General features: G+C 44.7%; 1 pseudogene; it reads right to left on the bottom strand.

Annotated features, from left to right (window-relative positions):
* Window positions 1-125,600: 125,600 nt before the first annotated feature.
* Window positions 125,601-127,477, bottom strand: LOC146817271 (beta-glucuronidase pseudogene; annotated as a pseudogene).
* Between the last annotated feature and the right edge of the window lie 16,702 nt (window positions 127,478-144,179).

Raw genomic sequence — 144,179 nt, 5'->3', positions numbered from 1 at the left:
GTGGCACTGGAGTATGAACAATGACAGGTGTTGGCAGGGCAGGCTGTGCCGGCAACACTGGAGGCAAAGGCAGTGGTGGATCAAATGGCAGGTTCGGGGCCGGTGGACATAGAGGTATTGAAGACGAAGGCAGCACTTTCAGAGAAGGAGATCTGGAACACTCTGATGATGTATAAATTTGGAATCTTTTAGAGGCTTTCTGAGACCTTCCCAACGTCGAGGAACTCCTTGACTTCGATCTCTGTCTTCCCTGTTTAGACCTCGACATTGAGCGGGCTCTTGACGTCGAAATTTGGGTATCGACGTTGAGCGATGCCTTCTTTGTGATGGTGAATATGAATCCCTCAAACGCAATGCACTTCTCGACGTTGTGCTGCGTGGTGCAGTAGATTTTTATGTCACTCTTGTATGTCCTGATGTAGAGTGACAAAGCTTGCGTGATGTCGAGCCAGTCCGAGATGACGAGTTTACGTCACATGAGATTCTCATGGGATGTGCCATGAGACTGCCTGCTGTACCTGCAAATGTGCTTGTAAGCATCACAGATGATATGGTACTCAATTACTCAAAGGATTAGCTGATGTGATACATTATGTCCCTCAACAGGTTGTGGCTGCTACACAAGATCCACATCCACAACCTCAATCCAGGGGACTGGATCGTGATCAAGAAGAACGTTCAGAAGACTTGTTTGGAACCAAAATGGAAAGGTCCCTTCCAAGTAATGTTGGTCATTAAAATTGCTATCAAGTGCATTGGAGTTCCAAACTGTGTGCATGCATCGCACACCAGAAGAGTGAGAAATCCATGTGAAGAAATCGTTTTCTTTGAGACTGAATGAAGAGCACTGCACCACCACAAGCTGAACATCAACAAAGAGCAGAGTATTCCAAGATCACAACAGCAACAGGGTAAAGAAAGGGGTGAAGAACTGCAAAATGTTACACTGAATCAAGTTACCAGTTGTCTCACAAAATGGCACAGAGGTCTCTGATGACATTAGTACAGACAGGAGATCCGGGTGTAAGAACAAGCATTGAAACAAGAAGAATTATCCATAAGGTTGAACAGCCAAGGAGCAGTAATCAAAGAAAATTAAAAGCAGTGTATCACTTGATTGTTTATATATTTGTTGTTTCGGCTGACAGCCTTACAATATTTTTTTTAAACAGGCAATATAAGTACAATTCAATAAGAACATGAGCACAACAATATATCAATAAATTCATTAAGAAAAAATTGAATACAAAGACAATAAAATGCTAGAAAAGTGTATTTTCATCAAAGTCATACAACCTGCAAAGAATAGCATGTTTGAATTCTTCAGAAACAGTAAAGTGCAAGTGTAATAGGAAAGGTACATAACACCGCCAGAGGCTGCCTCTGGAAAAAAAACATGTGCATCACTATTGATTACAAATCATCAAAACAGTTGAGAATTATCTTCTTTTCAGCTGTAAACAGTTTGCCAACCCACCAAGGGGGTAAAAGTGCAGTGCATAGAAGTAGTGCGAAATTGTTCAACTTCGGTGTTCCGTTAAAGGAAACAACCAGGCTCATAAAGCTTAAACATAATCCTAGAGTGGAGGGCAACTTGTTCAGGCAGGGACACGTAACCAGTGCTTAATTTGAGCCATTGCTTTCCGGTGCTAAGCAGCGGCACTTAATTGGTTTCCTGTGCTCTGCACCTAATTTTCAACACCGTACATAGAACAGTCTACCACATAGTGGCGCTGCTCATCTAATTTAGATATGAGCAGGACAAGGGTTGTTTAGGAATACAATATACATTAAAACTGCTAATACCTGCATCCCCAGCCATTCCTTTAGCTTTGGGGACCCGGAATAATATGAACTGGTGCATTTCGATGCAAGAGAGATAATTTGTAGTTGTTTTGGCAGTGATAACAAGGGCGATAGGTGGTGCAAGCTGCAGTGGCCTCCTGGTCAGAGCCCTGCACTTAATAGTTTACAAATTAAGCACTGCACGCAACCCATAAATATGATGCTAGAGAGGTAACCACATTCATATCATCTGGTTTAATACATAGCACCATTGCTGGTTTAACACTTCTGACCCGTAGTATTTAAAAAGGGGAAAAACCACCTCTGCTAGGCGGCTACATATTTATTACAAAACAGCATAAAATGGGTTAGATTATCCAGACCACGAGAGCTACAATCACAGCAATCAGATCGGCCATCAAACATATGTATACATATAAGGAAATCACTGTTTGGGAGGATAACTAGCAAGATTTTTTTATCAGCATATATTCATAATACCGTTCTTTAATCAGAGATGCCGTGTCCTGTCTAGCACTTCCAGGAACTTCCCACAAAGATATCAACTGTAATTACTTTAAAGAAAATTGTACATGTGTGACCATGTACGCCGTCGACAGGAGCAACTTGCTGTGACTTCCTCAAGGGTTTCTTAAAAAGCTGTGGTCTTAGGGTTTCTTGCCAGTGTTACCCAATATAGAATCGACCTGAGAGCAATAGTTTCTGATATAGGAATAAAATTAAGCTCTGTGTACAGTTCAGCCAGAGGGGTAGCTGGCCCGAGACCCAGCAAATTACGGAGGAAATTATTCCCAACTACTTGGAGTGGGCAGACATTCCCATACCACATAGTTCTTCACCATACAGTGCAGCCACCACTGCCCTTTTCTGATATATTTGTAAAATAACACTAATACTTCTGGCACTGGCTTGACATCTAAACTTTAAAACTTCTCCAGCCAATTGTCTCAAAACTAGCGTGGCCTTCTGTATTTGGCTGCCCCATCGCAAATTCTCAGTAAATCGAATACTCTAATAGTCAAACTGTTTGATAATATCCAGGGGGATACCTTTGACCAAAGGCCTTCACTGAAAACAAGTGGAGGGCCTCAATACCATACACTTTTTTACTGCCATTGATGGTTAATGATTTCTTGTCACAATACTCCACAAAATGTGTTAGTAGCCTATGAGTAAAATGTTCTGTTCGTGCCATCAATAACTCAGCATGCGCATATAGTAGTATTGGTACCCGCTTCCCGACTACAGTTAAAATATCAATGGGGTCTTCCATCAAATGGTCAGCTGCATCATTTAAACAAGCATTTGCAATGCATTAGGTCTCGCATTTACGCGAGTTTGAGCTATTGACATTGCAAATAACAATGCCTATTGGCATCGTCATTTACAATGCCAATAGCTTTAACTCGTGTAACTGCGAGACCTATTGCATTGCAAATGCTTGTTTTAGAAGGGATTCGTGTATGGATTAGTTTTTCTATAAAAAAGAATAGAGTTTGAGCAGACGTCTACCGTAACAAGGTGACAAAAAAAGAACCATTTTTCTAGTTGCACTTTTGTTAGTATTGTTTCTTTTTTCTTAGCTCTCATAAGTCGTCAAAATGACGAGCCGCGCTATTCACAACTCCAAAATAAAAAATATAATAATAATAATATGCCGACTTCTCAGTATAAACCCTTACACATTTCACGATGAAGCAGCCGTGTTTGGGAAATAACATGCGTATCTGAAGTTGGCGAAATGCAATGCTGATGTTTAACAATGAGACTGCTAATACCACTTTTAAATGAAACACATGTTAAGAAACACACGCGGTTACACAAAATTTGAAACAATTGAAGGCAAAGGAAGGCGTCTTTGCCGACAAAACTGTGTGTTTGGTGTTAGTTTTAAAAGAAGTTGGAATCCAGTTGGGTAAGTATAGAACGATTCTAGTGCAGGCATGGTCGTCGTCTTTCACTAGTACAAAAAGCGAAACGTGTAAAGTAACACGAATCTCTCTTGATGTTATGTACACATCTAAATTATTAATCATGTTTGCGTTTTTCCACTTAAATGATAATAAACTCTGTTTGAGTAGTGCCTCATACCTTACTAAATAATGCTCTAGGCGCTACAAGCGGTTTAGAACGGTAGTTTATTGTTAATATTAAACAACAGTACGTAGCCTAGGTCGCTCAGTCCGAAAATGAACTTCCGATCTGTACTTCATGGCAGATATTAGCGATGAGCGTTCAACTAGTAGAGCCTTAGTGCTTGTATTTGTGATGTAATTGACACCTCGTGTCGAGGCGCACTTCCTTCATCCGCCATCGTGCTTTCAGCGCTTTGATGAAACACACATTTAAAGGTGTACAAATTCTGATTATCGCATGTGCCACCGGTGTCAAATCTACATGAGTAAGTCAATAAATGTATTGTAAAGCCGCGTAAACTAGTGTTAGCATATTTCATATATATTTTAAAACAGAACGTTACAAACAATGCAATATTTTAATGTATATATATTCTCAATAGTTCACGTGTTGATTCTGGTGCAACAATAAATAACAGATTAATATGAGAAGGATTGTGATTAACACACTTAAGCGAACGGGGACAGTAAATTCAAATTTAGGGACGTGACGCCTACCCGATGACTATTAAAAAAAAGTCTCATAGTTGTTTAGAACTACTAAACTGTAATTATATTACCCTCATGTTTAATTTAGTTTTAAGACAAATACAGACACAAATTAAATACTGGATGCTAACAATTGCCTACCCAAAGAAGGCAACAACGCATACAGATTTGTTACACCCATCTTTAAAACAACCATATGCCACAGTGTTTTTAAAGCTGAGACATACCAGCCTCAGAAAACAATGTGCGCCTGGGTGCGCGCCGGTCCGTACTCGCCCACATTGATTATAACGGGGTGTGTGTCAGCGCCACTGGAGAGAAGGCGGTGCCTGCAGTGGGGACGGGTGCAACGCGAGGCCGCCTCCTAGAGCCGGCGCGGAGGGGACGGCTGCGCCCTCGAGCCCGGACCAGAGCAACGGAAATGAACCGTCCTATAGCACCGCAGCACGTGTGGGAGCCGCATACAGACACAGCAGACAACCCCTCTCAAAGTTTAATTTGTTCCGGTGGTGGCAGGCTGATCACCAGCACTCGGTTCTGCACCCCTGACTTATCCCTCACCAGACTTTGGCAGGGAACATGGGACATGCGGAAAAGGGAGAAAGAAGGAAAACATGAACACATGGAAAGAGACCCGCATGATTGGGATAAAAGGAAGTGTATGACGGCGGAAGAACGAGGTATGAGGTGTACTGAACCCTGGGCAGTCTTGATAGGAGACGAACCACGCAATCTGCGACACTGGCTCCGGGCGAATAAGAAGAGAAAATCTCGGGCCTTGCAGTTAGCATGTTTTATTTATTGTTTCAAAATTAAGCTGTTTTGCACGGTGATACGCAAATGAAAAATCCCTACGCATAACCTGCCCTAACACTGTACGCCGCCCTCAAGAGCGAAAAACTAGCGTGCACTATTGAGTGAAATCAAAGTATAACACCAGTGAATGGTGTTAATAATGACTACTGCGATGCAGCGTGCGCACCGAAATTCGTTTTATTAATTTTTCACCGCCCCGGTAAAACGCCCTACACGGACCGTCACTGGCACAGAGAGTTAAAGGTAGTACAGGAGGGAGGCTGGAACGCACTATGGTCTTGCTCAAAACTGACGAGCATCCAAGGACAGATATCCAAATTGGCCACTACAACATAGAAGAACATCAAACAGGATGGTGTGAAATGAATGATTATGAAAATAGAGGCTTACAGAGCTAGAGGAATTTTTGACAAGAAAGGATACACTAATACCTTAATTCATTCAATATGGATGATAAAAGTCTCAAAATGTAGATGTGGGGCCTGTCGTTGCAGGGTGTACCACTCTACAAAGGACTTACAAGTAAATTAAATTTGCCAAACAGGTGTAAACCAGTTATAACATGTTTAGAGAAAAGAGCACATGCACTTTAGCACTGGTTAGCGGTAAAGTGCTCAGAGTCATAAAGCAAACACTAAGAATCAGCAATAAGAGGAGATAAGCAGGTAAAAGGTTTGGGGGAAGACCACCCTAAGGATGACAGGTCTAACATCTATGCTCATGCCTGTGGTAGCTTGGCACAAACGTAGTGAGGCGTAACTTGGACACATTATGTAAAGTATTTAGGCAGCAAACAAACAGAAATAAAGTCTAAACACAACACAAGAAAAATCTCCTACCAATTTGGGAAAAAAGTGAAGGTTGTAATCAATGATTTGACACCAAAATGACAAACATCCACTTAACAGAACTGGAAATATGCAGTTTTAAAGGTTTAGGGAAAAATAGTGCTGCCGCAACAACAACTGCTTCATCGCATTTCCACGATCAACGACAGGACAATTTTTCTGCCCCTACTGCTATTTTGCCTGCAACTCAGGAACTCATGCCCTCACAAAAACCCGAGCGACACCCACTGGACCAACCATGAGCACCCTAGAACCTCTCCACTGCCCCCTGCTCAATGCCTGATCATTTTGTAAACCCTCCACTGAGTTCTGGGACACCATCACAACCCTCACCTCGATGTTATCTTCATTACAGAGACCTGATCAACCTCTCCTTTTCCCCCAACATTGGCATTGTGACTCCCAACATCAACAAGATGATACGCTGGGACCAACCCAACAAACACGGAACGGAGGATGCATCACCATCATCCACAAAGAAACCATCCACTGTACCACCGGATATGACAACACACCGATCATGGTACACCTCTACTTCCAACTCCACACCAACAGCAAAATGACCTTCAGTGGCACCCTCCCCTGCCGACCCCCAGGACCACGCTCTGGTTTTTGCAAGGCAATGCTCAAATTCATCGGCCCACTTGCCATCGACTCCAAGCAATATATCTTCCTCAGTGACCTCAACTTCCACCACAACGACCTCAAAACCGTAACACCCCCTACCTCCTAGAAAACATGAGCAGCATCAAACTCACATTACTAGTCATCAACCCCTCATGCAGTGCTGGTAACACCCTCGACCCGATCTTCACTGCCAGCGAAAGAGTCAACTATAGTCACGTCACTGAACTTACTTGGACTGCCCACAACATTGTCCACTTCACCATCACAGGACTCCCATGCCCCACCCACATGCCCCAAGGTCCTCTCACCACAACTTGAACAAAGTGACCAAGACCCAATAGATAGACACTCCCAACATCATCCATCACGACTCCGCACCCAACCTCGAACTGGCTATCCAGAATTTCTCCCCCTGAATTACCAACAATGCCAGCAGACTCACCCCATCAAGCCAGCCAGAACCAACAGAAACACCAAACAGGGCAGTAGGTACACACCAGGACTCAGGATTATGATGCACAAGTTATAGTTTTATACCTGTAACTTCAGTTCTCAAGTAGGGTTTTTCCATGATAGTCATAGACGTAGAATATTCCCGCCCACTTGCGGGGGACTCCGGAGCACATTTGTCCAAAATGTCTTCTTAAGTGCTGAAGTTCGCCTTTCTTCAGGAAGGCTTTGAATAGTCACTTAAGAAAGTCAATATGCAGCCTATCAGATAGGCTACAGCACTCAGAATTCTTCATCTTCATGTTACAAAAGATAAGAAACATGCAAAATGCATGTGAATTTTGAAGAATAACAGGAAACATTTTTCACAAACCCCTTTTGTAATTTGAGAGAAGTATCAGGAAGGAACAGTTTAGCCCACAGGCTACCATTATAAAGGAAGAAAAAGGAGAATCCTGGGACATCCAGTCTCCCATCATGCTCCACCAGACGCTGTTACCTCAATACTTTTTTATAGGTGGTACTAGCTGAAATATAGTAGAGCATGAAAGTGTCTGTCTAATAGCAGAGCATGAGAGTGTCTGTCTAATCCACCGGGGAGGAGGGAGGGTTGCTTATGATCATGGAAATACCCCTACGAGAGAACTGGAGTTACAGGTAAGAAACTATACCTTCTCCTGTAGGGGATTTTCTTGTATAGTCAAAAGCGTAGAATAGAGTAGCAAGCCTATCCCCCTTACATCGGTGGAGTAGACAGAACAATAATGAGACATGCAATCAAGCAAAGAGATTCCTGAGGATGCCTGTCCCACTTGAGCATCCGTTCTCACATCAGAGCCAGTACAGTCATGTTTAGTGAATGTGTGCACTGAACTCCATGTAGCAGCTTTGCAGATATCTGCCAATGGGATATTTCTCATCTAGGCAGCAGTAGCTGCCTTGCCCCTAGTGGAGTGTACTCTGGGTTTACCAGTAAGAGACAGCCAGAATCACCTCAGAATCACGTGGTGGATCTGCATGTCAAAATAATGGATCTTGATCCGGGGGATGATACCTTTTCTGGAGTCTGAAGGGTGCCGATTTTGTCAATGCTGAAGTCAGAAACAAGCCCATGGCTGGCTCAAGTTGACCCAGCACTAGTGGTAGCAAAGGTCTGGAGGGCGTGCGCTGGAAGAGCATTTAAAAAATAACTGAAGTCGATGGCGTTGGACCTGCCATGAAAATGTTCCGCTAGGCTGCACCTCGCAACAGAACCTCTTGAAAGGTGTTGATGTCATCAATCGGTGAGGACTGAGGTTGCGGAAAGTCTCTCAAAGTGGGCGAGTAGCCCCTGGTGGAAGAGGACATATCCCCATGTTGGCGGTGTGATCATGATCATGATCTATGTTGTGACCTATGCTTGGAATGAGAGTGCCTTTATCTAGTTGAAAAATGACCAGATGCATGACAGCCATGATGTGAGCGATGGAATGACCTTGAGTGTGGTCTAGGAGCTGGAGTGGCAGGCACTTGTGGCACTGGAGTATGAACAATGACAGGTGTTGGCAGGGCAGGCTGTGCCGGCAACACTGGAGGCAAAGGCAGTGGTGGATCAAATGGCAGGTTCGGGGCCGGTGGACATAGAGGTATTGAAGACGAAGGCAGCACTTTCAGAGAAGGAGATCTGGAACACTCTGATGATGTATAAATTTGGAATCTTTTAGAGGCTTTCTGAGACCTTCCCAACGTCGAGGAACTCCTTGACTTCGATCTCTGTCTTCCCTGTTTAGACCTCGACATTGAGCGGGCTCTTGACGTCGAAATTTGGGTATCGACGTTGAGCGATGCCTTCTTTGTGATGGTGAATATGAATCCCTCAAACGCAATGCACTTCTCGACGTTGTGCTGCGTGGTGCAGTAGATTTTTATGTCACTCTTGTATGTCCTGATGTAGAGTGACAAAGCTTGCGTGATGTCGAGCCAGTCCGAGATGACGAGTTTACGTCACATGAGATTCTCATGGGATGTGCCATGAGACTGCCTGCTGTACCTGCAAATGTGCTTGTAAGCATCACAGATGATATGGTACTCAATTACTCAAAGGATTAGCTGATGTGATACATTATGTCCCTCAACAGGTTGTGGCTGCTACACAAGATCCACATCCACAACCTCAATCCAGGGGACTGGATCGTGATCAAGAAGAACGTTCAGAAGACTTGTTTGGAACCAAAATGGAAAGGTCCCTTCCAAGTAATGTTGGTCATTAAAATTGCTATCAAGTGCATTGGAGTTCCAAACTGTGTGCATGCATCGCACACCAGAAGAGTGAGAAATCCATGTGAAGAAATCGTTTTCTTTGAGACTGAATGAAGAGCACTGCACCACCACAAGCTGAACATCAACAAAGAGCAGAGTATTCCAAGATCACAACAGCAACAGGGTAAAGAAAGGGGTGAAGAACTGCAAAATGTTACACTGAATCAAGTTACCAGTTGTCTCACAAAATGGCACAGAGGTCTCTGATGACATTAGTACAGACAGGAGATCCGGGTGTAAGAACAAGCATTGAAACAAGAAGAATTATCCATAAGGTTGAACAGCCAAGGAGCAGTAATCAAAGAAAATTAAAAGCAGTGTATCACTTGATTGTTTATATATTTGTTGTTTCGGCTGACAGCCTTACAATATTTTTTTTAAACAGGCAATATAAGTACAATTCAATAAGAACATGAGCACAACAATATATCAATAAATTCATTAAGAAAAAATTGAATACAAAGACAATAAAATGCTAGAAAAGTGTATTTTCATCAAAGTCATACAACCTGCAAAGAATAGCATGTTTGAATTCTTCAGAAACAGTAAAGTGCAAGTGTAATAGGAAAGGTACATAACACCGCCAGAGGCTGCCTCTGGAAAAAAAACATGTGCATCACTATTGATTACAAATCATCAAAACAGTTGAGAATTATCTTCTTTTCAGCTGTAAACAGTTTGCCAACCCACCAAGGGGGTAAAAGTGCAGTGCATAGAAGTAGTGCGAAATTGTTCAACTTCGGTGTTCCGTTAAAGGAAACAACCAGGCTCATAAAGCTTAAACATAATCCTAGAGTGGAGGGCAACTTGTTCAGGCAGGGACACGTAACCAGTGCTTAATTTGAGCCATTGCTTTCCGGTGCTAAGCAGCGGCACTTAATTGGTTTCCTGTGCTCTGCACCTAATTTTCAACACCGTACATAGAACAGTCTACCACATAGTGGCGCTGCTCATCTAATTTAGATATGAGCAGGACAAGGGTTGTTTAGGAATACAATATACATTAAAACTGCTAATACCTGCATCCCCAGCCATTCCTTTAGCTTTGGGGACCCGGAATAATATGAACTGGTGCATTTCGATGCAAGAGAGATAATTTGTAGTTGTTTTGGCAGTGATAACAAGGGCGATAGGTGGTGCAAGCTGCAGTGGCCTCCTGGTCAGAGCCCTGCACTTAATAGTTTACAAATTAAGCACTGCACGCAACCCATAAATATGATGCTAGAGAGGTAACCACATTCATATCATCTGGTTTAATACATAGCACCATTGCTGGTTTAACACTTCTGACCCGTAGTATTTAAAAAGGGTAAAAACCACCTCTGCTAGGCGGCTACATATTTATTACAAAACAGCATAAAATGGGTTAGATTATCCAGACCACGAGAGCTACAATCACAGCAATCAGATCGGCCATCAAACATATGTATACATATAAGGAAATCACTGTTTGGGAGGATAACTAGCAAGATTTTTTTATCAGCATATATTCATAATACCGTTCTTTAATCAGAGATGCCGTGTCCTGTCTAGCACTTCCAGGAACTTCCCACAAAGATATCAACTGTAATTACTTTAAAGAAAATTGTACATGTGTGACCATGTACGCCGTCGACAGGAGCAACTTGCTGTGACTTCCTCAAGGGTTTCTTAAAAAGCTGTGGTCTTAGGGTTTCTTGCCAGTGTTACCCAATATAGAATCGACCTGAGAGCAATAGTTTCTGATATAGGAATAAAATTAAGCTCTGTGTACAGTTCAGCCAGAGGGGTACCTGGCCCGAGACCCAGCAAATTACGGAGGAAATTATTCCCAACTACTTGGAGTGGGCAGACATTCCCATACCACATAGTTCTTCACCATATTTGTAAAATAACACTAATACTTCTGGCACTGGCTTGACATCTAAACTTTAAAACTTCTCCAGCCAATTGTCTCAAAACTAGCGTGGCCTTCTGTATTTGGCTGCCCCATCGCAAATTCTCAGTAAATCGAATACTCTAATAGTCAAACTGTTTGATAATATCCAGGGGGGTACCTTTGACCAAAGGCCTTCACTGAAAACAAGTGGAGGGCCTCAATACCATACACTTTTTTACTGCCATTGATGGTTAATGATTTCTTGTCACAATACTCCACAAAATGTGTTAGTAGCCTATGAGTAAAATGTTCTGTTCGTGCCATCAATAACTCAGCATGCGCATATAGTAGTATTGGTACCCGCTTCCCGACTACAGTTAAAATATCAATGGGGTCTTCCATCAAATGGTCAGCTGCATCATTTAAACAAGCATTTGCAATGCATTAGGTCTCGCATTTACGCGAGTTTGAGCTATTGACATTGCAAATAACAATGCCTATTGGCATCGTCATTTACAATGCCAATAGCTTTAACTCGTGTAACTGCGAGACCTATTGCATTGCAAATGCTTGTTTTAGAAGGGATTCGTGTATGGATTAGTTTTTCTATAAAAAAGAATAGAGTTTGAGCAGACGTCTACCGTAACAAGGTGACAAAAAAAGAACCATTTTTCTAGTTGCACTTTTGTTAGTATTGTTTCTTTTTTCTTAGCTCTCATAAGTCGTCAAAATGACGAGCCGCGCTATTCACAACTCCAAAATAAAAAATATAATAATAATAATAATATGCCGACTTCTCAGTATAAACCCTTACACATTTCACGATGAAGCAGCCGTGTTTGGGAAATAACATGCGTATCTGAAGTTGGCGAAATGCAATGCTGATGTTTAACAATGAGACTGCTAATACCACTTTTAAATGAAACACATGTTAAGAAACACACGCGGTTACACAAAATTTGAAACAATTGAAGGCAAAGGAAGGCGTCTTTGCCGACAAAACTGTGTGTTTGGTGTTAGTTTTAAAAGAAGTTGGAATCCAGTTGGGTAAGTATAGAACGATTCTAGTGCAGGCATGGTCGTCGTCTTTCACTAGTACAAAAAGCGAAACGTGTAAAGTAACACGAATCTCTCTTGATGTTATGTACACATCTAAATTATTAATCATGTTTGCGTTTTTCCACTTAAATGATAATAAACTCTGTTTGAGTAGTGCCTCATACCTTACTAAATAATGCTCTAGGCGCTACAAGCGGTTTAGAACGGTAGTTTATTGTTAATATTAAACAACAGTACGTAGCCTAGGTCGCTCAGTCCGAAAATGAACTTCCGATCTGTACTTCATGGCAGATATTAGCGATGAGCGTTCAACTAGTAGAGCCTTAGTGCTTGTATTTGTGATGTAATTGACACCTCGTGTCGAGGCGCACTTCCTTCATCCGCCATCGTGCTTTCAGCGCTTTGATGAAACACACATTTAAAGGTGTACAAATTCTGATTATCGCATGTGCCACCGGTGTCAAATCTACATGAGTAAGTCAATAAATGTATTGTAAAGCCGCGTAAACTAGTGTTAGCATATTTCATATATATTTTAAAACAGAACGTTACAAACAATGCAATATTTTAATGTATATATATTCTCAATAGTTCACGTGTTGATTCTGGTGCAACAATAAATAACAGATTAATATGAGAAGGATTGTGATTAACACACTTAAGCGAACGGGGACAGTAAATTCAAATTTAGGGACGTGACGCCTACCCGATGACTATTAAAAAAAAGTCTCATAGTTGTTTAGAACTACTAAACTGTAATTATATTACCCTCATGTTTAATTTAGTTTTAAGACAAATACAGACACAAATTAAATACTGGATGCTAACAATTGCCTACCCAAAGAAGGCAACAACGCATACAGATTTGTTACACCCATCTTTAAAACAACCATATGCCACAGTGTTTTTAAAGCTGAGACATACCAGCCTCAGAAAACAATGTGCGCCTGGGTGCGCGCCGGTCCGTACTCGCCCACATTGATTATAACGGGGTGTGTGTCAGCGCCACTGGAGAGAAGGCGGTGCCTGCAGTGGGGACGGGTGCAACGCGAGGCCGCCTCCTAGAGCCGGCGCGGAGGGGACGGCTGCGCCCTCGAGCCCGGACCAGAGCAACGGAAATGAACCGTCCTATAGCACCGCAGCACGTGTGGGAGCCGCATACAGACACAGCAGACAACCCCTCTCAAAGTTTAATTTGTTCCGGTGGTGGCAGGCTGATCACCAGCACTCGGTTCTGCACCCCTGACTTATCCCTCACCAGACTTTGGCAGGGAACATGGGACATGCGGAAAAGGGAGAAAGAAGGAAAACATGAACACATGGAAAGAGACCCGCATGATTGGGATAAAAGGAAGTGTATGACGGCGGAAGAACGAGGTATGAGGTGTACTGAACCCTGGGCAGTCTTGATAGGAGACGAACCACGCAATCTGCGACACTGGCTCCGGGCGAATAAGAAGAGAAAATCTCGGGCCTTGCAGTTAGCATGTTTTATTTATTGTTTCAAAATTAAGCTGTTTTGCACGGTGATACGCAAATGAAAAATCCCTACGCATAACCTGCCCTAACACTGTACGCCGCCCTCAAGAGCGAAAAACTAGCGTGCACTATTGAGTGAAATCAAAGTATAACACCAGTGAATGGTGTTAATAATGACTACTACTGTTAAACAAATAAACAACGGTGAATAAAGTACCCTTTCACGAGAAGCCGCCACTTAGTGAGAAGCCCCGTCACCACAGCCTTCTGACAACCCCGGGGCTCGGGTGATTCTTTGGCAGCGCCTCACTGGCGCCCCTTCGTGGGTGAGGGGCTTTGGGAGCGGGGACAGGCCATGGGTGCGGGTAGCCAGCCCATGAATAGACCTGCACCCGCTGCCAAGGTCAAGCCCCTCAAATCTGGGGGTGAGAGGGTCTGTGCAGTCAGGATCCGCTGAAAGAAGCTTTACGCTGGCGCTTGGCATGGAATCCGCATAGAAATAATAACACGTTCGTCCCCTGTTGTCTCAATCTCGAGACCCCATAGGGCTGCAGGCAGCTGGTTGGACTATTACCGAACTGAATTGCGTTAATGTAATGGCCTTGTGAGTCGAAAGGGTGACTCCCCGTCAGGCTGACTGGCAGGGATGAAACTGGAAGATGCGTGAACTCGCCAACCTCGGAGGCATACTGCAGCCCTGCTGTTTGGGAACAGGGCACAGGCTATGAGGCAGTAGAGAGGCCGGAAATGGAGGCAGTTAGGAAGGGGGCGTCTCGAGGGCGCAGGGTAGAGGGTACCAACGCCGGCCCCAGCAACCAAGACTGATAACATGAGGGCAAAACTGCTCCCCGCAGATAAAAACAGGCAGAGCTCATGCGGGTGACCAGCAAACCTTGTCTCGGGAGAAATGCAAACACGTCTTTCTCGTCAGCAGTTTGGACGGGAGGGGCGAGGTGCTGCGGTTTCGCACTAGTGATTTCAAAAGTAAAGTGAGAGGCCGTCTGTCGAGTGTGATACGGGTTTCTCTATCATAACAGTTCGGCACGCCCTTTCACGGCGCTAGCTTCAGCACTTCTGTCGCACATGAGCGTCGTAAACAAGACAAGCCCGGCGGAGCGTGGCGCGCGCGCGCGCTTGGCGGGGGCGGGAGAGCGGACCCTTTGAAGTGCTCCCAAAAGCGGAGTGCATGGCGGCACGATGCGCGTGATTGTGCGCGTGCTAGCCATGCAATCCGCTTTTGGGAGCACTTTGAAAAGCCCCTTTACAATAGTCTCGCTTTGCGATCGCTATCGCGATAGCAAGGTCGAGACCTAAAAAGGATGAATAGCAAGGGAGCCAACATGCACACCTGCCGCACACCTTTTACGACCAGAATGGGTTCAGTGCACACGCCACCGGGCCCATACCGTACTTTGGCTGTGTTAATAGGATGCAGAACGTGGATGGCCATTACTAACAAGGAGTCAGCACCTAAGTACACCAGTGATCTCCACAGCTTCTCTCTGTTTCCTAATCAAAGACTGCTTTCAAGTCGACAAATATTGGGTACAGCGATGTCTTCCTCACCACCGTAAACTTGTAGGATATCATATACAACCGAAGAGCCTGATCAACGGTCCCAATGCAAGGCCACAATCCAGCTTGCATTTCAGTCAAGTTCTTGTGAGCATCGACCCACCCCTTATGGCTGTTGAGCAGAATTTTCCCCAGACTTTTTCCTGCACCATCTAGAAGAGGGATCGGGTAGTGGTTGGATGAGCTGGATCGATTGCCTTTCTTCTCGATCAGCACAATAATGAGCGAACGCCATGAAGAGGGTACAGCATTTCCAACAAGTGCTGAATTAAACACTTTAGTAAGGATACTGCCCCACACATTTGGCTCTTCACAATATATATAGATGAGCACCATATCAGGGCCTGGGGCTTTGTGTTTCTTTGCATCAGTCAGGGCTCTCACCTCTCTGGCACTAAGATAAACAAAATTCCACCACCAGGTAGACCGATCGTATCGGGTATCGGTTCTGTACTGGAGCCGCTATCTAAGTTCACGGACCACTTTTTGAGACCTATGGTACAAAAAATGCCTTCTTATTTAAAAGATACACAAGAAATCCTTTCAAAACTCCAACCCTTGAGTTTCGATCCAACAACAGATTACCTCATCACCTTGGATGTGGAAGCGCTGTACACCAGCATTCCACAAGAAGCATCACTCACTTTGATCGAGAGACTGCTAAAAGCGGAAACATGGACATCGATAACACCCATAAATTTCATCGTAGAATGTGCAAGATGGGCCCTAACCAAAAACTATTTTGAATTCGAGGGTGAATATTTTTTACAAACCCACGGAACATCTATGGGTATGACTTGCGCACCAAGTATAGCCTGTCTATACGTCCATGATTCTGAGATGAAATTCATCTATAAAGAGACAAATCCGTACCAGAACAACTTGGTGTTTTGGAAACGATTTATAGATGATATTTTCCTCATTTGGAAAGGAGAGGAAAACGGAGCAAGAGATTTCCTGGCATGGCTGAACTCCAGGGATGAATATCTCAAGTTTACTATGACTTTGGAAAAAGATTCAATAACCTTCTTGGATTTTAAAAATCTGGCCAAACAAGGGTACACTAAAAACAGAAGTATTTTACAAACCAACAGATGTGAACAATTTACTAAGGTACGACAGTTTCCATCCCAAGACTTTAAAAGACAATCTGCCGGTGGGACAATTTCTAAGATTGAGAAGAAATTGTACGGACAAGGAGACTTATGAAATCCACGCTAAGAAGCTCACAAAAAAACTGAAGATGAAATCATATCCCAAAAGACTGATAAAACAAGCATATAGAAGAGCGAAGAACAACACCCGAGAGGGATTACTGGAATCCTATGAGAAACCTGAGAACAAAAGAATTGTGTGTGCCCCCACTTATGGAACGGAATCTAGCAAAATAAAAGGAATTGTCCTACGGCATTGGAGAACACTAAACTCAGGGGGGTTAAAAATGGAAAAACCCATGTTTGCCTTTAAAAGAGGAAAATCAATAAAGGATTCTGTGGTACACACTCGCCCAAAAAAGAAACAAACGAAAACAGGACAACAGCTGAATACTTTATGGAACCTACCTGAGGTCGTCGGACACTTTTCGTGCGGCTCAAGTAATGTATGCTGCTTAAAAAAAACTAGCAAAGAGATTGATGTGGGCCTGAAAACTCCCTGGGAACAGCGAAGTTTCAGCAATTGCAATAGTCAAAATGTGGTATACGTGATGACGTGCATTTGCAATAAGAGGTATATAGGAATGACCACTCGAAAATTAAAAGTTAGAATAACTGAACATCGAAGCACATTTAGATGTGGAAAGACAATTACTAAAATGATTTATTTTCATACAAACAACCACACTGAGAACGATTTCATATGGACAGTGATTGAACATCTACCTAAGAACTGCACTGAGAAACAACTCCTAAAACTCGAGCAGAGGTGGATTTATCGCTTATCTAGTGCAACACAAGGCCTTAATGAGGAAATCCCGTGGACTTCTCTGACGTGAAAGAAAATTTTGAAAAACTTGGCCTGTACGACAGACTTGTAGATAATCTGAAGGGCATCGAACATGCAGTCAAATAATTTTTTAAAAATGAGAATATAACATAAAATGCAACGGGGGCAGCAAGTGTATTACACGAATAAACGTCAGCCTTGAGTCTAATAATGAAAAAGAGAGAAAAAGACAAAATCACGTGCAACCCAAAGCTTGAACAAGAAAAATCCTGTGGATTTCTCGGACGTGAAAGGAAATATTGAAAAATAAGGCCTGTACGAGAGACTTGTAGAGAATCCTAAGGGCATCAAAGATTCAGTTAAATAACAACAAAAAAATGAGAATACAATACAAAATACAATGGGGGCAGTAATTGTATCACATGAATAAACGCCACCCTTGAGTCCAATAATGAAAAAAAGAAAAAAAGACGAAATCACAAAGGTAATCATGGTTTTGTAAATCAACTTGCACGCCGTGAGTGCAATAACAGCACAAACAAACACTCTAAATAAATTCTTAAATAAATAACTGTGAGCCCTTGTAGTAATACCATAAGATACGATAAGGAAACAACCATCAACCTGAATTCATCGTATATTTGTCCAAATTTTCCCATAAAATACGAGGAAAGAGATTTAAAAAATAAAATAGACAAAACGATAAATAGGTTGAGGTTTGAAAATAATTAGTGGACTTCAGTACCCAGAATCCCCTGTACACCGGAAGCCGAATAATACTCCGTAGACCGAAAATGCGTAAACAACCATAGAGAGAACGACGTGTGAGTTAGAAGAACACTGCGAGGTAAACGATGTTTGTATTTAAGACGCCAAAAACAACCGTGACTTTCTCAACGGCAGGCGGTGTGTACAGTAGGTTTACACGCGGTGGCGGATCCTTGACTTCCAGAGACCAAGGGATAATACTTTATTAATATATTTTTTTAAAAAACATAGCCAGAGTTAATCGACCTCGTACCCGTTATGCCCGGAACTATGTTGCGTTGACATCACAAAATCTAAACTCTTTAGATTGAAAGACGAAGGGACGGAATTGAGCCACGTTCAAATTTATTCTTGAACCTCTCTGTCCAAAAAATAAACCCGATTTTTCTCTACACCACATATGCCACTCGGATAGGGGGAAGTTTCTCTAAACCAGGTAAAGGCAAAAAAAACCAATATAAATAAAGATGTACTTAAGGGAAATGGCTTAAATTACGCTCTCAGCAGATAAGTAAAAATCGCCTTGTGATTTACATTATCGCCAGTTCTGAACAAAGGATCGAAACACTTGGGTCCGTGGGAAAGGAAGCTCAGGCCAAGTTGCCTTAGTGCTTGCAAACATTAAAAACATATATACATTGCAAGACGAACCACCACAAACAAATATACGATGTTTTCTATAATCTATGATTTGTTTTATGCAGTGTGTTACTACAGGACGCTACCGTATCACACAAGACCTGCATGATGCTAATTAGCATCTACCAGTAGGTGAGAAAAAGAATGATATATTAAATGGAAAAATAGTCTGATCCGTAAAGACAAATGAAAAAGAAACTCGGACACCATGAGAGTTGGGCAACCTTTGAATATAACAACATTGTACCACGAATGTTTAAATAAAAAACACATCGGCACGCGTGTGAATGGAAGATAAGCTGTACACATTCATGTGGGATGGTGTTTCACAATGAAGAGCCAAAAGTTTTTTGTAAATTAACACAGAGTGTGGTGTGGGAAATTTAGAAAGTGGTAATAACTTGATTAGGCAAACAAGCGGTTAATAGCACCACACAAAATGAGCACTTAGTCGGGGTGTTCACACATACGTTACACTATAATAGTGAATAACAGTATGATAGGGGCACATAAGCATGACGATGCATATAACCATGTGCACATGTGTGTATTCCCTTCTCTTGTTTTTTGATCTTATAGAAAATCTATTGGAGATCGGGTGCAAGAATTTAGGTGAGTGCATTAAGCCTCATGATTGGTATGCATGAAGTAAATGCATAAACACAAGGCAGGGACCTTAAAGTAAGGAACAGAACAACAAAGCCCTGACGAAGGCCCCAGACCCGATAGGGCTAGCAACGTGGGTCGAAACATGTTGGCATTTTAACAAGGGTACATTTGAAAAATTACGTTCAAAAGAACCCCAGTACATGATTTTAATGATACCACGAGTACCCCAAGAATAAAATATTGGAGCGGGGTATACCTGTAGGTATTTTTAACATATCACAACATCTGGTTCCCTGCTTAACCAGCTATTATCTTGTATAAGAACTCCCAAAACATCTTTGGTTGAGTCCGCCCAGATAGTACCACCTTATCTGGGTGTGGAGAAAACGCCTATGATGAAGCATGTCACTATTAGTGAGTGAGGCGTTTTCTTCAATATCTTGAATATTCCACCCGATTAAGTGAACACTTCAATATGTAAGATATCTCGATATCTGGTGATAAAAACAACGGATTTCTCGGTAAAACTGTATGTCCTCGTGGGATTACAGTTCAACAACAGTTGCCTTTAGTGATAAAAAGTTTCCTTGGGAGAACGCAACTGGATTGCCTTTCCTCTCACTCTCCTTTTGTGAAAAGAAACTAAGATATCAATACCACAAGGCCCAGACCAGATGTTTTCTCGGGCTGACAGGGGGATTATGGGGTTGACACTATATAAGTTGCTAAAGTGATCAGACAGATCTGTCCAGACAGATGGCCCAATAGGGGTTTCTATAATGTGCACTGAGCCCCTCTCAGTCCGTCATACCAATTCCCAGAATTTTTGGGAGTTTTTATAAGTTGATCGAATCTCACCGACTATCAATGAGGAGACAGAGTCGAGGGGTGAAAGTGACACAGAGTAAGATCAACAAAGATTGATGAGATCAGACAGGGGAAGAATGCCTATTCAAAGGTGTTCTGCACCTGAATGGACATAGTACATGAATAAGGAACTAAATGTATCATTGGATGAACTCTGTGTTTGGAAAATTGTTTAAACCTCCATGACAGCACTTCAAATACATTTGGGTAAAATCTGATGGAAGACTGAGAGACAATCAAAAGACCAAAACTGCTAGAGAAGTGCTAAAAGACTGAAATGACATTTTTATTTTTTATTTTAAGAAGACTTACCTTGGCCTAAGGTTGCATTAAAAGAGTAGGGATAACATTTTAGAAGAATACGGAGTAGGGCTAAGGAATGTATGTACGAAGATTCTGGATTTAAAGAATTTTTTAGAAACAAACTCTTTGGAAAACTTGCATGGAGCACATTTGGAGAAAGCTCCGAATTGAATGTTTGAGCTGTTGCTGAATATTTTTTTGCAAATTATCTGATTTTATACAATCATGTGTAGCCTTAGAAATAGACGTACAATTATGTGCTCAATTTTCAAAATATCAGTACAAATTATTATGCTTGTAGGGTTCTATTTAAACCCCAAGAAAGACGTTGGGTCTACTAATGCAACTACCACATTTGCACATACAACAGATGAAGAGTAATTGAAAGCATCGTTTGCAGGACACATGAGGAATGATTATACTACAAATGTTTATTGTAGATTAGTGCAAGAATACTCACAAGCTATGGATGCAAAACATTGCTGTGTTTGCTCCCACCTACCTTGATCAGCAGCAGAAGAAGTCACATGCCATCAGATTCCATTATCATATGCAGTTTCATGTAGTATGTTGCTTACATTTAAATATAGGCAAACACATTTAGAATATTTTTTATTCTATCATGGTCTAATACCTTAAAGAGTACCCTTAGTACAAAGCATGAATGTACACCCACAAGCAAAAGAAATGGACACAGCTTGGCATTATTTTAGGCTGTCTACGCCCATATATGGTGTTAAGGCATATCAGAATAATCTAACCTGTTTAATGAGACCACTAGAGGAAGTCTTTATTATGACATTCGAAGATAGAAACACTACACCTCGTAAGGATAGAGACAAAGATGTTTTGAAAAGTGTTTGGAAGGAAGGGAAAGATGATTTTAAAAAGAAAATGGTTTACCCACAGTTGAAATTAGACAGATGACAAAAAGGAAAAATTGTTATTCATGAAAGGAGAACACGTGCGAGAACCAGACAAGTGGGAATCAGTAGCTGTGGACAAACATTTGAATTAATTGGAGGAACACAGCAAATTTTACAAGGGGATCAAACCGCAATTCCAGGGATTTCTTTTGTTTGTCGACAAGATACTTACTTCAGGTTACCTGCTGATTGGGTGTATATTTGCTACTTTTCTATATTGTTTCCAAGGACATGTCGTGTATATGGTATAGATGCATTAGCATTGACACCAGCACACAGAAACACTTGTAGTGCAGAAAATGGGACTCACTTACTGGGAGATATTTTTTACACAATCATTCGACCTCTTGAAAGACAAGAAGATTAGAAAACTGTTAGCAGTTGTCGAAAAGCTGGCAACTAGTACTTCTGTAGCTTTATTACTTGTGAGCACTGAGCTTGTAGCAATTAGATCCCTGGCTTACAAAATCACTTGGCATTAGGCATCTTACTTGCAGATAAAGGCAGAGTGTGCTAAATGCTGAAAACTCAGCATTGCTGCTCACACATACCTGATGAAAACAAGAAATTTTAAGAATTTGCAAAGAACATTTCAGACATGAAACCTGTATTAGAATAATTAGAAACACCTCCTATTTTAGAAAAGTTTGGAAAGGGAATATACACAACTGGAAATTGGTTTACAAATCCAGAGGGAGGAATACTAAAAGGTATTTTGATGCCAATAGAAATTATAGGGCTTTGTTTACCTTTTCTATTTTCATTATTCAAAGGCTGTAGATCTTGCATTAATAAAAGGAGTAGAGTAGAGTAATGAGCAAGGGAATGGAAGAAGAATTAGCATTAAATTATCGTCTTCATGACAAATATAGAAAATCATTAAAATTCAAAAGTTTGCAAAGAAAAAGAAAATACTTAACCGATGATAAAAGTGCCCTCTGAGCAGATGATACATGAAAAATTGTGATGCTTAAGATAACCATCAGATGGGGGACAGAGACAGCTGCAGCCGCTGCAGGTAAGAGCTGTAGGGCGGTGTGGCCAGGTGAAGGGGGATTTCGAGAGACGAACATGAGTGGAAATTCATTATTTATTTAATTTTCCCTCGTGGTTGTCTCTGGAAATCCCCCCTCACCAGGCCCCGCAGCTCTTAAATGCAGCGGCTACGGCTGGACAGAGAGAAAGTTTTGATTAAAATGCAAAGTAACATAGTTGAAGAGGCATGTGCAATAATAATATGCACATTGCCATTGCCATTGATAGATATATTGATTTTGAAATGACACATTTAAATGGACAAAACTACAGTGTGTGTGTATATATATATATAACCTACTGGCGGTCGCCAGTAGGTAGTTATCGTTGAGACCTATTATCCATTGGAAAATCGTAACATTCTTTTCCCAATAACTTTGGCGTCGGTTGACGAATCTTTGCGAAATTTTCAAAACTCGTGGGGTGCTCCGGTCAGCATCTATCTTACAAGTTTCGGGGTGATTCGGCAAGTGGGGGCCAAGAAAAAAGGGGGTCCCAAAATGTGTTTTCTCCATGTTAATTCCCATAGGAGACTTTAGACACGGCTACAGCCCGAACTGCTGAACGGAATTACACCAAATTTGGCGAAAAGGTAGCCCTTGGTTCAGAAAGATCCCTTTTTGTTAAATGGTGTAAATCCATTCAGTAGTTCATGAGCAATTAGAAAAAGAAAGTTTCAATATCTGGGCGGAGCCTAACAACACATCTCATCGTGAGATCTGATTGGCTGTCAGCACCTCATCCTGGAATTGCTGGCAGCCATCTTGGGACCAATATACATGATAGTACCCCATTGAAATGCATTGTAGTGAATCGAAGATTTTGAGGGTTGCCAAAAGGAGAACTATAAAGGGTGATAACAGACTTTAGTTACATTAGAATTCATTTGTTGATGGTACCATACTAATTTCAGGAATTGTGGTGTGTTCTAAGGTGATTTTACCCTGTGAAAAACCTTCTGCTGGGATATCATGAATCATGTTTTAGAGGAAACTGAAGCTAAAATGAGAGCATAGTTTCTGTAAATTCACATTATCTTTCTCAGTCATGTGAGAATGAAGTGTGTCATTCTCAGTATATCATGTACATCCAACAAGGACAGAGACTGTCAGTTGATTCCTTTGTGTTCTCCTGCAGTTTCCCAGAGTGTTCTAAAGAGCAACTAGAGCGCTAACAGTCTTACTTATGACAAAATTAGGGCACACCTGAAGCCATCTTCATTGGAATAAACTGGTAACTCTTAAAACATGTAATTTAAAAAGGAACAAAATGAGGGAGTTAATTGTGTCATAGAAATTATGTTTAGTGCTGTAGTAAGAAAAATTAGGACATGTTTCAAGTGTGATCTCAAATATCATCTTGTTATATTTCAACAGGAGCAACCTGTCAGTTGATGCCTTTGTGTTCTACTGCAGCTTCCCAGAGTGTTCTAAAGAACAACTAGAGAGATAACAGTCATACTTATGACAACATTATGGCACACCTGAAGCCATCTTGATTGGAATAGACTGGTAACACTTAAAACATTTAATTTAAAAAGGAACAAAATGAGGGGGGTCATTTTGCAATAGAAATTATGGTTAGTGCTGCAGAAATAAAATTTAGGGCATGTTTTAAGTGAGATCTCAAATCCTCTTCTATTTCATTAGAAAATTCTGACATGCAGACTGAAACAATCACTTTCAATACCAGCAGTAGACTTCCAGTTAACTCCCTGGTGAGCAGTAGCTTTACTACAGTGATCTAATGAACAACTAGAATGCTAACATTCTGAATTTATGGCAAATGTGTGACACATCTGAATGCCTTCTTGATGGAATCAAAGTAAAAAACTGAAAGCATTTCCTACTGAGGAGACTGCAGTAAATGAGGAAATTAGGAAACTTCATAACAAATAAGTCTCCCAAGATGGCCACCAGAGAAAAAAGAGCCCAAATGTAGCACAAATATCACCTAGATGTAGCCCACATGCAGCCCAATGACAGAAGTATGCAAAACACTTTTTATTTTTAGTTTTTCTGCAGTTTTATATAGTGCAGACTGGTCAGGTATTGGAGCGTTACATCTTACTTGGACCCCTTATTGCGTATTTTGCACGAAGTACATGAGATTGATCTTGCAAAACATTGAACTGTACGATTCTGTTAACCTGAAGTTGCTCTGAACCGGGCTATGTAACACACGTTTTTACCTACTGGTTTTAATTAATTCTCACTGTATTGTATTAGGAAATAGGATTTACTGTTTTTATGTACACTTTTATGATCTAGGTTTCTAAATCAGATCGAATAAAGTTTAATGAATTCTATGGCAGGACGGAGGCGAAGATTATGCAAATCTTTCCTCGCTTTATTTGCATAGCAGTTCAAAGAAAACGTTACACAACAATCATTAAACAAAAGACTACACAACCCATGAACCATTAGGGGGGTAGTCTCCAAGGCAACTATAGTCCAATCATATCACAGTCCATCGTATATAATATCGTGACATCCCTTCCGCTTTCTCTTTCTTCACTGCTCGTCAGTTAAGTGCATTCCTTACATTCTTGGCTTAATCTGACGTTGTTGATGTTTCTATAGCGGTTTCCTGTGCACGTTATTAGCATTATTGCCTTGGTATTGTTTCATATTCCCTGTGCAGTAGGCTCTTGCCCGAGAGCGTTCTCCATCTCGCAGTTTCTCCCGCTGTGCGCTCTGCGCGTGGTGAGATCCGTCGAGCGCTACCACTGGTCTTTACGCACGTTTGGGAATCCGGCACTCCTTTAGTGTCCGCTTGATTCCCGACAAACCCTCGCCTAATTTTGACACCGCTACACGTTGATTTCCCCACACGGCCATGTTAGTGATTGGTATTGCGCCTCAGTCTTTTCTTATATGAGCTTAGGGCAGTGGTTCCCAAACTTTTTGACCCATGGCTCCCTTGACCTAATTGGCAGTTGATTTGGGAAAAAGGGGGTGGTGATGGACAGAGTTTCTGAATGATGCAGAATACTCTTACCAAGTCAAGAGATCATGGTTTTAATCCATCACCGTTTTTTAGCTCACTGCACCATCCCAGCTCAGAACCTGGCTACATGCAAATTAGTCTGTACCTGTCCCAGTGCATGATGGGAACAGGGCAAACCAGACTACCAAGCCAATTCTTATACTGGGAAGGAAACAAGCTTCCGGGGACCGGTTTCTGGCATCACAGCCTTCGTCGGCCCGGCTTGCCTGAATCCTGATGGTGCAATGAGCAAGGGACTCACGTCTGAGCATACCCTCCCGTTGGCCGTTGCTCCTCACCATTTTTTTACCGGCGCACCGGGGTGCCGCGGCGCACAGTTTGGGAACCACTGGTCTACATTAGGCCTGGGCTAAAATTTCGTTCCGTTCGCGGAAATTGTGAGAATTTGACATTTTCGCATTCCGCGGAAAGCATGAAAATGTCAAAATTTCCGCATTCCGCTGCTTTGCGATAATTTGGTTCTTGCTTGCGCTGTAAAATAATACATTCTCGTGCGCGCGCGATCGCCTTACCTGAATCCCTGCGTTCGCCGACAAGTTTTCTTGATCCGGTCGCGTTCTCCATGAGATGTTGTATTGTTTTTAGCCATTTGCGCTGTCTCGCGACAGTTCGCGCCCGCAGTGACGTCATGCGTCGCGCGATCACGTCTTTCTTCTCGCGATCATGCACCGCGAGACAACTGAAAACAAGATGGCCGCGCCCGCGAGCAACCGCATGGGTAAGTTGGCGAGCCACAACCATGCAGAAAATCTTGCGAACATGCGGGAAAAAAACTTCCGCATCTTCGCGATATTTCCGCGTGTTTGCGATAATATTTTACATTTTCGCAATAATTTGCGAAAGTGGATTTCGCAAATTCCGCCCACCCCTAGTCTACATGAAGAATCAAGCCTAGACGTGATGAAGGATTTAGAGAGTAGCCATCACCATCATAAAACTTTATTTGCAATCACAAAGATCTTATAAAGTACATCTCAATTGCTAGAGAAAGGCTCAAGGAGCTCTGTGGCATTACAAGAAGTTTACATGGGGTGGGCTCTGATGAACCCAAGATGGCTCACCAGATCCCATCTACACAGTGTTTTATGTGTGCTGGGTCCTGCCGGTGCAGTTCTAAAAGGCAGGTGTCAGGACAATAGGTAAGTTTTACAGACACATCAGAGGAGGTCGCGCAGTAGTATATAAGTAAGCCCAGCCATATCCAAACATATTCAACCATTTGCAAACCTATCCATCATGTATCCTTCCATCTATCATTTCACTCATCCATCCCTTCATCCATCCTTTCACTCATCCATCCATTATCCAGCCATCCTTTCACCCTATCCATCTGTACACTCATCCATCCACTCTTCTGCCCATCCATCCATCCAGCCGTTTACCCATTCACCCATCCAGCCATCCGTTCACTTACTCATCCATCCACCCAGTCACTCATCCTTCCACCCATCCACCCTTTCAGTCATCCATCCATCCTCCCTTTCTCTCTCCATCAACCCTTTCACTTAGCCATCCTTCCATCCATCCATCCACCCACCCATCCATCTACTCATCCACTCATTAATCCATCCATTGACCCTATCACTCATGCATCCTTTCTCTCATCCATTTATCCTTTCACTCCTTCACTCATCTATTCATCCTTTTGTCCACCTACCCTCCCTTTCACTCACTCACTCACCCATCCATCCTTACATCCACCCTTTCACTCATCCATTCATTCACCCTTGCACTTATCAATTCATCAATCCATCCATAATTTCACTCATCCATCCTCCCGCTTACTCACTCATCATCCACCTTTTCACTCATCCATCCACCCTTTTACCCATCCAGCAACCCTTCGACCCATACATCCAGCTGTTTACCTTTTCTCTCATCCATCCTTCCACTCACTCATCAATCCATCCATCCTCTCTCATTATCCATCTATTCAATCTTTCATTCATCCATTCACCCTTTCACTAATTCATCCAGCCATCCACCCATCCCTTCACTTACTCACTCGCTCACCTTTTCATATTAATTTTGAGCTGAGCCTTCTTGAGAAGAGGCCCATCAAGAACTTCACCCTCGCTGCAGGAGCCACTCCAGGACTGGGACAGAAATCACCCAGGGCGGAGACAGGATCCACCATAGGGGGGGACAGGAGCCATCACAGGTTTTGGGGGGGGGCAGGAACCACCACATGGGGGGGACAGGAGCCATCACTGGGGGGGGGCAGGAGCCATCACATGAGGGGGAACAGGATCCACCAGGGTAGGCACAGGGGTGGGCATGCAGTATTCTAGTATCATCTTGTTGGGGTAGGGCTCCTCACCCCCTTCTGGACACGACAACAAGACCACAGGCTCTCTTTCTAAAACGTTAGTTTTGCCATCCCCCACTGTGATGTACAGTACTTAAAGGAGATACTCCAAGAGAACTGATTTAACTGATTGTCCTCCATACTTTGTTAATGAGTGTGGTTGCGATTGTGCCATGTCTTTATTTTATTACATTATAGACTGCATGTTTGAAGAACTGAGGTTTGCTTACAATTTAGTAACAGGAATTAAGCTCTGAGGAGAGAACCACGTGCTGCCTCAGTGTAATCAGGGCCGGTTCTACGATTTTTGGGACACTGGGCAGAAAGGGAATGTGTGAGGCCCCTCTAAATTGCAGAGACATGACACATGACGCATTCAGGGTTGTTTGCATCTGAATAGATGGCCCTGCGCCTGAAGCTGCAGCCCCTTCCTCTCAGTCACCTTCAAACACCTCTTAACAGCTCATGAAGGGCTGAAGGTGTGAGGGTTGCCATCCCGCTGTGCCTCTCCAATGCTACTGGGTATCTGAGCTTTGGTACTGCATCAGAGTCTGTTACAACGAGTGTTGCGCTGCGGCTGCAATCTCCCACATCCTGCGCGGCGGCGCGGTGCCCTGGCTTCTCATCACGGCGCACCGGGGTGCCGCGGCGCACACTTTGGGCACCACTGGCTTAGGGGAAAGCCCAGCTGTTGGAGCACCGGCGAGGGGCCTGCCTTAAGGATTTTAAGGGCATTTGTTCTGTGCTCACACCCTTTGCTATCATGTCTTCTCCAGAAGACCATTGTTACTACTCCTACCAGGAAGTGGAGGAGGAATGCCCCCCCCAACTTCTCCCTCCAGCAGTGGACCAATCTCTCTCTCTGGCCATTTCTAGGGCGCTGGCTCCTCTTAGGGATCAGGTTGATAAGCTGGTGGAAAGCATCCCTGGGGTGTTCAGTGACCCAGATCTGGTGGTGGTGGGTCCCAGTAGCGCCCAGATGGGGGATAAAAGGGCCGTTAAGCATAATGCGGGGCACTTGGAAGGATATGATCAACTTACGGAGACCTTCCTCAAGAATGTGTGAATGCTAAAACATGCACCCTGCCGGGAGGAGGAGAAGTCCGGAGAAAATTGCGATGCTGTCACCACTATTGTAGACCCCAACAACGGGTTTCCCTTAGAGGGAGAGGGTGTATCGGAGAACATGTTCGAGCCTACCCAAATTTACCATCCTGGGTCGGCGGAGTGGACCCCTGACACCAAAGTGGCAAAGTATGTGGTGGGGAAAATCCATCAACCCCTTGAAAGGGAGGTCAGGAATAGGATGAGGGGAGAATGCCCCAGGCCCTCACTGAAGGGGAAGGTGACACACATGCCTGAAATTGATGAGAAACTATGTACCTTTTTCTAAGTATATGAGGGATCCCAAGAAAGGAATTGATAGGTCTTGGACGTGGTAGGGCCCTTGACCCAAATTATTCAAATGGCGGAGCGTTCAAAAGAGTCAGGATCCCCTTTGTCCACGGCTATTGTGGCTGGTTGGGAGAACTACCCTAAAACACTACCGCCTCCACTACCCAAACACCACTGCACTACCCTAAACCCTAAAACACTACCCCCAGCAGACACCCTACACTATCCAAACATAACTGCACTACCCTAAACCCTAAAACACTACCACCAGCACGACTCCCTACACTACCCAAACACCACTGCACTACCCTAAACCCTAAATCTACCCCAGCACAACCCCCTACACTACACAAACACCACTGCACTACCCAAAACCCTAAAACACTATGCCCTGCATGACCCCCTTCACTACACAAACACCACTGCACTGCCTTAAACCCTAAATCACTACCCCAGCACAACCCCCTACACTACACAAACACCACTGCACTACCCTAAACACTAAATCTACCCCCAGCATGACCCCCTACACTACACAAACACCACGGCACTACCCTAAACCCTAAAACACTATGCCCTGCATGACCCCCTTCACTACACAAACACCACTGCACTGCCTTAAACCCTAAAACACTACCCCAGCACAACCCCCTACACTACACAAACACCACTGCACTACCCTAAACACTAAATCTACCCCCAGCATGACCCCCTACACTACACAAACACCTCTGCACTACCCTAAACCCTAAACCACTACCCCCAGCACGACCCCCTTCACTACCTAAACACAACTGCACTACCCTAAACCCTAAAACACTACCCCCAGCTTGACCCCCTTCACTTCCCAAACACCACTGCACGACCCTAAACCCTAAAACACGACCCCCTACACTACACAAACACCACTGCACTACGCTACACCCTAAAACACTAGAACCCAGCATGACCCTCTACAGTACAGAAACACCACTGCACTACCCTAAACCCTACAACACTACCCCTACACTACACAAACACCACTGCACTACCCTAAACCCTAACACACTACCCCCAGCACTACCCCCTACACTATACAAACACCACTGCACTACCCTAAACCCTAAAACACTACCCCAGCACTACCACCTACACTACACAAACACCACTGCACCACCCTAAACCCTAAACCACTACCCCAGCACGACTCCCTACACTACCCAAAACCCACTGCCCTACCCTAAACCCACCCCAGCACGACCCCCTACACCACCCAAACACCACTGCACTACCCTAAACCATAAAACACTACCCCCATCATGACCCCCTACACTACACAAACACCACTGCACTACCCTAAACCCTAAAACACTACCACCAGCATGACCCCTACACTACTCAAACACCACTGCACTGCCCTAAACCCTAAAACACTACCCCAGCATGACCCCCTACACTACCCATACACCACTGCACTACCCTAAAGCCTAAAACACTACCCCCAGCACGACCCCCTACACTACTGCACTACCCTAAACCCTAAAACCCTACCCCAGCATGACCCCCTACACTACCCAAACACCACTGCACTACCCTAAACCCTAAAACACTACCCCAGCACGACCCCCTACACTACCCAAACACCACTGCACTACACTAAACCCTACGGGAAAAAAACACCCTATGCCCAATCCCCCTTATCTCTCACTCCTCATGGTTCCTCTCTCCTCGTGGTTCCAGCTTCACATCGTCTCTGAGGGGCGGTGCACGTCGTTGTGAGTAAATGGAACAGCCTCTGTTTCCTTACAACAACGTGGATCGTCTAAATGTTTTTTAGAACGCATGGTCAATTACCATACATACCTTTACAACAAAATTTGTTGTAAAGGCATGCGTGGTAAATGACCATGCGTTCTAAAAAAATGTGTAGTAATGACTTCGCGATGTACAACGCATGCGTGGTAATACATGCATTGTAATGGTATTGTGAAGTAAAAAAGTCGTTGTAACGGCTGTTTACCGATCAAAGCTGGCCCCTGTTCTTCAGTGAGACGTTTATTTGATTAATTAGGAGGAAGGAATGTGTTTTTTTTACCGAAAAGTGCATTCCCAGGTGTTGTATTGAGAAAGTCTCCGCGTGGCCTGGTTTCACTTCCGGTGAGAAAGTGGAAGAGTCTGTTTGGATCTAAAGGAGCTCTGTTGTTGCACGGGGCCGGCGCGACACGTCATCAGAAAACATAGCTAATGGAAAGCATCCTCCCTGAAGTGTGGAGCAGTGCCATGAGAGGTCAATGTGTGTGCATCCCACCGCAGTATGACCGTACCGCGTGACCCATGTGCCGCCTCCAGGGTATGGGAGGCAGAAGTGGCATCGCAGGTCCTCTTGAAGACCGTTGTAGCACTAATTCTACATTTTGGTATTAGAGCATTTTAACTTTGTTGTTCCTGCCAGATACAAAAAGAAGATCCTGTGTTGTTCAGTGCCCTCGTTACCTTTTTTGTGTATTGTGGTGCTTGTCAGTTCGCTGCCCCGCTGGTGCACGCGACTGGGCACCCCACCCCGTGTGCCATCTGCAGGGCCCCTGCCCTTGGATCACTGGTTTCGGTTTCTGGAGTGGCAACATAAACAGTTGCTCCCAAAGGACTAGCCTGAACACTTAGGTGAATATCCCTTGCACCAGCATTCTATGGAAATTCTTTCCTAGCTCTCCCACGTCGACGAGGACGTCATAATAGCACGGCTCCGCTCGCGACACCGTATGACATCATCGGAACCAAAAGAGGACCTCGTCGGCGTGCTGACGTCAGTTCCACCCATTTTTTCTGTGCCACCGAGGCAAACAGGTGGACCGAGACATTTTCACATGTATACATAGTATAATAAATATATATATATATATATTCACTAAAAAACCATAGGTTTCATGCACGTTATAGTTAGAAATTAGCATTTAAAAAACCTTAGAAATTCACTGAAAAAACCATAGGTTTCAGGGGCATTATAGTTAGTTGTACATTTCACTCGTACAAAACCATAGAAATTCCCCCGTTATAGTTAGTTCAGCTAACTATAACTCGCGCGCCCGCAATGCACTGCTGATGACGTCACATATTACATCACTCATGACATGGTCAGTGACATCACTCATGACATCACTGATGACATCTCAAATGACATCACTGATGACTTCATCCAGTGAATGTGTGTTTTTCTGAAAATTAAATGTTTTATATATGTATATCTCAAGGTCGATGGAAGAATGCATGGGTATATAAGTGTCTAAATGGATGAATTTTTGGGGGTAAAATTGTTTGTATAACTGACTGATTAAGTGTATCTTAGTGAATACATGGGTTAGTGAGTAATGTTTAAATATGTAAATATCTATATCAGTCTCTCACTTTGTGTATGTGGCTGCATGGGTTGGTGAGTAGCTACATGAGTGTCTATATGGGTTATTAGTTGGTTTTTTGAGTATCAGTATGAGTGTCTGAGTGTCTGGATGGTTCGATGGGGGGGTATTACTTAATGCATAGATGCATGAATGAGTAACTCACTGTTTGTATGTGTTGAATACAGCATGGGTGCAGGACTGTATAGGTGGATGAGTGTGTGTATGGGTGAGTTAGTGAGTGAATAACTGTCTCAATAGTGTATTTATGAGTAACTACATCTGTTTTAAACTAGTATATGTGAGTATTGGTGTATATAAGTGAGTATATGTGAGAGTGAGAGATTGGAAGAATTCATGTGCTAATAAGTAGGTGTTTCTATAAGTGATTGTTTAAGAGAGTAAGTATTTGTAAGTTTCTGTAGAAGTAAGTGTGGTAGTGTGTGTATAACTGTATATGTGGGTAAATGGATGTTTGATACTTTGCATGTGTGACTATGTGTGTGAGTAACTCTATGGATGAGTGGCAGTGTGTAACAGGATGTTTAGGTGTATGAGTACATATGATGAGTGAGTACATGTATGAGTGCCTGTATAGGGACTGTTGGTGAATGAGTGGATGTGTGTGTAGATCTTGGAATTACTGAATAGGTGTGTTGTAACTGGTATTGGTATGTCCATTGTTTTTAAAATGTTAGTTTGTATTTTTGAGTGTATGTATCAAAGAGGTTATATTAGGGTGAGAGGAGGTCTGCCACTCTTTCACAAGGATGATGTCATCAGTGATATCATCAGTGATGTCATTTGAGATGTCATCAGTGATGGCATGAGTGATGTCACTGACCATGTCATGAGTGATGTAATATGTGACATCATCAGCAGTGCATTGCGGGCACGCAAGTTATAATTAGCTGAGCTAACTATAACGGGGGAATTTCTATGGTTTTGTATGAGTGAAATGTCCAACTAACTATAACGCCCCTGAAACCCATGGTTTTTTCAATGAATATATATATGTATCATGTGATCAAGGCCTCCGAGAGGCTGAAACGCGTAATGGCGATGGTGCAGGGCATTTGATAATAAAACTTCGGATGTGCACGAAACTCTGGGTCTATCTTCGTCTTGTGGAAAGGATGTTGGTGACGGAGGAATGAAAATATATATATATTATCTACTGGCGGTCGCCAATAGATAGTTATAGTTAGGACCTATTTTCCATAGGAAATCCGCAACATTCTATTCCCAATAAGTTTGGCGCTGATTGACGAATCTTCGCTAAATTTTCCAAATTTTTGGCCAGCTCCGCTCCGCTCCTATCCTGAAAGTATCGCAGTGATTCGTCAAGCAGGGGCCGAGAAAAAGGGGGGTCCCAAAACACGTTTTCCCCATGCAATTTCCCATAGGACCTGTTGTCGCAGCTACAGCCCGAACTGCTGAATGGAATTACACCAAATTTGGCAAAGAGGTAGTCCTCAGTTCGGACTCATGCCTTTTGCTTAAATGGTGTAAATCTGTTCAGTAGTTCCTGAGAAAATTAGAGTTAGAAGTTAGTGATATCTATGGCCGAGGAGGATCCGCGGACCCTCCCTGCACCCAGCGCGCACCCTGCCATGCACGAGCTAAATGCTAATTGGCTGTCAACACTCCAGATCAGGAAGTGTTGGCAGCCATCTTGTGCCTCTGTAGAACCGAGGCACAAGAAGCCCCAAAAAAAACATTGCAAAACGCGAAAAGGGGGGAGGGTAGAAACACCCTGACCCCCTAGGCCTGCTCAGGGGGTCCCACAAGGACAAGGCTGAGGGGAAAAAAAACGAAGCGCGGGGGCCAAGTCCCGGGGGCAATTTTGATAGTCATGGGGGGCCCAGAGCACCCCCGGGGACCACCACCCCCCGGGGCTTATCTTAATGTATGCGGGGGCTCGAGCCCCCCCACATGCCCCGGGGACCGCCACCTCCCCGGGGCACTACATATAAGCCCGGGGGACCACCACCCCCGGGAACGCCACCCCCCAGGACCGGCTCCTGCAGTGTCCTGGGGTGCCCACCCCCGGGACACTGCTGTTTGCAATGGCAGGGCGGGAACCTCGCGGCTCCCACCCAGCCATTGCAAACTGCTTTGCTATTTGGAAGAGAGAGCAGGGAAACCTGCTCTCTCTTCCAAATAGCAAAGCAGATTGCTTTTCCACATGGGGAGCAGCATGTTAGCTGCTCCCCATGTGGAAAAGCAATGCCGGCTCCCGCAGGATGCGGGGAGCCGGCGGGCCGTGGGGTGATTGGGGACCCCCCCACGGTCCCCAATGGAGGCCAGGCCCCGGGGGATGGGGTCCCCGGGACAGTAGTGGCCCGGGAGCGGGGCCACGCGGCCCCCTCCCCAAAATATTTTTTTTTTCTCGGTGCCAAAAGAAGCCACAGGAGGGGGGCAAGGCAGCCCCCCTCCAAAAAAACCCAAAAGTAAACAAAAAAGGGCCATGCCCCGGGGGATGGGGTCACCGGGGCAAATTAAGGCCTCCGGAGGGGGGCCACGCGGCCCTCCTCCACAGTTTAAAAAAAAAATAAAAATAGGGGGCAGGCCCTGGGGGATGGGGTCCCCAGGGCCAAAAAATAAGAAAAAGAAGGGGAGCTACACAGCCCCCCTTCTTAAAAAGAAAAAAAAAACGGGATCGGGAGGAGGCCACGCCCCCTCCTTTCATCACTCTGCAAACGCGCCCCCTGGTGCGTTTGCCGAGGGGGAACGAATTCCCCTTCAATACTGGGGGTCCCTGGGGGTCAACTAATCCACCAGGAACCTCCAGTATGCGCCAGGGGGCTGCGTTGCAGAGAGGTGTAATGAGGCCACGCCCCTTTTTACACCTCTCTGCAACGCAGCTCCGTGGCACTTACTGGAGGTACCTGGTGGGCTAGTTGGCTGCCAGGGGACCTCAGGATTCAAGGGGACTTAATCTCCCAACTTAAAACGCGCCACGGGGCGTGTTTGCACAGTGGTGAAGGTAGGGGCGGGGCCTGAGGTGATACTGTGCAAACACGCCCTGTGGCGCATTTTAAGTTGGGGAATTAATTCCTCTTCAATCCAGAGGTCCCCTAGGGGACAACTAGCCCACCAGGTACCTCCACTAAGCGCCACGGAGCTGCGTTGCAGAGTGTTGTAAAAAGGGGTGTGGCCTCTGAACACCTCTCTGCAACGCAGCTCCCTGGCACCTACTGGAGGTACCTGGTGGGCTAGTTGGACGTCAGGGGACCTCAGGATTCAAGGGGACTTAATCCCCCAACTTAAAACACCCCACGGGGCGCGTTTGCACAGTGGTGAAGGTAGAGGGCGGGGCCTGAGGTGATATGTGTGCAAACACGCCCTGTGGCGCATTTTAAGTTGGGGAATTAATTCCTCTTCAATCCTGAGGGTCCCTGGGGACCAACTAGCCCACCAGATAACTCCAGTAAGCGCCACGGAGCTGCGTTGCAGAGTGTTGTAAAAAGGGGCGTGGCCTCTGAACACCTCTCTGCAATGCAGCCCCCTGGCGCATACTGGTGGGCTAGTTGGCCCCCAGGGGACCTCAGGATTGAAGAGGAATTAATTCCCCAACTTAAAACGCGCCACAGGGTGTGTTTGCACACATATCAACTCAGGCCCTGCCCCCTTCCTTCACCATTGTACAAATATTCCTCTAAAATCAGCCGAACTACGAATTTCGATTTACTCATCTGTAATCAGGAGAGAACCCTGGGCTGCATCTTTTAGCCCAGCACTGGCCCTGAAAAGTAATTCTAAGCGTACTTACCAGTAACTTGTATTTCCTTCCATAGGAATCCATTGTGTGGTTTTCAGCAGAAAATTTTCTAAGTGTCCATTTTTGAAACGTACAAATATTCCTCTAAAATCAGCCGAACTACGAATTCTGATTTACTCACCTGTTATCAGGAGAGAACCCAGTGCTGCATCTTTTAGCCCAACACTGACCCTGAAAAGTAAATCTAAGCGTATTTACCAGTAACTTGTATTTCCGTCCATAGGAATCCATTGTGTGGTTTTCAGCAGAAAAGTGTCTAAGTGTCTATTTTCACAAACTAAAAATATTCCTCTAAAATCAGCCGAACTACGAATTCCGATTTACTCACCTGTAATCAGGAGAGAACCCTGGGCTGCATCTTTTAGCCCAGCACTGACTCTGAAAAGTAATTCTTAAGCGTATTTACCAGTAACTTGTATTTTCTTCCATAGGGATCCATTGTGCGGTTTTCAGCAGAAAACTTTCTAAGTGTCCATTTTTAAAACGTACAAATATTCCTCTAAAATCAGCCGAACTACGAATTCCGATTTACTCACCTGTAATCAGGAGAGAACCCAGTGCTGCATCTTTTTGCCCAGCAATGACCCTGAAAGGTAATTCTAAGCGTACTTACCAGTAACTTGTATTTCCTTCCATAGGAATCCATTGTGTGGTTTTCACCAGAAAATTTTCTAAGTGTCTATTTTCACAAACAAAAAATATTCCTAAAAAATCGTCTGTATGACTTAAACACATTCTTTCAACTGTTTACAGGAGGTTGGCCAGTGCTGGATCCTGGATCCACCATAAGCAAAAGTAACGATAACACTACTTACCTGCTAAGTGAATTTTCTGCCATAGGATAACATTGGTGATTCTATGTGAAAAGATTTTAAGTGTCAACTTTTAAAATACAATAATATTCCTTAAAAATAACTACTGTAACCAAAACGCTTTTACTCAACTGTTTACAGGAGATGTCCAAGGACTGAATCTAGGATCCAGTCCTTGGTTAGAAAAGTAATCCATAAAGTAACTAATTGCATTTAACTAGAAATTCACATTGAGCTCAATGTTGCTTTGTGTTTGAAATTGGGTTGGCCATTGCAACAACTGTAACTACTGTACTTAAAAGTCTGTTGCCTATTAGCCAAGTATTTAAACTAAAGTAATTCATTCTGAGAAAGTGTATTTTGTATTGTAATGTATAATGTAATTATAATGTAATTTAAAAAAAAAATATCTAAAAATACATAGTTTAAAAAATGTAGTAAATCAGTATCAAAAAATCAGTATAACAATTATTACATTAAAAATTGTCATTTACAAAACCTTTGAAATTCACTGAAAAAACCATAGGTTTCAGGCCTGATATAGTTAGGAATTAGCATTTAAAAAACCTTTGAAATTCACTGAAAAAAACATAGGTTTCAGGCCTGATATAGTTAGGAATTAGCATTTAAAAAACCTTTGAAATTCACTGAAAAAAACCAAAGGTTTCAGGGGTGTTATAGTTAGGAATTGACATTTAAAAAACCTTAGAAATTCACTGAAAAAAACATAGGTCTCAGGGGCGTTATAGTTAGCTGGACCTTTCCATCATACAAAACCCTAGAAATTCCCCCGTTATAGTTAGTTCAGCTAACTATAACTCGCGCCCCCGCAATGCACTACTGATGACGTCACATATTACATCACTCATGACATGGTCAGTGACATCACTGATGACATCTGAAATGACATCACTGATGACATCACTGATGACGTCATCCAGTGAGTGTGTGTATCTGTAAATTTTAAATATGTTTAATATATATATATAGGGAAAAACCTATGGAAGAATGAGTGGGTGTATAAGTGTGTGAATGGATGATTTAGTAGGTGCGTGACTGACTCTAAGTGAGTCATTAAATGTATCTTACTGCAGACTAGTGACTAAACTGTGTGAATTTCTGTATCTGTCTGTCTGGTGGTGTATAAGCGGCTGCATGATTTTGTGAATAGCTATGAGTGTCTCTATGGGTTATTGATTGGTTGTCTGAGTATCTGTATGGGTGCCTGAGTGTTTGAGTGGGTGGGGTGTGTGTGACTCTGTGCATACATGTGTAAGTGGGTGATTCTATGGGTGCATGGTTTTAAGAGTGCATCTGTGAGGGTCTGTATGGTTGGGTGAGTGTATGTATGGGTGTGTTAGTGATTGAATGTATATCTCAGTGGTACATGTGTGAGTAACTACATATTTGAAAGGCAGTATATATGTGTGTAAGAGTATAAAAGTGGGTATATGTGAGAGTGTGTGATTGTGAGAGTGGCTGTATGGATGAGTGTGTGCTTGTATCAGTGATTGTATAAGAGCGTAAGAATGCGGTACTATTTTTATGAGTAAGTGAACTTGTGTGTGTATAACTGCATAGGTGAGTAAATGGGAGTGTGAATAATTATTTGCATGACTGACTAGGTGTGAGACTACCTCTATCGATGATTGGTGGTATGTGAGTGTCTATGTAGGTATATAAATGCATATGATAGTCCTGTACTGAGTGACTCTAAGTATGAGTGACTGTACAGATGAGTGAGTGGATGTGTGTGTAGATCTAAGAGACAATGAGTGGGTATGTAGTTATTGGTATTGGAGTATCTATGGTTTTGAGAATGGACGTCTGAAATTTTGATTGAGTATATTAAAGGGTGTGAGAAGATGCACTAATTTATCACATGGATGACGTCATCAGTGATGTCATCAGTGATGTCATTTCAGATGTCATCAGTGATGTCATCAGTGATGTCACTGACCATGTCATGAGTGATGTAATATGTGACGTCATCAGCAGAGCATTGCGGGGGCGCGAGTTATAGTTAGCTGAACTAACTATAACGGGGGAATTTCTAGGGTTTTGTACGAGGGAAATGTCCAGCTAACTATAAAGCCCCTGAAACCTATGGTTTTTTCAGTGAATTTCTAAGGTTTTTTAAATGCCAATTCCTAACTATAACGCCCCTGAAACCTTTGGTTTTTTTCAGTGAATATATATATATATATATATATATAATTTCAATGAGTACTAGGCCTCAAAACCTTTAGAGCAAGCCTTATTTTTCCAGCAGCAAAGTTAAACGTGCTGAGACATGCCCAAAGTGCTTAAAATTGACCTTACCCTGACATGTTTTTCTTAAAAGCTTCACTTCACATCATTGAATAGAATGACTTAATATTATTTCACACAATAAGTACAAGGCATGAATAGAAAATGTTGGTCTTTAACTTACTTTCCCTCATATTATGATGATGAAATGTTGTGTTCAAACAAATTGTTCACAGCAAATGTTTCTAATTTACACAGCCTATTGTTTAGCCTAACGTTTAGTTGTTTTCAGTAGAAGGTTAATCATATTCTCACACCCATGGGAAAGAAGGTCTAAGAATCAAAAAATATACGTAGACATAGTTTAATAACTGAATAAGGAATACAAATAAAAGAAAATTTCCTAAACCATTTTAAATGAAAATAAAATCCTTAAAATGTACACCTTACTCTTTTTTTGAGTTTTATATAGCGCAAACTAGACCCAATACATCGGGTATCAGTGAGCTTTACACGAGCACCAGTTTTGTTACAGATGGACACATTAATTTTTGTTAGGGACGGGCAGATTAAGTGATTTGCCCAGAATCACAGGATGTTGAGCGTTGTTGCCGAGACTCGAACCCGGTGCCCCAGCTTCTAGGTCGACCGCTCTAGCTGTAAGGGTACATCCTCTCCCCAAGTTCCTGATCTTCTCATAAATGACACTGAAAGTCTGTCACCAAGAAGTAAAGTAAAACATCACAAGTGAGGAACAACCCTATTGGTGTGAGATAGAGATGTTAAACCATCTTATTTAAATTGATTGCCACTCCAGCAATCTTTAATCCTATAATGATGCATTTGATGATCTTTTCTCAGATTAATTTGAATTCAGCTGGGCCATACATACTCATTGTACACTTGCAGGCTCTCTTATAGAGCTACTCCTTCCTGCACCTCTCAGAGTCTCTTTCCACTACATTCCAGCTCCAGCTCCTTGTGTTTCACGCAGGACAACAACATCAGCCTATTCATTTGGTCTTAGTGTTATCCCTAGGTTTGTTGAAAGCAGCAACAGGATACCCGCTCTCTATTATGTAACTCTCTAAGCTTAGGAAGTCTAGCAGGAGTTCTTTTAAAGTCCAAATTGAATATCAAGTACTGGCTCCAGGGTTACCTCTTTTATGGGGTATAGGAGCCGTAGGCACAAAGCTATGTGCCAATAATGAACTGTGTCACGTTTGACAAAAAAACCTACAAGCAAATTTATTTTTTCTGCATTTGTTTATTGGTTGTTGTTCAGATAAGTTCAAGTAGATAGTAAAAGAATTCAAGTACACCTGGATAAATCATTGTCACTTAGCAACTGAAGGCAAAATTCAGACAAAATGCAAACATAAGAAGCAATTTAACTGAAAATTTAGAAGGCTTTCTACAATGAAATAAGAGGGGCGGGATAAGGGTGGAGGTCACCTTTCCACCTACTTTTAGCTATTAGATTGGGTTTTCATTTGTTCATGCCCCTCCACTCAGCTCCTTAAATGCCTTCCTTCCTCCCTCTACCATCTCCCCCACCCAACCTCCCCTAATACTCTGCCCAACTTCTGGGATGTCTGAGGCATATGTCTTTTCCTCCCGACCATGGTACACGATCTTTGTATTATAAAGGGATGGGTAAGAGAGGGGCTGAACAAATTCCTTCATCCTAAACAGTAATAAACATGCATCCCACCTCTTTATATCTACTTTTCACAACCACCACAATACACCTAGGGTCAGATGTATGAAGCCTTTTGGTGGTCTCAAATGGCTCATTGCAACCGCAAATGGCTTTTACTAATGTATCAAACCCAAATACCAATTCAGTAACATGCTTCTGAATCGGAATTTGGGTTTACACCCATATACAAATTCGGTATTTGGGAGGGGCGTTTTTAGGGTATCCCTTCCAAAAAACTGAATCAGGAGGGGATATATTAAAGTTCTGCAAACTAATTCTGGTTGAGACCTTATTATTTTACCACCTCCTTGAAGCGGTAAGCCATTGGCAGGGACATCTTCCAATTTGTGAATGTTGAGAAAATATTTTGAAGAATAGGCAATGGACCGACAGACTGCTGCCTACTCTTAAAAAATGGAAACTACACTTTTTTTTGCCCTCATCCCTTTTTCCTCTAAGGAAAATGTGCGGCATTTAAAAAATAATGAAAAGATTGCATTATTTAAAAGCAGTCACAGGCATGGTGGTTGTATTGTTACACGACAATTAGATCATTTTCTCATGCTGTCTTTTTGGATCATCATCTACATGTTTTCTTATATGGCTTGGAAAGCTCATCCATCAGCATAACCTCTTCCTTCCAGAGCACTCTCAATTTTCTTTGTTGCATCACTTCGGCTTGAGCACTGGCCACTTGGAACTCTGGCATCAAATGTTTCATCTTTCTCGCTCTTTTGGGGTTAGAAATGAACTTAAGGAATTATCCTTCTAGGCTTTTCATAACTTTCACACCTATGATTTTTACAAGATTATTTCTTTGAAAATTTGAAAATATGCAGTTACTGTTCTGAGGGTTTCTTTTTATCAGCCTAAATCAGAATGTAATTCCATGATTGTACACCTGTGTTAATATAGGTGAGTAAAATGAAGAGATTAACTTTGCATATAAACCAACTTTTAGGAAAGAAATGCAACACAATTATAAGTTTCCAGCAGCAGACTAAAGCTGGAAATATTTTGCTTCAAGAGACATATCTTTCAAATAGGACCCAGCAGATTCTAATTATAGGAGGTTAGGCAATCCTATGCTCCTGTTAGATAAAAACAGGAATGCCACAGGTATGACAGGACATGGAGGCAGAGGTATAACATTATTTTGTGTGCGTTGTGTCTTGCCAACAAAGCCACAAAGGACTATGATTAGATCATTCTAAGTAATAATTGTATTCTGTAAAACCTGTTCATTTTCCACCGAGTTGGAAGCTTTCCATTTACTGATTCATTAACATTTCAAAGCCCATGAACCTGAGATTTGCCAACTTAAAGATACAGCCTTAACACAAAACAAAGCTTTTCTAAATAACTCCTAGGAAAATGGTATGCCATCAGCTACAGCCATCACTACGAATGCTGAGGGCATCTTGGATGCTAATCAATTGGGAATGGAAGGGAAGTGATTAATTTAGGACAGATGCATCTGTGGCCACACTTCTGATGCATGTTGTTTGCTTGAATTGAGGGTTCTCCTTTGGTCCCTCTCCTCAATTTTCATCAATTTCTGAAAAAAAAGATCAGTCTACAACCCTACAGGATTATTAAATTGGCAAACATCCACTTCCAGTCTTCATTTCATCATATGTACCCAAAACAATCTCAAACGGTAGTACCTCTTCCATCCAATTAAACATTCATTAAAACCTAGACTAGATGGTACAAGCTCCACAGTCAAGAAATGTGCCTCTGATCAGAGACCATATAGTGAGGATTATATGATTACAGAGTACCAAACACCACTAGTGCCATCTGTATACACCTTTAGACTTCCTTTATGATTTAAAGGTTCATTGCTCTGCCTTACCTTTTCTGTAAAACTTTAACTTAGCTAGTCTAATAAGCTTTTCTTAATACACAACAGCAACATAATGAAAATCTTGAGGGACATCAAAAGTGCTGAATGAGAAAGGTTTAAGATGACAGAAAGATAAGTATGATTTTCTTTGAGGCTGAAGTGGCGAATCTCGGGCATGTTTCTGTGCCAACAGAATTAAACCCTTCAACAGATTATTAGGAAGAGTAGCAGACAGCTGCAGCGCCTCTTAATCGACTCAAGAGCTGCACCCCCTTTGATTTCTGGCCCATTTGTTAGGTCGAGCTTTGATCGACCTGTTATATCTCTTCTGTGGGGTTTGGCACACCCACCGATTGCCATTGGTTGTTATATGTGGCATTCAGAAATGCTGGCTTTGTATTGGTGCATTGGAATAAATATCCCTCCTTTGTATTCCAAGCTCCCTCACCGGCGATTTCACTCAAAGAACATTTTAGTTGTCCATCACACTGTACAGTGTGTGGTGGCCCCTACTTCTTGCTCGGTAACTTGTTTTTGTTTGCATGCCCCTGCTCCTGTTTTTGCAGGCCTCCAACTTCCAACCTCTCAGCACAGGCTACCCCCACCCCACACACACACATGATAGAGCCGGATTCTTATCTATCTTACCATCACCAAGAATCCTCTCAGGTCGCCAGGATCTTTTTATCTGCTAAATAGTGTAGAGGCCAGGGAATTCAATCTTTAGTACATAATCAACAGAATCAAATTTTAAACTCTAAAGGACCGCTGACTCCGAATCTCAAATTCGTAGAGATTTATTACAAAGCCAAAAATAGTTGCACATACAAGCACCTCAACACGAGGTTAAGAAAATAAATGGGCACTAATACAAAAAAGATCCTACGCAGGAGTCTCATCCGACTCAGAATAAGAAGGATAGTCAGTTCTAGAAGCATCAGGCAGGTAATAAGTGAAGACTTCATCAGAAGTACACTCACTTAGCCAGAGCTCGTTCTAAGATGCTCCTTCTAGCTTCCCATCTAAACCTCAACTGCTCAACCCACGGGGCACTGTCCCTAATTCAAAATCCCAAAAACATTGAACACGCCCTCCGGCACACCCCTTCAGCCAGGTCTTCTCCCAGTGATTTTCCAGTGAAACTTGTCTCCCTTCCAATGACGGTTTACTCGTCCTTGGGTCCCAGACACCTTCGCCACCGAAAGTTTCATCCCTACATTCCAGTATACTCCCATATTGGCTTCTCATGCCATCCTAACTCCTGAAACAAAGGGTTAGTTTCTCTAACAAGCTAGGTGTCCTTGCACCTGCAACAGAAACATGGGAACGAGAAACTTTTCACTTCTCTGAGATTTTCTAGCATCTCTGAAACTCAAAGCCTTACCTAGGGAAACCATTTTCGGCCTACAATATTTAGCTAACATAAGAAACGAACAGGCCTTTCTCTTAAACATAAATGCGATCAGGCCTTTACACAATTTAAATATACACTTCTAGAATCACACTATAAGCATTGATTTCATTACACTTCATATATGAATAAGCAAACTACATGTGCAGACTTTAATATGGTGCACGTTTAAACCTAATGGATCACATTACATGAAAACCAATCATTATGCATTGTCTAAAATGCATTTGCAATCAACTACGACATTGATCTTCATAAATGACATGGTTACATCTCTAATTTGTATTAATAAATGCTACTTTAGTAATACAATTCTAAAGCACACGTTAATATGGCTTCCCCTAAATATGTGGGTGCGGACGAACAGTGATTATGATGCACCCCTACAATTTTCAGAACATGGCGCTCTATCACACACACACACACACTGAGGAATGCTGAGTCGATTTAAAGTGCTAAATTGAATTAATGACAGAGCCAAGTCACGAGCTATCTTTTCACAACACAGCAGATGGTCTACCGTCCCATTGCTCCGTGACTCTGCTCTGCCATCATTTACATTTATGACAACACTGAGATCGTGCTTGTTTTTTGTTTTGTTACATCTTTTACTGATATGTACTGAAATGGGTATCTGAATTTCTTTAGAGGTTAAGAAGCGGCGTCAGGACTTGCCAGTCTCCAGGGTCCTTTCCCAATCATTCCTTGCTGCTAATTTTGGTGTAGCCCCCATTTTGTTTTAAAGGATTGCTTTTGAGCATGTTTGTGAATGGCTCTGTGTGCTTCAATTTAGTCAATTATTGTTTCAGACTACAAGCCTCCAGGGAAGTGCAACATCCGCTGGCATTCACCTTTGTAATGTTGTGTTCTATTTATTGACATGCCACCCAGAATTTCCTCTTCTCCGGCACATGTTTCTATGCATGTAGGTATTAATGCATTTCCGTATATGTAAGCAAATGAAGTGCTGGTTAGTTGGGGGCAGTTTTAAAAGTGCATATTATCAGATTCACTTGGAAACTAATGCTGTTTACTAGGCCTGGGCATTTTCTGTTACACAACAGAGAAGTGAAAATATTGCAAAGATCTACATTTAGCATTGTTTCGCCTCCATGAAATGTTGGCAATTCGCACCAGTTTTTGCAGGTTTACATTGGTTCGGGCTTGTTCGCTAGTTAATATGTGGATGACATTCGTCCAGAAGAACGAATTCATGAACAAACTAAGGAATAATTCCTAGAAATGTGTACTTAGGTGAATTTTGCTAATTTTGCTCCTAATTGAAGAATTTCACCCAGCGCTGCTCTTTACGACAGGCAATAGTTTTTCACAGAATTACACTAAGGGGCAGATGCATCAAAGGGTTTTACCCATTCTGTGTCTATGGGAAAATGTGTTTATGCATATGGCCCTAAATCTACTACAAAGCTCGCTGTTTCCCTAGCTTTGACCCATTGATTTGTTTGATGGAAATGCAGTAAGTAGAATTGGTGAAGATTAAAAAAGAAGTGTACAGGTCTATACTGTTGGCTTCATGAACTGAGGTGTTTTAGTCTTGTCTGTCATTATACAGTTCGTGAATATAACCTTCCAGCTCTCAAACTTGTGAATGTCCCTGATGTATGCTTCTAGGTCTCCCTTCGCCCACTGCTCCCTCTGCAAAAAAAGACAAGCATTTACAATGCAATAGGTCTCGCAATTGCGAGTTTTCTAGCTGTTGACATTGTAAATGGCAATACTTTTTTTTATATTAGAAGGCATTGTAATTTACAATACCAATAGTTCAAAGTTTAGCAAAAACAATAACGATTGTATTGCAGAGCGCTGTGTCCATGAAGCGGGTGCCACGTTCACTAGTCAAGTTAAAAAATAAATAAACCGAGCTCCATGTCCCTGAAGCGGGCGCCGTGCTCATTAAAAAGGTTTTTAAAAAAGAATTAAACTGAGCGCAGTGTCCCTGAAGGGGGCGCCGTGCTCAGTATTAAAGTTACAAAAGAATAATAAATAAACAGAGCGCGGTGTCCCTGAAGCGGGCGCTGCGTCCAACATCAAAGTTTATTTTTAAAAATTTAAACTGAGTGTGGTGACCCTAAAGCGGGCGCCGCACTCAGCTTAGAGCGGTATAAGAAAATTGTCCGCCATTGACCCCAATACTGTCATTAAACAAAATAGTGTTCACCGACTTATAATGCAGACCGTGTGACAAGCCAAGTAAAAGGTCCAGTCGTTATGGGAGTTAACAAATGCAGACAAGGCGGTACCAAGGAGGGACTAACAAGCCTATTTACAAATCAGAAGCCAGCATTTAGGAAGAACAATGACACAAGCCAATGACAAATATTGGCGGAGAGTGGGCGGGGCTTGTTGTGCATGCCCTAATTAGGCATGCTTCGCAGAGCAAGCAGCGCATGCGCGCTGCCGCTAGGCTCGACCTAAAGCCAGCAGAGAGCGTTTCCAGGGACAGCTCTCACTCGCTCCCTTTCTCTTGTTTCTACATAGTATGCACTGGATACAGAGGTAATTAGAGTGCTTTACACAAGCGCCGATTACATTATACAATGACACATTAATTTTTACTTGGCAAAGGAATGTTAACATTAACTGATTTGCCTAAAGTCACACGGCGGTGAGCCTATTGCTGAAACTCGAACATGGTTCTTTAGTCCTAAGGCTCACATAAGGCTTCACAATTGTGACAAGACATCACATAGTAACCTAGTGTCAGTGGTTAGACTATTTGCATGCCTCCTCTGCCAGCATCTGCTACTCCTCACCGTCATGCGATGATTGAAAGCAGGGACCCTTACACCCGTGTGACATCAGCTCACCACAGTTTGCTGTTCATGCTGATTCTCTCAGTGAGCAGTGATATTTTCACATATATCAGTTTTTTGTGTTCAGGTCCATTTGTCACAGCCTGCTTGAGGGTGTTCTGAGTACTCAAGCACTAACAGGGACTACTTTGGCAAGAAACCTCTGCCGCTGATTTCATTTTTTTATTATTTGTTTAAAATGTGATTGTATATCAAATAAGGCTTCTCTGATGCTTTGAAATTTGTCAGTTTCTTATCCTGCTAGCATTAGAGCAAATGAATCGCTCAATGTCGCATCGTGTGAACTGCATCACATAAGTTAGAATCCCAGCTCAGCTGACAAAGTCCATTTACCACTCTTTGAATGATGCCCTGTTACATTAGGTGACGGTCCCCTGCTATTTACTACTTTTACAAAACGGCAAAAGAGCAGTATGTCCTTTTAAAATATACAAGGTGAAGCCGTAAATAGCGCAGGCCTTCTTCTCAGCACCTATCACTATCTTTTGGCCTCTGCCTGCTACCTTGTCCTGTGCTCCTAGGCCTTTCAGCTAGGATCCTGGAATATATATATCACATGCTGTATTTACTGGAGAAACATAACGTGGTTGCTGTGAATTCTTTCTACATAAAATGTTAAGTAAATGTTAAGTAAATGTGTAAGTACAACAAATCATAGTAATAGATAGATAGTAATCTGTTTACATATAGTGCTTGACTATACAAATCAATTAATGGCATCCTTCAGTCACCATTAGGGCGGTTGAATTAGAGCAGGGATGCTTCCACGAGTGTCCTGCTAATGTTGTATATGCTACCCCCTCTCCTTTCTGCTTTCCCTCTAAAGCTTAGACAGGGCTAGAACTCAGCCCACAATGGGTAGCAAAGAGCCTGAAGAATGTAGAGCCTGCAGACAGGAAGTGCCTCCTATTCACCGCCCCCACCCACCCTCCCGTTCTCCACCCCCACCCACCCTCCCGTTCTCCACCCCCACCCAGTTGCCAGTTTTCAAAGCACCTTGGCAATTTTAGAGTTAACTTAAAACTAATCAAAAGGTGAGGCACTTTGCAGTTGTTTTAAAAATAAAGCCTTTACAAAACCAACTCCTTAGAGTAGAAAGCAGCTTCCAATGTATTCATGTTGCTAAAGGCAACATATATTGTATATATGTAACTACAACGGTGTGATCTTAAGAATGCAGTCTAGCCCCTAAAACAATTGGTTAATTTTATATCACAGATCTATTGCATTTTGTATGCAACCGTGGTTTTTGTGGATTCATATGTATATGTAACTAATGCGGTCTACACAATCTGAACATTATTTCTGTAATTCTATGATATTCAAGTGCACTAGTGACTTAAGGCCATCTTACCCCACCCCCTCCCCTTACCAACACACACATCGGTACCCGGTCTATTCACAGAAGCTTTTTAGAGTAAGTAAATTAGTACTCCTGTGGTTCTCTTTTATATGACTTTTGAGTTGGTGGGAAAACATCTAAAATTGGCATAAAATGGGAATCTTCAGGGATAGTCATAAACATCTAGAAAGTACTGGTCCCTCTTGTCCTATTTTTACCTGTGCTGCTCTCCCCAGCCCTCCCAATCCCTAAATACTTAATGCTATATTTCCTCCTCTCACCACTATTCTTCCTACTAAATTCTGATACTATAATCCACTCTATAACACTGTAATCCCTCAAAAATAAATTACAACCCTTTAACTTACTTCCTAAAATTACTCTTCAATAATCTCCATGTACTAAACTCCGCTATACAGTGAGACCTAATGGCATTGGCAATGCTTGTTTTTATTATGCCAAGAGTGGCTGGGACAGGAGCACAAGGACACCTACACCAGCCTTCAGAGAGAGATTTACCAGGGCTGGAGAAATTCCATCCCTGGGTTTGGGGCCCAAGCACCTCTCTATGCCTAACCCATTTGTGATATGCTAAGTGTCACACGTAAAGGTAGAAATGGGTGCTGCAGGCTTAAGCCCTCCAATACCTGTGGCTACACATCAATCAGACTGTCGCCACATCCTTTTCCAACTACTCACAGAGTTAGGAAAGGGTGGAGTGAAAATTCAGAGACTGAAACCTGGTCTCTGCAACTGTGCAGGATCATGCTTTCAGTTTCATCCTTCACTCAATCCGAGTCAAAGAATTAGTGAGACAGAGTGAGTCAATGAGTGGGTCTAAGTGAAAACGAGAGAGACTGAGTGATAGGTGAGTCAGGGTTATGTTACATGGATTTATAATGCACGTGGCTGCCCTAACAGGGCTTCCCAAGGCGCTTAAGGCCCAGCAAGGAGAGCCACACAGTTTCAAGCTAAAATAGCCAGGTTTTAGGATATTTCCTGGAAATAAAGTGGTTGTTGTTGCTACGCAGGTTGATCAGGAGTTTATTCCAGAAACTTGGACCCAGAACACGGAAAGAGCTTCCTCCCTGCCTCACTAACTTAAACCACTGTATCATAGCCAAGTTGAGCTCAGACAATCTTAGACTGAGAGGGACTGAGATGATCTTAGAGTGAGATAAATTGAATGAGCTGAGTGGGACTGAGAGAGAATGAATGAGATTGAATGAGACTGATTTAAATTGGCTAAGAATGAAGGAGTAAGACTGAGCGAGTGAGTAATTCAGAGGAGGACAGAGTAAGACCCTCCCCTCACAAACCCACCGAGGAGTCAGGCTTGCTCAATGAAATTTTAACCAAAGATTAAACCTTACCACTTTTACATGTCACCAGCTGCCCGACACTGGTATAACATGCTCTAGAACCCTAAAAAAAATAGCAGGTACCATCATTTGTGGGGCTGGCCAAATTTACCTGAAGTCTGTAAAAACGCTTTCATGGGGCTAAACCTTTTCCCAGATAACTCAAGGGAAGCACGTTTGTATGGAAAGATGAATAGGAAACAACATTGCTGGCTTCAAGGGTGGTGTGTTGAGTGTGCCTATTCTTCAGCCTTTTAATCCTGGATAGTTTGTTGTCATACCTGTTGAAGCAAGTGCTTACAACATTGAGGTGGTAGAGTCGCAAAGGAAACAAACAGAAGTGAAAGGGCTGAAGGCAGTTTAGATGGGATTTTTAAAAGGTCATCAAAATGTTCCAAGTCTAGGCGGCCTTAGGAGAGGTGTCTAGTCACAGAGATCCAGACAGTTGCCAAGGTTTCTACTGGGTTAGCTCGATGAGAGATAAAAAATTGTGTTGCATCTGCAAGTGTTAGGGGTAGACTGAAAGGGGAAATGGCACTCCGCAAAAAGCGACTCAAGAAGTGACTCACAGAGACCTACTGGTGTCCGTTCATGGATCAGAAATTTGAGTTTAAAGTCTCTTTTATGTATTCTTACATGCCTTTTTGAATAGGTCTTAAAATATCTAAACTGGGAATAAAATGAGAATATTCTAGGAACATTCATACATAGTAAAAAGAGAAAGGAATGTGCCCTCTTTACACTTTTACTTACAGGGAGTTGGACATTTAACACCAACTCACAAAGTTGTAAAATAGTATTTCCGCACTACTTCCTATACTCATAACTGCTTTTGTGATTCAGCCCCACTACGTTCATCTGCATTTTACATTAAACTTTGCATTCATATACAGTGATGTTGCCATATATCAGTATCTGTCCCAATTTACTAGGATTGTGTGCTTTCTTTTATGTTATGTGTATATTTTAAAGGACGTTGTGCTATGTTTGTTGTTGACTAATTGTGGACCACATGTGTCCTTTAGTTGAATTGTAGAAGCTCTGTAATACCCAGGATTTGCTGGGGCTATTTAGTTGCCTTGCAAGCTTGGTGTGCGTGTTGCAGGCTAAAGTTTTACAAAATGTTAGTTTTTTAGAAACACATTCTCAAAGTGGCAATTTGTTTCTGATAAAAAAACAAATGACCCCACGCCCTGTGAGTTTTCTCTAAGTGTGAATCGAGTGCTTAATTTTTCTTCTATCCCTCACTGCCGGGTTTTTCCTGGGGCCAGAATACTTAACCTCTTAAATGTGGCCATCGGGCAATGGCCAATGGCTGCATTACCTCCCCAGTGCTTCTATTGGCCAACACTGGAGGTGTACAGAAGCCCCTCTCTTTACCTTGGGCTGCTTAGAAACAGCTTTCTGAGCAGCCCGAGGCATTTGTTTTTACTGCAATGATGATCAGAATTGACAATATTACTGTAAAGTAGAAATAAATTAGCCAATGGGCTGGTTTTAATTCCACTGCATCTGTGCTCGGGGACATATCTCAGCCCGAGTACTGGTCCTCTTGGGAAATGTATCGTAAGAAAGGGAAGAATCTCCCCTTTCCAATGGTATCTTTGCCCAGTGGATCTCTGCCTGGGGATGGCCACTGGAGAGCGATCCCACTTGCACAAAGGATATGGGCAAACTGCCCCTTAGGTAAGGGTTTGGGCACCCCCAGGCCCTTAACATTTTCAGTCTTTTCCCAGGGGCCCATATGAAAGTGATTACCCTCAATCTAGAGATTTAAAAATATATATAGTGCCTTGCCTCCACCCCAAAATGAAGGCCGGCAGTCTTTCTGACAAGCCCTGGGTTGTGGATGGATCCCCACCGGAACCAGAAGGACCAGAAGGACGGTCAACCAGGCCCTCGTCAGCAGCAGGCTGGACTACGGCAACGCCCTCTACGCGGGAACCACAGCCAAACTCCTGAAAAGACTTCAACGCATACAGAACGCCTCCGCATGCCTCATCTTCAACAACCCCCGCCACAGCCACATCACTGCCCACCTGAGAGACCTTCACTGGCTCCCCGTCAACAAAAGGATCACCTTCAAGCTCCTCACCCACACTCCCAAAGCACTCCACAACACCGGACCAGCATACCTCAACAAATGACTCACCTTCTACGCCCCAAACCGCCATCTTCGCTCCGCCAAACCTCGCCCTTGCCACTGTCCCACGTATCCACCGAACGACCACCGGTGGATGATCATTCTCCCACCTTACCGCCAAGACATGGAACACCCTCCCCACCCACCTGCGACAGACCCAGGACCTTCTGACTTTCAGAAGACTTCTAAAGACCTGCCTGTTCGAGCAATAGCAGCACCCTCCCCCCCCCAGCACCTTGAGACCCTCACAGGTAAATAGTGCGCTCTACAAATGCACTAATTGATTAATTGATTGATTGATTGATTGATTGATTGATTGATTGATTGATTGATTGATGGGGTGATTACCCCCAATCGCCCCCCCCACCCTCTAGGGGGGGCAGAAAGCCCTCTAGACACCATGTAATTTGTTGTAAAAAAAATATAGGGTTGAGGGGCTGTCCATCATGGGCATGGCCCATCCCTCAACGCAAAAACAAGACAGTCTTTCTGCCCCCGGGAGGATGGGATGATTACCTCAAAGCCAACTAGACACCAGGGAAAATGTTTAAAGAAAACTATATAGGGTTGGGGGGCTGCCCACCATGGTTATTGCCCCCACTCCACATAAATGTACCAAATGTATTTCCGCTTCCACCAGTGGGTGGATGACGCCATGGCCCCAATATGCCCACAGGCAGGGGGTTTGAATGCCCACTACATACCAGGGGCTTCATTTATGCAATATGTTCTTGATGAGGGGTGCAGGCCCTCTAGGCATGGGTCAGTACTCTTTCCCACCGCGGGTCCGATAGGCTTTCTATCCCCATGGGGTTGGACAAGGGTATTCATCCCCATTGTGCCCCCCCAGAGCAGAAAGCTCACTAGACACCAGCGATTTCAAAATGGCACAAAAACAAAAAGAAATGGGGTGCCCAACCGTGGTATTTAGCTATAGAACTGCCCCAGTAGAGACAGTAGTGTCTTTCTGCCCCCATAGGCAGAATAATAATGTAATCTTTTTCACTATTTGTAGTGGAGACCCAACCAACGTTCTTAAGTGTTAGAAATGGGATCTTAGGATGGCTAAGGCTTGTGCCAAAGCCAGGCAGAGACCACCACTCTAGTCAGGGCAAGGGAGTTACACGCCAAAGATAACCCCTGCTCACCCCCTTTGGTAGCTTGGCATGAGCAGTCAGGCTTATTCCGGAGGCAATATGTAAAGCCTTTGCGCAACACACACACAGCAACAACATACTAGGCACACCACAAAAGGAACTCCACACAAGGTTATATAAAAATAGCCTTTGTATTATCATAAACCTCATTAGAATAGTAATCACACAATATACACTGTGCCAACTGGCACTGGGCAATATTTACAGGGGATTATATATACCTGACAGGGTACTTGGACCACTGTCAGAACCATCACTTAGTAAAGATAGTAAATGTAGACATATAATAAACGTAGAACACAACCAGTAATTACTGGTAAACACTGTACTCAGCATCCTCCTGTAACATAAACCATATTATGCACAGTATCACATTTAGGCGTGAAATACATTCTGCGCCAACCTCATATGCCTAAACATATTAGACCATAACCTCCTAAGCATAACTTACATTAGGGGCATTAATCACGGTGCGTAAATCATAGTACATGAATCACATTTCCTAGTACCACATAAAACACATTAGGGCCTGGCGCCCTACAAACCTCACAGTCCCCCTGGCCTTCTCAAAGGGGCTCAAATGCCCTATGTCCAAAGTGTCAGGGCGCGCTGCCAATGCAGCCGAATCCACGTGCGCAGTTGTGCAGGGGCAGAGGAGTGTACCTCACTCCTGTCTCACTCACAAAATGCCCCCAAGAACTAACAGCCTAAACGTTGCAGCTGGCACTAATTGCTGCGCAGCTGTGAATCTCAAATGTGGGGCACTGGCACCGACTGTGCCCTGAGAACAAATATGCCTAAAACGTTGCAGATGCCTGCGCTCTTGCAGGACAGCTGGGATCAGCCATCAAACCACGGGCACCACTGTGCCTCTGGACCCCCACTGGGGCCCTAGACAAAGATCATGCCCAACGTTGGAGCAGCCCTCTACCAAACGAGGCCGCTCGAGAAATAGGCAATGGCACCAAGTGTGCCTGAAGGGCCCCGTTCAGTGGGCTCCTCCTGGGCACAAGACACTCTGTCACCTTTTGTGCCCTCTGCAGGCCCCACTCACCGGGGCTCTTCTGGAGTCTGGACTCTCTGCTCTGCTCCCTCGCTTGACAAGTGGGACCCGCTTCAGCATTTCCTTTGCACGCGGGGCATCCCTCACTCAAGGGAGCCCCGTGCTGCCACCGGCAGCCTCGAGCGCCACTTCTCCCTTCACCCGGGCCCCCTCCTGGGACCCGGGACTTCAATGGGGAGCCCACGAGGCTCGGGACGCCTTCCGCTTCTCTTCCTGTTGCTGGGGCTCCCAACTGCTCACGAGAGCCCCGCTCCGAGTCCACAGAGCAGGCCCCGCCCAGAGGCAGGTGAACTTTGCCTGGCTTCCGGGTAGGCGGCCACTTTCACTCGGGCCGCGGCAGTGATTTCATGAAAGTAGAATGCGGGGTGGGCTCCCGCTAAGGCAACCAACGCGGGGTGGGCACCCACATTAAAAATACACGCATAAGTGGGGTGGGCACCCGCATATTAAGGATTCAATAAGCAGGGTGGGCTCCTGCTCTGCATAACAAGAATGCAGGGGAATCCCTACACTGGGGATTTCCTACTCCACGGGCAGCTCAGCGCTGCGGAGCTCACGTGCTCCTTTTCCTTGGGGCAATTTGAAATAAAGCACTCACAAGGCGCTAGAAACAACACCAGCTCCTCCAAGGTCCTGGAGGATCACAAGCAAAGTAAAAGGTCCCAAAAGTCTTTAGAGATGCAGGGGCAATGAAGGGCCCAGGGAGGCAAGCCCTCATGGCAACCCCGCCGGGCCCCAACTGCAGCACGCCCTAGCAGGATTCAGGAACAAGAACTGAACAACCTTCATGGGGTCACAGCCCCTCTACTTATTCCACCTAATCCTTTGACTGTAGTGCAGGGCATGGGGGAACCAGATGCAACTGGTTCAGGGGGGATTTGGAGCACTTTGTTTTACAAGTTCCTCTTTCCCTTTGTCAGGTGGGGGCTAGGTGATCAGCCGCACCACAGGGGGCGGAGACAGCATTGTGCAGGCTGGGCACAGGCCTATTCAGGGTTAGGGGATTACTCCTCCCACTACTCCCAGCCCAGATGTCCCATTCATCTTAGTGCTGACTCACCCTGCCCCTCCTGGAGCCACACACACCTCCCAGCTCCTGTCACTCACAAGCCAGACATGCAATTCACATCAGGCAGGCAGACAAATAGCACACAGAAATGCCAACTTCTAAAAGTGGCATTTCTAAAATAGTTATAATAAATCTGCGCACACAATTGCACAGCATTTATTCTCAGAATTCCATACATACCGGACTTGACCACACGGCTCCTCTTATAACAGGAATTACCACTGACACACAATGATCAGGGAATCCCCAATGCATTCCTATGGGAGGGCAGGCCAACCTTACAAATGTAACACAGAGAGCGGACGCACTTTACACTGGGCCACAGTGCCCAGAGGCCTAAAACCACCAGCACAAGGTTACAGATAAGGTAAAAAGTTTAGGGGTGAACCTCTCAAAGAGGGTCAAGTCCAACATTAAGGATGAGCTGGCTGTGTTCCGGGCACTGATTGTGTAAGCCTTGAGGCCAGCGGTCACAAAGCCAGTGATAGGAGTGGCAATGGTCAAGCTGGGGGTTTCAGCTAAATGACATCCATGGGCTTGTTGATCCTGTGCTCCAAGGATAGGGTTTTCACTCCAAATTACTCTTAATTACTCAAGCTGGAGTAACTGTATAATTTTAGTAATTTCACATCACAAGAGTAATGCGCAATTACTGAAATTACTTTGTTTACTCTGGCATAATTAACATTTGGCCCAGACCTAATACACACCATACAGACTCTGTATTTGGAAGAGATGCCCTTTTCACCCCTCTTTGATATTTTTATACCTAATCGTTTCCTAAACTCATTTAATGGTTCATAAAGCCATTCAAAAAAAGGTTTTTGCATTGATTTGCTGAATCAGAAAGTTTGTGAACACAAACCCCTTTTTATCCCTGTGTTACAAGGTCCAGGTTGTAAAAAAGCGAAAGCTCCACAATTAGATAAAATTAATTTGCAGCTTGGATTTTTTGCAACATATTTTATGGCTTTTTTATTGGAGTTAATATCGAAGTTGCTTTTGCGGTTTGCAATGTGTGGTTGTATAAAGATGGATTTCTGTTCATCAGTGAAATCTGGTTTGCATAAATGTCTTCTTATGAGTCAATTGCTACGCGTTTTCCTGAAGAAAAAAAATGGGAGAGCTGTGTAGGGAGTTGTAAAGTTGCATACGATGAAACCAAGTGCTGCAGACACTGGGGGCGAATGAATATATTACCTGTACAGTACAAAACATATTTATGTGACCTTTAAAAAGAAACAATCTATGTCCTAGTTCGACTTTAAAGACCTCTGTAGTTTGGAAGGTTTTTTTTTTACTACCTTTAATGCAGCTGAAGATCACCTTCCGTGTCTCCTCTCCTCTGCCATAAGTCTGCATAGAAAGAGACACACGTGGCTCACTGACTCCGAGCTACAGTATCTGTAAATAAAGCACTTGCTCTGGTACATATCGATTAAATGAATTCACTTTATGCCCTGCAGGTTCATAAATCAGGTGCTGCCGGCGCTATGTGCACGTCGCTATTTTTCTCTCACTCTTATGCATCGTAGCACAATTGTGTATAGGCAACAGATAGTAAATGTGCACCTTTAAATGCTCGTTTGGCACTGTGGATGATAATTCTGTACACAAAAAGTCAAGAGTTACTGCTGCAGTGTACGTTTGGGTTTTTTCATGCTGTAAATAGATCTATCTGAACGAAGGTTTCTTTTTTATATTTTCTGCAAACATCTTAACATGGCATATGTTACACTGCTGAGCTTTCTGCCAATCCTTTGAACGTCTAGTAAATAATCCGCCTGCTCCGCATTCAGATCAGAGAACTGACAACCGTGATAATCAATAAAACAGAAGGGTTTTTGTTCTCTGAAATCTCACTCATGGAAAGCGAGGCTGCGAGTGCTAGACGTGCCAGACAGACGCCAATATTAGAAACTTGTGTGGGAAGGGCTCCCAGCCTACAGTCCCAGTGCTGTACATTCCAATGCAATACCACACCCACGGTTGCCACATCAACTAGGGCAATGTTTATTGTATGGCGCATCGCGGAGTTCGTTAACACGCACGCCTGCTTTTTATAGAACCATGGGGCATATTATCAACAAACGGCGTTAAAACTATCGCCGCTTTAGCTCTATCTCGCTTTATCTCTGCGGCATATTATCACGCGCATTATCGCTGCGGAAACTGCCGCTAAAGCGGCGATAATTTTATCGCGGTGCTTGATAATATGCCCCCATGTTAGTTAAAGGTTGGTGAAGGCGATATGATGGAAAGAGAAAATAATTTGTATACAATGTTAAACGTGCTCTGCTGAAGCACACCAAAAAAGGACGTGAATGCTCAGACGTGGGATTTCTTTCTGTTTTATTATATTTTCAAGCGTTATGGTTAATGTGCTGGGGCCCTGGCGTCATCTGAAGCATAGCTGGCTGGGTAGGTACAGGAGGGCCTGGCCCATGGCAGGTCTTCAGGTTAAGCACTGACCACGCAGACGAGTTCCATTTAGAGTTATTGTTTACATATCTATCATAGGTGAATGTTCTGCAAACCTGGCATTGCTCTACTCCACTGGAACTACGTTAGGCACCCCTGATCCAGTGACCTACTTAGCATCATCCTACTCGATAAGGCCACCCTATTAAAAAATAATGACACTCTCGGTTTGTTGATGGGAAAAGAATGATGCAATACAAAGATCTCATTTGGTGCCAGCAGCAGTTTAGCCAGAAAAGTGGCTCTATGTGTTACACAATGTGTTACGACTTCCCCCTGCTGTTTTACAAAGGCCGGAAGTAGGATTCCCCTAATAATTAGCCAGGTTTCCTACATCAGTAAGTTGAATACTATTACTTTTGGTAATAAAGGCACTCGTGACTTACAGCACTTAGTAAAGGCACACATGAGGCACAGGGAGCATCAGTATATGTGTACAAGTAAACAGAAATACATACAAGTATCCATCGGCACACATTGAGATACCTGTGAGCAAAGAGCGATATAGACACAGCTGACTACCACAGAACGCAAAAAGAACTATTGATGGACAGAATGCAGAACAATGTCATACATTCACCCCAGTACAGAGATCTGGGCCTAAATCCATAGTTTTTTTGCTCACCATGCCATTCCAGTTTGGACTCAGCCATATGCAAATCAGTCTTGACCCTGTGCCCAATGGGAACAGTCCAGCCCGAAATGCCAGGTCCTCCCTGGACTGGAAACAAGCATCCTAGGACCGGTTTCGGGGTTTCACCCCTACTCAGCCAGGATAACTTTATTCCAGTGGCATGGAGAGCACGGGACTCACGTCTGAGCATACCCGTCCCACTCGGGGTGACAATTGCAAAAAGAACTATTGATGGACAGAATGCAGAACAATGTCATACATTCACCCCAGTACAGAGATCTGGGCCTAAATCCATCGTTTTTTTGCTCACCATGCCATTTCAGTTTGGACCCAGCCATATGCAAATCAGTCTTGACCCTGTGCCCAATGGGAACAGTCCAGCCCGAACTGCCAGGCCAGGTCCTCCCTGGACTGGAAACAAGCATCCTAGGACCGGTTTCGGTGTTTCACCCCTCTTCAGCCAGGATAGCCTGATTCCAGTGGCATGGAGAGCACAGGACTCATGTCTGAGCATACCCATCCCACTCGGGTGACAAATGCAAAAAGAACTATTGATGGACAGAATGCAGAACAATGTCATACATTCACCCCAGTACAGAGATCTGGGCCTAAATCCATCGTTTTTTTGCTCACCATGCCATTTCAGTTTGGACCCAGCCATATGCAAATCAGTCTTGACCCTGTGCCCAATGGGAACAGTCCAGCCCGAACTGCCAGGCCAGGTCCTCCCTGGACTGGAAACAAACATCCTAGGACCGGTTTCGGGGTTTCACCCCTCATCAGCCAGGATAGCTTGATTCCAGTGGCATGGAGAGCACGGGACTCACATCTGAGCATACCCGTCCAACTCGTGGTGACAAATGCAAAAAGAACTATTGATGGCCAGAATGCAGAACAATGTCATACATTCACCCCAGTGCAGAGATCTGGGCCTAAATCCATCGTTTTTTGTCTCACCATGCCATTGAAGTTTGGACCCAGCCATATGCAAATCAGTCTTGACCCTGTGCCCAATGGGAACAGTCCAGCCCGAACTGCCAGGCCAGGTCCTCCCTGGACTGGAAACAAGCATCCTAGGACCGGTTTTGGGGTTTCACCCCTCTTCAGCCAGGATAACTTGATTCCAGTGGCATGGAGAGCACGGGACTCACGTCTGAGCATACCCGTCCCACTCGGGGTGACAAATTCAAAAAGAACTATTTATGGACAGAATGTAGAACAATGTCATACATTCACCCCAGTACAGAGATCTGGGCCTAAATCCATCGTTTTTTTGCTCACCATGCCATTCCAGTTTGGACCCAGCCATATGCAAATCAGTCTTGAGCCTGTGCCCAATGGGAATAGTCCGCCCGAACTGCCAGGCCAGGTCCTCCCTGGACTGGAAACAAGCATCCTAGGACCGGGGTCGGGGTTTCACCCCTCTTCAGCCAGGATAGCTTGATTCCAAGTGTTTGATTTGCTCAAGCGCTCCATCAATCATCCCCTTTGGTATCGCTTTGTGCGCCCTTAGTTGGCAGGGTATGCCCAGACGTGGGTCCCTTGCTCACTTTGCCACTGGATTCAAGATAGCTTGGCTGAGGAGGGTTATGAACCCGAAACCGGTCCCAGGATGCTTGTTTCCGGTCCAGGGAAGACATGGCTTGGCAGTTCGGCCTGGACTGTTCCCATAAGGCACGGGGTCAGACTGATTTGCATATGGCCATGTCTAAACTGGGGTGGTGGAGTGAGCTAAAGAATGATGATGGATTAAACCCAGATCAGTTGACAGCGGTGAGTGTTTGATTTGCTCAAGCGCTCCGTCCATCATCCCCTTTGGTATCGCTTTGTTCGCCCTTAGTTGGCAGGGTATGCCCAGACGTGGGTCCCTTGCTCACTTTGCCACTGGATTCAAGATAGCCTGGCTGATGAGGGTTATGAACCCGAATCCGGTACCAGGATGCTTGTTTCCGGTCCAGGGAAGACATTGCTTGGCAGTTCGGGCTGGATTGTCCCGATGAGGCACAGGGTCAGGCTGATTTGCATATGGCCATGGCTAAACTGGGGTGGTGGAGTGAGCTAAAGAATGATGATGGATTAAACCCAGAACAGTTGACTGGGGGTGAGTGTTTGATTTGCTCAAGCGCTCCGTCCATCATCCCCTTTGGTATCGCTTTGTTCGCTCTTAGTTGGCAGGGTATGCCAGACCTGGGTCCCTTGCTCACTTTGCCACTGGATTCAAGATAGCCTGGCTGATGAGGGTTATGAACCCGAAACCGGTCCCAGGATGCTTGTTTCCGGTCCAGGGAAGACATGGCTTGGCAGTTCGGGCTGGACTGTTCCCATGAGGTACAGGGTCAGGCTGATTTGCATATGGCCATGTCTAGACTGGGGTGGTGTAGTGAGCTAAAGAATGATGATGGATTAAAACCAGATCAGTTGACTGGAGGTGAGTGTTTGATTTACTCAAGTGCTCCATCCATCATCCCCTTTGGTATCGCTTTGTTCGCCCTTAGTTGGCAGGGTATGCCCAGACGTGGGTCCCTTGCTCACTTTGCCACTGGATTCAAGATAGCCTGGCTGATGAGGGTTATGAACCTGAAACCGGTCCCAGGATTCTTGTTTCCGGTCCAGGGAAGACATGGCTTGGCAGTTCGGGCTGGACTGTTCCCATGAGGCACAGGGTCAGGCTGATTTGCATATGGCCATGTCTAAACTGGGGTGGTGGAGTGAGCTAAAGAATGATGATGGATTAAACCCAGATCAGTTGACTGGGGGTGAGTGTTTGATTTGCTCAAGCGCTCCGTCCATCATCCCCTTTGGTACCACAGAACAGCAGACAAACGTCCTCGCAGCTGAGGAGGCGTTTTAAATAATATCAAACAATTAGAACAGTTTATTTTAATGTGCAGCATTAACGTGTAAGCCTTAATGGCAATAACGCATATACAAATGTTATTTTGTTCCAAGCAGCCACATTTACTTGTACTAGGACTTAAATGTCGAAAGCTATATTGCTTGACGTGCCCACTTAACTAAAACAAGTATTTGCAATGCAATCGGTCTCGACTTTTGGACTTTATATGTATTTAGGTATGCAACACATTAGTCTGGGTGCTGAAACATCTACAGTTCTTTAACATGGAGGGAAAGTAAGCATCAAACAGCATGACACACCAGGCACGGGCTCTGTTTTAAATATAAAAACAGGGCCTTCTGTGGTCATATCACCGAAAATACAAGATTTAAAAAAAATATTATTGTCTACGTGGAAGACAATTTCTATGGACTGGAATCTAGAGAATGCTAAAGTGATTCTGGTATTTTACTGACCTCTTCTGGTCGTTTTCTATCAAGAAAGTTAAATAGTACCATTTGCAAAAAAATAAAAAAGAAAGTCCCTTAGCAGAAAGCAATTCTGGTATTTTACTGGCCTCTAGTGGTCGTTTTCTATCAAGATAGTTAAATAGAAGCAGTTGAACAAGCAGAAAGCAATTCTGGTATTTTACTGACCTCTACTGGTCGTTTTCTATCAAGACAGTTAAATAGAGGCAGTTTAACATAAAAAAGTCCCTAATCGGAAGCAGACATGTCCTACGGCTGATCTCCAGAGCCCACAAAGTACATACACATGTAAGTATATACTAAAGTATATACAAGAGCTCTCGAATGCTCGACCAAAACACTGAGTATGCACACATTTTTTAATTTTTTACCTTTCCATGAACATGTTTTCATAATAAATAATAGTTATATTAATGTTTTCATATATTTTTACAGAATGTTTCTACATACACCAAGACCACTGTTAACTCAATCAATAAGGGGTTTGTAAACCGCGGCTACTCAAGGCGCTGGGGGAGGGGCTGCTGAGCCGTCTGGTTGAGGAGGTTCAGGCGAAGAGCCAGGTCTTGAAGTCCTCCCTGAACTGTGTCAATGACACGTATTGCCTCATGTGGAGGGGCAGAGTGTTGCAGATCTTGGCGGCAAGATAGGAGGATTATCTTCCTCCGGTTCTGGTCATGTGGATCCGTGGGACTGAGGCTAGGGAGAGTTGGGCGGAGAGGAGTTGTCTGGCGGGTATGTGGAAGGCGAGGTGGTGGTTCAGATATTCTGGTCCTGCGTCATGGAGAGCTTTGTAGGCATGTGTGAGGATTTGAATATTTTTGTCATTAAATAGGGTAATGCAGATTTTATACATAGAGAAGCAGAATTTAAAATGTAAACTTGACTTTTAACTTGTTTTTTTCCAAACAATGGTGGTTCTTCAAAATGTTTTCTTTCCATTAATACAGATGTTTCAAATTCTACACTGACCATTGTTAGAAATTTGATATTGGAAGGTTAGAGATGCAGTTAAATGTGTGGTGAAGTAGACTTGGACACAACAAGACCCACATGTACTCATATTCACTATAATTTTGCTGCAAACTTGCCACTACTGTCTGTGAACTGCTGTATTCCTGTGAAAAGACGAGGAGTGATTCTGTTCCCCAGAGAGCATCAAAATATGATTGGCTGATGGAAGACAGAATGAGCAACATGTTACAAAGCTTCAAAATGTGATGTCTATATTAGTGTGTGTATGTTTCCACTCATCCAAACTTTTCACTCTTTTCTTAGACACTTGCCCAGCTCCTAACCCAGGAAATTCGGTGTTATTGATTTATTTCACAGCTGACTTTGATGCTAAAGCGTTATACTTTCCTCTCACGCTCTCTTGAACTAGAGCCCTTTATGGGTACTGACTTAATAGTGATTCTTCATTTATGGAATGCGCTTTATGCATTTATTATATTTCATTAACCAATTCTGATTTTATATTTCTGTCACATATTGATAATTGAGATGAATAAAAATGTTACTTGTGATATGCCAATAAAGATGAACTACTAAAATATTTGATTACTAAAATTCTTTAACTCTCACAAACTCTCATTATTGACTGAAAATAGATTGGTAAATTGTGATTAATATTTTTTAATATGATGTGTTGTTCCTGATCTTCTCCAATACAACGGTAAAGATCTATTTGGACCTCAAGAGACCCAGAAAGCGGGGAATAACCCAGATGATGGTAAAGCAAAATATTTTAATTTAAACCAAATGTCCGCTCCATCACAGCTAACACACAAACAAACACTCGGGACACAGTAAACACACTGAAGCACATGTACACAGACTAACTTTGAAAATCCATATTGTTCTTTTAAGTCTAGGCAATTACTAGGAATGATGAAAGCCACTACAAATATCAGTCATATCACATCTTCCCTTCAACAATTGGTGTACATGTACATTTCTCATATGACTTGACTTAAAAGATCCTATTCTATTACAAAGGAGCAACTTTATGAATTGAAATGTTCTTGATATATTTTAAAAATGTATACAATGCATCACAGGGAGTACATAATGTGAAATAAAGTGTTCAATGATGCAACAAGGTTGAGCATTGGAAGAAACTGAAAGAAACGTATTAATAAGAAATGGTATTGTTGGTTGAACAGGATGGGAACCCACTTCAAATAAAAATCACAATCCTTTTCAAGGTGAATCACAAGAGTAACTAAATAAAGGTTTGCGTAATCCTCAGGCAGTTTGCACAAAAGCAGTCAGGCTTAAGCTTGGAGCAACATGTAAAGTATTGATGCAGCACCCAAACAGTAACAAAGTGGAAAACACAATGCAAGGAAAATCTTAAACCTACTATGAAAAATAGAGCAAATTTTAATGAATAAAGTGATACAAAAGGAATTATCCAAAAAGAACAAAACTCCAATCAGTAGAAGTGGAGTTATGTGTTTTTTTATTTTTAGGTAAAAGTAGAGCCAAAAGATTCAAAGTGCCAACAAAAGGTATATGGTCATGCCAACCTGGGGCAAAGTCACAAGCTACGGCCAACTGCGAGTGCAGGCTGGATACAGGGCCACAGTCATCACGCTATAAGTTTTACCTTTGTATTTTGAAGTAAGGACAGTGCGTCATAGCACTGCTGGGCCCTGAGTCGCTCTGTGTTGATCCACATTTGATCCGGTGAAGCTTTCAATAGGAAGCTGCGTGGCTCTGCATTGGATTTGCTGTAGCCTTCCAGAAGGTGCTGTGTAGTTCAGCTCTGTAGAGTTCTGCGGCACTCAGCATCAGATCTGGTGAATTCTTCAGTTAGGAGTTGCATGGACTCGAGGGGCTCAGGGTTGCTCAACCTTGGTTCTGGTGAAACCTTCAGTTAAGCAGGGAGAAGTGTACTCTGACTCCAGCCAAGGGTCCAGCACCTTGAGGACAGCCCTCGGGGGTCAGGACTCACTCCCACAGAGCCCAGCAGAGGGGTCCAGGTCAAGTCCAGTTGGAGATAGTTAGTTGGAAAGTGGGAAAAGCCTCTGGAACCTGTATCCCTGTATTTCACTCAGGAGGGCGGATAGCTAATTCTAGGAGTCACTTCTTTGGTCCTCGGTCAAAGCCAAGCAGGCCCAGTCTTTTTTCTGGCTTTAGACATCAGGGCAGTCCTTCTTCTGTTTTTTCACAGGTCCAGGAATGCTCTGATTTCAGGTTTGGGGAATGCCACTTTTATGCCTAGTGTCAGTCTGTGGGTAGGAGACACCTCTTTGTCTAACTCTAAAACTTGCTCTGCTCCGTTCTTGACTGCCGCTTAGGTTTGGCTCCAGCCTGGCTAGTGAAACAAAGGGCAGGCAGGCAGGCCCACGTGTGAGCTGCCAGTGACATTAGAGACCTCTAGAGCTGCAGTGGGACTTTGTAGCAAAGATGTCCAATTTCAAGAGGACTTTGTCAGATACTGCTTCAGGCTTGCCCACTGGAGGACTTTGAGTGCCATAAGAAAGACTACATCTGAAAACAAAAACCTTGACCTATTGAAGGAACTAAAGGTAACTAACCAACAAGGGGACTTCAGCAGGAGCAAAATTCGAATTTTCCCGCCGAAACCAATGGCTTTAGCGAGATCTTGTCTGACGGCTATCCAAATTCAAAAATACTTCATCAAACATAGCCTGTAGCTCTGCCCCACTTGAGGATTTCGATTTCCATGTCAGAAACTAACTCAAAAGATAAAATCTTTGATCGGGCTGATGCACTTAGGGTATCCAACCTCTGTTCCATTACAGTCACCCTGAAATTGTGCGTAGGTCTCAGACAGTTGTGAATAGTAACTTTATAGCGGTGCGTTCCTTTTTCATGGCACTTTTTCCCCATAAGTCTTAGAACCTTGTATCTCCGGATCCCCCTATTGGATTTGGCTTCACTTTTCTAGTAGATTTTCCTTTATTGTTTTTAGAAATTGGTTGTTGGATTTTTGTTGTTCTGTGTTGTGAATTTGTAATTGTTTTGGTACTGCTAAATACTTTACACACTTTTCCTTATGTTAAGCCTGTCTGCTCTGGGCAATAGATATCAGGGCTTAAGCCCTGATTTATTTATTTAACTCTTGGGATAGGATTTTGAACATATTACTTGGGATGGACTCACATCCTCCCTCACTAACAACCAATTTCATACAGAAGCTAATTGAACAATCACAAAAGCACCCAGGGGAGAACTGTGAGTAAAAACTCAGATTGGTTTGACAAGAAAGTTTGGGAGATAAAAGAGGAACTCGCAATCACCCTGACAAAACATTGACTTTCATCCAGTACAGCAGAATATTTTCAGAACTAAGGGCCAGCTAAAAGAAAATACTAAGTAAAAGAAAACACTAAACACCAAATCAGAATATGGAGTGAGCTCTGACACTGTCGAAGCGATAGACATTCATAGATTCTGTGAGTTGGTTTCTTGAGCTATAGCAGGGGGTGGGAAGCAAGATAGATTATTACATTGAAGCAAATGACTCAATATCTCACTTAAAAATAATTATCTTCTTGAAATTGCAAAGTAAACCTGCTGCTTTATATGGTAATTTATACAGGGAGGCAATGCCATATCCCCAAACTAACATTGTTCTGTTATTCCACAAGGTAGCGAAAGCAATTAAAATTCAGAAGGCCAATAAAGCACTCAGATAAGACGTGGTCACTGTAGACATCTTCAAAGTAAATTTCAACGTATGGGCACAGATCTGTAATACAGCCCTAGCATCAAATTCCACCCCCTTATCCTGGCAATGGGCTAGCGTAGTTCAGTATGCAATCAATGCAGTCACAGGATCTGGCAAACTAAAGGTCTTTTTTCTTTTTGGAAGTAGCTTGGAAAAATCTTGGGCAAGTGTTACTCAAATGCCTGCAAGACTGAGCTGATGCAAGCTGTGTACTTGGATATGTCCAAGATGGTTTTAGGAAAGACCAAACTACTGTCTCTCAGGTGCTCTGATGCATGCCACCTGTGCAAAATATGTTCATAAAAATAAATGCCCATTACACATGAACTTGGTTGATTTTAAATTCAGCCATCTATTTTGTTAATGGACCCAAACTCTGGATCACATTACGACACTTGGTAATCAACCAGTGTTCACTCATCGCCATAGAAGTCCAGCATACCGCCACAACGGCCCGTGCTCTTTGCGGGCTGGTGGGAGGATGTAATGATATCTTAGAAATTCCATCAGGTGTGCATCAAGGTTGTGTATCCACCCCTTATGTTGTGACAGTCCTGGAGAAACCCAACATGGACGTCGCAAAACAACTTTGTACAAAAGTACCTATTTTACTTTACCCTGATGAGTCATTCTCGATATCTGTACCTGAGAAAATTGGTACAAAAGCTTACTGAAAAAGGTCGTACTTCTCTGGAGGAAAGGATCTAACTGTTAATGTTTCTAATACAAAAGTTACGCCAATGAAATCTGATCACCCCCTCTGTGGCAATGGGCTGGCCCTTCGAAGACTTTGATTAAGTATGTATTGGTTTTCATCATAACCTCGACTGGCACTCACTTATAGGAAAAACAGAAGTCGTACTCAAATAATCTAATGACGTTTTGATATTTGAAAACAAAATTGGTAGCCAAACCCTACATGTTAGTTTTGCAAGTGTACAGACTAAAATGTGAATGAAGAAGCATTGTATGGCGCAGGGATTTGGGCCTGCACTAAATTATACGAACTGCAAGTAATACAGAACAACTTCTTGTGCTCTTTGCTAAAGTTGGATGCTGGTACACCCTCGACCTCTTGTATTTGGAGCTAGGTGTTAAGGCACTTTCAGACTTATTTGCTCTGTATCCTGTATTATACCGCATATGATTGAATAGAAACCATCTTGCTGGTTCATATCTTAGATGTCTGCAAGAAGTAATCTATGTAAGGTATGTGATGGATCTGCTCTCAGAAATCAATCAATCAACCCAAAAAGACAGGTCTTGAGGTCCTTCCGAACTGGTGCAATGTGGGAGATTGCAGGTGGTGGAGGGAGTTCCAGGCTTTGGCTGCGAGGTAGGAGAAGGACTTTCCTCCCGTTCTAGTCTTGCTGATACATGGGACTGTGAGGAGGGAGAGCTGGGCTGATCGGAGGTGTCTTTTTGGAGAGTGAAATGAGAGGCAACTGTTCAGGTATGCGGGTTCGGTGTTGTGAAGGGCCTTATATGTGTGGGTGAGGAAGTTGAAGGTTTTTCTTCTTTCGACTGGAAGCCAGTGGAGATCTCGAGGTTTATGGTGATGTGACTGCAACGGGGAATGTAGAGGATCTGTCTGGCAGCGGCGTTCTGGACAGTCCTGAGTTTGTGAAGAAGTTTGTTGTTGACTCCGGCATAGAGAGTGTTGCCATAGACCAGTATGCTGATGATGAGTGCTTGACAGTTTTCTGGATTTGGTTGGGAACATTCTGAAGGTCTTTCGAAGCATGCAGAGGGGCATTGGAGCAAGTTGAGGAGACAGCATTCATCTGGCAGTTCATTGTCAGCGATGAATCTAGTATGATGCTGAGATTACGTGCGTGGTCTGTCAGGGTGGGAGGATTTCCGAGGGTGGAGGGCCACCAGGAGTCGTTCCATGCAGAGAGGGAGGAGCCAAGGATGAGGACTTATGTTTTTTTTTTGTTGAGTTTTAGGCAGATGTTTTTCATCCAGGTGGCGATGGCTTTCATCCCTTCTTGAAAGTTGTGCCTGGTGATGTTGGGTTCATTGGTGAGGGAGAGGATCAGCTGGGTGTCGTTGGCATATGGGACAATGTTAAGCCCATGGTTACTGACGATGGTTGCAAGTGGGGACATGTAAATGTTGAAGAGGGTGGGACTGAGGGAGGAGCCCTGGAGCAGTCCTCTTTTGGTCTCTGTCAGTTCCAAGAGGTAGGGAGGGAGTCTGACCCGCTGAGTTCTGCCAGTGAGGAAGGAGTGGATCCATTTGAGGGCCTTGCCACAGATGCCGGCGTCGTGGAATCTGGTGGCTAGGGTGCAGTGGGAGACATTGTTGAATACAGCCGAGAGGTCCAGGAGGATGAGGGCTGCCGTTTCACCCTGGTTGAGGAGGAAGCGGATGTCATCGCTGGAGGCGAGCAGGGCGGTCTCGGTGCTGTGATTGCTTCAGAATCCGGATTAGGAGATGAGGATCAATAGTCTATAGTGCAACATCACCTCAATCAGGCCCAATACCACTAGAACAGTCAACAAGGTATATTGGCCCTGAGAGCTTAGTAGCATAACTGAAACCAAAAGTGGTTCTCTATCTGGCTATGCAAACCTTTCCATGTGCAAGCCTTACCTCAACAAATTGACGCCACAGGCACAATGCACTTCATACATAATATTTAGAATTGCATCTTGTAAGTGATGAATTTTGTAAAAGTAGTTCGCGAAGCAAAGATACTGCATTGCACTCTATGCTTTTTTGCATCAAAACTCAAGTGCGAAGCTGTGGCGGCTGCAGAAATTAGAAAGTAGTAGGGTGTAAATACCTTCAGCAGTTTTATGACTGGATGTAGTTAAGATTCCCAATCTGCTTTGTGGGGATAGGGAATGTTCCTACCACTAAAAACACACTAGATGATACAAAATGTGAATTCATACATGTGTGAATTCGTTTTGGCAGTTGTCAAGACGTTTCACTTCAGCTTTCACACAGCTGCACATTTGCTTTATTTTTGTCACTGTTATAAGTTGCTAACTCCTAACAATCATGAGATCAACTTTACCTCTGGTGTTGCAGTTGGAGCAATCTGATATGGGATTTACCAAGCAGTAATATTTACATAGAGTTCATTGCTCTCTAGGGCCAACTACGGTTTGATCCTTTTGTTTCAAGGCCTGTTGATGACTCTGAAACAGTAAACCACATATGTTCTTTGCCAGAGAGAAATGGGACAGAATGGAGTCAGAGCATTGGAAACATGAGAGCGAATCTTCGTGAAACACAAACAAGCCCTCCCCTCACTGACCAGAATGACGGAGTTTCAAGAGGCTGCAATATGCACTTAGGCCAACTAGGTAGGCTCACAATGGCATTGATCCAGCATTGGTAAGAGACAGCCTGTAGTCCTTGCTGGTATGACCTCTTTCTACCAGCTGAATCCCCTATCAGAAGGCAGGCTACAGGTTCCTTGAACCCCCTTTGCTCACGCTGCATACTGCTGCCTTATCTTTGGGAGAAGAACTATGCTGCAGCAGTATACCTGCAGTATACCTAGAGGCCAAGAAGGGGGGAATTAATGGATTACTCTCCAAATGTACTGCATGTGCAACACACTTACTGAAGAAGGAAGGGGGTTGTGGTCTGTATGTTATAATGTTATGTTCTTGCTTTTTTAACTATGATGTAACAGTTGAAGTGTGATGGATTCAATAAACACACTGTAGTAGGTACATCCAATACTTATTTAAGTATTTGTGATCCAAAGTGAAGAGCCCATCCACAGGTGTCTGCCGAGTTCTGCTGTTCAAAAATTGACCGCCTAATGGACAACTGTTCTACAAGACTGGAACACAGAACATGGGAGCCCGCTTGTAAGATCAGCTTACAGGTTACATGACACATATGAATGTAGAACGATGAATGCAGAACAATAAATTACCTCATAGTGAGGATATCACATCCCCCCTTAAGAAAACAAAACAACCAAACAAAAAAAAGAAAAAACAAAAGATACATACATGTTCCAAAAAAGGTTAAAAAAAAGCCTAATACGTATGCACTACATATCAAATTCTTTCAGGTAACTTGTTTTTTTTAGATAGTCTACCACTTCTGGTAGTGTAATCACTATCAGAAGGACACCCACCGGTGACAATTATCCATCGTTTTTAGAACATTAGAACCTTGCAATAACCTACTATTGGTGAAACTTCCTCCTGATGTGTCACGAAGGTAATCAATGACAGACCAGGACTGAGTGTGACCAGCAGACAAATTTCCACCAAAAACGATCTGTGCAGGGAGTAGCAACAGGTCACACTGAGGTTGCAATTTACTCTTCACAGCAGAGCTTTGAAATTCATTCAGAGTTACCAAATTTATTTTTGCACACCAACGTCCATCTTCCAATTGAATAAAATAGTGTTCAACCTTAGAAACTTTGAAGGACGCAAGAACTTGAAATTCAATCTTATATTTTCTAGGTCTCATATGTTTTAACATGACCCAAGCCCGGTATTGATTTATTTACAAAGCACACGTTTGTTGGAATCGTGATAGATTTTCATCCTTTCCTGAGCAGCTTTTGCCCTAGATCTAACCCTATCAAGATCCACATGTTCCTGAACGTATGTGTCAGATTTGTTCCCCAACTAAGGTGCCGATTCCGATCCTGTAAAACCCGGGTACGAACCGTCGGACGGAGCGTTTTCTCCGTCCGACTCGTACCCGGGAAAAACACCTTACAAACCCGCTAGTACAATCCGTACAGAAACACCATTTCCGTACGAATCGTAAAAAACACCGACCGGCAAAAAAATACATACAAATCGGATCCGGTACACCGCGGACGTGAAGTCCGGACGGAGTCAGGCAGCGTTTCACGAACCAGCAAGTACGATCCGTGCCCACGTCACTCCGCACGGATTATATTTTACGGAAGCCAAAAACTGCCGGGAAATCAGGATGACGCGCAGAAGGAGCCCCTGTACGCGACGGACAGCCATGGACCCCAACCTACGTGTCATCCCGGCCCTCATAGCAGTCCACCTGGTGTACAGGAACCGACGCAGATGCCGCAGAAGATCAGAACAACACCCAGGGGCAAAGGGGGGGGCAGGGACGGGAAACATAGCCCCCACCCAAGTTAAAAATCATACATGCCCTGTACATACCTGACCCCCAGGGCCTGGTCACTTTGGGGGGCGGGGGCGTCTCCACCAAGGCCTGCGTCCGCCACAACGGAAGTCGACATGGACGCGAACCGGCAACACAACAATTGTGGTACACACCGTACCCACGCCTTAAGAGCGTGGGTACGAGTCGTACCACGCCCACCCCTACGTCACCCCAACAATGGCGGTACGTCCTGTACCCATGTCCCAAAGGCATGGGTACGGGCCGTACCGCTATTGTTGGGGTGCCATAGGGGTACGGCCCGTACCCACGCCTTGAGAGCGTGGGTACAGGTCATACCACGCCCACCCCTACGTCACCCCAACAATGGCGGTACGGCCCGTACCCACGTCCCAAAGGCATGGGTACGGGCCGTACCGCAATTGTTGGGGTGACGTAGGGGTGGGCGTGGTACGACCCGTACCCATGCATTTGGGACGTGGGTACGTGCCGTACCGCCATTGTTGGGTTGCTGTAGGGATACGGCCTGTACCCATGCCTCAAGAGCGTGGGTACGGTTCGTACCACGCCAGTGGACAGACACATAGGGGTGTGTGGCCATCAGCCCCAGCAGTGCCCAGACATAGGAGGGGTGGGTGCCTATCACTCCCAGCAGTGCCCAGACACAGGAGGGGTGGGTGCAGAGTCCTCCCAGCAGTGCCCAGACACAGGAGGGGCGGGTGCAGAGTCCTCCCAGCAGTGCCCAGACACAGGAGGGGTGGGTGCCTATCACTCCCAGCAGTGCCCAGACACAGGAGGGGTGGGTGCAGAGTCCTCCCAGCAGTGCCCAGACATAAGAGGGGTGGGTGCCTATCACTCCCAGCAGTGCCCAGACACAGGAGGGGTGGGTGCAGAGTCCTCCCAGCAGTGCCCAGACACAGGATGGGTGGGTGCAGAGTCCTCCCAGCAGTGCCCAGACACAGGAGGGGTGGGTGCCTATCACTCCCATCAGTGCCCAGACACAGAAGGGGCGGGTGCAGAGTCCTCCCAGCAGTGCCCAGACATAGGAGGGGTGGGTGCAGAGTCTTCCCAGCAGTGCCCAGACATAGGAGGGGTGGGTGCCTATCACTCCCAGTAGTGCCCAGACACAGGAGGGGTGGGTGCAGAATCCTCCCAGCAGTGCCCAGACACAGGAGGGGTGGGTGCAGAGTCCTCCCAGCAGTGCCCAGACACAGGAGGGGTGGGTGCAGAGTCCTCCCAGCAGTGCCCAGACACAGGAGGGGTGGGTGCCTATCACTCCCAGCAGTGCCCAGACACAGGAGGGGTGGGTACAGAGTCCTCCCAGCAGTGCCCAGACATAGGAGGGGTGGGTGCCTATCACTCCCAGCAGTGCCCAGACACAGGAGGGGTGGGTGCAGAGTCCTCCCAGCAGTGCCCAGACATAGGAGGGGTGGGTGCCTATCACTCCCAGCAGTGCCCAGACACAGGAGGGGTGGGTGCAGAGTCCTCCCAGCAGTGCCCAGACACAGGAGGGGTGGGTGCCCATCACTCCCAGCAGTGCCCAGACACAGGAGGGGTGGGTGCAGAGTCCTTCCAGCAGTGCCCAGACATAGGAGGGGTGGGTGCCTATCACTCCCAGCAGTGCCCAGACACAGGAGGGGTGGGTGCAGAGTCCTCCCAACAGTGCCCAGACACTGGAGGGGTGGGTGCAGAGTCCTCCCAGCAGTGCCCAGACACAGGAGGGGTGGGTGCCTATCACTCCCAGCAGTGCCCAGACATAGGAGGGGTGGGTGCCTATCACTCCCAGCAGTGCCCAGACACAGGAGGGGTGGGTGCAGAGTCCTCTCAGCAGTGCCCAGACATAGGAGGGGTGGGTGCCTATCACTCCCAGCAGTGCCCAGACACAGGAGGGGTGGGTGCAGAGTCCTCCCAGCAGTGCCCAGACACAGGAGGGGTGGGTGCAGAGTCCTCCCAGCATTGCCCAGACACAGGAGGGGTGGGTGCCCATTACTCCCAGCAGTGCCCAGACACAGGAGGGGTGGGTGCAGAGTCCTCCCAGCAGTGCCCAGACATAGGAGGGGTGGGTGCCCATCACTCCCAGCAGTGCCCAGACACAGGAGGGGTGGGTGCAGAGTCCTCCCTGCAGTGGACAGAGACATGGTGGTGTGTACACCATCCTACAATTAGCAAAACTCCATGGGTGCATGAAGGCATCCACAAAATGCGACTATATTGAGAGTGGCATGCCAACACATCACTGACAGCAGTGTCCTACTCCCATGAGGGTGGATGTCCATCCCCCACTGCATGACACACCACATGTGGGTGTGATGACAAATGACACATGCTTACCCACCCCTGGCGCTGGCAGCACAATACACACACTGAGAGCATGCAACAAGACTGTATATTCATGTGCCACCCTACTAAACTAAGAGACCCAAAGGGAACACACACTGTCACGCACATTCCAGGACTGATAGGAATGTACAGGTGCTGGGGCAGCCAACAAGTTGTTGCCTCCCATGGAAGGAAAAGGGTGGAGTACCCACAGATACAATGCCCACAATTGTCAGACAGGTGCCCAAAGACCCTGCAGAACACTTAACACATGTGTGCGAGGCTGGGAGTACACACATGCATAGTGCGGAAAAGGGAACATGTCCACATGAAGTCATGTCAATATACTCCATACACAAGTACAGTGACCACCAAGGATGCCACAAATGATGCTGAGCATGCAAGTTGAAGGGATCCGTCACACACCCAGGAAATGTAGACAGAGCACAGCACAACAATTGGGAAACACCCTGCAGGGAAGATGTCAGGGTCCACAGAGGAAGGAACACACCTTGGGACAATGTCACCATACAGTAAGAGCTTACATGACCAAAGATTATTTGCAGTTACCTTGTGATGGCACACAGATACCAGGGTCCACCCCATGAGCAGCACACTGCAACATTTCCCAGACACCTAACACATTATCACCACCCCAAATCATGGAGCAGCACCACCAACAGCAAGACCAGAAAAGCATTCGTGTGCAAATGAAAAACAAAATGCTTTATTCAGCATAAAAAATAATAGCAAAAGAAATGTCCACTATATACAGAGCCCATAGGCCAGGCCATGTGCGAAGTCCTGGTGGGGGACACTTTGGGACGCGTCTCCCCTAGCTTGCCTGCACAGTTCACTCTACCATATCATCCACAGAAGGGGGGGCATCATGTGGGGGGGAAGGACCAGGCACCGCAGGGACAGGAGGGGCAAGGGTAGGTGTTGTGGGTGCAGGGACGGACAACTCCACCACAGGGGGTGGGGCAGCGCCAAAGGTGGTGGTTAGCAGGGCGCTGCACACAGTTGCAAGATCTTCCAGTGTCTCCCCTGCACCCGAATGAACCATAGGCCCCAAGGAGAGGGGGGTCGGAGGGATGGGTTGCAGCGCTACTGGGGGAGGGTGTGGACAGGGGGGGACTCAACTACCCTGGCCAGGTACTGCCTCCAACGCTTGTGTGGTGGTGCCACAGGGCTGAGGGACACACTGGCCACAAAGGACTCTTTATCTGACAGTTGGCCAGGAGAGCTAAGGGGAGTGGTTTTGGAGGAAGTGGGTCTTGAGGACTGCGGACTCCCACTGTGGCTGCGTGGCTGCCGTTTGCCCCCCGACCCAGTGGGTGTGCCTACTTCCCCCTGTGTGTGCGTGACTGGAGGAGTGCGCTTGGCCTTCCCTGGTGGTGTGCTGCCTGTGTCTGGTGGGGTGCGTGCATGGGGAAGTCTGGGTGTGCATGGAGATCCACTGCTGCAGTCAGTGACGAGTCTATGGACTTCAGCAACATCCGTTGATCAGACATCGCTGTTGACATACCCTCCATGTACGACACCATCTGTGTCAGCAGTCTGGTGTGGCCATGGAGGACATTAAGCAGTGATGTCTGACCAACCTGCAACTGCCGCAGAATGTCCACAGACTCGGCATTGATGGCAGCAGGGGAGACAGGGGCAGGGGGTGCGGTGCCTGGCACGAAGGAGACATGTTGTCACCTAGCACGGAGGGAAGGGACCCGAGCAAGTGGGAGGCCGGTGATGGGAATGGAGGGGGCGACGACAGATGGAGTGCTGCTTTCAGCCCTGGGAGCAGCCTCCGCCCCCTCTGGGAGCTCAGCCTCGGACCCGTTAGCGTCATAGTCGGTGGTGGGACTGGACAGGTCCTCCGCCTCACTCCCCTCTGCCTCCGTGCCACTCGCTGCGCCAGACTCCCCAGCACTGGTGGCACCGGTGCTCGATCCCTCCTCAAGGTCCGTGCCAGTGTCTCCCTCGGTTTCCCCCGACGATGCTGTGGGCAAGGTGAAGAGACAGGAAAAATCAGACACTTGTATGCATATGACACATGATTCAAAACTACATAGGTCACAGTGCATAGCATGAAACACAACATGAGTAACATCTACAATACTACGCACATATGTAGGCCCTGCACCACACAGTTGGTTGACCCACCTTGCCACTGGGAAACAATGGAGAGCATGACACAACAGTAAATAACTTGATATCAAATTAGACAGAGGAGCCAGTCTCTGGGGACAGTCGAGCACAGCATCTGGACCACACACTGTTGCCAAAAAAGGGATGAGCAGGAACCATGTCTCCTAACTTGTGGCACATGCTGCTTAGCAAATACATTAAACCATGCCCAACATGACTGGGTCACTGCATGTCAAGGAGGGGAAGGGAGAAAGAACAGCACGGGTTGACTTGGGGGAACAGGATATGCACTGCACATATAAACCCTGGCTGTGTATCCATGCGACTGGGCACTTCCAACAGCTGGTGACACACAACAAACACACATGTACCTACCCCCTTCCTGCTTCTCCTGTAAGCGCCTATCCATCTCTGGGAAGACCACCGCCAGGCTACGCTTCATTATGTGGGTGAGGCGGCGGCGCCCACGGTTCTTATGACCTTCTGGTGAGTCCCCCAGCAGGACCCGGGCGATCCTCCTGGTCCAGCACCGGATATCCTGCCAGTGTTTCCTCACCTGGGCCAGGCGCCGCTTTCATCCCTCCACCGACCTCACGGCCCTGACGGCCTCCTTCCAGATCTCCCCCTTGGCATAGGCGCCTACCTGTGAGGATGACAAAGTGAGACAACATCAATACACCTGCTACATATCACAGAGACACACATTTGAACAATTTGGCTGGTGTGAACAGGGCATAGTATGCAGCCAACTCATTGCACCTTTGTCATAGGGACATTATCCTCTGGGGAAGGCCAAATGCACTACGTGGCATTGAAAGTACACAGGTGGAATGAGGGGTGCCACACAATCAATGATCTCACACTGTGCATCACAAGCTACACCAGGATTATGTGCAGCACCTCAAAGCAGTCACATGCCCCAGGCCACTGACGCAACCTCAGCAGAGTACACAGACACACACAGGCACAGAACAATCACCTGCCATTGGCAACTGCGGGTTCAAACCGCACTCTGCACATGTGCCACTTGACTGGGGGGTGTCACAGGTGTTGGGCTAGCCCAGCACGTCAGACACACAGCACTGCTCCCTGCTCACATCAGATGGGTAGGGTATATGCATCCCTCATGCATCTGGGCTGCAACACTCCACATAGACACTCACCCACATGACAGGGGACTTACACACACACCAATGTCCAGGGGACGAACACATCATTAGGACACTCTCACCACAGGTACACTCAACTCACACACATCTGTGGGTACAGTCACCTGTCACACTGGGGGAGACACAGAATCACATCAGGACTGGAGAAACAACATTCCCAAGAGGATTAGCCAGGCTGAATGTGGCATATACCATGTAGTGATTGTCACAGTAAGCACTATGCAAGTGAGGAGTGCAGACATGCACTACAGCATGCTCTGCATGGGAGACATGAGCCATTCCCCCCCCCCCCCCCGGGACCCACTCTAAAGAACATTGCATGTCTGTCACCCCTGGACACAATGCCAGAAGTGACAGTCACAAAAAAAGGGGCACAGTCTAAGCTGGTGGAGTCAGCACTCGCCTGCTCCCCTGGTCTCCCATACAGGCTGGGGTACTGTGGGAGGATGACATCCAGCAATGCCACATTCTCCTCCAGGGTGAATGGCTGGGCCCTCTCCACAGACCTGGACATGGTGCCAGAGGAATCACAAGCAGCAGCAGTGGTGTGGAATGAAAGGTTGTGCAGGCAAGTGCTCTCTCATGGGACCTGGCTGCCTTATATTGGCCTTGCTGGCCTGTTTCAGATACAGGAGTACAGAGTGATTGGTCAGTCTCATTTGCATCCTACGTTTCCTCCAATCCCTTTAAACCTTCCCCAGTGAGGGCCTTTTCATGATTCAAAAATTGAGCATGATGTCAAGTCAACAACCACTTGGCAACATTGTATATTGTCTCCAACCGACTTTTGCTGCCCACCTGATGAATAATTTGAACTGGAAACTCGGTCTCCATGACAACCAGCATGCATTTAGGCCCTTATACTTGTCCCTCATGTGTCCCCTATGTAATTTCACTATACACACACAGGTACGGTGCGTTCAACGCCCCTAGGGCACCACTACTCCAGTGATACGGCCCGTACACATGTGTGTGGGGTCCGTATCACTATGGTAGTGTAGCCGTAGGCGTACGCCATGGTGATACGGTCCGTACACGCGTGTGTAGGGTTCGTATCACTATGGTAGTGTAGCCGTAGGCGTACGCCATGGTGATACGGTCCGAACACGCGTGTGTAGGGTCCGTATCACTATGGTAGTGTTGCCGTAGGCGTACGCCATAGGTATACGGTCCGTACACGCGTGTGTAGGGGCCGTATCACTATGGCGTAGGTTGCATGATTGAACATAAAAAAAACATAACAGATTAAACAAAATTCCAATAGATAGATGCTTACATTTATCTATTTGGGCCACTTTGATGTTGTGGTTTAACACACTCGTAAGAGTATATTGATGTTCCATCTCTGTGTTTTGTAAGGTTGGTTTCAGTTAAGACTGTGTCAGAGATGCATGCAGGTATACATAGCACCTTGTTGGTATTGAGGTTTTAGTGTTCAGGTCAATCTTATTATGTATGCTGATTGCTTCTCTGCAGAAGCTTTATTGATATTTTGTTTAATCTGTTATGTTTTTTTGCTGTTCAATCATGCAACCTTTTAAACTAACAATGGAACTGTGTAAAAACAATTTTTCATGTACTCGTCAAGAAAATATTGCTTTGTTATGCTATAATTTTTCTATTTAGAGAACTAGTATACTCACGAGATTGTATTCCTTATTTTAAACTTCTTCATGATGTATTTTCTTACACAATACTCTGGTGGCTTTGCTCTAATGTTTGACTTTTCGTTCACTTCTTTCACCTTTCACTTATATTTCTTTCTGGTTATCATTGCCACCTTTTTTTACCACTTTTATCCACTACAACATGGCCGCCCACCTGTCACGATAGTATTCACTTTAGTCCTTTCATCATGTCCATGACACTACAACGGTTCACGTTAGCGTGGTCCGGGCGCCGGATTTATCTTCAGCATTTCGCCTCTACCGTACACTTTGACACATTTGGATTAACGCGTGCGGTGACCAGTCAAACATCATCAGGAAACTTAATTTTCCGTTTGGGGAACTGGAAACATATCCCATCAGGACAAGCACTCACACACATTATGCACGTTCTCTTCCAGGACTTGACACTTCAACTACGGTACAGACGATTTCACCGCGTTTTTTACACCACGGATACTTCATCCACTGACTTTCACGCAGGCGCCATTTCAGCGAGTTACGAATTTCAGCGTTTCATTAACGCTTGGTGAGTTTCCTCCGACAATAGGTGGAGTGTTTACCACATTCTACATTCAGCAGAGTAGCAATATTTCATTGCTTTACTTTTTTTTATAGGTCACGTACATTTATCGCGACCGCAACGTACACAAGATTGGCTTTGCTTTTTTTAAGGTAGAGTTGACACACGTACACAACACGTGGTGGTTGGGTTTGCTTATTCACATGGTGACTCAAAGCTGTTCTACACCTCTGCAATCGACAGCCCCCCCTTCCCCTCCATCTCTCTCACTGTTTCGTAGCTGGTACATTTCACTTTTCTATTTCATCTCGCAGTATTTATAACGCTTTGGTGGCGTCGAGCCCCTCCATTTCTTTCATTTCATTCCATGTTCATATACGTTATTGAATATGTGCATCTCACTTTGTTTATAGACATCCCCTGAAGAAGGATGAGACATTCACCCGAAATGCATTGGGAACGCAAATTAAGCTTTGCCACATTGTTTCAACATTTGATTTGGATCATTTCCTCATGAACCTGAATTTTGGAATTTAAAGTCTCATCAATAAGGAATGTGAATAAACAACACTTCAGCAAGAAGAAGGTTTGTTTCATTGCTTTATCACATATGTTGTATCGCCTTGGACATTATTGTTTTAAGCATTTGTCACAGCAATGTATATGGGTTTTAGGAACCTTAAGTATTTTATTAGCATTGTTAAGTTTGTTATATACTCACTTCTGAGTTTTGTAGGTTGTGCAGTCTCTGTCCAGAGCATCCAGCTCTAGTAATTTTTGCACTGTGTAGGTATTTTGGCATCTCAGTCCCCACAACGGCCACTTTGCTGCATGTGCATCCATTGTCTGTGTGTGTGCCATGTTGAACCAGACACTCCTACCTTATCAAACACCTTTTGCAGTAGTCCTTAATGACATGCTTGTGTTTGTGTGCAACTTGTGGCATGGTTTTCAGGACATGGCGCATGCTGCTGCAGGCCCTGCAGCAAGGGCACACAGAGTTTCTATATTTGGCCTCACACACACACGCCTCTAAGACACACCCCCTTCCTCCCTCCACCCATTCATTTTGGTGCAATCTGCTTGTGTGTGACACAGTTGCGGTGGCAAAGGCTGGACCGTCTGCACATGCTACATGCACATTGCACGTGCCTCATGTCCTTGCATGTGCCACATCACGCTACACCATGATGTTGAGGCCACCCACCAAGCAATGTCCATCCAATACATCTGTTGCATGCACTCAGGCATGCACTCATCGCCCACACAACACCTTTGCATAATGAGTGTGCAACTCCAACTGCCTACACAGCACTGGCATGCCTTCCAGGCCCTGTCACACCAACCAGGTCATGTCCCTCGAACTTCCCACCGGCTCTGTACCCCAACATGGCCATGTGAGTGGTACTCCAGGCCTCTGCATGTAGTATGGTGTCTTTGTGGGACACATGGCACAGGTATCATGTCTCAGCGTGTCAGTCTACAATGTGTCCAGGATCCCCCTCTACACCATGACATGCGCACTGCAGCTCATCATCATCTGGTGTCCCATTGACAACCAGGTGCTCCTCAACCTCCCCAAAGACGCAGTCCTTGCCAGTTCTCATATTGAATAATGCATGGTATCCATTGGCAGATGGCTGAACGTCGGCCACCTGATGCTGGACTTGTACACGACTGAGGTGTTCATCTGCGGATTGTCCCCTTACAGCTGGGTCAACTGCTTGTGTCCCACCCACAAGGGCCCTGCACAGGCACACAGTGTCCACGCACACGAGCTGGTGTGCATCATGGATTGCTTGCTCACATGTGCTATGATGATCACCAGCATCTGTACCTCAGGCTTCAGCACACTCTGCCTTATGCACAAGATCCACAGTTCGATCCACCTCAAGGCAAGACAGACCATCCCCCAGGTCAACTACAACATCCGTGTCTAATCCTACCCTGCACTCTAAGGAGAAGTACGTTACAACTCCCATGAGACTTGTCCACATCCAGGGTGCATCTGCACAGCTCTGCTTCAACATCCGGCGACCCAGCCACATCACCGACCAACAGAGATAGCTGCAATGGATCACTGTCAGCTGCAGGATGACCTTCACAATCCACGCCCACACTCAGGAAGCAGCCCACGACCACGACCCCAACACAACCTTGTGGCACTGTCATCCAAGACCCCATTGTGCCATCTCCATGCATCCAACCTTGGCCTGGCCACCATTCTCCACATCCACCTGACTCCTGCATGCAGGACATAGTTCTCCCACCTGGCTACACATAACTGGGACTCCCACCCCAGGACACTCCACATGATCCCTGACCACTGCGCATGACTGTTGCTCTTCGAAATAGGTCTGTCCGCACAGTTGTGCAGGCACCCCCTCAGCTGGTTGGGCCCATCACTGGTGAGTATGGTGCTCCATGTCTGTATTGGATGATACATTGTGACCCATGTGTGTCCTGTGCCAGACTCAGACCCCAGGGTATGCATGGTTGGAGTTACTTCAAAACTCAGGCATGGTTTGACTTTCCAACACACACATGTTATGGAATAATGCAAAATGACGGCATCATCTCGTGATTTCTATGATTTTTATTAGTGGTGGGGTACGTGTTTGGGGGATGTAAAGTGGTGCTCGCCGGGTGTCTATAATCCAAAGTTCACAGGGGGAGTTGGGATCCTTGCCATTGGAAGTCATCAGAGTCCATGCCACAGTCTTTGTCAACATTGGTCAGACAGTGACCAGCAAGTCCATGTGGCAGAGAATGTCATTGGATGAGGTGCTGCTGTTGCGCCAGAGGGCCAGGTGCCAGGCCAGGTGACCTAGGAGATGGTGATGGTCCGCTGGCTCTCACGGTCTTTTGCGTGGACGACCCACCTTCCTCTGGGGACCCTCAGAAGCAGGCCATGATGATGTCTGTGATGCTCCGTCGGACGAATCCTCCTCCTCCTGATCCCTCCCTGTGGCGATCTTCGCCTGGTGGCACAGGGAGGGTTGCCCATGTTTTCGGCAATCCGACGGAGTACACGGGTCATGTCCGTTTGCACCGCCACGAGCTCAGCCAGTCTTGCCTCCATCCGTCCTTGATGTTGCTGTTGACTGGCATATTGCTCGGCCTGCAGGTTCTTAATCTCATTGAGGGCCTCCACGGCCTGGCTGATGCCCCTGTTGTCACGCCGGTATGTGTCCAGGATGTTGCGGACGTGTGACATAACCGGTTCCTCAGCTGTCTGGTCAGGTTCGCGCCTCTGCCGTCCTCCACTCCCACCACCCCTGCCCACTTGAGCCTGGCCTGCCGTTGTGGGCACATCGGGTCTCCGGGACCCCTGAGGGATGGCATTTGCGGGGTCGCCTGCCTCCTCCTGGGTGCCCGGAGTACCTTGTCCCTCCTGGTCAGACTGGCTGCGTTGTGTGCGAGCAGGGCTCCTGTGTGTATCCTGGGATGTGGCAGGAATGGGGGTGGTGGTTGGCACAGTTGTACCTGACGCAGGTGCTGCAGGTGCTTGGGCACCAGAGGGGCCAGGTTGGTCGGGGTCATCCACGGTGTGGTGAGAGTCGTCGCTGCCGGTGGGATCATCGTCACGCCGAGCCTGGTCCTGTGATTCTTTCCCCCCAGTGTTGGGGGGAGATCGACGATGTTGCCCTGTGTGTGAGAGAGAGACAATGTTAATGGTGTTTCATGCGACATCCATGTTTCATACATACTCAAGTTGGCACAGTTCCTCTGGGTAGTTGGATATGTCTAGCCTTCCTCTCACAGTGCACTTGTGGATGGCTATGTTGCGGGGGACAGATTGGTATGTACTCCTGGTTATTTGACCTGTCTCATGAGTGTTGGGATGCTTATTTAGCTATGGATTGGTCTTATTGTGTCACATATCCATTGTGGGAGTGCCAATTTGCGTTGGCTGCCCCGGGGGTGGGTGCTTGTGTAAGGCGGGGGGGTGTGTGACCGGGCATGCTGTTGGGTGTGGTGTGATTTGTCATTGGGTCTAACAGGTGATGTGTCTATCCCCTCATGGTGCATGCTGGCATGACAGTGAATGTGAGTTCCTGTGGTAGGTAGGTGGCATGTGGAGTTGGTGTTTGAGTGTACAGTGGTCACAGGATTGCCTTGTGCTGTCTACAGCGGGGCCAAGTGTCATCTACCTTGTCTGTACTTGGCAAGTCCCTGTGCATTGTGCATGGTGCATGGGTATGTCCCTTGGCCACAGCTTTCAACACTTTTCCTATGTGTGACACACTCTTTGTTGTTGCATCATTTTTTAATGCAGTGAGCAGTGTAGCGAGCGTGCTTAGCGAGCGATGCAGAACCGGCTTACGTGTTGCACTGTACGTGGGCAAATGGTGCTTTTTCATATCTATTGGAGAATGCAGGTACGTAACTTATGCATTTGTGACTGGGTTCTAACAAACACAGTGAGTGGGTATACTGGGTGTAAGGTTAGGTTTGTGCCTGCAGCAAGGATCTACTCGTGCACAGTTTGACACATGGCCCAGTTATTTCCTAACAAAAACGGGGTGTTTTACGCACTACCAGACCTTGTCAACATGCACACAGTCCACCTGCTGACGAGCGGACATGCCCACACCACCCAAGGGTGATTTAGTCTCCCTCTGTCTCCCTCTCTCCCTCCCTCTGTCACCCTCCTCCCTCTGTCTGTCTCCCTCTGTCGGCCTCTGTCGCCCTCTGTCTCCCTCCCTCTCCCTCTCCCTCCGTCTGTCTGTCACCCTCTGTCACCTCAGCCCAGCTTCCTGGGCACACACACTTTGCAGGTCTTTCAAAGGCCATTGGCTTGTTCATGTGGCTTTGTTTAGAATCTCCCGGCCCCCATTGGGCAGAGTGTCTCTGAGTCTGCGCTGCTGCGGCGGTCTGTGCTGACACTCTTTCACAGTGTTGCCTCTTCATTAGCTGCTGTTATGTGCAAATTGGGCCTTCATACCCATGTCATCCTGCGACGCGGCAACCATTTGCAGGCGACACAGTACAGTGTCGGACACACTGTTTGTATAGCTCTGCCCTAGGCCATATGGGCTGAGGGCATTGGTGTCTGCTTCTGAGTTGCACAATGTTTTTTTGGAGGCCCACCCTCCCGGCATCACGGACATCCTGTCTTGTGTTGGTGTTTTGTGTGGCCTGTGACTTGGCATGGCCTTGCTTGGTGCATGGGGCATGTAGCCGCTAGTGGCATGTGCGTGTTTTTGGAGTGTGGTTGTGTCCGGTGATGGCTTTGGGGTAGTTGCGTGCATTATTGGGAGGTGGGTTGTTGATGCGGTTCCCCCCCTGTGAGGTGAGTTGTTTGTGTACTCACCAGGCTCGGCGACTCCTTCTACTCTGTGTACTCCCACCGGCGGCAGGGTGCACATCACCTTCTCCTCCCAGGGATGGTAGTGTACCGGTCTGCGGGGCGGGCCACCTCCAGTGATGTTCCCCTGGTTGTATTCGTCAGACATTTTGCGGCGGACCGTCCTCTGCAGATCGTACCACCTGGCTTGGCATTCATGCCTGGTCCTTCTGATGGCCGCAACAGCATTCACCCTGTCGACGATCCTCTGCCATATGGCTCATTTTTCTGCTATGCTGGTCTGCCTGACCAATGTTCCAAAGAGCTGTGGCTCGACTCTGATGATTTCGTTGACAAGGATCTCCAGCTCCTCTGTTGTGAACTTTGTATTCTTGTCTGTGGGCATGGTGTGGGGTGTGGGTGTGGATGGTTGTGGGTGTGTGTGTGTGGTTGTGAAGGTGTGTGTGTGAATGTGATGAGGGGGGGTTTATGAAGGTGGTTGTGTTTAGGTGTGCAAGTATAAGGTGTAGTGAAGGTTCAAGTATGGTGCTGTGGGTTGTCTGTGGGGTCTGGCAGCAGTGGGTCTGTTGCAAAGGCTCATGGTTTGTGTGTGTGGGCCCTTTTATTGGTCCATTTGTGGGTGTGGCTGTGTTTGAACTTTGGGTGGGTGTGTTATAAAGAGTGGTTGTGTTTTGGGCCTCTGTTTACCGGTTTGGCTGTTGCAGGTCAGTGTATTGGATGTATTTAGGCTTGTTGGACGTGTTTTGTGGTGTTGTGCGATTCGAATTGACTCTCCTTGTGGTGTTTTGCAGTGTCCTGGTTCTGTATGTGTGTTTTTCGCGTCTGTACGGTGCGTACATCGGCCATGTTGTTGTACAGTGCTCACATTTGCTATGGCTTGGTACGACTTGTACATGCGCAATGCTGGGTGAGGGTGCTGGTGTAGGGGACTAGGGTAGGGTGCGTACAGACACAGGCAGGGTGTAGGGGCCTGGGGGTACATGCCATACATACGGGAACCAAGGGTACGGCGCATACGTATGGGGTGGGGCTGGGGGTACGGCACATACATACGGGGTGCTGGGGGTACCCCCACCCCCATATGGACGGTGCGTACCCCCACCTCCGTATGGACGGTGCATACCCCCAGCCCCCATATGTAAGCACCGTCCCCCAGCACATACACCCAGCCCCCCGTATGTATGCGCAGTACCCCCAGCCCCCTCCGTATGTACGCGCCGTACCCCCAGCCCCCCGTATGTACACGCCGTACCCCCAGCCCCCAGCCCCCCTATGGATGGTGAGTACCCCCACCCCGTAGGTATGAAGCGTACCCCCGGCCCCGTAGGTATGGTGCGGACCCCCACCCCCGTAGGTATGGAGCATACCCCCAGCCCCCCCCTATGTACATGCCGTACCCCCAGCCCCCGTATGGATGGTGCGTACCCCCACCCCATAGGTATGGAGCGTACCCCTACCCCCGTAGGTATGGTGCGGACCCCCAGCACTACGCACGGGGGGTCCGCACAGTACATACGGGGGTGGGGGTATGCTCCGTACCTACGGGGTGGGGTGGGGGTACGCTCCGTACCTACACGGGGTGGGGGTACGCTCCATACCTACGCGGTGGGGGTATGCTCCGTGCCTACGGGGGTGGGGTGGGGGTACAGCACGTACATGGTGGGGCTGGGGGTACGGCGCGTACTTGGGGGGTGGGCTGGGGGGTGTTCTGCACATATGTGGGCACATGTTTGGACGTCTCCATGGTTGCTATGGGAATTCGCTCCGTACGGTGTTTTTTCCATACGGTTCTGCATTCGGACGGACGGGACGGATCGTACTTGCGCGCTCGGACTTCAGTTTCCTGATTCGTACGTAAAACTGTCCGGGGACGTGTCGGACACTTTTTCCGACCCAAGGACGTGTCGGGGAATTTTCCCAATGCGATTCGTATGGATTTTTTTCACATTACGAATCGTACTTGCCAGTTTGTACGGGACTTGTACGATTCGTACGTAAAAAAATCCAGGTACGATTCGTACGGGGAATTTTTTTAACGGATCGGAATCGACCCCTATGTTGGAATCAAACCAGTGCGAGATTACCTGCCACGCATTATGCGAAATCAAAAAACTCCAGTAGTAGTATGAGGGGTATTATGATATGCTCATACTTTCCTTTGGACAAAATCCTTCACTTACCCACCATAGGAAAAAGCAGTTTGGTTACCCTCTTTAAGTAGGCGGCTGGCCCTCTCAACAGCACAATTAGCTGTGGCATGTACAATGCAATGTTTTGATGCCCTTCTTTTTTTAAAATAACTCCATCATTTCAGAAATTAACTGGACACTGTTGTCAAATAGGGAGAATGAAAGGTATTATGACAGCTTTCATCCTTCCAACCTACAGCAGAACCAGAAACATCACAAATATTTTGTAACCAATTGGCTATCTTCTTTCAAATTACAACCACGGACATATTCATCGGCTTCAAGCCACATTCTGAAATGCCCATCACAACACTGGCAGTTAGCAGTCCTATTGAGGATGCACCTCTGGTGCCTGGCAGCGAGAATAGAGGGCTTTCAAAATTCTCTGACCTCACACCACTCCTTCTTATACAATATCTTATGAGAATGCATGCAGGCTCTCCTATGGAGGCATGTCCACCTGCAATTCTCCATATGGTTGCTGACGTCATAGCTGAACCCCTCTGTACTCTAATGAATAATATAATTCATTCTGGAATCTATCCCCAAACTTGGAAACAGGCCATTATTAGACCACTTCTGAAAAAACCTAATCTAGATCCTAGGGATTGCAAAAACTACCGCCCCATTTCCTTGCTTCCTGCTCCAGCAAAAATTCAGGAGCTGCATCTTAACAAGCAGCTTATGGAAACTGCAGAACATCAATGGCTTAATGATTCTCAGATTGGATTTAGGAAGCATCATGGAGCTAAAACAGCTTTAATATCAGCCACTGATTACATCAGGCGCACAGTGGATGAAGGACAGGGTGTAGGGCTGATCCTCCTGGATCTGTCAGCAGCATTTGACACTATTTCACCTACTCTGCTGCTGGGCAGACTCCGGAGTCTTGGTATCTTGCATCAAGCACTAGCCCTCTTGTCCTCATTTCTGACAGCGAGATACAAAAGAGTGAATTAAAAATCTTTTTACTCCGACTCCTATGTTCTACCTTGTGGAGTTCCACAGGGATAATCTCTGAGCCTTACTCTTTTCAATCTGTATGTGGCACCCCTAGCAATTGTGAGCCACTCATTTGGATTGGAGGTGGTGTCATAAACAGATGATACACAGATTATGGTCACTATACCTAAAGGGCTTTGTTCATTGTCAGAAAATATTCTTGGATGCATGACCAGAGTGGCCGAATGGATGTCTGCTAAAATTTTGAAACTTAATGGGGATAAAACTGAAGAGATGCTATTTGGATCAGGATCATCCACGTGGAATAGTAGTTGCTGGGCTCAAACCCTGGGAAGCTGTCCTGGTCCGAGCAAAAAGGCTAAGAACCTTGGAGTCATGATGGATATTGAACTTAGTTTTAATACCCAAATAAATCACACCATCTCAACATGCTCCTGGCTCATAAGGATATTAAAAAAATCTTCCCTTTTACCCAACGACCAGCGCGGATACAGGTAGCATTGGCCTTGGTAATGTCCAGACTTGATAACTGTAATGCATTATACTTGTTCTCTAATAATGGTATACAGTACAAACTCCAGGTATTACAAAATGCATTGGCCAGACTCACTCTGAACATTGTTTAGCACAAATAGAGCCGCTTCCAGTCAGGTGACTTAGGTGCTACAGTGTTAGTTTGTGAGTGCAGGCATCTCACAAAAAGTGAAAGACTGGTCTCACACACCACTAGGTGTCATGCTTCATCATTGACCAGTCCTCGCCCTCTAAAAACTTGGTTTGATAGAGGGCGGGCATACACCTGATGACAGGGATGCACTTCTAAACTAAGTGGGGGCCCTTACAAACAAAAAGTGAAATTAAAAGGCCATTATAGATGTCAAACCAATTTTAATATAAATGACATCTATATAGTAATTAAAATGAATGATCGGTGTGTTGGGGATTCTATTTTCCCCCCACCGTGATGTATATGGTCGACATGTTTCTGCCAGCTGGCACAGTAGGGTCCATGGCATTCATCAACACCTAGAGATTCTGAAAAAACGGGCTCCACTCTTACAAGACTGTGGTGAGAGGATTCCACTTGGTGGGGTGATCTAGATCACGCTCCACTATTATATGGCTAATGCATTCAAGCCTGAAAGAAAAAACAAAACAAACAACACAAATGTACAACACAAAATAGCACCAAGGTCAAAATTTCAAATCAGCCTCATGCAGGTTCAGATATAGTGAGTGGCTAAAAGTGCAACAAACGTGTCAATCATCTGTGCACTTATTGGTTTGTGGAAACTGGAATCCACATTGCTTACCCTAGACATGGGATCAAATTACCCCATAGGAGGGTGAGGGAGGAAGACCCCTTTGGTCAAGAGCTGTGTAATAAGGAGAAAAACATGCAGATGAGAGTTTTGAGACTCAAAGGTTGCTGAGGCGTGGAGGTCTGAAGAACAAAGAAAACAAATGCACGTTCATTCACACACACTCTCCCACTCTTACTGTTCTGTGGTGTGTCCTCCACTTCTGCGCCTAAATGTATGCTCCTCACCTCCTTGCTGGTAAGTTAGGGGAGCGAGCGTTGCCTATTTATAGTGTTCCCATTATGCTGCCAATGCTAATTGACGTCTAATTAACTGTATTTTACCGTGGTATCGTAAAGATCCGGTGTCACAAGAAAGCGCTGTCAAAGTTACAAAAGTTCCGCCTGACCTGCCTGAAGTAGATTAAACGAAGAACATGGCCTTAAAAGGACATCCGAGGTCCGCACCGTGATTGCCTGGTAAGTGCAACTGGTGCCGGGGAAGCAGGCGTGGGCCCGACTATAGCTCCATGTTTAGGTGAAGTGTTTTTGGAGCAGCGCATGCGCGCACTAACCCTCCTGGAATTGCGCAGCTGGGTGCGCATGCGTGTGGTGCATCTGTGCAAGGTGCAGACCTTCCGGGGAGAGAACCCAGATTTCTGACACAGTACTACAAACTGGGCCCATATAAACAGCCTGTCAAACATTCTCTGATTTACACAGCATGCCAAAAAAACTCAACAGTTGCTCATTTTCAGAAGCTTATGCTGGCTATCGCTAAATAGGGAATAATACTGCAAAATGGAAACATGGAAAAAATAGGAAAAATCTTCTTGATTTTCAAATACTATTCTGTGTAAAATACCTGTGTGTAAATCTTAACTCTTGCACAGTGTATATCAACGTGCGGCCCGGGGAAATCCTCAGTTATTATTATAAGAATCCATCAGAGAAGCAGTGCATGCCCAGGATTCATGTACCCTGTTGTCCCAGTATCTGTCCATAGCGACTACATACATATACCAAAAGGTTGGGTTCAAGATGACAAGGCTTTATGTTTAGGTGAGGTGTAAGAGTGGAACATAAAGCTGAGCATCTAGTATTAGTGTAATGACAAACAAGTGTTTTGATCTAATTATAATGAAGGTGAGGTTGGTGTTCTTATGACTCGTGGGCTGTTTATGCAAGTTGCAACCAAGGGATCGCATTGTTGTTGTTTTATTGTGTGATGTTTTTCCGTCCCGTCCAAAATATGACAGTTTTTCCTTATGATCTGTATAGCCCCGTATGTACACGCCGTACCCCCAGCCCTGTATGGGGTACGGCGCGTACATACGGGGCTGGGGGTACGGCACGTACATACAGGGCTGGGGGTACGGCACGTACATACGGGGGGGCTGGGGGTACGGCACGTACATACGGGGCTGGGGGTACGGCACGTACATACGAGGGGGCTGGGGGGTACGTGCCATATATATGGGGAGGGTGGGGGATACGGCGCGTACATACGGGGGGCTGGGGGGTACGTGCCGTATATACGGGGGTGGGGGGTACGCGCCATACATACAGGGGGGCTGGGGGTATGCGCCGTACATACGGGGTGGTGGGGGGTACGCACCGTACATACGGGGGGGCTGGGGGTACGGCACGTACATACGGGGGGTGGGGGGTACGGTGCGGACGTACGTGGGAGGGGTGGGAGGCTGGGGGGGCCGTACGACTCATACCCCGGGCACAAGTGTACCCGGGGTAGGGGTCGTGCAAAGTTTGCTCCGTACGGGACGTTTTCCATACGCTTGTGTATTCGGGACGCCGGTACGGATCGGACTTGTGCGCTCGGACTTCAGTTTTATGACTCGTATGTAAAACTGTCCGGGGACGTCTCGTAGACTTTTCACGAGGTCATTCGTATGCATTTTTCACATATGAATCGTACTTCGCTGTTTGTACGGGACTTGTGCGATTCGTACGTAAAAAACTACGGATACGAATCGGACGGTAAATTTTTTTAACGGATCGGAATCGGCACCTATATGTTGGAGGCTGCCTGCTCCTAGTACCCCGAGCCTCTAATTCCCTTCCCTAGATCTTTTCTGGGGCTTAAGTGTTTACTCACTCTGGACATTTCCAGGAAACTATCTGCCAGGAAGGGACTGAAACTTCTGCACTGGCTTCCCATTGAACAACGCATTAGCTTTAAGTCACTTTGTATGGTTCATAAATCGTTGCATGCTCCCTACCCGTCAAGGTTGAAGACTATGTTTAATTGGCATTCTTCCAGCAGACCTGTGTGTTCTTCGCTACAAATGCAACTGATTGTTCCAAGAACCAAGACGAAGAAGTGGGAGGACAGAGCATTCTCGATGGCAGCAAGTAAGCTCTAGAATTCTCTACCCCTTGTTCTTAGATCTATCCCCCTTGTTCTCCCCTTCAGAAAAGTTCTTAAAACCTGGCTTTTCTTGGTCTAGCATCTAGCTGGAGTTTCTGTCTCTCTCTCTATGTTCCGCAATATGGATAGCTGGTCTCTAGCCCCCTGATGCCTTCGGGTGACTCCTGCGCTTTATAAATCTCAAATCAAATCAATAACCAGTTCTTCAGCATGGCTTTCCAGAGTAAAGATTCTTTTCCCAAAATTGAATAACAATACCAGTGGTGGTTTCTGCCATAACAAAATCATAGTAAATCCACTTTCAAAAGTAGTCTATGTGCACTATTAAGTACACCCATCGAGCAAAACAACTATAGGTTCAGCGAAATCTAGAGCAACTTTAGACCATGGGGCCTGATGCAAAGGCATGGAAAGGAGCAGGGTATCACTCACTTTTCAATGCTTGTTGGGCATGATACATTCTTGACATGCATCCACAAATTTGTCCAGATCTCTGTCCATGTATGACCACCAAAAACAGATTCTTTAGGATATCTTTGTGGCAGTAGATCCTAAATGTGCTTTATGTTCTAATATGCATTTTTTCCCTCAAAGTAATGAGTACTACCAATTTTGCAAAAACAACAATTGATGGAAAGAATGCAGAACAATGTCATACATTCACCCCAGTACAGAGATCTGGGCCTAAATCCATCGTTTTTTTGCTCACCATGCCATTCCAGTTTGAACCCAGCCATATGCAAATCAGTCTTGACCCTGTGTCTCATGGGAACAGTCCAGCCCGAACTGCCAAGCCAGGTCCTCCCTGGACTGGAAACAAGCATCCTAGGACCGGTTTCGGGGTTTCACCCCTCTTCAGCCAGGATAGCTTGATTCCAGTGGCATGGAGAGCACGGGATTCACGTCTGAGCATACCCGTCCCACTCGGGGTGACAAATGCAAAAACAACAATTGATAGACAGAATGCAGAACAATGTCATACATTCACCCCAGTACAGAGATCTGGGCCTAAATCCATCGTTTTTTTGCTCACCATGCCATTCCAGTTTGAACCCAGCCATATGCAAATCAGTCTTGACCCTGTGCCTCATGGGAACAGTCCAGCCCGAACTGCCAAGCCAGGTCCTCCCTGGACTGGAAACAAGCATCCTAGGACCGGTTTCGGAGTTTCACCCCTCTTCAGCCAGGATAGCTTGATTCCAGTGGCATGGAGAGCACGGGACTCACGTCTGAGCATACCCGTCCCACTCGGGGTGACAAATGCAAAAACAACAATTGATAGACAGAATGCAGAACAATGTCATACATTCACCCCAGTACAGAGATCTGGGCCTAATTCCATCGTTTTTTTGCTCACCATGCCATTCCAGTTTGAACCCAGCCATATGCAAATCAGTCTTGACCCTGTGCCTCATGGGAACAGTCCAGCCCGAACTGCCAAGCCAGGTCCTCCCTGGACTGGAAACAAGCATCCTAGGACCGGTTTCGGGGTTTCACCCCTCTTCAGCCAGGATAGCTTGATTCCAGTGGCATGGAGAGCACGGGACTCACGTCTGAGCATACCCGTCCCACTCGGGGTGACAAATGCAAAAACAACAATTGATGGACAGAATGCAGAACAATGTCATACATTCACCCCAGTACAGAGATCTGGGCCTAAATCCATCGTTTTTTTGCTCACCATGCCATTCCAGTTTGAACCCAGCCATATGCAAATCAGTCTTGACCCTGTGTCTCATGGGAACAGTCCAGCCCGAACTGCCAAGCCAGGTCCTCCCTGGAATGGAAACAAGCATCCTAGGACCGGTTTCGGGGTTTCACCCCTCTTCAGCCAGGATAGCTTGATTCCAGTGGCATGGAGAGCACGGGACTCACGTCTGAGCATACCCGTCCCACTCGGGGTGACAAATGCAAAAACAACAATTGATGGACAGAATGCAGAACAATGTCATACATTCACCCCAGTACAGAGATCTGGGCCTAAATCCATCGTGTTTTTGCTCACCATGCCATTCCAGTTTGAACCCAGCCATATACAAATCAGTCTTGACCCTGTGCCTCATGGGAACAGTCCAGCCCAAACTGCCAAGCCAGGTCCTCCCTGGACTGGAAACAAGCATCCTAGGACCGGTTTCGGGGTTTCACCCCTCTTCAGCCAGGATAGCTTGATTCCAGTGGCATGGAGAGCACGGGACTCACGTCTGAGCATACCCGTCCCACTCGGGGTGACAAATGCAAAAACAACAATTGATAGACAGAATGCAGAACAATGTCATACATTCACCCCAGTACAGAGATCTGGGCCTAATTCCATCTTTTTTTTGCTCACCATGCCATTCCAGTTTGAACCCAGCCATATGCAAATCAGTCTTGACCCTGTGCCTCATGGGAACAGTCCAGCCCGAACTGCCAAGCCAGGTCCTCCCTGGACTGGAAACAAGCATCCAAGGACCGGTTTCGGGGTTTCACCCCTCTTCAGCCAGGATAGCTTGATTCCAGTGGCATGGAGAGCACGGGACTCACGTCTGAGCATACCCGTCCCACTCGGGGTGACAAATGCAAAAACAACAATTGATGGACAGAATGCAGAACAATGTCATACATTCACCCCAGTACAGAGATCTGGGCCTAAATCCATCGTGTTTTTGCTCACCATGCCATTCCAGTTTGAACCCAGCCATATACAAATCAGTCTTGACCCTGTGCCTCATGGGAACAATCCAGCCCGAACTGCCAAGCCAGGTCCTCCCTGGACTGGAAACAAGCATCCTAGGACCGGTTTTGGGGTTTCACCCCTCTTCAGCCAGGATAGCTTGATTCCAGTGGCATGGAGAGCACGGGACTCACGTCTGAGCATACCCGTCCCACTCGGGGTGACAAATGCAAAAACAACAATTGATGGACAGAATGCAGAACAATCTCATACATTCACCCCAGTACAGAGATCTGGGCCTAAATCCATCGTTTTTTTGCTCACCATGCCATTCCAGTTTGAACCCAGCCATATGCAAATCAGTCTTGACCCTGTGCCTCATGGGAACAGTCCAGCCCGAACTGCCAAGCCAGGTCCTCCCTGATGTATTGCAGTGTCTTCGGTGCGGTTGTGTTCTGGACGGCGGGTTGAGCTTGATCCGTGCACTTGGCGGAGCTTCACGTTTGCCGGCAGCATTGACAGCTGAAGGGTCTGTGGGTGTCGGCTGGTGCGGCTAGCTTGCAGTTGTTGTTGCGACCTGGGTTGAGTGCGTGGAGTGCCGCTGGCTTGTAGCGGTAAACAGACATAATATGGAAAAAAAAATTATCGACTGGACAGAATTTCGAGTTTTTAATATAGAATGGACAGAATATCGAATTGCCAAAATATAGTGGTGAAGAATATCGAAAATCAGGTAAGAAATATCTATTTAAATAATATCGAAGTAAGAAATATCGACAGTCATGATATAGGGGCCGATTCCGATCCTGGAAAAATCGGGTACGAACCGTCGGTCGGAGCGTTTTCTCCGTCCGACTCGTACCCGGTAAAAACACCATACAAACTTGCAAGTACGATTCTTACGGAAACACCGTTTCCGTACGAGTCAAAAAAAACACCGACCGACAGCAAAATCCATACGAATGTGATTCGGGACACCGCGGACCTGACGTCCAGACGGAGTTAGGCATGTTTTTACGTCCCAGAAAGTACGATTCGCACCGACAGCAGTCCGGACGGCAATATTTTTACGGCACCCAAAAAGTGCCGGAAAAGCGAAGGACGCCGCGATGCGAGCGGAATAGGGGGCCCGGTACGTGCCGTCTCCCCCCCAGCCCCCCATATGTGCGCGCCGCCCCCCCAGCCCCCGTATGTATGCGCCATCCCCCCCCAGCCCCGCGGATCGACGCGCCGTACCCCCAGCCCCCCCGCGGATGTATGCGCCGTACCCCCACCCCCATAGGTACGGCACGTACCCCCACCCGTGTATGTACGACACATACCCCCACCCCCGTAGGTACGGTGCGGACCCCCAGCGCGCATCATACCTACGGGGTTGGGGGTACGTGCTGTACATACACGGGTGGGGGTACGTGCCATACATACACGGGTGGGGGTATGTGTCATACATACACGGGTGGGGGTACGTGCCGTACGTACGGGGGTGGGGGTACGTGTCATACATACACGGGTGGGGGTACGTGCCGTACATACACGGGTGGGGGTACGTGTCGTACATACGGGGGCTGGGGGGGTACGGCGCGTACATACAGGGGGCTGGGGGGGTTGTTCGGCGTGTACCGGGCACCTGTTTGGACGTCGCCATGGTTACTATAGGAGTTCGCTCCGGACGGTCTTTTTACCATACGGTTGTACAATCGGACGGACGGTAGGAATCGTACTTGCGCGCTCGGACTTCAGTTTTCAGATTCGGACGTTAAAATGTCCGGGGACGTGTCGGACACTTTTTCCGACCCGAGGACGTGTCGGGGAATTTATCCAATGTGATTCGTATGGACATTTTTATAGTGTTTTAAGTGTTAGTATATGTGTTAAAAGTATGTATTAATTTTGGAATGTATGTTTGAATATTTTTAAAGTAATGAATTTTATGTCATTTAATTTTTGTGTAATTTAATTCCGTAGCGGGTTGTGGGTTTATAGGGGATTAGGGTGGGAAGTAATTTAATTATAGTACATTAAATAATAATTTTTAGGAATTATTAATTATTTTTAATTTAATTTTGCGTTTTACTTCTGTAGCGGGTTGTGGGTTTATAGGGGAATATGGTGGGAAGTAATTTAATTGTTATTAGGTAATTATTAATTGGTATTGAAAATTAATTGGTTGTTGATTAATTATTAATTGGTAAATAATTTGTATTAATTGGTAATTTATTTGTATTAATTGTTTAATTGATAATTATGTTAATTGTATTAATTTATTATTTGTAGTGGGTTGTGGCTTTATAGGGGAATATGGTGGGAAGTAATTTAATTGTAAATAATTAATTATTGAAATAATTTCTGTATATTGATAATTAATTTATTATTAATTAATTATTAATTGGTATTATTTGTATTTATTAATTTTTGGTATTGAAAATTAATTGGTTGTTAATTAATTAATAATAGGTAAATAAAAAAAATATTTGTGTTTATAATTAATGAATTATTAAATATTGTGTGATTGGTAATTGATTTAAATACTTATTTTTTGGTATTAATAATTAATTTATTTTTAATTAAATATTAAATTATTTTTTTCCCTACTATTGCACTCACTGGAGTGGGAATAGTACATTTTACCCCTACGCTATCCAACTCCTTCCCTACTATTGCACTAACTGGAGTGGGAATAATAATTTTTACCCCTACGCTATCCAACGCTTTTCCTACTGTTGCACTCTTTGGAGTGGGAATAGTAATATTTACCCCTATGCTATCCAACGCTTTCCCTACAGTTGCACTCACTGGAGTGGGAATAGTAAATTTTACCCTCCCGCTATCCAACGCTTTCCCTACTGTTGCACTCTCTGGAGTGGGAATAGTAATTTTTACCCCTACGCTATCCAACGCTTTCCCTACTGTTGCACTCTTTGGAGTGGGAATAGTAATTTTTACCCCTACGGCATCTGACGTTTTCCCTACTGTTGCACTCACTGGAGTGGGAATAGTAAATTTTACCCCTACACTATCCAACGCTTTCCCTACTGTTGCACTCTCTGGAGTGGGAATAGTAATTTTTACCCCTACTCTATCCAATGCTTTCCCTACTGTTGCACTCTTTGGAGTGGGAATAGTAATTTTTACCCCTACGCTATCCAACGCTTTCCCTACTGTTGCACTCACTGGAGTGGAAATAGTAAATTTTACCCTCCCGCTATCCAACGCTTTCCCTACTGTTGCATTCTCTGGAGTGGGAATAGTAATTTTTACCCTCCCGCTATCCAACACTTTCCCTACTATTGCACTTACTGGAGTGGTAATAGTAAATTTTACCCACCTGCTATCCTACGCAAAAAATATTGAATATTTGTAATTAATATTACGTTAATATATATGTATTTTTTTTTTTTACTTACATTAATTATTTATTAATTTTAAAGTTATTTAAGTATTTTTAAGTATGTTTTATTTAATTATATGTATTATTTCATTAATGTTACATTACTTTTAAGACATTTAAAAAATTCGATATTTTGACCAACTATATTTTTTCCAACGATATTTTGGATTCTATATTATTGTACTTACCTGTTTGGAGATAGGGATTCGATATTTTGACATTCTATACTTTTTCCTCGATATTTTTGTAGGTCGATATTCTCCTTCTCGATATTTTGTCAGTGATCCCTTGTAGCATTGGCGGTGCAGAGGTCCAAGGTTCCTGGTGCTGGTCACGTTCGGGTCGCGGCCGGGCGCAGGCGGGCGCAGACGAGCTTGCCTATGGCGCACCTTCGCGCTGCCGCTGTGCGTGTCAGCTGCACTTTAAGTCAGGGTCAGGGAGGGCGGGACAGCTGGGAGGCTGAAGCGGTGTGACAGAAGGAGTCAGAGGTCCACTGGACCACCAGGGATGAGGTGCAGGTATAATCTGCGGGTGGAGGATGGCCTCGAACACCAACACAGAGTGCCAGGGCCAGGAGGGTCTCACTTAATGGTGGAGCTGTGAAGGTGGGAGAGCAATTTCACCGACAATGATCACAACTCACAACTCATCAAGATGTTTCCTCAAATCCCCACTAACGGATCAAGGAACATCACTCACTTTGTGCTTCACTGGTACTGCATCAGGTTTCAAAATAATCTCATGCTCAAACCCTTTGACAGTGCAGTCATCCAAAAAAACTGTTTTATATTTAGAAATAAAATGTTCAATATTATTTTCATTGGTTTCAAGAGACATGACTGGAACATTTGTGCCTGGTCTTAAAACAATCCCCAGTATCCCATGCTCAATCCAGCCCATGAAGTCCCACCATGCGCATAGATTTTTGGGAAATATCTCCATGCAAGAGAAATTCAACATATCTTCAAAAAAACATTATTGTCTCTATTTCAGACTCACCGTAAGCACTAGATCTTGTGTTAGCTTCTGTACTTAATGTATTGCGCCAATGTAACTTGAGAGAACATTCTGATAACATAGTGACAGGGGAGCCAGAGTCCATCATGACTCTGACATTAACCTTCCCTTTTTTAACACTACAATATGGCCCATTGCTCCTAGCTACTAAAGCCACTTTATCTATTCAAGGGTCATCATTGGTTAACTGTTCATTAACTTCCTGTTGTTTGGTACCCACAGTTAAAATTGTCAAAGAATTCATTTCACCCTCAAAGTGGTCATACTGTTGTTCTATATGAGGAACACAGCTCACTTGAACACTTGCACTATTTTTGCATACTTTCATAAAATAACCTTTTTTATACATTTAGTACACCTTTTACCTTGAGCAGGACCACCAGGACTGTTTGCCAAATGACTAACTGAGCAACATCTATAATACACAGAAGATTTGAAAACTTTGGGTTTGTGCTTATCCTGTAATTTTTTAACCACACTCGCACTCATAATTTACACACAACTAGAAGTGCCTGACAACACTTTTATTGATTCCAGAGAGCATTCTATGCCTATGGCAATCTCAACTGTTTTCTTAGAATTACAGTTTTAAACAATTTGGGTGCCGATTCCGATCCTGTAAAACCCGGGTACAAATGGTCGTACGGAGCGTTTTCTCCGTACGACTCGTACCCGGGAATTCCACCGTACAAACCAGCAAGTACGATTCGTACAGAAATACCTTTTCCATACGAATCGTAAAAAACACCGTACGGCTAAAAAATACATACAATTCCGATCCTGGACAGCGCGTACGCGATGTCCGCACAGAGTCAGGCAGCGTTTTACAGACCAGCAAGTACGATTCGTACCCACAGCACTCCGCACGGCTATATTTTTACGGGAGCCAAAAAGTGCCGGAAAAGCTAAGTACGCCACGATGCACGAGGAAAAGGGGGCCTGCTACGCGACGTACACGCCATCACCCACATCATACGTGTCATCATGTACGGTGCGTACCCCAACATTGCATATGTACAGACCGTACCCCCCGTATGTAAGGACCATACCACCCACCCCCCGTGTATGTCTGCACCGTACCCCAGGCATACCCCCCACCCGCGTATGTCCGCACCGTACCCCAGGTGTACCCCCACCCGCGTATGTACGCACCGTACCCCAGGCATACCCCCCACCCGCGTATGTACACACCATACCCCAGGCATACCCCAATCCTCGCGTATGTACAGTCCAGCTAGGGGGGCCGTACGACTCATACCCCGGGCACAAGTGTACTCGGGGTAGGGCTCGTACAAAGTTCGCTCCGTACGGAGCCTTTTCCATGCGCTTGTGTTTTCGGATGCGCTGTACGGATCGTACTTGCGTGCTCGGACTTCAGTTTTACGATTTATATGTAAAACTGTCCGGGGACGTCTCGTAGACTTTTCCCGAGGCGATTCGTATGTATTTTTCACATAAGAATCCTACTTCGCCGTTTGTACAGGACTTGTACGATTCGTACGTAAAAAAATACGGATACGAGTCGTACGGGAAAAAAAAATCCAGGGTCGGAATCGACCCCTTGGTCTCTAAAATATTGAACTTTGGCATTCTCAATTTTGCATCTACTAGCTAAGAGCATAAGAGCAGCTACACAGTGATCAATGCTTTCATCATCTGCTTGCTTTTTTAAGTAAATATGTAATCTTTATAATACAATGCTATGTTCATCTGAGAAATGTAAGGCCAGTCTTTATTCTGCTTCCACAAACACATTCAACCCGCAGGATCTCTTAAATCTTCTTCTGGGGATTGAATTTCAGGCAAATTCTCAAATATTTTCAGTCCCTCAGTTCCAAAGCAATTGCATAGGATAGCAGACTTCCTGGCAGCTCTGTAATTATTCCAATCAATAGCAGCCAAATAGATTATGAATATGTGCACCAAATGTTTCCACTCCATTTTATGCTTCCCTTGCTCAACCCAAAAGTGAGGAGGTTACTGCACATTACCACTTTCAGAGTGGTAGTGGAACTACAAAGAAGAAAAATCAGCAAAGAAAATAAGGTAGAAAACAGTAAAGAGGAAAAGACGAATGTTACCACTGAGTACTGGCGTGTGATTTGAAAATAAAAACAGCTCCTTAAAGTGAAGCACGTAAAAGTATTTGAAGAAAAACAAATAATGAACAAAACACCTCCTCCGCTGGTTAATTTGCACACAATATGCGTGCTGGTCCATACAAAGCGTCTTGGTTGCCTGGAAACCAAAAATCCCAAAATGCATGTAGCAGAGCAGGCAAAGCTTGGTTGTGAACATGCAGGCAAATGCAAATGGAGCATCATGGTTGCCAGAGAAGCAGGGCGGGCATGCCGGCTTCCAAGATTACACGTTGCCTATAGACAGGCGAAGCTCGGTTGCGGCGCATACAAAGCACGTCTTCTCAACAATGCACTAGCCTCAGCCATGGCGCGTCTTGCAAACATTGCATGAGCCTTAGCACTGTACTGTGTAGTAGTTAGAAGAATATAGAATGTACATATTGTGGAATTAGAGTGTTAGAGTATTCCTTATTCTGGTAGAATGTAAGAGAATGTTCGTGAGACAGATGCGCTATAGCAGCGGTTGTGCTTACACCTTTACTCCAAGCTGTACGAGATTGCCAATAAAGAAAAAGTATACAACTCCACTTTTCCTGAGTAATCACTACATACTGCCTCATATACATCTTGAGGCGTCTCTGCGGTGACGTAAGATCAGTCCCCCAGTCAAGCTCCCAAATAGTGCAGCAACCAATTATGATTCCAACTATTACGGAAGGTGCCGAAGTAAAATAAAGGCACTGCAGTGAGGAAATGGACAGCCAAGAACCAATCCATAGCAGGGATAAATTGCAGAAGGGCTCCAAATAGTAAAGAGAAAATGTAATCCTACTGTGAATATGTTCCCAGTCCGTGCCAAATTTTTGAAGTGTGATGGATCCAATAAAAACAATGTAGTAGGTAAACCCAATACAATTTTTTAGGTCTCTTATAAGGCAGCGCATGCGCTGCCGCTACAAGGCATCAAGTAATCAGTATGTTGGGGTGAAACTCCGCCTATTGCCTGTCATTTCTGATGCTGCTTGCCATTAGTTTAACCTACCCATTGCTATTGTTAGCTGTTTTTTAATTGGCTGTTGATGTGATACTTTCTTCCGTTCAGACCGGAAGCAGCAGCGCCTAACTACTGTGTTCGTCCGTGCTTTAAGCGCAATTACACATCATCCGCTTTCGCCCGGTTTAACTTTCGATGCTGGCAGGATACTTGCGACGTCTCACAGAGCACTGTACCAACGTCATTGTTGCTTTCTATGAGGGCGCCCTTCCCTGTGATCACGGCATGCAGGGTGATTGGCTTCCTAGGCTGCAAGGCCATTCAGGAGGGGAGCGGCAGCTGTGTTTTTCCCAACGCGCCCGTCTCTGGCACAGCTGCGGCGCTATTTCTCCACTTGGGAGATTGAGTCGCATTCAGACTTGTGTTGGACAAGAAGAGTTTGAGGTGGGTTTTAGTTTTAATTTCGGAGTCATGCATAGCCCACTCACACAGCACTCGCAACATTCACCTGCTCAGACCTTCCCATGTTGGCGTAGAGGGACACACTTGTCCTCCCTCTTCAACCCCCAAACCTCCCCACCCTTTGATGAACATCATCTGCTCATTTGTTGGAGGCTCGTGGCAGGGGGACGGAGCACACTTGTCAAGTCACGCCGGGAGGTCACCCTGGGTCCCTCTCATGAAATTCTTGCTTTCAAGCATCTAAAAACATGAAAGAAATGGAGTCCATTCGATCATCATTCATTCAGATCTTCTTATTCTGTGCCGCCTGATTATTTTGCACCCTGAGAGTTTGAAATAGCAGTTACATATTACATCACATCGGAGACCTCATGGAAAAATAGAGTGGTATTCTGTGCGTCAGCAGGCGTCATCTTAATTTATTAATGGAGCATTGTTTTATTTTTATTTTACGTTTTGTTTTCAATGAAAGGGTGCATGTAAACATTTTATCTGACGCACTACCGAAGTCTGTTCATCATGTATAGTTTGAATTGAGATCTGAGGGTTCTGCATCATCGTGTTTAGGTCATAGTTTATTGTTAATTTAGGCAGCAATCACTGCATTTTGTGCTTTTTACAATTGTTGTGATAATAATTTTTCATTTTCTGTGTCCGAGGAGTGCTCGGTATCATTTTTACGTAGTAAGAATGGCGAATGAGCACAGTAAGATTCACTGCAGACGGTTACGTATTTCTTTTATTTCTTGGCTCAACTTGCGGTCTCATTTTTTAAAATTAACTCCGTCGCGTGTTTAAAAGGATTGTTCACACCTGTATTGTTTACGAGTTTGCCGACCTTCAGTTTGCTTGGAGGGTAACTTTGTTTTAGGTATGGTGTAATGGATGGCTAAGCCGCTGACATTTGTGTGAATATCCTGATTTCCACACTGGACCTTATCTCTAAAAATGTCCTAAGTCATGTGTTTGCTTATGTTTGGTTATCATTGTTGCTTTTACTCAAGCCACCACTCAGCATGGGCCAAATTGATTAACAGAGCAGCTTGCTGGTGCTGTTCGCACGCCCCTTTTAGCGCAGGTTAGTCATAGTCTTTGAAATGTCACTCATAACTACACTGAAGTTATGAAAATGTCACACATAGCAATCTCAAACCTTGTTAGCTACGAGCTGCACAGCCTGGCGCATCAATAATCAACACCACATCCAGATGTGTTTTTTGCAGCTCCTTGTCATTGTTGTTTTCTATCAAGGCGCCCTTTCCTGTGATTGCGGCATGCAGGGTGGTTGGCCTACTAGGCTGCAAGGCCATTCAGGAGGTGAGCGGCAGCTTTATTTTTCCTAGCGTGCCTGTCTCTGGCAGAGCGGCGCTTCTTCTCCACTTGGGAGCTGGAGTCACACTCAGACTTGTGTTGGACAAGACTATGAGGAAGGTGGGTTTTAGTTATAATTTCGGAGCTTGCACCTCGGATGCTTAGCCTGCACCTACCCTTTCTTTGAGGAAAATGTTCTGTTCTGCTGCCCAGGCTGAGGATATTGTGCGCCTTCTGCAACCCATCTTGAGTGCGTTATATAAGAAACTAGCAAGTTATTCTATATGCTACACTTGTTCTATACATTGGAGAAACCTGCATGTTAAACTACCCATTGTGTGTGTGTGGGGAAAGCATGCACTGCTGCCACCCATGCTTCACTTAGTCTGTGTATGAGTTGAGTCATCACTTCTGCTGTTCATGCTTTACTTGTTCCCTGTGTGGGAGTAGCTTGCCCTATGTTGTGTCCACTGAAGTACATGGTGTCTTTGTGTATCTACATGTTTCTGCTGTTTTGCACTTGCTATGTGTGTGTGATAAACCTGAATTTCTACTGCTGCTGCCTTGTGGGTTAGCATGGGAGCATTGGACCCCAATGCAAGCACTAAAATTCAGCTTCAGTGCCCTGGTTTTGCATACCTGCAAGCAGTGGGTAAACATGCACGTTGTACTTATAGACCTTGTGTACAAGAAGCAAGGCTGGCAGTAGCTGCTCCTTTTTTACTACCAGCCTTGCTTCTCATACATAAGGACTAGAAGTACAAAGTTAGAGTTTGTGCACCGCTTGTTTTGTTATTTGCTCTGCTATGGTTTACACGGGGGACTTTTCCCTGCTTTTACGCATGTGTCAGCAGTGGCAGATGCATGTTTCTCTTCAGTCTCTTCCTTTTCATTCCTTGCATTTTTACTCCTCCCTCCATTCTGTCTTCTCCTTTCCCGTTCGATGTGCCTTTCCTCATTCCTCTGTTTTTTCTCTTCTCTCCTGTCTCTCCCGCTCCGTTCCTTGCCTCTCTCTTCCTCCTTTCCTTCTTTCTCTTCTCTGCTATCTCCCCCTTTCTATTCCTTGTATCCTTCTACTTTCCTTCATTCTCCAGCTTTATTTTTCCATGAGTGTTTTCTCCTCCATTCCTTATTTCCATTCTCTGCTATCTCCCCTTCATTGCGCCCTCCCCTCTCCCCCTCCATTCCTTCTTTCTCTTCTCTCTCTCCCTTCCTAACGTCACCCCCTACATTCCTTCTTTGTCCTCTCTGCTGTCCCCCCTTCCAATCCTTGTTTTTGTAGTGTAGCGGCTTCAGTGCTGTCAAAGATCTCCCTTTTTCTGAAGTGAAATAAAGATTGATTGTCACATTAGACCAATTTATAAAACAAAAAGTGTGCATTTTGATAAGTTTTACATTGATTAGTGAAAAATAAAACACAACAATTAGAAAATAAAATTAGTCGTCTTCTACAGATGGTGTAAAATGCTCTGTACAATTCAATTATGTAAGAACATAGGTGCCGATTACGATCCGGCAAAAACCGGGTACGAACCGTCGGTCGGAGCGTTTTCTCCGTCCGACTCGTACCCGGTCGTAAAACTTCACAAACATGGAATTACGATTCGCACGGAACCACCATTTCCGTACGAATCGTAAAAAACACCGACCGACGAAAATATACATACGAATGTGCTCCGGGAATGCTGCGACGTGACGTCGGTACGCTGTCAGGCAGCGTTTCACGACCCAGGAACCACGATTCGAACCGACAGCAGTCCGGACGGCAATATTTTCACAGCACCAAAAAAGTGCCGGAAAAGCGAAGTACGTCGCGAAACGACCAGAGTAGGTGGCCCGGTACGCGCCGTACCCCCCCCCAGCCCCCGTACGTACGCGTCGACCCCCCCCAGCCCCTGTACGTATGCGCTGACCCCCCCAGCCCCGTACGTATGCGCCGACCCCCCCCCAGCCCCCGTACGTACGCACCGACCCCCCCAGCCCCCGTACATACGCGCCGGCCCCCCCAGCCCCCTTACGTTCAAGTCGTACCCCCCCAGCCCCCGTACGTTCGAGTCGTACCCCCCCGTGTATGTACACCCGTGTACGTGTCGAACCCCCCCGTGTATGTACACCCTTGTACGTGTCGAACACCCCCGTGTATGTACACCCGTGAACGTTCGAGTCGTACCCCCACCCGTGTATGTACACCCTTGTACGTGTTGAACCCCCCGTGTATGTACACCCTTGTACGTGTCGAACCCCCCGTGTATGTACACCCTTGTACGTGTCGAACCCCCCCATGTAGGTACACCCTTGTACATGTCGAACCCCCGTGTATGTACACCCGTGTACGTTCGAGTCGTACCCCCACCCGTGTATGTACACCCTTGTACGTGTCGAACCCCCCGTGTATGTACACCCTTGTACGTGTCGAACCCCCTCGTGTATGTACACCCTTGTACGTGTCGAACCCCCCGTGTATGTACACCCATGTACGTTCGAGTCGTACCCCCACCCGTGTATGTACGGTGCGTACCCCCAGTGTGTAGCTGGGGGTACGCACGTACATACACGGGTGGGGATACGACTCGAACGTACACGGGTGTACATACACGGGGGGTTCGTCAATCTCAATTCAAACCCCCCGTGTATGTACACCCTTGTACGTGTCGAACCCCCGTGTATGTACACCCGTGTACGTGTCGAACCCCCATGTATGTACACCCTTGTACGTGTCGAACCCCCGTGTATGTACACCCATGTACGTTCGAGTCGTACCCCCACCCGTGTATGTACGGTGCGTACCCCCAGTGCGTAGCTGGGGGTATGCACGTACATACACGGGTGGGGGTACGACTCGAACGTACACGGGTGTACATACACGGGGGTTCGACATGTACAAGGGTGTACCTACATGGGGGGGTTCGACACGTACAAGGGTGTACATACACGGGGGGTTCGACACGTACAAGGGTGTACATACACGGGGGTTCAACACGTACAAGGGTGTACATACACGGGTGGGGGTACGACTCGAACGTACACGGGTGTACATACACGGGGGGTTCGACACGTACAAGGGTGTACATACACGGGGGGTTTGACACGTACACGGGTGTACATACACGGGGGTTCGATACGTACAAGGGTGTACATACACGGGGGGTTCGACACGTACACGGGTGTACATACACGGGGGGGTTCGACACGTACAAGGGTGTACATACACGGGGGTTCGACACGTACAAGGGTGTACATACACGGGTGGGGGTACGACTCGAACGTACATGGGTGTACATACACGGGAGGTTCGACACGTACAAGGGTGTACATACACGGGGGGGTCGACATGTACACGGGTGTACAGACACGGGGGTTCGACACGTACAAGGGTGTACATACACGGGGAGGTTCGACACGTACACGGGTGTACATACACGGGGGGGCTCGACACGTACAAGGGTGTACATACACGGGGGGTTCGACACGTACAAGGGTGTACATACATGGGTGGGGGTACGACTCGAACGTACACGGGTCTACATACACGGGGGGTTCGACACGTACACGGGTGTACATACATGGGGGGGTACGACTCGAATGTACGGGGGCTGGGGGGGTACGACTCGAACGTACGGGGGCTGGGGGGGGGTCAGCGCGTATGCGGGCACATGTCTCCATGGTTGCTATGGGAGTTCGGTGCGGATGGTGTTTTTTACATACGGTTGTAACATCGGACACACGGGATGGATCGTAATTCCTCGGTCGGACTTCACTTGTCACATTTGTACGGTAAATCGTCCATGGACGTGTCGGACACATTTTCCGACCCGAGGACGTGTCGGGAATACTTCCCAATGCGATTCGTATGGACTTTTTACCATGCGAATCGTAATTGGCAGTTTGTACGGCACTTGTGCGATTCGTACAGTAAAAAGACCAGATACGAGTCGTACGGGGAATTTTTTTACCGGATCGTGATCGGCACCATAATGTTTAATTTAAGGATCTATGACTCTTCCTGTGCGTGTCTCATCTGCTGACGGAAGGGTGTAAATAACAGGGGTTGACAAAGTTGTACCCACATAAGTGGTACTCGTTGTATCGTCCCAGAGAGTGAAATAATGGATTGACTGTGCCGTGCATTAAACTCGTGGCCGACAGTATTTTGTTTGGGAGTTGCATAGAACAACTTTCTTGACCACCATTCTGGAAATATGGCCCTCATTCTAAAGTTAAGCAAATTGCAACCCTCGTGTTACATTGAGTTGTGCAGCAGTCTCTACTTCTGTTTACCTTTATTTTTTTTTATAAATTACACCCGAGATGTAATTGCTTAAATTATGCTAATAACTTCTTTGGGACCGTTTTTATGCCCCTGCTCCTTACTTGTTGTGCCTGACCTCAGCTTTAAAAGACCATTTACGTGTTAACGAGGCTTTGTTGTTTTTTCACCACTTCATCTCCACTCTGCCTATTGCTGGAAGCATTAGCCCCCCCCCTGACATTTTTAGTAGCTCCCACCCCGAAATTTGGCTCTAGTAGGCCTCTGACTCAGAGTGTCCCACAAAAGGGTGTAAAGGGAACGAAAAATATCCAGTGCAGATAAGAGCCAGTAATTATTTGAGAGACTCTACAGGAACTGGTCTTAGGAAGAAGGGTCAGAGTTTAAGTTAGTGTTTCACTCTGCTGGATATTTACTGCCTTCACATAAGGAAAGTAAAAAAAAACATTTGCAATGCAATAGGTCTCGCTTTTACACGAGTTTGAGCTATTGGTATTTTAAATGACAATGCATTTTTATTTATGTTTCTTGTTTTAATAAAAGGCATTGTCATTTACAATGCAAGAGTTTAAGCTATTGGCATTGTAAATGACAATGCCATTTATTTATCTGTTTTTAAAACCAACACATAGATAAAAGGTTTGTCATTTACAATGCCAATAGCTCAAACTTTTGCAAATACGAGACCTATTGCATTGCAAATGCTTTTTTAAAGTATTTGTAGTCCAAAATGAAGAGCCCATCTAAAAGCGTCTGCCCAGTTCTACTGTTCCAAAGTCGACCACTTAACGGCCAATCGTCCTCCAAAGCTGGAACACAGAACATGAGAGCCTGCTTGTAGAATGCACTTACATGTTACATGACACATAAGAATTCAGAATGAAGAATGCAGAATAATGAATGACCTCATAGTGAGGATATAACATTAACTCATTAGATTTCTGTGGGCATCATATGGAATGTGAGTTGTCCTTTGCAGAAAGAAGAACAGTTACTGAAGAGCTAATCTAACAGTGGCTTTGCAGTTACATGGTGGATGTATTAATGAGAACTGAACAAATTAACCTGAGTATGTGTTTTATTAACATTGGCGACGAGTTGAAGCATCCACGGATGAACCCTGTGTGCCAATGCTGACAAACCTGAAATCTGCACCAATAAGGAAAAGGATTGCAAAATATTGAAGAGGTGAGTGAGCTGCTATGACCGCTCTATAGATGGGATCCTTGCATATTAAACTGTCTGATGCCAAAATCCCTAGCATAGTGTTGCATATTTTAATGGGAGAGATTGTGCGTTGAGCCCCGATGTGCGAGCACAAACCTGAATGCCATTGCCTTTACATGGGATTCAAATGATGCCATTATGGTAACCCCTGGAATGGGCTCCCAGCATTCAGTAGCGCCTACTATTGTTCCGCGGATTGCCTGGATCCCCTGTGATGGATACAGCGGGCCTAGTGAGCAACGAAGAATCCATTATTGTACCCCATTGGCTTTCCTGTCCCACCAAAGGGAATAATGCACACAAGGACACCAGGAGTCAGGAGTAGCACGCCTTTATTCTTCCTCTCTCTATATCGAACTGCCGCCGCTGCCCCGCGACTCCTCCTCTTCCCCTCACTGCTATGCCTGACCTTGGGACAAGGGAAACCAGGCATAGCGACATGACGTCTCCCCCGTTTGTATTTTGAATGTTCAATGTCTCTCTCAGAGTTCTTCAATGAGTCAGATGGGTCTCCGAATGTCCCGTCGGGGTCGACTGGGTCGTGGTTGACTGTGAAGGTGTCCTCTTCTCAGATCACGGGTCTCCGCTACCCGTATGGGTTCTTCATGACTATTTTCTTCTTGACTTGACACGTCTGTGTCCCAGTCAGGTCTCTGAGCCTAGGTGTAGGCTGTCGGGTTGCATCTTTTGAAGTATGACACGTTTCTGGTCGTTCTCTTGTTTCCAGACTAAGCTGTAATCATAGTTCCTTTTTTTCTTGTTACTTGTAGTGGGTGATCGTGGTAACGGCTATCTGTTTTGGATTTCCTTTCTTGTCTCACCAGTACCCAGTCTCCTTCTTGGATGTCAGATGTCTTGGCATGTCGGCGGGGGTCTGCATATTCCTTCATTTTCACCTTCTTAGTCCGATCTACTTCGGGCAGGGTCTCGTGGTCTGAAGTTGTGATTCTGGCTTGTGTGACGGTGTCAGTGGTTGGTACCCGGGTGCGAGGAGTCCGGCCAAGCATCAGACTGGCAGGGCATTGGTTCATGGTACTGTGTGGCGTGGTCCTGTATGCTCACAGTACTTCATTTAGTGCTGGTTGAATATCACGGTGAGTTAGCTCAGCTTGTTGGACTATCTTTTTGATAGTGGCCATAAATCGCTCCACCAGCCCATTGGCCTGAGGCCACAGGGGAGTGATTTTCCGATGTTTGAAGTTTAGGTGTCTCGCGAATTCTGCGAATTCTTGTCCATTAAAAGGTGGTCCATTGTCAGACTTCACCACCGTGGGGATTCCCCATGCGGCAAACGCTTCATCGATCACCGGTATGACAGTGGTCGCTTTGGTGGAGGAAATCTGGTGAGCGATAGGGAATCGGGAATATTAGTCCATAATGACGAGGATGTATTTTCCCAACTTCAGCGGGCCAAAGAAGTCAATGGCTACATGTTGCCAGACACTATCTGGTAAGTTTGTCATCTGCAGAGGAGTGTGTGGTTCTTCTCGTCCTACCAGTTGGCAGTGTGGGCAGTCTTGGAGCGTAATCTCCACCATCTGATCAAGGGATGGGAACCAGACGCGCTTTTGCAGCGCTTTCTTCATGGCCACCACTCCTCGATGTCCTTCATGTGCTAAATTTACTATTCCCTGATGCAGCTGGCTGGGAATGACGATTGACGACCATTGTCACTGATGGAGAGTTCGTCTTTAACATGTTTGAATGCCATGAGTTCCTGTGTGTTGATGGTGTCATTTACCTTTGGTTCTTCTAAGTGCCGCCAGGAATCCCTGCGAACACGTTGCATGATATTTTGAATTGTGACATCGTTTGTAGATGCATCAATGATGGCTTCTAATGGAACAGCCGGTGGGCAGGCCCGATCAATGACAAAATGGAGGTATTCTTCAGCTACCGAGTGTCGCACTCGTGTCAGAGCTTGGGGGTGCCGTGAGATGTAGTCTGCCGGATTTTCCGCCTTCCCTGGTTTGTGAATATTGATGTATGTGTAATCTTGCAGGCGGATGCCCCATCGTTCTATTCGCAGAGGCAACTTTGCTCTGGGATTCCCAAAAATAGTTATCAGTGCTTGGTGGTCGGTGATGAGTGTGAAGTGCTTGCCATACACAAAGAGGTGGAAATGTTCACAAGCCCACACGACTGCCAGGCTTTCCTTTTCCGGGTGAGAGTATGCCTTTTCGGTGTCAGTAAGGCTGCGGCTGGCATATGCATCAATGTGACGTTGGTCGGCTTCATCATCATATTGCGCTAGAATCGCTCCTAACCCAACAGGGCTGGCATCTACAGCGATTTCTGTCTTTGGCTTGGGGTTGAAATATGCCAAGTTAATGGCTGAGCTCACTACTGCCTTGATTTTGGTAAAAGCTCGGTCACACGTGGCTGACAATTGAAAGGTTTGTCCTTCTCGAGTTAGTTCCCTCAGGGGGTAACTGATGGTGGCGTAGTCTTTGATGTAACAGGCACAGTAACTGGCCATGCCCAGGAACGAGCGGATGTCGCTGACATCGTGCGGCTGCGGAGTGTCCGATAGCGCTGATACTTTTTCGAGGTCAGGTTTCATGCCCTCGGCGGGGCGACTTTGTACAAGGTGACCTTGCGAATCGTCCCGAGGTGCGACGGTCTGAACGTTGCCTCGGTTCCGTGTGAGATTGCACACGAAGAGCTTGTTCTTTTTTTTCGGTTTTGCTAGCCTCCATTTTCTTCTCATGTTCTTCCGCTTGATCGTTGTTGCAAGTGAGTTCTTCTATTTCGTCTAGAGTGTAATGCTTCTTCAGTAGTCGGCGGCATAGTGATTCCGATTGACATCCGTCAATGAGTCGTAGACGTAGTGCATCTTCTGTGGTGAAGTTGTCAAATTCACAGTCTCGAGCTAGACGTTTGATACGGGAAATTAAGTCGCCCATTGGGTCATCTCGCTCTTGGGACACAAGGTTGAACGTGTATCGCTCGTAATCTAGGTTCTGCTTGGGAAGGAACTTCTTGTTCAATGCTTCTTTCACATCCTCATATGACGCAGCGTTGGCTGGAGGTAGGTCTTTGATGATTTGTCCGATGTCTTTACCTACAAGTTTGTTTAGGGCTATAAGTTGTTGGTTTCAGTCACGGACTTGTGACCTCTTCATTATGTCCTCAAAATCCTTGAGCCAACTCTTCCACGCGGGACCCAAGCTGCTACCAGACGTCAGTGGTAGTGATTCAGGGGGTGCAGGTATGAGACTCCCATGGGTATCGGTCCAGGTGGCGGGGCACCATGTGCTGTACTAGACATGGCTTGCTGCGTTGAGTCAGTGTCTGACATGGTGGGGCGTAATGTGACTTTAGTGGGCTTCAGAGACGTTCATGGGGTTCAATATCCCTTTGGCAGGCTTCAGGGGTCTTTTTAGTGTACTTCCTGACCTTAAGAAGGCCGCCGCATCAGGACTAAGCTTGACTGGTGCAGGGTGCCTGACTTTAAAATGGCTGCCAACAAGGACTCATGCAAGCATGTTTCAGTTCCAAGCATCATTACTGGGCTTACCCCTACTTGCACACTGTCTCTGTTGATTCCAACTTGGAATTAGACCTCCTGGTGTGTTTCCTTAATTACAGGCTGCTGTTCACGCTTCCGCCGTTGCTTTTAGCGCTCCGCTGTGTTTCTTAATTACGGGCCGCTGTTTGCACTCCCGTGTTTCATTGATTGCGGGCCACTCCTCGTGCTTCCTCCGTTACTTTGAGCGCTCCGCTGCGTCTTAATTGCGGGCTTCTGTTCATGCCTCCTTCGTCACCCAGAGTGCTCCGCTCTCGTTAGCGACAGCACGGCTTCTTCCGATCATGCAGGATATTGAAGGGGGACTTCAATCACACCCTCGTCGCCAGTTTCCTGTCCCACCAAAGGGAATAATGCACACAAGGACATCAGGAGTCAGGAGTAGCACGTCTTTACTCATCCTCTCTCTATATCGAACTGCCGCCTCCACCCTGCGGCTCCTCCTCTTCCCCTCACTGCTATGCCTGACCTTGGGACAAGGGAAACCAGGCATAGCGACATGACATTGGCGTGTGAAGGGAGCGTGAACTCAGCCGCATGCGCAAGCTGCACTGGCTGTGGCATTGGATACGTGACCTTTCAAGTAGCAGTTTTTCCGGTGTGTTGAACAGCGTGTCCTGTATGATATGTATGAAAAGGAAAGGATTGGAACGCTGACTAGTGTTGAGTTTATGGCAAGGCTATCGATGTGCAAAGGCACATCAGGAAGTGACTGCTTGGAATTAAAAACGCGCTCTAGCATTTCCCTGTTCCTGGTATTATTGGACACGTATTTTGGCAGGGAACAAGTCATTTTGCACCGCATTGACCACTATATGCATTAAAAGGATTCTTAAATTGTGAAGGTCAGAATGGAGGGGTAAGCAACCACTACCTAACTAATTTAAGAACACAGAGCCACAATTTATCGTTAACAAATACAACAGGAGACTTGGGGCCAGATGTACGACCAAGAAAATGGCGCATCACAAATTGCGACTCTTTTGCGAGTTGCAATTTGCAAGGCACAAACTTCAATGTACAACAGTGTATTTCACACTGTTTGCGATTCCTAATGGGATTGCAAATTGCGAGTCTCATTAATATTAATGAGCCTCTTGCAATTTGCAAGCCCATTAGGAATGAGAGCCCTCCCAGGGATGGTGGCCTGCTGGGCTCAGCAGACCACCATGTCTGGGACTGCTTTTTAATAAAGCAGCTTTTTGTTTTTTAAATGCAGCCCATTTTGCTTAAAGGAAAACAGAATGCATTTAAAAAAGAAAAATGAAACTTTACAGTTTCATTTTTTAAGCGCAGGCAGTGGTCTCTGGGACCTCTGCCTGCTCTCAAATTGTTTCCAACATATTCACAAAGGGTAAGGGGTCCCCTGTGGACCCCTTCCCGTTTGCGAGTGGTTTACCACCTACTTGAAGTAGGTGGTAAACTGCGAGTGTTTTGCGGCTGCAAATGCGGTCGTAAAACACTAGTACATAGCATGTTGACTCGCTATTAGGAAGGGACGCTTCTTCCTAATAGCGAGAGTCGCAAATGCTATTTTGCGAGTCAGGGACACGCAAAATAGCATTTGTACATGCTATTACCCTTTTTTGCGGCAGCAGACGGGAGGTTCTCCCGTTTGCGGCCACAAAAAGGGTCGTACATCTGGCCCTCGGTGATTATTATTTGTATTCCTTATGTTAGTCTGTTTTGGAGACATATGATTTCAACAAGTTGTTTTAGATTTGTATAATATTTAATTATTATGGGCAAGTGTATTTGATTCAGCATCAATTCTTCCTGAAATATGGCAGTAGGAAGTATGTTTCCACCTCTGCAGTTCCTCCCAGAAGCCGGTGACCCAGTTTTGCCATAGAAGACAAAGGAAAAACTGTTTGACGCCTACTTAATTGCTATTGGGGTTGAAATATTTTCACTAGCAAGGAAACAGGGCTTTGCTACACAATTTAGGAATTGAGGGCCATTGTGTGTCTGCCAAACCGCAGCCGGTGAGGTCACAGGAGCCGCGGAGGAGCGGGCTGGGCCAGACCTCAAACTGCACCGGTGCACTGCCCGCACTGCCGCATCACACACTCATTACTGCTGCACTGCTGCAGGGGCAGGTGAAATGAGAGATGGCAAAAGATGGCCGCGATACAGGAGGTGAGGTCTGAGCATACAAAGGAGGGGGTGTTTTAAGCCAGCGCACTGCCCACGCCAGCCCCAGCCCCACACATTGCCACCAGCCTGCACTGAATTTGAAAGAGCACCAGCAAGATGGGCAGAGGAGACTTTGCTGCCAGAGAGTGTAGGATTCCACCATTTGTTCGGAGGGAGGAGCGAGCTCAACGCTCGTTGTACGAGAAGGTCCTTTGGGGCCCAGAGGGTCCGAAAAGTGCTGAATGAGCACATTGTTCCTGTCCATCATTTTAAATCCCTCTCCGTTCTGCTCTCGGCTAAAAATGCAAAAAAATGCAGTCGATGCTGGAAATAGCCAAGGACTAGAGGAGTGACCCCTAGAAGTCTGGAGTGTTTTTTTGTGGCTCTGAGTGCAAACAGCCTTACCTAAAGTCAACCCATCTCCCTGGTGGTGCGGAAGCGGGCAGCATTAGGTTGGTGTGGCTTGCACCTCTTGGAGGGGCTTGCTCCTTGGGACATATATATATATATATATATTATTTTTTTGCCCCCAACCACCTTGTCTGGTAAGCCTCTGCTTTTTGAGGAGGTACAATTGAAAATTGACATCAAATTGATTGCCTGAGTAGGAAAGCATTGCAGAGTAAAGGGGGGAGAGCACCAGTGGCACCAGTGACATCGGTGGACTTGTAATAAGGTTGCTACTCTTGGTGAATCCATAAAAGTTTTTAAGATGCCCTCTAGGTGCTTACATTCTGGTCGCTGAATAGGTCCCTCAGGGTCTATAACGGGGTCACCAGGGTCTGCCCCAGGTTTAGCTAGACTTACAAGCAACTATTCCAGCCCACCTAAATTGCAAAAGAACATCAGGCGTAAGAAGCCCGAGCTCACTTGTCCTATCTAAAATCCCATCCCTCTGTGTTGTCTATGTTCTCGTAGGGTCTGAGAGGCACAGAGCTAAAAAATCATGAACAAGGAATGGCTCCAGGTGCAGTTAATGTGGATGAGGTGGGCATATGTACTGTTCTCTCCGCATCACCTCAAGTTCACTAAACAGAACTTAGGGGGACCAACCCTTCCAACTCAGCTCAATGATGAATGTTCTTTAACTATAGCGGTCGAAGAAATGGAAATGGACATGGATATGGAGGATGTCAAGCTTAAATCTGAAACAAATGATGTTGGTGCTAAGTTGTTGTCTGAACCTGTGGACACGCTGTAGCTCATGATCGCAGCTGTTATAACTAGCCCCTTGAATGTTATCGAGCCATCATAAGGTCCCTCTCGTTTTAAAGTGACCCCACAAGTGTTTCAGATTGATGATTGCAGTTGTGATCCTGGGGATTTAGAGGGCTACAAACTGGCAGATATTGCCATACACATGGAAAAAAATCAAGTAATGGAGGCTATATTAAAAACGCTGGGTGCCCAGGAATCATCTTTAAAACTGTCATCGGACTATCCTGTTGGGCGCCCTCGTATGCCAGCTTTGTACAGTAGCAATCCTTCTAGTGTTTCTCTTTCAATATCATTGGGACTATTGAAATTAAAGGTGTCCCCAAATAGAGGGGTGTAAGGTATTTGGCAATTATCGAATGAGGGTGTCAACGGAAATTGTGGAGGGAGGGCTAATTTTGACATACTTTATGCATTAGAGAGGATTCTTTCATCAATTTTAACTTTGCTTGAGAAATCTACAGCTAACTCTCATCACGTGCTGGCTGTATTATCCCCCATTTTAATGGGGGTGCAGCAGCTCAATTCTGCCAGTTCTTGTCTAGGCAAGGCAGAAAAGGGTAATGATGTGAAATCTCAGGCAAGTCAGAATAAAATAGGGGATGGAAATGGGAATCCAGGTGGGGGCCTGGGAAGACCTTTGGGCCTCTTCAACTGTGCTACCCAGAGATAGCCCAATGTTAGATAATATGTCTTGTATTACCTCCAAAAATCAAGTGGCGGGGGATCATCCGCACACTGTTTTAGGGGAAAATACAAAAGCATCAGCACTTAAGGATCCTCTGCCGGTTTATTCTATTTTTATAAAGGGAACATTAGTAGGTCTTTGGATATAGCTTCATCAATTGACCCTCTCTTTGTTAAACAGTCCAGGGTTAAATTAGATGCTGCTCTCCCGTGGAGGGTGGCCCTCGGGTAGAAAGTCATGGGTTTAAAGTACAGAAGGAGAAGAAGAATTGGACTTGTTTAACAAAATGTAAGCCCCAAAACTTGAGGTTTCCTACAATATCTGAAGAACCTGACATTTTCTCTTTGCCACAAAATGAGTAATGAGCCCAAATCCGCTGGGTCCCATGTCGGCCAGAAGGTAGGACGCTAAATCCTCTCTCTCCCCCTACCATGATAGATGAACCTGCATGGGGGATTAGAGCAAGAGGAAGGGCACGAGGATATGGTAATAACTGGATTTTATGGGGGAGGGTTGTGCACCAAATGAGAGAATCATAAAACAAGGATAGACCTGGTTTAAGAGCTCCATAAATCAAGAATAGACCTGGATCCAGAGAGTATAGTAATAAAGGTAAATGATGTTCCATCAGAGGTAGGGCAGTTTGTGAATAATTTTTCCCCAAACATTTCTGGCAGGGATACTCTCCCTGTACGGATAGATCATAATCAAGGGACGTTTTTCGTAAGAGGGCCTGACTTTACTTCTCCTATAGGACAAATGCCAGAGTCAGGGCTGATCCAAGGCAGAGTGATAAGGTATGTGTAGGACATGATTCAAGACAAGTTCCTAATACACTGATTTTTGCTTCACTGATTGATAGAGAATTGGACCCACTTAATAGAAGTTTCCTTTTGCAGTTACTATCCGAAATTGTGGACCTGAGACTGGTAATAAGTAAAGATATTGAGCAGGTATTCTTAGACCCTAGAAGTGGACTTACGAATTCCAGAGTAACTTTTAGCTCAGGGACAAGTGCAATGTTAGTTTTGGCCAGTGTCGATCAGTTTAGGAAACATGGAATTGATGTTCTCCCATTTGAGGAGCCAGTTTTTGCTCCACTTGAATCCCATTGGAAAGATTGCCAGGACTTAGGTAGAGTGTTATCCAATATTAGGGGCACTGTAAATCAGAAAGACTTGAAAATCTTGGTGGGTAGATCTTCTGGAAAAAAAGTGATTAATATTGCGGGACCAGAAGCCCAAAGAGTAACGAAACCCAGGGGGGTGGAGGAGGTGGTCCAGTGGAGTTGGGCAGCTGGTTCACTGACTGCTTCGAAAGAAAATATAAAACTCCCTATGCTGCGGAGATAGTCCTCGGGGGAAGAATTTTGTCTTGGAACCTGGCTGGTGAAGGATAGCCCAGCTCTAAGTTAAATTCCCTAATGACACATGATCCAAATATAATCTGCCTTCAGGAAACATGGAGCTGTGCAGATTTTAATTTTGAGATTTTCTTTGTTTTCTGGCATGCAGGTGGAGCCCTAGCTAGCTTACTTAATTCCAGTATAAAATGGAATCCTCTGTTTTTTCTCCATCCTTCAAATTTTTGCATGGGCATGAAACTTATGCTGGGTAATGGGATACGAGGTCAGCACCCAACCCTTTTATTGGTAAATGTATAATCTCCTCCTGGCAGGGCTTCTGACTCTCTGGGTGAATCTATTTTTTCTTTTGTGCATAAAATTAGTATCTCAGAAGAGTGCACATCGATATTGGTTGTGGGAGATTTTAATGCCAACATTTCAAGCTGTTCTTCCATGGTCTTTTGTAACCAGGAGCTGGAGGATGTATGGATCATCCCTGAATTATTGTTGCCCGGCCATATTAGATAAGATTGGCGGGCACGAATGATCTTGTTATTTTAAATGGGAGATTCCCAGAGGACTCCCCAACCTCTCTTACTTTCCATACGTCTCGGGGCAGTCACTTATTGACTATATATATGGTGGTATCCTACCAGCTCTTTGGTGCATGTCGACAATTCAAGGTACTGAGAACAAACTTGAGTGACCACAGTATTTTATCAGTGGATGTCAACCTGGAACTCAAGTCACTGGAGCCCTGGAATCCCAGAGATGATAGCATTATGTATAATAAAACAAATGGGTGCACTTTTTGGTCCAATAAAAACCTTACATGATTAGGGAGGCTTATCAAAATTGCGAGCTCTGGTCCTATAAAGGAAAGTCCTATCACCTGGTTTGAGAAGAATCTGGCCTTATTTAGATCACGTGGAAGGAAAAAGTGCGTCGGTGGCATGAACCAACCAGTGGTTATATCGGGACAGGTAAAAAAGTTAAACTGGGAGATAAAAGCTATAGTAAGAGAACAATTTAAGCAATCTTCTTTGACCAGACAAAGGGAAATCAAGCAGGTAAGAAAAAGAATGCAGGCATCCGAACATAGAGGGGTGGAGGATTCAAACTGGATTAAACAAAGAGAGGTTACACAGTCCAGTGACTTAAGTAAATATTGGGCTTTAATAGCTAAATATTGTGATAGTAGAATTAAGGCAAAAGCCATCTTAATATCAGATGCAGAGTGGACCCAATATATTTCCCAGTTATATGCACTAAATCGGACTCCCGGGTCCAATTTGGAGGTAATCATGGAATTTCCCTTGGGGAATGAATACGGCCCATCCTTCCTGTAAGGAAACAGAGTGCTTCATTAAAGGGGCAAGGTACTCAGGTGCGATGGGCCCAGACGAGCTCCCAATAGCTATAATAAACAAGATTATTCTGCATGGGCTCAATTCCTTTGTCCGGTATTCTCCTATTGCTACGTATATGGGATTATTCTGTCCTCCTGGAGAGGAAGTATTGTGGTTCCATTATATAAAAAGGGTCCAATAATGTCCCCTGCCAACTTTAAGCAGATCGCATTGCTGGATGAGACCGGAAAACTGTTTGCTAAGAGTATACTCCTCCATCTCCAGGATTGTGCTATTGGAAATAACCTCGTCCCCGCAGAGCAAGCAGGGTTATGTAAGCATAGCGGCACATTAGATAATATTACTGCCCTGCAAACGTTGATCGAAAAATATCCAGTGGATATTTTTATGTAAATGTAATGTTAAATATTTTTATGATATGCAAATTAATATTGTAAATATTGTCAGTGTATTTTGTTACACTAATTTTTTAATTTTGTATAAATATTATTAAACAGAATATATATAAATATTATTAAAATTAATGCAAATTATTTTAATGTAATTAAAAAACTATTTTAAAAATTACAAATATGTAAAGATTACATCTAATAAAGTAAAAAAAAACTATAAAGCAATTTTATTAGTTTGGGTAAACATTATCAAAATTATAATAGTGTTACGTTTTTTATGTCCCAAATTTGAATTTCGTTAAAATTAAATTAAAAATATTTTTTTCAAATGTGTAAGTAAATTATGTATTATTCATGATGAATCATTTTATATTTTGTTGCATATTTATGTTATTGGTTTATGAATGAAAAAATTGGTACCAAAAATTAAGTTATCACGTTTTAATATGTTTGATATTTGAATGCATTTTGTATTTTAGTTAATATATTTTGTAAAATCTGTTAATTTTAATTTCTTTTTGAAAAACATAATTATTTTTAAAGTTGGTCTTAACTGTTTTTCTATTTTATGATTTCTTATTTTGGACTGTTATTTTTTTTATTATGTGGTTTAAAGTTTAGGAATTGTAGTATAGCTATTAATAGTGATACAAATATTATTTTATATGTTGATGATTATTTACAAATATATAAGTTTGTAGTTTTGGTTGGTGTGTTTTTAAGTAAATTGTAGTTTATTTTATGGATCAAAAATCTGAGTATGGACTGTGTATATACATTTTTTTGTGTAGCACCTTGATTAAAATGTTTTAGTCTATAGTGGGAATAGAAGTTTCACCGCTTTAGTGTCCAACACCTTCCCCCAATTGGTTTATCTTTGACTGGGAATAGTAGATATCATCTCTTTATCACCTGAGAGCCGTGTCCACGTTGTCTAATCCACTGCTGCGCTGGTGATCTACTGGCTGCCGTCTCACTAATTATGTTGTCTACCCAGCGAGACCGTGGCGGTAAGCAATGTCGCCGGTGTGTCCACCGGTGCCGCCAGGTCCGTGATCACACTATAAAACACACCTCATCCCTGAACGGCATCCTTTGCTTCTCAACTGCAGCACAGCAAGACAGGCACCAATATTTTATGCATTTTTAGATAAGGCACCCATTTTTTCACCTTCCCATTTAGCACTCTCCACCACCTGTAATTTCTGTTTTGCACCATTTTACCATTACCACTTGTTTGTTTTTCATCCATATACTCACTCACATTTCATTTTTTCACCAAACTAAGGGCCGGATTAAGAGTTTGGTGCAGCACCACTGCCTCAACTCCAACCTCCACTGCGCCAAACCCGCTCATGCACCGCAGCCATATTACGAGTTGTAAAAGAGCAACTTGTAATACGGTCAGCAGTCCTTTGGCCTTTTCCATGGTGATGCCTTGAAAACAGGCACTGCAATTGTAAGGGCTATAAAGTTCCAGCACAACATGGATGGTGACGTCTATGCTGTGCTGGAACGGGGAGAAATACAGACGGGGGGCACATGTTGTGCCTCCCAGATGTATCTCAATGGCAGTGGGCATGGAGGCCTTGTATGGCCCCCTTCGTTCCTGCACCACCAGCCATTACATGGCAAGGCTCTTCCATGAAAAGGCTGGTAATCCAGATGCTCCAAAAATACCGAGTGGGGCTGTCCACCGCCTACACGATTTTCAAAGTCGTAATCAGCAAAACAGTGGACCGCCACTCCTGCACCACCGCGAGTCTGCCGCACGCAGACTGCCGGACTCGTAATCAGGCCCCAATCTTCATTGAGCAAGAGTTTTTGGAGCCAGTAGACTCCTTTCAATAGGAAAACGAAATCTGGGATAAGATAGTCAACAGAGTGAATGCTGTCGGTACCACCCTGCACACACAGGTCAACATTAGGAAGAGGTGGAATGACCTCAGGCTGAGGGTACGTATCAAGTACCACAGCCACTATCTGGAGGTTCAGAGGCCTGCTAGTGGCCCTCCTAGCGCACCATTACAACTCTTACCCTCGGTGGAGAAGGTCTTGGCCATCCTGCATACTGAGGGCTTGACAGGAACAGGGGGAATGAACTCTGGTATAATACACTTCAATAACTGCCACAATACCACAATGTCCTGTTTGCTCTAAACTCTGCTTTTGCCATTGTTTTCTCTATCTACTTTCCTAACATGCAATACTCAAAGTAGCTGAGATGTCAGTTTGTCTGTGTCAATGTGTATTGCTGCATATAAGACCACATGTATCCAACTCCATGACATGCCACATGCTGCAATGCTGTCTGTAAGTGCATTACCATCAAAATATCAATTCAGGACCCATGATATGTGTTAAAATGTAAATGTATGGTCCATTCAAAATGCATGTTGCCAAAAGCTATGGCACACTAACTATTTGTCAAGTTTAGCTAAAGTGAGATTGAACTTTGCAACTACCATGAGGCCTGGTGACTCCAACTCTAACCAAGATGCTACAATCCTTTTGCTACTTCTCACTTGTTTGCCATGTTACTACTGATGTTCACTTAGCATGCAGCTTACCAGTTGTCAAGTGTTGCTAAAGTGACATTGAACTGACTACAACTACAATGAGGACCTTTGACTTCAACTCTAACCAAGATGCTACAATCATTTTGCCCCTTCTCACTTGTCTGCCATTTTACTACTGATCTACACTAGTCAGGCAGCTTACCATTTGTCAAGTGTTGCTAACTTGACATTGAACTGACTACAACTACAATGAGCCCTTTACCTGCAGACCAACCAGGATGATCTTTGCATGTAAATACTCAGTGAGTAAGTGACCATGGAGTCGTGTACGTACTAACTTTTTCTCTAATCTTTCAATTTTACTGATCTTGTAATTCAGTGTTAAGTCAAAGTTGGCAGTTGCGGTGTTCACAAAACTAGAGCAAACATGCCCTTCGATCAATTTATTGATGTAATCTTCACTGTACACCAAGGTGCCAGTAAAGAACAAACCTGCAATATTTATAGATAATCCCAAATTCCAGGAGAACCTTGGCTTTGTGGCCAACAACTGCTCCAGACACTGGATGGTCCCAGGCATTGAGACAGCCCTCAAAGAGGTCCACATACTCTTAAAGGAGATAGATGATTTGAAAAAGGAAATCACAAATGAAAAGGCCTTAGTAAATGCAAAAGAGGCTTTGCAACATCTTGAGAAGACAATCATGGATTTTGAGATTACAACACAAAACAACACAAAAAAATAAACTTGTTAGTCTAACGAGAGATATCAAGTTTTACGATAAAAAAACTACTTACCCATACTTACACGAAGGGTACTACAAACAAGACACCCAAGGCAGATACACACCCAAATGTAGATGGGGGGTTACAGGAGATGCACAAACTTTTCTGATTCCCTCTTTGGAAGTGAATCTGATAGCGATACGGAGAGACCAGGCACAAGCTCAGGGAACTTTGAACAGAACAATAGCTATCAGGGACTCCAGCACGGACCCTTTTTAGGGGCCGGACAATGAACCCCACACACAGGCAGGGGCCAACCTAGGACCAATGGCAGGGGAGGGGACCAAGGATGGGGGAAGCCCAGAAACAGAGGGAAGAAACAGGTACGATTTCCCAAGGAGACTCATGGAGAGATTCAGACACAGCGACAACATTTCAGATGGCAGACCATCTTCCCAACAGTAACCTTGCATTGAACAATGATCCCAAAAATTACCGATTGAATCCTATTGTGAAGCTTTCAGATTATACTTTGACACCGGATGAGGAACGCATACTAAGTAAAGGCCTTTCTTTTCTACCTACTGCGCTACCTGGTGCGTTTAGCCTTAAGATCGAATTACATCAATTCTTTCCAAAAGCACGCTTGAGACATTATTTCAATAAAATCCCAACAAGACCCCAATTTTCCAATACAGGACTGAGACCACCTTCATCTTTCACGCCTCCAACCCATCTAATGTCACATAAAATACTTGCCTTTGAACAAGTAGTGTAAAGATACATGATTAACCTGGTCTCCAAAAAGTTGTCACAATTGCTCTTTTATTTTACAGTTGTCACTAATGGACAATTGCTAGTTATCTAGCTGAATCCTCAAGGGAACGCCCACATGCTGATGTAGGTTTCTCTCATGTTTGGAATTAACCCACATGTTAGGTTGCCAACCACGTGTTTGATATTTAATTTTTGATGGCTGTCTTGAACCACTTACACTTCTCTTTAAATCACAGATTGAGACGTGGAACACTTTATTAGTCATATTTCTGATCAAGAGGGAAGGGTGTACAGTGAGGGAACACCTTCCCCAACACACAGTGCGGCTTCACAGCTGTGAGGTCAGTACTTCTCTGTACTAATGGCAATGCAAATGTTTGTAATGGGACCCACTTTTGAATTAAGTGAGTCTTTTCTTAGGTTGCTCTATGTAAACCACCGCACTGTCTGCTGTCCTCATGAAGATCCGCATGCAAGGGCTTAATTTACCTCATGCAACAGTCAGGTCGAAAGTTCGACAACTTTGACCATCCAACCCTGGATTGACCATATATATATATAAATACCTTTGAAGGGTGTGGTTTTGAATCACCACCCATTTTTGAACAAGGAGAAAAATATTAGTGTATAAATCTCTCAGATAGACTTCTCAGCCTTGGCTAACTCTAGTTTCTCATAGCCATGGATGTTGAACTATGATTACTGTGTGAACAGTTATTAATTCCTTTTACTTTCTATTCTGATCACTGCGCACATGAGCACTTCTACTTGGATCAATCATTATAGAATGAATTCTAGGAGTATTGTATATACCATGAATGATTTTGATATATAGAATTTGGTTTGATTATTCGATGCAGTATTAAGTGTGATTTATTTTTAGTCTTGATTTTTGTTTGCCTACAATGCAAATTAAATATTGCATTTCTCTTGAATTACATGCCAATAGGACCACATTGTTTTACGTACCATGTGCTACCCAGGTCCAAAGGCCTTCTTGGGTTACCCCAGTAATTTGTAGCAATATCTAAAACATAAGTATTTCTTTGGGCTGTACAACATGACGCTGAGTCCTCTTTACGCACTTAGCATTTTTAAAATGTATGTGCTTGAGGGCATTCCCTGTTAGGGAAGTGCGTCATCTGGAATCCTTACTTCCAATCTCACATACCAGCAAACTTGAACCTGAATTCCTTTCTCCAGCTGTACTCTTGTTTACAAACACCCATGGCAATACCTCAAAACTTAGGAATTCATTACGATGTCGGTCGGAAAGTTTCCGACCAATAGTCGGATTCCCCTAGACCGTGTTGGAACCTATCCACCCAACTCAGTCAGAAACAATTCCGACCGACCGATTACGATGCTCGTGGTCGGAAGGGGAACCATTCAGTCATTCCGAATCAGTTCCGGCCAGCATTCGGATAATCCAAGTCACTTGGACCCAATTTGTACAGCTCAATGGACAGCGTTTCTGACCGACCGAATACGATGTCAGATTCTGACAGCCTTCTCGAGTCGGACACAAAAAGGCTGTTGGAAACTGACTTTGGGGGATCCTAGCAGGCCCCCCTTCACCCTGAGGTCTCTGGTTGGGGTCCCTGGGGGTACCCAGGGAACCCCCTTGTAAACCATGGATAGTGTGGCAGGCACCATGGGGTGCCCGCAACAGGGTGCAAGGTTTTCCGCAGACACCCATGTTCCCTATTGGAGCCTGTATTGTTGGTCAGAACACAGGCTCCCATTGAAGTCAATGGGGATCCTTCCGAAAGCTATTCAGAAGCATTGTAATCGGTTGAACGGAACGGCCAACCGCAAGTCGGTCGGTCCCGATTCTGAGTCGGTGTTCGAAGGAGGAAACTCCGACCGACATTGTAATGAGGCCCTTAATGTTTACTAGGACCAAAGATTTTTGGCCATTCTGGCAAGACATCCAGTTTCATTGGCAATTTTCCTGTAACGATCAAGGAGATCAAAAGCTACTGATTTTGGTTCCTTTTAGCATGTGAAGATCCCTTTCTGGTTCTCAACCACACAAGTAGTATGTGGAATCATCATGAAATCTGGAAAGTTTCAGATGAGTTATCCAGTCACATACAGTTTTCCTTTTCTTGTCAAATAAGGAATGATAATACTTAAATTCAATCTTCTATTGATCCTCAGTGAACATTAGGGGAGGTCCGCTCTGGTACCCTGGGATTATGTATGCTCCATATTCACTCTGGATTATTGGTTTCTGGTATTTGTTGTACCAGTTCTTCAGTTGAATGGCTTCCAGGTTGCCAGGGTCGTCATACCAAGAGAATTAACTATTCAAGCACACCATGTCCACATAGAGAGCACCTTTATCACATACGTAATTTGAGGGAGTCACATAGGTTACTGGTCTGGTGGGATCAATGGTCTTTGTATAAGCGATCACAGTTTTAAAATAGTACTCAGTTTACAGAAGTTCAGAAGCTGACTCATTGGCTGCAGACCACTTCACAACTGAAGGCCTGTTTGTGTCTCTGTGGACAAGTTCTTCCATCACAAGTTGATGGTGAGAAAGGGATTTGTTTACCAAACTTTCAGGTTCTTTTATACCCAGTTTGAGGCATTCATCAATTGCGACAATGCCTTATTTGTCACACGGGTCCATAATCTCCTCCGCATATAGATAGGGACTCATAGGGAAAAAATTGGCACCAAGCCACCTCAGCAAGTTGAAGTCCTTCATGATAAAGGCCAGTCCAAGCCCTTGTCACGGATGTCTGCATCTTCGTGTTTTTTGACACCGTAGAAATAAAACTGTTTTCCGTTGATGAGGAACTGGTTCCCAGAGCCCTTTAATGTGGGGATCCCCACTGGAAACACAATCACATCCTCATAAAATTTGCTGCTTACTTGGGCTGTTGCTGTAACCTCTAATGAGTAAATGTAGCCAGGGTTTTCATGCATTAAATACGGCGACCAAAGTTTGTGGTTTACCACCTTCAGCTGCTCGGCAAAGGTTGATCCCGTTGCAACAATTTTTCCTTCTCTGTTATACAGCTTCAAAAGTAAAGAATAGTCTTCTACATCAATATTTGATAATATACAGTACCAACATCATCAATGAAATCTCCCTCAATGCTGATGTCATCTATATAAACAGACAGGGTTGTATATAGAATAAAAGGCTTGATGAATGCCAGTGTAGTTAAAAAAGTCGTAATGGATATTTTGAATAAAATAGCCATTTGGGTACCTTGTGAAGTCTGTCATCATTGAATTGATCCTGGTGGCTGACACTTTAATGTCAGGGTGTTGTTCACTGCAATCGCGATGTGGTACAGTTCCCCGACAATCTCTGCTTTAAATGGAAGGTGGGCTCCTTCATGTCTGGTGACCTTGTTTCTGTAGACCCACACTACTGCATAATAGTGAAGAGTGCCAATACTGAGAACCACTCATTTAGCAGCATTTTCTAGTGAGCGACTGTGTAGCCACACCTCCATCTCATATTACACCCAGTCAATTACATAATTCAAACTTGGATCCTTAGTGATGTTGTTGAAACTTGCGGGACTGACATGTCAAAAACAGGCCCAGTCTCTCGCAGGCAGCTCCTCAAAGTCCCGGTTTTGGCTCTAGGAATCATCAGCCCAAAAGCTCCAGACCCCTCCGAGCTCCTTCAGGTCCCGGCTCTTACTCTCCTGGGGGCTGTTTAGACCCCCGTGCAGGGCCCAGCTAGGGGCTCCAAGGCGGAAGTAGTCCACCACGGTGAGGTACAGCCAGGAGGCGCCCAGCATGATTTGCAGAAAGATGGTAACGGTAGCATGAAGGTTAGTGAACGGCGATAGCAGGGTGAGGGACAGCTACGAGATCTAGGGGTGAGTTTGTGAGGGGGTGTAACACAGAAAGTATATAGGGAGATGAAGCACAGTGTCCTGCTCTGGGTAGGGAAAGGACAAATGTGCCCACAGCAAAAAAGTCCATTGTTTCCTATTCAACCCAAGGGTGAAGAGGCACCCCAAAATCCCCTGAGACAGGACCACAAATTAGCATACTTACTTTTGTGGTGTCCCAGAAAGGGCAGCAGCATTACCAATGAATGGCAAAGTGTTCTGGGGAATGCTAGGAATGTGGTAGCCCCCTCTAGGATCCCCCAAAGTGCTTTATATTTGCATCCATAAGTCTCTGTGTTGGTTAACTCCTTGTCCCAGGGAGAGGCTGCTGCTGTTTTCAATCACTCCTGGACCTGGAACTTTTTGTTTGTAAGCTCTGGAGTATGGAGAATCTTGATGTCTGGTTCTGGACCTGCTGTAGTGACATAAAAACAGACTCTGGGATACATGCTATTCATTTCAATTTTTTCTTTACACTGGTGATGGGTAGCAGTGCAATGTCTGACATGATAAAGAACAGTACTGAGTGTTTGTACTATCCTCATTGACTTAAAAAATTGATTATTATTACATGTAATGAATATTGATTCTGAACCCGTTCATTTCGGTGGAGGTGTAATGATGAATTATAACTTGTTGCAGCTTTTATAGATGTGGTGAAACCCTGACAAAGCCAATAGACCTACATTGTTGATAATGACTCCCCCTTATATTTTGATATTGTGTCTGGTGTAGGTATTGTGATTATAGATCTTAAGACCCTCTAGGGGTGTAACATGATTTCAGCATGTCACAAAGGTATTTCCATCTATCCGACTGTATATATTTGTAATAAATGCACAGTGTTTGGTAGTGTGTGTGTGTGTGTCTGTGTGCGTGTGTGTGTCTGCGCATGCAATAAAAGTACTTTTCAAAAGGCATGGGAATGATCTGCTTCACTACGCTGAGAGAGTCAAGTGTTACAGTGGGGTACTTGATTCACAGTAATCATAAAGTTGCAGACATATTACTTATGAAGGGCTCACATTCTTTTCAATTAATAATCCAATTTCTTCAGCGATCCAGTGTAACCTTACCATTCAGGAAGAGAAAAAGATATTTTAGTCTCAGACTTGCATTACCCAATCCAATGGTCTCAAGCATATTCTGCCTCTTCATCCTTAAATGTTCTACATCAATGTGCTATATGTTCATCTTGTTACCCTCATTTTATTTTTAGCTACCTATCTGTACCTCCTTTTCTTCAGATAATATTTAGAGAAAGGAAAAAGATATTTTAGTCTCAGATTTGCTTTATCCAATTTAATGATTTTAAGCAAATTCTACCACTTCATCCTTAAATGTTCCACAGCAATGTCCTATACTTTAATCTTGTTAACCTCATTTTATTGTTAACTACCTATCTGTACCTCCTTTTCTTCATATATATTTAGAGAACATGCAAATGAAAGTATTTGAATGCATAACAGACGAAAACAATTGTACTTTAGGTGGACAGAATGAGAAACCCTCCAAACCCCATGTTATTAGAGAGTACTTTATTGGCAATCATTATTTTCTTTGATTATATTCATAACCCCACCAGAAAAGTCAACGAAACTTACTGTCCGTGCTGGAGCGGTTAATTCAAAACTTTTGTATACCCTCCCCAGTTTGCATGTTTATACTAATTAGATTAATTAATTAAATATAATCAAACTAATGGATTGATGTGGAAGTCACTAATCAACCTTATTAATGACTGAAATACACGTGGGATTGCTTTGCATGACTTTATTAAATCGGAAACTAAATTATGTATGCATTCTAATGATAGACAATTAGAATATTGCATGATATATGTTGCTTTGTGATGTATTTGTGATTTATGCTTTATTTTGTAAGTATAAAACCGCTTGAGTGTTGCTTATTGCGAGATAAATACACACACATATGGGTATTAGTGAGTGAATAACATTTATTTAGTCATTTCTATGTATTAATTAAGTTGTGTGTTTCTTTTGCTTAAGTTGACCATTTGGGCCTGCCACAAAATGGCTGCCTCTGATACCTAACCCGACCGTCAACGCTGTATGAGGTTTGGGTGAAGTGCGCCTGCGCTAACGCCAGCTACAGAGGCCTCGTCATGACCGTAACCAGACTGTACCTATCATGGTCATCCTGGGAAGCAAGCCAGCTTTTCAGAAAGAACAATAAGACGCCTCTTAAAACCGGAACAAGCAAGATTGATGACATCAGAGACATTATTTGGTGTGAACCCTGTCAGACGATTTTCGATTGACCAATCAGAGGAACTGAAGACCCGCTTTTGTTACAATTTGTCAATGATTTTTACTATAAATTATGGTAGAATAGAGAGGTTGGTGCGGGTTCGTTTCTGGCCTTTCTCGATTTCCTGACGTTTTGCTGACGGAGAGGACGGTGACGCTGCAGGACAGCTGTTTCCCTGAATCTTTGACGGACTGAATTAATGCCCAAACACCTGATGAACTGAAATTACTAAATTTGATGGGCATAGATTTGCGAGACTACCAGATTTGACATAGAGGACGACAATTAGCCAGAATAGGTAAATATGAATGGCGACTTGATTAAATGAGTGATTTAATTTGCATTAATTAGATAAAGATTGAATTGAATAACTACAGAATGAGTTGGGTTGTTTATTCATTGAAAATGTATTAATGAAAAGATAAATTAGAGAATTGGAAGTCAACCTAAACCTGCAACTAACTGATCCATCCCGAATTATGAAAGGAATACTAAAAGGTGAAGTTCAGGGCCTAATGAGTATCAGAAAGTTGCGTAGATTTGTTGCTCATTAGGGTAAAAAGGTAATTCCTTTCATGCCAGCGTTTGGAAGATAATCACCTCCCAAGAAACACAGATTGATGGTGAGTGAATGTTGGTGTTATGGGCCCCACCAGCGAATGTATGGATAGTGTATGATTGTGAGATCTTTGGTCTGTGACGGAGGGAGGGATTTTGCACTCCACGCTGGAGCAGTTTTTCTGGTAGCAGAATGATGGTTGTTATTGTTTTGGTGATTATTGCTTGTACATTGCTTATTGATTATTGGTTATTGATTGGTATTGATTTGTGTACTAACACTCTATGTTGAGTTGCGTTGAGTTTTATGTCGTTAGCACGGCTTCTGGGATGTAGGACGGAAGTTTGTAACGGTTCCGTAGTAGAGCAGAGGTAAGCGCTGCTCTCGGGAAAGACGGAATTGTTGTTGCCCTGTAGGTACACAGGGGAAAAACGTGTGACAATTGAAGTTGCATGACGCATTGTCTGGGTTTGAGTCGGTAGCATCGTCATGTGTTGCCATTAGAGACATTTTCTGTGTGAGAGAAGAGTGTATGATAGCGAAGGTTTCCTGTGAAGTTCTGGTGTTAGGTACCAGGGATCCAATCGACATTCCGATAACGCTTATCACTGGAAAGGTAATAGGTACTCTCTGAGCTTGTTAGAAGGACAAAGGAGAGGTAAGCGCTGCGTTGTTAACGTATGTCATAATTCTGTAGTAGAACAGACTGTTCGCTGTTCTCGGGAAAGACAGGATTCTGTGTGAATGTACTACATTTTTCTTGTGAGAGCGTGCGTGAAAGTAAAGGCATTCGGGTTAATTGCGAAACTCTGGATTTGCTTCTCAGGAGCATTGGGTCTCCAACTATGTGTCTTAAATACTAGAGAAACAATTAGCTAATGCTTGTTAGAAGGGTGAAGTAGAGGAATGTGCTACTTTATCAACGGAAGTAACGATTCCGTAGTAGGGCAGAGGTAAGCGCTGCTCTCGGGAAAGACGGAATTCTCGTGAGAAAGGTCTTTTACTGTTCTTTGGTTAGCGAGGAGGACAATGGAGACATTTCTATGTTGTTACTAACAAAAGTGTAGAAATTGAAACAAAAACTTACGGAGTAGATTTGTAAAGGAGGGGTAGACAGGAGACGGGAGCAAGAGCTGCCGCAGTGGCTGCTGACGTCAGAACGACCACGCTGGGATTGGACAGAAGGTCAGAACTGTGAAACGCTCCAGATTGGTGCGTTAGTGTACGCCGCACTAGGAGTGGAGAAATACAGGGTGACGTAGACGCTCCTTATTGGTGCGTTAGTGTGAGTCGCGCTGGGATTTAAGGATTGTGACAGTGACGTAGATGCTCTGAATTGGTGCGTTAGTGTGAGTCGCGCTGTGATTGGATAGAATAACGGTCCTATTGTAAAGAGAGACTAGCGACACATGAAAGACAAGAAAATGTATTACGATCCACCAGAAAAAGAGAAAAAGTCATGGTTAGGAAGAATCAAGATGTGGTTTAAGAAGGACAAATCGGTCAAAACTAGGGAAGGACAGTTACTTCCTCCACCGAAAACCCCTGCATCTTTTATGATTGCGAAATATGGGTATCATACTTGTATTTGGTTAGACAATTGGGTGAGATACACGAAAGAAGATGGAGTATTAGCTTTTCCAGAACATGGTTCATTTAATTTGGCTGTTTTGAGAAATTTGAGAGAGAAAATGATGAATGTAGAACCAAGACCTAGACCGACGCAGTTTGAGGCTTTGACGGAATGGGAAGACGAAATGCATGAACGAGAGACAAAGAAATGGTAGAGGATATAGGTACTTGTTTGGAAGACCATACGGACATGAAACGCATAATGATCGGAAGAGAAGATGGCGGGATGCGAGTATGACTGAGGGTGTGTTCCCTGTAAGAACTGTAGGAGAGAATGAAGGACGAAAGTGTGTAGAAAAGAGACATAATGTGGAGTCGAGAGGGTATGGAGTGAATGAGTCTGAGGATGATGTTCTTAATGATATGTTCTATAAGAATCCACCACCGTATCGACCAGAACCATAAATATTAACTCCAAGTGCCCCAATGAGAGAAACAATGCGATTCATAAAATCGGAACCAGAATTCCTAAGTTTGGGTAAAAACAATGCTAATAGAGAAGTAGAAAAGAGGTCGGAAGAAAAAACAGATGGAGAAAATTCTGTAGAATTAGCGAAAACGACCCTAGAATTAACTGAGAAAATAAGAGAATTGACTAAGAATCTAGAAGTGGTAACTGTTCCAGTAACAATAGGTCCAGTAATGCCTATTTTTGACAAACAGAAGGACAGTGAGCATTGTTTGACAGTTCCTTACAGAAGTAATAAACCAGTAGAACAACCAAGAGTGAGTCAGAATGAGAATCCATGGAGGCCGACTATGAGTGTAATTGAACCGAATTTTTCAAATAACCCGTTTGTAGGTCAGAATTGTGCAGAGAGACGTATGCCAATGATAGAGACAGTGTCAGAAACACAAAAAGATGTTGGAAAAGGAGATGTAGAAAAACCAGTAGGACCATCAACAGAGGAGTTAAGTGAATGGTTAAGAAGCTTGCAGAGGAAAGACAAAGAATCCCAATCAATTGATGTGGCCAAGTTACGAATGGTATTGGAAGAATTAATAGTAGGGACTATCCCAACAGAAAAATTGAAAACCTATCAGGATGAAGAATTATTATTTTTGTGCAAAAGTGTGACCTGGTGAGCAAAGAACTTACATGAAAGGTTAGAAGAAGTGGCAAATGAGATGGGCATTGATATTGAAAAGGTAAAAGCCTTACAGAAACCATATCGAGTAGATTTCGCCGAAAAGGATATTGAAAATATGAACAACACAGGACGAATAGGTCAGATTAAGGACATAATCATTTTGCTGAGAAAATGGGGAGATGTAGATAAATGGAGTAGCAGATGGTATAGAAAACGTGATAATGCCTCAGAAAAGACATTTTCAGCATTTCCTGTAAGAGAAAAGGAAAAGGTAGTGACCAAATGCCCTATGAGAGAGATTCCAGAAGGAGGATATGTACATGACCCATGGACAAGACAGGATATTTTTTCTTTTACGAATGATTTCCCTCGACTGCGTGAGAAGCCTGTCGAGTGGTACAGGCAGGTAGACAGATTTGTGAAATTGTCTAAAGTATTATGGATTGATTTGAATAGTCTATTTGACATAATTGTACCAGCAGATTTATGGACAGAGTGCAAGCTCATGATAAATTGGCCAACCCAGGAATATCCTAGGGATCCTAAAACAGGAGCTCCAGACCCCGAGGTAATGAAGAAATATGAGCAGGTTATGGTATTTTTGAAAAACAAAGTACCCCCTAAAGAGACAGATTGGGTAAAAATTGATCGAACACACCAAGAAAGTAAGGAGTCAGTACATGCATATTATGAGAGGCTAATACTAGCTTTTAAGCAGTTTAGCGGAGATGAGAATCTGAGTGAAAAGGATTTGAGTCATTTTGTATACAGATTTGTATATGGTTAACGTCCAGAAATTGGTGAAATGATCAAACGGTAGATTGGCAAAACAAGAAAATAGATGAAGTATTGAGACATGCTAAATATTTCAGTGATGAAATTGAAGCAAAACAGCGGAAACGAAAAGAGAAGGCAATGTGGGCACAGGTAAAGGTAGCGGAGAGATAAGAAGCACAATTAGTGGAACAAGCAGGGTCAAAGTCGAAATTTAATCCTGGGAAATATAAAGGGAATATTGAAGAAGCTAAAAAGAAATTTCCGTGTCATAATTGGGGTAGGATAGGACATTGGAAATCCGAGTGTAAGTTTCCCCCGAGTACTAACAATGAAAATCCATCATTGAACCCACAGGTGCAGCATGAGGTGAGTGGTCAACTGCAGCAACAGCAGCAAGTTGTTGCCCCACAGAATCAGGTGCCAAAACCACCTTTTCCACAGAGCAGAAACTCACAGAAGTATATTAGTGAATCGGGATTCTACAATGAAGAACAGGTAAATAAGCTGCCACGCGCTAGCGCCGTCTCGCAGTATTGGCTGCAACGCGATGAGTGTGACTCAGAAGAAAGTTATTGACGGTGCCGAAGGGAAGAAGGAGAGTGCCTACTTGGTGCAACTCTAGAAGTAGACCAGACAGGACCTTTAGTAGATGGGAAGGTTAATGACGAACATATTACTTTCCTAGTGGATACTGGTGCTACTCGATCAACTGTTAGATCAGCTGATGTTAAGAATCTTCCTCTCTCGGATGAAATGATCCAAGTAGTTGGTGTGTCCAACAGACAGATTAAAACATACCTTACAGAACCAGTGAAAGTTAGCATAGGGAAATTTTCAGAAATGCACCGCTTTGTGGTGTGCGACACCAGTCCTGTGAATTTATTAGGTAGGGACCTGTTGTGCAAAATGAATTGCACTATATTCTGTACTCCGGATGAAATAGCTTTTGAAACACCGGATGATGATGTACTGTATAAGATGACAATAGCCAACAGAGAAAATGAAGGTACTGAAACATATGCTGTATTCAACCCTGATGAATTACCTAAACAATTGAGACCGTCTGTAAAGGCAGAAGTTAGGGATTTCACTGGAGAAGTGTGGCTCAATGATTAGAGCGGCAGACCCTGATGCAGAGGTCTAGCCCGGGACAAGGGTTCAATTCCCCGCCTCGGCGGGTCTTGGGCTTAAAATTCCACGGACCTGATAATTCTCGCCTCGGTGCCATTCTAATCGTGGAGTCCCACTCTGCAACTCTGGGCAATAGCTTGCTTAATCTCCACAACGGCCCCCACAACGCTAAGGATGCCTGGCCTTCACCTTGGGGGTGCCCAGGAGTGGACGCCTCACAGGGAAAAGCCAGGATGGGTTCCACAGCGGTATTCGTACAAGCGCCGAGAGGCCTCCGGGTAGTCGTGCGCTATACAAGTATCCATACATTTACATTACATTTACTGGAGAAGATGTAGGGCTAATGAGAAATGTAGATCCAATAAAAATAACAGTAAAGGAAGGAGTAACATACCCAAATGTCCCGCAATATAAATTGACACCTGAGATAATTAAAGGAGTAACTCCTGTAATAGAGAAAATGATCAGGCAAGGAATTTTGAGAGAAATAATGAGTAGTCCATGTAATTCACCCATAATGGGACTGAAAAAGCCAAATGGGAAATTCAGGATAGTGCAAGATCTGAGAAAGGTGAATAAAATTGTTTTATCATGTTGTCCCATTGTACCAAATCCATCAGTGATTTTATATCAGATTCCCCATTATGCAGAATAGTATACAGTGATTGATCTGTGTCATGCTTTCTTTTCCATCCCATTGCACCACGACAGTCAGCAAATTTTTGCATTTCGTTTTGGTGAGCGTATTTTGGCATGGTGCCGAATCCCACAGGGGTATACAGAAAGCCCCTCAATATTTAATCAGTTATTAAAGAAGTCTTTGGAGAGTCTAGAAATGCCAGAAAGTTCTGTGTTAGTTCAGTACATCGACGACCTTTTGGTGGCGTCAAAAACACGTGAAGCCTGTGAGGTAGACACAATAGCCTTGCTGAATCATTTGGCAGATGGAGGACTTAAAGTGTCACCATCGAAATTACAGTTTTGTAAAAAAGAAGTACAGTATTTAGGACATTATATTGAGAAAGGACTAAGGAAAATAACCATAGACAGAATCAGAATTATAAATGGAATGAGAGCTCCCATGACTCAAAGAGAGGTGAAAATGTTTTTGGGAATGGTTGGATACTGTCGCCAGTGGATCAGCAACTTCTCTTTGATCGCAAAACCTTTGGTGCGATTGACGAGAAGTGATGTGAAAGATCCCATTGAGTTGAACAAGGAGGAATTGGCAGCGTTTAGAAAATTGAGAGATGGTTTGTGTGAAGCACCTGCATTAGGTATGCCTGACTATGAAAAAGAATTCGAGTTGTATTGCAGTGAGAGAAATGGATGTGCACTTTCTGTGTTGATCCAGAAGCATGGAGAACTGAGGAGACCAATTGCATATTTTTCATCAATGCTTGATCCAGTAGCTGTAGCTTTACCTGGATGTTTGAAAGCGGTGGCTGCAACATGTCGAAGTTTGGAGCAGAGTTTAGGAATTGTGATGGGATATCCATTGAAAGTGTTTGTACCTCATGATGTAGCGATCCTGTTAACAAGGAGTCGTACTCAGTATATGACACACAGTCGGCTGACTAAGTATGAAAAGGTCATATTGGGTGCAACTAATGTGAGTCTTGCAAGATGTTTGAATGTGAATCCTGCAACCTTGTTGCCTCATGCTGAGATTGTGGAAGTAAGAGATGAAGTGGATCATGATTGTTTGGATGTACTTGATTTTTGTACAAAACCACGACCAGATATAAAAGATGTACCTTTGCCAGAAAGTGATTTTGTGATGTTCGTTGATGGGTCATGTTTGAGAACAGATGAAGGAGTGCTGAGTGCCGCGTATGCAGTATGCACAGTCGCAGCAGTAATAGAAGCATCCTATCTGAAAGGAGTGAAATCGACCCAAGGTGCAGAGCTCGTGGCTTTGACTAGAGCATGCAAGATTGGGAAGAGTGTGAGAGAAGACTGATAACTGACAGCCAGTATGGCTTTGGAGTGGTCCACGACTTTGCCCAACTATGGCTACAAAGAGGTTTCCTGACCTCGAGTGGAACTCCTATTAAGAATGCTGAAGTGGTTGGAAAATTGCTTGAGGCGATACAGCTGCCTAGACAATTGGCTGTTGTAAAATGTGCTGCCCATAGTCAGGGTGGTGATTTTATTGCCACAGGAAATTGATACACCAATGACATGTCACAGTATTGTGCACGTAATCAGAATTTGGTCAATCGGCTAAGGAAAGAGCAATGTCTTCTTGCTCATTGATGTTTACTAACATTGTAGGAACTTGGGAAGAGGTAAGACAGTTGCAAGAAGAGGCAGGAGATGAGGAAATGAGACAGTGGGTAAAAGCAGGATGTGCCCCAAGGGAAAAGGATCATGTGTGGGTCTATCAAGATGGAAGACCAGTTATGCCTGATAGCATGATGTCTACCATGGCACGGATGTATCATGGCCAGGGACATATAGGGAGAGATGCCATGATCAGGTCATTTAAGCAGACCTGGTACAATGCAAAATTCAGACTTGTAGCAGAAAGTCCTTGTCAAAGATGCCTAATATGTCAGCAATACAATCCTGGAAGAAAGACAGTAGTGAGTCTGGGAATGATAGGTCGAGGAGGAGGGCCTTTCACCAAAATGCAAGTAGATTTCATTGAAATGCCTCCCTGTAACAGACTGAGGTATGTTTTGGTTGTGGTCTGTCTATTTTCTAGGTGGGTGGAAGCATTCCCAACAAGGAGAAATGATGGGATGACAGTAGCCAAGCTACTGCTGAGAGAATTCATCCCTAGGTTTGGGTTCCCAGTGACAATTGAATCAGACCGAGGAGGACATTTTCATAATGAGATTGTAGGATTAATTTGTGAAGCATTGAATGTACAACAAAAACTACATTGTGCCTACGGACCAGAGGCTTCTGGTGTGGTTGAACAGATGAATGGTACTATCAAAAATAGAATAGGGAAAATGTGTTTGGCCACAGGTATGAAATGGCCTGATGTCTTGCCTATGGTACTCATGACTATTAGATCAATTCCAGACAGAACTACAGGATTAAGTCCTCATGAAATAATCATGGGTCGAGCAATGAGACACGTGTTCATACCAGTCAACAAACTGATGACTATAACTGATGACATGGTGTTGGAATACTGTAAAGGCCTGGCTGACGCAGTTCATTCTGTGTTTCATCAGGTTGGAGCGGATGCCACCACACTTGAAAAGAAGCCAGCCCATAATCTGAGCCCAGGTAACTGGGTGAGGATAAAGGTCCACAGAAGAAGAAATTGTTTGGTTCCAAGGTGGGGAAAACCAAGACAATTCATTCTGACCATGACAACAGCTGTGAAGTGTGCTGGACTGAAAAACTGGATCCATGCAAATCACACATTGAGAATTCCAAATCCAGTGGACAGCACAGGAAAATAATATTTTGATGAATCAGAATCAAGTACTGAGTCAGATGACGAAGAGTCGAAGACAGAAGAAAACTCTGAAATGGGGGAAACAGAGCCAAGTCTAGCTTTGGTCCCCAGAAGTAACTCTCTGAGAAGAAGATTGCAGATCTCTGAATCCAGCGATTCCGGGAACGAGCAAGAAGTGCAGGGTTCTAGAAAAGAACACAGAAAGAAAAGAGGGAAAAGTACTGAAGAAACAATAAAAGAAATTCGTGAAAAGGAAGTACCAGATGAGAGACTGAGAGAAATTCCACCGTAAATAACAAATTTAAGTGAACAAGGGACAGGTACAGAGAGGGAGTTACAGACTTCTGCGGAAGACCCCCAAGGAGGTGTAGGGAACTGCAACATCCAGTTAGGTGAAGGGACAAGTAGCCAGCAGGAAGATTGCGTGTCGGAGATCCGAGGAGGGACAGAAGTAGGGAAAACAAAACAAGTGGTGGAAGAAGAAATCGTTGAAAAGACAAAGCAAGTTGAGACAGAGTCTAAAGAGAATGAAAATGAAATACCTGAAGGTTGAGTTCTAAGAAAGAGAGCTTGGAGGAATGAAAAGAACGACAAAGGAAGTAAAGTAAAAAGAGTTGCAAAAGATGACGTTTGGCCCAATAAAATAAGGAAATTGAGATATCGGCTGACACGAGTGAATTCACCAAGAGCTGAACAGGTGAATGAAGTGACAAGTCAAGAAAAATCAAAAGAAGACGAAATAACTGAGGATAAAGAGATTAAAATAACAAGGAAACCTAACCAGAAGTATAAGTCACCGGAGGGGACGTACGTGGCTCTGCCTGAAAAGGGAGAAGAGGCAGATAGTCAAGGAAATCCAGAGGAGGCTGTACTGAAAGTGGTTGAAGAAGAAGTAGAATCGGAAATCCTGAGAGTTCTCTTGTCCGACATTGGAGAAGAAGAAACGGAAGTTCAGGAAATTCTGTATTTGGATGACGAGAGGAAAGTGAAGAATGATGAGATGCCAAACTGAATACATCAAGGAAGCTGTTGATGAAGGGAACAAGAAATTAAGTCAAAAGATAGATACTGGTAGAACCAAATAGGTGTTAGAGCCTTAGGTTAGAAAACTAGTTGTGAAGTGAAAGAGGCTAAGTCAAAAGACACAGTTCATTTTAACAAAGATGGCTAGCATAGATAGTAGCAAATATAGATGTACATTCATGAAAAGATGGTGTAAAATGTGTTGTTGTTGTTGTACAGGATTATTAAGGCTTTTATGGAGCATCCTTGCTCTTGTCATTTCTTTTAAGGTCACTATAGATACATTAGAAGGGCATAGTGAGAACAAAACTAATATAGGGAAGATTCCAAAGGTAGGTCTAACTAGAATAGATAACAATTATTTGCATAAAGACAGGACAATAACAGATTTTTCTAATAATGTGTTTTCAAAATTATTGTATGAATATGTAAAGACAATGGATGTAAGGGACTGCTACGTATGCATGCAGTTACCTGCCTCTGTTTCAGAAGGAGTGACTTATCATCACCTTCCAGGAACGTATGGAATAACATGTAGTGTAATAGCTAGTTTATTTTATCAGACAGGAAAATTAGAATATTATTTTTTAGTTATTTTTCAGATGTAGATAACATTTTTGTGCAAGTGCCTTCTTTTAATAAATTAAACAAAATAAAACCTGCTAGGGTATTTTGTGAATTTTTCTTAGAAACTAAAGAACTAACATTAGAATATATTTTTAGAAACACTTTGACGTGCAGTTTGAAGAAAGAGGAAAGGACATTCTTAGGCATGGTTGAAGCAAGGAGACTGAAAATGCAAAGTAAAGCACTAGAAGGGAAAGTGGAGAAAACAGTCTGGGATGTAGAAAGAGAAAAACACTTGAAAGGAGAAGCTAGTCCAACTATAGCTTTAGATTGGCCTCAGAAAGGGAAATTTTGCATTCGAAGGAATCAAACTGTGTATGATAATTATTTTTTAGGTAATAGTGAGTGCCATGATACATATCGAATCATGGGTGGATGGGGATTTAAAGATGGAAAAGATCAAGTCTTTCCTGGATTATATTTTATTTGTGGGAACCGGGCATATTATCGTTTGCCAGACCATTGGTATGGCACATGTTATGTGGGCCTGGTCTTACCGAAAAATGTTCATATGGATAGAGTAGAAAATGGTGTACATAGTTTAAGTAATCATTTAGCGCGTAGTAAGAGAGAATCTTGGGCAGAAATTGTAGGTGACATTTTTGGAGCATTGATACCAGCAGTGGGAATATCTCTGAATGCAAACAAAATTAGAAGACATTCAACAGTAGTGGATCGATTGTCAACAAGCACCGCTGGAGGATTCTTATTGGTAGACACTGAAATGGTTGCCATGCGTGCTATGGTAATGCAAAATCGACTTGCCCTTTATATATTATTGGCAAAAGAGGGTGGAGTCTGTGGAATGCTGAAAGTTCAACATTGTTGTACTTACATTCCTGACGAAAGCAAAGATCTGAAAATTTATATTAATTGTACCACTGGAGGTTGAAGGTGTTTGGGAAAAGATTGGAAAGAAAATAGCTGCTATTAAAAATTTCCTAGTAAAGCTTGGTAGTACATTTATAGGCAAAATATTGTTTCCATTAACATGTGTAATTTGCATAATATTAGTGATAAGATTAGGTTGTATTTGTTGTAAAAATAATAAAAACAAGAAAAGAGTAAAAAGCGAAAAATTAAGAAGAAAAGATAAGAAACAAGAAAGGGAAATTGAGGAGATAGAATTGGAGGAGTGAAAGGAGAGTATGTATGAATCAGCAAAAAGGGAAGATGTAGGTGAAACTGAATTATGATTAAGAGCAAGAAAACATTTTAAAGATTCCGTAGAGACAGAACAACATTTTTGGTTGGTATGGTGATAAAATCACCAAAGGGGGGATTGCTGGAGCGGGTAATTCAAAAATGTTGTATACCCTACCCAGTTTGCATGTTTATACTAATTAGATTAATTAATTAAATATAATCGAACTAATGGATTGATGTGGAAGTCACTAATCAACCTTATTAATGACTGAAATACATGTGGGATTGCTTTGCATGACTTTATTAAATCGTAAACTAAATTGTGTACGCATGCTAATAATAGACAATTAGAATATTGCATGATATATGTTGCTTTGTGATGTATTTGTGATTTATGCTTTATTTTGTAAGTATAAAACCGCTTGAGTGTTGCTTATTGCTAGATAAATGCACACACATATGGGTATTAGTGAGGGAATAACATTTATTTAGTCATTTCTATGTATTAATTACGTTTTGTCTTTCTTTTGCTTAAGTTGACCATTTGGGCCTGCCACAAAATGGCTGCCTCTGATACCTAACCCGACCGTCGACGCTGTATGAGGTTTGGGTGAAGTGCGCCTGCGCTAACGCCAGCTACAGTGGCCTCGTCATGACCCTAACCAGACTGTACCCATCAAGGTCATCCTGGAAAGCAATTTGGGAAAAAGGGGGTGGTGATGGACAGAGTTTCTGAATGATGCAGAATACTCTTACCAAGTCAAGAGATCATGGTATTAATCCATCACCGTTTTTTAGCTCACTGCACCATCCCAGCTCAGAACCTGGCTACATGCAAATTAGTCTGTACCTGTCCCAGTGCATGATGGGAACAGGGCAAACCAAACTACCAAGCCAATTCTTATACTGGGAAGGAAACAAGCTTCCGGGGACCGGTTTCTGGCATCGCAGCCTTCGTCGGCCCGGCTTGCCTGAATCCTGATGGTGCAATGAGCAAGGGACTCACGTCTGAGCATACCCTCCCGCACTGAGTGTGGTTAAAAACGATTTGGGAAAAAGGGGGTGGTGATGGACAGAGTTTCTGAATGATGCAGAATACTCTTACCAAGTCAAGAGATCATGGTATTAATCCATCACCGTTTTTTAGCTCACTGCACCATCCCAGCTCAGAACCTGGCTACATGCAAATTAGTCTGTACCTGTCCCAGTGCATGATGGGAACAGGGCAAACCAAACTACCAAGCCAATTCTTATACTGGGAAGGAAACAAGCTTCCGGGGACCGGTTTCTGGCATCGCAGCCTTCGTCGGCCCGGCTTGCCTGAATCCTGATGGTGCAATGAGCAAGGGACTCACGTCTGAGCATACCCTCCCGCACTGAGTGTGGTTAAAAACGATTTGGGAAAAAGGGGGTGGTGATGGACAGAGTTTCTGAATGATGCAGAATACTCTTACCAAGTCAAGAGATCATGGTATTAATCCATCACCACCCCCTTTTTCCCAAATCGATTTTATCCACACTCAGTGTGGGAGGGTATGCTCAGACGTGAGTCCCTTGCTCATTGCACTATCAGGATTCAGGCAAGCTGGGCCGACGAAGGCTGTGATGCCAGAAACCGGTCCCCGGAAGCTTGTTTCCTTCCCAGTATAAGAATTGGCTTGGTAGTTTGGTTTGCCCTGTTCCCATCATGCACTGGGACAGGTACAGACTAATTTGCATGTAGCCAGGTTCTGAGCTGGGATGGTGCAGTGAGCTAAAAAACGGTGATGGATTACAACCATGATCTCTTGACTTGGTAAGAGTATTCTGCATCATTCAGAAACTCTGTCCATCACCACCCCCTTTTTCCCAAATCGATTTTATCCACACTCAGTGTGGGAGGGTATGCTCAGACGTGAGTCCCTTGCTCATTGCACTATCAGGATTCAGGCAAGCTGGGCCGACGAAGGCTGTGATGCCAGAAACCGGTCCCCGGAAGCTTGTTTCCTTCCCAGTATAAGAATTGGCTTGGTAGTTTGGTTTGCCCTGTTCCCATCATGCACTGGGACAGGTACAGACTAATTTGCATGTAGCCAGGTTCTGAGCTGGGATGGTGCAGTGAGCTAAAAAACGGTGATGGATTACAACCATGATCTCTTGACTTGGTAAGAGTATTCTGCATCATTCAGAAACTCTGTCCATCACCACCCCCTTTTTCCCATCCTGGAAAGCAAGTCAGCTTTTCAGAAAGAACAATAAGACGCCTCTTAAAGCCGGAACAAGCAAGATTGATGACATCAGATTTTCGATTGACCAATCAGAGGAACTGAAGACTCGTTTTTGTTACAATTTGTCAATGATTTTTACTATAAATTATGGTAGAATAGAGAGGTTGGTGCGGGTTCGTTTCTGGCCTTTCTCGATTTCCTGATGTTATGCTGACGGAGAGGACGGTGACGCTGCAGGACAGCTGTTTCCCTGAATCTTTGACAAACTGAATTAATACCCAAACACCTGATGAACTGAAATTACTAAATTTGATGGGCATAGATGTGCGAGACTACCAGATTTGACATAGAGGACGGTAATTAGCCAAAAGAGGTAAATATGAATGGCGACTTGATTAAATGAGTGATTTAATTTGCATTAATTAGATAAAGATTGAATTGAATAACTACAGAATGAGTTGGGTTGTTTATTAATTGAAAATGTATTAATGAAAAGATAAATTAGAGAATTGGAAGTCAACCTAAACCTGCAACTAACTGATCCATCCCGATTTATGAAAGGAATACTAAAAGGTGAAGTTCAGGGCCTAATGAGTATCAGAAGGTTGCGTAGATTTGTTGCTCATCAGGGTAAAAAGGTAATTCCTTTCATGCCAGCGTTTGGAAGATAATCGCCTCCCAAGAAACACAGATTGATGGTGAGTGAATGATGGTGTTATGG

This window comes from Triturus cristatus, chromosome 6 (genome assembly GCF_964204655.1).
Source record: "Triturus cristatus chromosome 6, aTriCri1.1, whole genome shotgun sequence".
Taxonomy (NCBI): domain Eukaryota; kingdom Metazoa; phylum Chordata; class Amphibia; order Caudata; family Salamandridae; genus Triturus; species Triturus cristatus.
This window is presented reverse-complemented; position numbering and strand designations above follow the sequence as displayed.